The 117,288-nt window shown below is 44.0% G+C and overlaps 6 protein-coding genes across 6 annotated transcripts; 4 read left to right on the top strand and 2 right to left on the bottom strand.

The window, feature by feature from the left end:
* Positions 1–6,226: 6,226 nt before the first annotated feature.
* Positions 6,227–16,451, bottom strand: nt5dc3 (5'-nucleotidase domain containing 3; the record flags this gene model as incomplete). Its single annotated transcript, XM_084453102.1, has 14 exons — positions 6,227–7,938; positions 8,054–8,118; positions 9,969–10,109; positions 10,550–10,636; positions 11,301–11,382; positions 11,492–11,593; positions 12,449–12,551; positions 12,748–12,808; positions 13,872–14,009; positions 14,183–14,273; positions 14,430–14,485; positions 14,592–14,666; positions 14,810–14,994; positions 16,160–16,451. The coding sequence occupies 14 exons, from the start codon at positions 16,449–16,451 to the stop codon at positions 7,671–7,673; spliced, it is 1,746 nt and encodes a 581-aa protein (XP_084309228.1). The 3' UTR covers positions 6,227–7,670.
* A 1,137-nt stretch (positions 16,452–17,588) lies between these two features.
* Positions 17,589–26,825, top strand: LOC311321126 (endoplasmin-like). Its single transcript, XM_084453030.1, has 18 exons — positions 17,589–17,709; positions 18,067–18,169; positions 18,690–18,831; positions 18,950–19,066; positions 19,179–19,510; positions 19,694–19,805; positions 20,285–20,404; positions 20,503–20,619; positions 21,309–21,446; positions 22,951–23,028; positions 23,112–23,177; positions 24,467–24,736; positions 24,945–25,190; positions 25,355–25,491; positions 25,607–25,685; positions 25,809–25,964; positions 26,469–26,558; positions 26,633–26,825. The coding sequence occupies exons 1-18, from the start codon at positions 17,661–17,663 to the stop codon at positions 26,654–26,656; spliced, it is 2,376 nt and encodes a 791-aa protein (XP_084309156.1). The 5' UTR covers positions 17,589–17,660; the 3' UTR covers positions 26,657–26,825.
* A 1,533-nt stretch (positions 26,826–28,358) lies between these two features.
* On the top strand, positions 28,359–36,133 carry LOC311320916 (cadherin-related family member 3-like; the record flags this gene model as incomplete). Its single annotated transcript, XM_084452782.1, has 18 exons — positions 28,359–28,419; positions 28,604–28,806; positions 28,941–29,097; positions 29,503–29,588; positions 30,076–30,250; positions 30,579–30,771; positions 31,716–31,863; positions 32,090–32,192; positions 32,324–32,422; positions 32,553–32,791; positions 32,896–33,064; positions 33,190–33,446; positions 34,366–34,553; positions 34,668–34,681; positions 34,777–34,802; positions 34,881–34,929; positions 35,012–35,155; positions 36,069–36,133. The coding sequence occupies 18 exons, from the start codon at positions 28,359–28,361 to the stop codon at positions 36,131–36,133; spliced, it is 2,376 nt and encodes a 791-aa protein (XP_084308908.1).
* A 3,131-nt stretch (positions 36,134–39,264) lies between these two features.
* LOC311321194 (nicotinamide phosphoribosyltransferase-like) lies at positions 39,265–46,837 on the bottom strand (the record flags this gene model as incomplete). Its single annotated transcript, XM_084453134.1, has 11 exons — positions 39,265–39,391; positions 39,565–39,699; positions 40,127–40,267; positions 40,369–40,488; positions 40,938–41,163; positions 41,999–42,135; positions 42,268–42,426; positions 42,926–43,054; positions 43,158–43,261; positions 45,758–45,911; positions 46,790–46,837. 11 exons carry the CDS (start codon positions 46,835–46,837, stop codon positions 39,284–39,286), a joined length of 1,461 nt encoding a protein of 486 aa, XP_084309260.1. The 3' UTR covers positions 39,265–39,283.
* Positions 46,838–50,669: 3,832 nt separating this feature from the next.
* prkar2b (protein kinase cAMP-dependent type II regulatory subunit beta) lies at positions 50,670–60,755 on the top strand (the record flags this gene model as incomplete). The annotated part of the gene is made up of 11 exons (XM_084452923.1): positions 50,670–50,934; positions 53,698–53,733; positions 55,500–55,552; positions 55,811–55,894; positions 58,342–58,448; positions 58,626–58,779; positions 59,700–59,801; positions 59,888–59,962; positions 60,065–60,133; positions 60,231–60,366; positions 60,622–60,755. 11 exons carry the CDS (start codon positions 50,670–50,672, stop codon positions 60,753–60,755), a joined length of 1,215 nt encoding a protein of 404 aa, XP_084309049.1.
* A 1,848-nt stretch (positions 60,756–62,603) lies between these two features.
* On the top strand, positions 62,604–70,540 carry hbp1 (HMG-box transcription factor 1). Its single transcript, XM_084452517.1, has 11 exons — positions 62,604–62,612; positions 63,768–63,939; positions 64,489–64,669; positions 64,779–64,902; positions 65,071–65,182; positions 65,695–65,813; positions 67,459–67,615; positions 68,040–68,184; positions 68,333–68,632; positions 69,336–69,477; positions 69,603–70,540. The coding sequence occupies exons 2-11, from the start codon at positions 63,786–63,788 to the stop codon at positions 69,618–69,620; spliced, it is 1,452 nt and encodes a 483-aa protein (XP_084308643.1). The 5' UTR covers positions 62,604–62,612; positions 63,768–63,785; the 3' UTR covers positions 69,621–70,540.
* Positions 70,541–117,288: the final 46,748 nt, after the last annotated feature.

Raw genomic sequence — 117,288 nt, 5'->3', positions numbered from 1 at the left:
GAGGGCCTGGAAGGGCCCGGCCGTTGGTCCTGGACACCAGGTCCTCAGAGACCGTCAGGCCAGTCGTGGTTACGCAGAGCTGGGGCTGAGGGCTCAGGCCTGCCCTTTACACAGGAGCCTTTTGTTCTGGCCCACGCTGGGTCTCACAGTAGGATACACCTCGAGTGTTTAACTACTGAGAATGTGTGACAGCTTTCAACCCTCCTGAGAAACTGGTACAAAACCGTCCTTGTCGTGTCACACACACAAGGACATGCAATAAAGGAAAGAACAAAGACAACAAAAACATTTGTTTATGTGAAAGGACTCTTGACATCAGGGCCTAAAACGCCTTTATGCATAAGAACAGTCTATACCTATAATAACTCCTGAATGTGATGTCGGGAGTTTCAATATCTTATTCAAGCAGCTGTGATGATGGCCACCGACATCAGTGTGTTATATGACAGTACCATGACCAACATGATTTACAAACAACATGAGTTTATAAAACTATCCGTATGTGAGGGTTCACTGCAGCATAGGTTATTGGGCTGATGACGGATATCATACAGAAAACTGAGACGTTAAGGACTTTCAGAGATCCTGTTTAGTCCGCATCTGAAAAGCAGAAGAATTGAAAGCATGAAATTGAGTAATATAGGCTACATTATTCAAGCACATAATATATTGTAACTGCACAGTAGCCACACTATACCTGTGTTTTCTTTCATTAGCAAATGTAAATGTAGGGCTGTTCAAAAATCATTCAACAATGAAATTACAATCAGCAATCACTCACACCTCTCACGTAGATGCTCTGTACAAGACTAGGCTACCCCTGGATGTCTGGATGTAAACAAAGGAAGTTCACCAGGATCATTGTTATCAATGGTATCCATAATATGAGGAAAGTCAGAATAATGTAACCAGAGCGTTTGGCCATTTACTCTCATTTTTAGGGCTTTCTCTTTGCTGGCAAATGATGGCATGCAGACGGCACCGTCAACCTCCACACTTCGATCCTGGGTACTTTCGGGAACAGAATGGCTCGTGACGGGTAGAACAGAAAGCTGTGCGCACGGACCGGTGTCCTTGGACTCCAGAGAGCTTTCCCTTGTCCAAATCAATTAACATGACCGCGTCCGCTTTAGGATTGTCAACCTGCGGCGCGAATGAAAGTCGGGTCTGTTTAACCTTAGCCTACCTGGGGATAACTCTACTTTACTTTCCGTACTTTTTGACTCTTTTTTTCCTCCATATAAATGATTGCAACTTTGGGTGTTTTTAATTGTCCAGTTCGGAGTTCGGTCGTGCGCTGATGCCTGCTCCTTGTCTTTTTGATGTTTTCAAATTCCTCTTGATCTATTTTACTGTCTTTTAGTTTGAGTTTTTGTTGTCCGCCAGCTCGTCCATCGGGGACCCGCTGTAGGTTTGCTAGCCTTGTGTATTACCTTTGTCCAGAAACAGAAGTTGAACCAATTGCAACAAAATAGCTAACGTTACAGCAATCATCAGTGTAACTGCTTTAGCCACTGACCGCTACCATTAATGTTAAGGAAGCTGCTGCTAGTTGTTGTGAGCTCATGAGCTAACTGGCTATCCCGCTCTTATTGTGCTGGATTAGCATTGGAAGCATTGGAACTGATGTGTCCAGGCGACAAGACCTATCTTAATTGATCAGACATTATTTCATGTAATTTCAATTTACAGCTATTTCAGTGGCATGACTAGCTTCTGTCCGACCAGTCATGAACAGAAACAAGCCAGCCACGCACATAAGCCAGGCTTGACCTGGCCTGGTTTCAAGATGCCCTTGTTTCTTTAAAGCTAGTTCTTAATCAGCACAAAACCAAATTAATGTTGTTCTCTAAGGCAAAAGATCTTGACCCTGATAGTCTGCGCATAACTGCTGCAAATGGATCTATCATCGAGAGAGTCTCAGTATATAAATATCTTGGTATCTGGCTCAATGATAATTTCATATTGATAATCTTGTCAGCAAACTACTCCAGAAAATTGGCTACTTATGAATAGGACTAGTTTTCCATTGGTATGCAGGACGGGGATAATTGAAGCAGTCTTTTTATCTGTCCTGGATTATGGGGATGTAATCTATAGACATGCCTCTACTTCTACCCTTAGATCTAGACTCAGTTTACCACTCAGCTCTCAGGCTCATTACAGGCGCTAGCTATAACACTCATCACTGCTCTCTGGATGAGATGGTTGGCTGGCCCTCTCTTACCATGAGACGTGAGAAAAATTGTTTTTTTATTCATTTTAAGGCTCTTATTGGTAAACAACCACCTTACATTACTCTTATGCTGGACTGGAACTCTGGGTCATATCAAACCCGCTCCAGTGAGAGGTTCCTTCTCAAGGTTCCCCAGGCTTGTTCTAGCCTTGGTTTGATTGCTTTTGGTTTGGTTCGAGTGCTCCAATCTCATGGAATACCCTGCAAAGCTCTTTAAAATGTCTACCCTTCCTGCTTTTAGCCATTTTAAAACCATGATTTCTGAATTTTGCACATCTTTTTGTAATTGTTTTAGCTGAATTTATTGATTTTAGTCTGTTCTTATCTTATCCTATTTTAATTTTACTCTATTTTATGTTTTACGTTTAGTGTTATTATTGTCTTATTATTGTCATTCTTGTTTTATCGCTGCACTTTTTCTTACTGGTCGTCACTGAAAATGAGAGCAACCTCAGTGTCCTTCAAGTTTAAATGAAGGTTATTGAATTGAATCCCCTCTATGATGAGCTGTGTCAGAAGAAGGCTCTTTGAGCCACAGGCTCCTCCCACCCAGGTGCAATAGGGAGCCGTTCCTCTGTGTCTGCAGTAGTGTTGTCACGATACTGGAATTTCTAACTTCGATACGATACCTTGAAAAGTATCGATACTCGATACCATTTTCGATACCACGGGGAGAAATTGACAACATTGAGGGCATAACATTTTCGATTTTTTGACCTGCTGAAAGCAGACTGTCTTCCTCAGCCTCGACAGCGCTCCAGACACACGGTCTATATCCAGGCCCTTGCTAATGGCTAGGTGTAGGTTGTGCCCAAAGCAGGGGACCCATGTGAAGTCCTGCTGAAATGGTTTTTTGTTATTTGAGGCATTATCAGTGGTGATGCCAGCCATATTTGACATGTCCAGCTCCCATGTTTCATGTACCATCTCCTCCAACGCCTCCCTCAAGCTGTCCCCTGTGTGCTCTGAGTGCAGCCCAACACAGCCCAAACACCAGCTCTGAATGTCCCAGGATTCTGTTATAAACTGCAGAGTTACTGCCATGAATGTGGATGTGGCCCTGCTGGTCCACAGGTCAGTGGTGCATGAAAAGAAGGGTTTCCCCCCCAAGGCTCTCCATGATTTTATCTTTTGTTTAATTGTATAGGGTGGGGATTTCAGTGTACATGAAATGATTCCGTGAAGGAAGGGCATACTTGTTATTTAACTGTCCAAGAAGTTGTCTGAACCCAGGTTTCTCAACAGTATACACGGGGACCTGATCCATGCATATGTACTCTGCTACAGCCCTGTTCAGTTTCTTGGTTTCATTTGATTTTGCACAATACTTTCTTTGTTGTTCAAATACAGCTAGTAGGGTAGGCTGTGTGTGTGTCGCTTTTGTTGCTGGTCGATTCTCCTCAGCTTCTCTCTGGTACTATAAGAGAAGATAAATATCACACTTTTAAAAACCTTGGTTTCTCTTTAGATCCGACCTTTAAAAATAACTCTATTATCTAATCTAATCTTAGAAATTAAGTAAAGTTAATAGTACTGTGTGTTAAGCATAACAGCATCTAAGTTGATTTACTGACCATTAACTCAAGATTCCTCAGGCTTGATAGCTGGTGTTGTCCTGTTAGCCCAACAGCCATTCTCGAAGCTAAGCTAACTAGCTCTAGTTTACATCCATGAGCTAGCTAGTAGCTAGCTAGCTAATTCCCCTCAGCTATTCAGACGCCACATTGACTGCTTTGGCCCATTGCTGGATAGCTTTGAGGGGGATTAGCTAGCTTTGCTTCACGTTAGCTATCTTATCTACCACCCCCCCCCACACACACACACAGTCAATGCGGCATTTCGATAGCAAGCTCATGGATGTATTAAACTAGAGTTCATGTATTAAACTAAAGTTAATAGTTTACTGGGCCATTTTGTTTAATGTTTCAGTGATGTTGAAAGTGGAGCTGTCACCCTCTCTAAATTCTTTATAGAGATCCGCGTGTCGGTCCTTCAGGTGTTTTGCTAAATTTGTTGTGTTTGCACCTTTCACTGGCACTACTCTGGAACAACGCTTGCAAATGGGCTTCGTGGCATCTTTAGCTTTTCCTTCGTCATTTGCTTCAAACCCGAAGTACTTCCAAACAGCACTTCTGCCGTTTTCTTTATCCACGAGTCGCGGAGGCTCTGCACTTGCCATCTTAGGAGCGAGTGAGAGGATTTGACAAGACAGGTCTGTGAGGGGGAGGGGGCGGGGCCATGTGTGCAGAGCAGCAGCGTGTGTGTGCCTGTGTGTGTGTGCCTGTGTGTGTGTGCCTGTGTGTGTGTGTGCGCCTGTGTGTGAACAACTCGCTGTAGGAGAGAAGACAGAGCGAGAAAGCCAGCTGGTATCGATAGTGTGGAAAATATCGATATTGCGGGAAATTAGTATTGAAACTGTTTTAAATATTCAGAATCGATATGAATCGAAAAATCGATATTTTTGACAACACTAGTCTGCAGCCATCAGCCTACTGTACAGTATAACAGTGCCTGAGTGTTTCTGAGTGTTGTGGAGGTGTGCATGTACTGTATACAAGTGCATCTCAGAAAATGTGATTATTGTGGAAAGCTCATTTTCCATAATTTAATTCAAAAAGTGAAACTTTCATATATTATAGATTCATTGGACCTTTACAAACATGTCTGGTGCTAATTCCCCAATTAGATTTACTAAAAGTAAGCTGAATCATCCAAACAGTCTACTCAGAAAGATAATACATTGACTTTTATTACCTTTTAAAACTTGGGCCCTCGGGACGCAGCATTCAGTGGAAGTGCGCATGCGCAATGTTGTGCTTGAACACAGTAATAGCTAACTATTCCGGCGTCTATGGATATCTATCAATTCCGAGAAAACCAGAGAAAATGCTATGTATTGCTTTAAGGGAAATATTTCAAGGCTGATTGCCTCCATGCCACACTCCATGCTGATGCAGTCATTTGTGCAAAAGGAGCTCCGACCAAGTATTGAGTGTATAAATGAACATACTGAACATACTGTACAATCATAAAGATTAACACAGAAAAGGCTTGAAATATTTCACTTCGTGTAATGGATCTAAAATATATGAAAGTTTCACTTTTTGAATTAAATTACGGAAAATAATGAACTTTTTCACAATATTCTAATTTTTTGGGATGCACCTGTATATGTGTATTACTAGATATACGTGTATATGTATATGCGTATCACTACAGTAGATATATCTATACGGCCTGAATGTATGTATGTGTACTCCTAGACGTATATTTATAGACTGGATGTATGCATGTACATATACTATGTATTATATCCTGTACACATGCTGTACATACTGTAAGGATGTATAGTTCCTGTTCCACCTTCTTACCACTCTGCATCTAGTGTTTTTCTTTCTTTCCTTTTTTCCTAGGGGATCAATAAAGTATCTATCTATCTATCTATGTATCTATCTATCTATGTATCTATCTATCTATCTATCTATCTATCTATCTAATCGGTACCTACTCTCCTCTTGGTAAGTACTTTGAGATTTCTCGTAATGTAAAGCGCACTACAAATAAAATGCATTATTATTATTTTATTAGCACTCTGGAACAGGGACATTGCCACCCATCTCAGCAGAGGCTGAAACATCATCATGTGATGTACAGTATGTCAGATCATTTCTAAATCCTTCATTGTTGAGCACCTGTCTCTCACTCTGATCACTACTCAAAAGCAATTGAGAAAATGGACCCTAACATGATTTTTAGGATTATAATATAAAAGTTAAATAAAACAATTTGATGGATGATATGTTCTTAACTTATCGAGCGCATGAAGTGCAAACAGAGCGAAATCATTGGCAGAAAGTATTTATTGTGTATTCACGTAACAGTCAACAGGCAAGCTGGAACTGTACATACTTTACTGAAATCTAATGACACTAAGAGGATTATGTATTCATATTCATCATGAAGTCAAATAATGAGAAAAAAGGTGCAGGTTACTAAAATACAGCTGTATAAATAATAAAATAATTTTAACAAATAAAGACATGTTATAAATCTTTACTAATCTTTACTAATTCAAGAATCAATAAATATTTAGTGCACTATGAGCTCAGGATAAAAGCTCTCAAATAAATTTTCTAGTGTCAAAGGCTTCCCTTTTTTTGACCAAATAAATCCAACAAAAGCGCTCTAAAACATTACTTCCATAATAGTAATCAGACCTTTTTCATAGTGTTCAGGAACACTATGGACTACACAAAATAGCCACAAACATCAAACATTACAGCAGTGCAAATGAGCTATTACATTATTTTAAAAGTAACAAATCAAATTTTTAGTAGTAAATATGAAAATTTAAAAATGATTATATTTAAATACTCATCACGTTTTGACCGTTTCTATCAAAAATATGGACATTCGGTTAAACTGAGGTCTATAGTCTCTGAAGTACTATTAAGAGGGTGGAATAATGAAACAGAAAAATATGAACAACGATTAAGGAAATTCAACTATTGGGGTCTTAAAGCATCACAAAACTTTTTGTGACCAAAGGCAATTGTGTACTGGAAATGTGGAGTTCTGTTTCACGCCACAGACATCTCTATACAGTAATGAAAATACTGTTACATAACAGCTGGTTGTTTGAAGCCTTTTCCCATATACTGTAGCCAGGTATATCACCCTTCCAGAAATCCCTTTTTAACCAAGAGTCTCTTAATTACATATGCAGTGGAAAGGGCACAGGCATGTGAAATCTTGAGATTTGCACCCATCTTAAAACTTAAAACTCCAAAACATGAATATTTTGACGGGTTTCAATTACAAATGCTGATGCCGAAGGCCAGCAGCCCCAATACTAGGGATTGTCGCATTGTCACTCGTCACTCTTTTCAATTCACAGATATTTCGATGGCATGTCTAGCTGGTTCTGACCCACTAATCAGTCCTCTAGAGAAACATGTCGGCATCAGCCCATAAGCTAGGCTGGACCTGGTCTAGTTCTTTTATACCCACTCTTTCACACAAATTTAAAAACTAAACTGGGCATGAAGTCTGTAAATTCCTAATGTACCTTAAAACATGAATGCATTCAGGTGTACCAAGCACTATTTTTACAGTTCCTCTCAATAACAAAAATAAAAACTTCTGAAATATATGAGAGGGTTTCTTTCTGGTATGTAACTAAAGCATTGTTTAAAGATTGATGGATAGAATAAATCTACATGGTAATTTGTTGCACTGGTCAAATACTATTCAAGTAATCAAATGAGAGTTATATGAGATAGTTTAAACGCAGCAGCATTCCCCTACGGAACGGTGTTGTATCATTAGGTAGTTGAGAAGTGCTGCGCATGTCATCCAAGTCCGGTACTTATCTCCCAGAGTGCTCTGTGTCCTGGGTAGATCTAAAGTGTTGCAGCCAACATCCTCCCCCTCTCTAGTCAGAGCCAGCTTTGGTTCTGTGGGGCTGGAAGGGGATTTTCCTGGCTCCAGAGCTGGTCTGCTCGGCCCCGAAAGGAGACTCGTGCTGCAGAGGGGTGCGCCGGGGGAAGAAGGTGTGCTGGAAGTCGTAGTTGAGCAGGCAGCTGATGGAGGCCATGTAGATGTCTGCGAAGCGCGAGAGACGGCGGGAGAAGTAGGTGGGGTTGTGGTACGTCCGGAACAAGCTCCCAAACTGAGGGTTGAAGATGTCCTTCGTCTGCGACCTGACAACAAAAGAAAATCAATTATGATCTCCCAATGATCTGTCATTTTTAAACTCAATATTTCACAAAACTAACGAGCAGATAAGATAAAGATGTTAATAATTATCTCTAGTACCGCATGGTTTCTCTTTCTTTGATCCATTCCTGGATGACAGCTTGAGATTCTGGGTCCCTGTGTACCTGTGAAGCAGGGAGCAGAGACCACGCAAGTCCAAAGATGGTCTCTTCCCCCACACTCACCCCCACACTCAACCCCACACTCAACCCCACTCTCACCCCCACACTCTCCCCGACACTCACCCCCACACTCACACTCACCCCACACTCTCCCCCACTCTCACCCCCACACTCTCCCCCACACTCTCCCCCACTCTCACCCCCCACACTCACCCCCCACTCTCTCCCCCACACTCACCCCCACTCTCTTCCCCCACACTCACCCCCACTCTCTTCCCCCACACTCTCCCCCACTCTCTTCCCCCACTCACCCCCACACTCACCCCCACACTCACCCCCACACTCACCCCACTCTCACCCCCACTCTCCCCACACTCACCCCCACACTCACCCCACTCTCACCCCCACTCTCCCCACACTCTCCCCCACACTCACCCCCACCCCACACTCTCCCCCACACTCTCCCCCACACTCAACCCCACACTCACACTCTCCCCCACTCTCCCCCACACTCACACTCACCCCCACACTCTCCCCCACTCTCACCCCCACACTCACCCCACTCTCACCCCCACTCTCCCCACACTCTCCCCCACACTCACCCCCACACTCACCCCCACCCCACACTCTCCCCCACACTCTCCCCCACACTCAACCCCACACTCACACTCTCCCCCACACTCTCCCCCACACTCACACTCACCCCCACACTCTCCCCCACTCTCACCCCCACACTCACCCCCACTCTCTTCCCCACTCTCACCCCCCACACTCACCCCCACACTCACCCCCACTCTCTTCCCCACTCTCACCCCCCACACTCACCCCCACACTCACCCCCACACTCACCCCCACACTCACCCCCACACTCACCCCCACACTCTTCCCCCACACTCACCCCACTCTCTTCCCCCACTCACACACTCACCCCACTCTCTTCCCCCACTCACCCCCACTCTCACCCCCACTCTCTTCCCCCACTCACCCCCACACTCTTCCCCCACTCACCCCCACTCTCACCCCCACACTCACCCCACACTCACCCCCCCACTCACCCCCACTCTCTTCCCCCACTCACCCCCACTCTTCCCCCACTCACCCCCACACTCACCCCCACTCACCCCACACTCACCCCCACACTCACCCCACACACTCACCCCACACACTCACCCCACTCTCTTCCCCCACTCTCTACCCCCACACTCACCCCACACTCTTCCCCCACACTCTTCCCCCACACTCTTCCCCCACACTCACCCCACTCTCTTCCCCCACACTCACCCCCCACACTCACCCCCCACACTCACCCCCCACACTCACCCCCCACACTCTCACCCCCACTCTCTTCCCCCACACTCACCCCACTCTCTTCCCCACTCTCTTCCCCCACACTCACCCCACTCTCTTCCCCACTCTCTTCCCCACTCTCTTCCCCCACACTCACCCCCACACTCACCCCACTCTCTTCCCCCACACTCACCCCCACACTCACCCCACTCTCTTCCCCACTCTCTTCCCCACTCTCTTCCCCACTCTCTTCCCCCACACTCACCCCACTCTCTTCCCCCACTCTCTTCCCCACTCTCTTCCCCACTCTCTTCCCCACTCTCTTCCCCCACACTCACCCCACTCTCTTCCCCCACACTCACCCCACTCTCTTCCCCCACTCTCTTCCCCACTCTCTTCCCCCACACTCACCCCCACTCTCTTCCCCACTCTCTTCCCCACTCTCTTCCCCCACACTCACCCCCACACTCACCCCCACACTCACCCCCACACTCACCCCCACACTCACCCCACTCTCTTCTCCCACCCTCTTCCCCCACTCAAGCTGATGGCGGGTGTCTGCTCACCTGCATCTGTTCGATGAGTCCGGTGAGTCCCTGCAGCCAGGCCATCAGGTGGACGTAGCGCTCTGTGTTCATGATCTTGATCTCCTTCCTCAACTCTGGGATGATGGCGCCGGTCCTCCAGCCATGCTTCAGGGTCAGGTCCTTCAGCATGGCCAGGACAGACCAGACACTTTTTACACCTCACTTTTCTGGCCCCTGGGTGATACAGTTTTTTTGCTTCCCTCTGGAATATGTAGTGGTGGGACCTATGCCCACCTCCCTTGTTCTCTGTAAAGCACATTGTGTTGCCTCTGTGTATGAAACGCGCTATATAAATAAAGCTTTGATTTGAGAACACTTCAGATACCTCAGCTATAATGCATGCAACATCCATCATGAGGCCACCTAGTTCTTTTAGACATTGGAACAATAGTGAATGGTTGTATTTTGACACCAGACTATGTTAAGTATGTGGTGCTAAAAGGAGGAAACAATCATGTCATTCCCCTCCACACACACACACACACACAGATGTGTGTACCATTTTAAATATGATTGTATGCGGTGTATCTAAGGTGTGTGTGTGTGTGGTTGGTACCTACAGCCAGGTCACTGTAGATGTGATCTCCAAAGTACAGCACCTTTGAGCCTCTCCAGCCAGTCAGTCTCAAGAACTCATACAGGTTCCCCTGCAACAGACACACCCAGATCAGACACAGAACCGACTTTCCTTGTCTAGATTCCATACAGTAGTTCACATGTGGAGTAATACGTGTACCTCAGGAATGTTAAATGCCCTGCAGTGTTAATTTTGTTGACGAAAACTATGATGAAACTTATTTGTCAACAACCTTTATTTAGTTATCTTCATGAGATAACTACATAAAAAACGAATTTATGATATGACAAAAACTATGACAAAATCTATTGACATTGTTGTAAAAAAATTAAATTAAATAAAAAAAAAAAACGAAAATGTTATGGAGGGACGATTTGGGAATCGAAGATCAATCGAAATGCTAGGATTTCTGTGAAAGTTGTCACTCACACTGAAAAAGCTTGAACACAGGCAAGGAGAGTGCATAGAAATGTAATTCAGTTGTCCATTGTAATTGTCCATCAGTATAATAGATGTTTCCTCCAGGAGTATATGAGTTTGGAAATTCCCAAGAAATTATTAAATAATGCATTACACTTTAACTAAACCCATTAAGATTTAGTTTCAATCGTTTCAATCGCTATTTAGTCAACTAAAACTAGACTTAAACTAAATAGCATTTTAGTCAAAAGACTAGGACAAAAACTAAATCAAAATGTGCTGTCAAAATAAAGAGTGATGCCCTGGCCTTCTACCTGCTTGTAGATCTCTCCTTTCTGCAGCTGGTGAATCCTGTCCCACAGGAGCACGCCCCTGTCTGTCACCCGTCTGAACGGCCTACGGGGGAAACACAGATGCATCGAACCATGAGCTTGTGACTGATGCAGATGGAGAGAAATTCAGCATCTTGGCCGTTTTCAGTTATTTTTCGAGTTTACAACATTACCTTCTCCTGTCGTTGAAGAAGCCAGGTTTGTCAGCCTGCACGATGATCACGTCAAACAGGTCCCGCCAGTCCTTTCCGACCATGTAGTTCATCCCCCGGTCCCTGACGGAACACAGATATGAGAACATTTGGTGCTCGGGCACAATTCCCTTCACAAAGGCTTTATCAGCCACATCTGCTGATTCATCACTAGGGTGCTTCAACAGCTAGTTCTATTCTAGTCATGCTTAATGGTGCTCCTTCAGCCTAGGTCATCTCTGTGGGGACAGGATGGAACTAACAATGTCACCAGGTGCATGATTTCAATCAGTAGCTTTTGGTAACGCCCCCAAGTGGATTGAGTGACTGTAGCGGTTATAAAGTGTGGGTTTCACAGAGAACTCCCAGGGGATACTGGCTGTATCTCTTGACGGCTATTCATAAAATTTGGGGCACAATGTCGCAACTCCAGCGAAATGCCAGAACCCCAGGGACTTCAAACAACAGTGCTACGGGTCACCAGTTCTGCATTTTCAAAAACTCAACGTGTCTTCCATGTCAATAGAAACTTGTTTTTAATAGCTGTACATTTTAATTGAATTACTTTTATTGTTTTAATTGGTTAAAGGGTTTTAATACTATTTGTTCTTGTTTTACTCCTTGCACTTTTATATTATATGACGTATTTCCTCAACGTTATTGTAAATGAGTGCTTGTTCTCAACCTATCGAGAATAAATAAAGATTGAATGAATATAAATTAGACTTACGTCTTTGGGCTTCTAATCCCACTGGCTGTATCTCTTGTTCATAACATTTGGAACACAATGTCTCAACTCTGGCAAAATGCCAAAACCACAGGGACTTCGAACAAAAGTACCAAGGCTCATTGGTTCGGCATTTTCTAAAACTAGACGTGTCTTCCATGTCAACAGAAAGTTGGTCTTGGTACACTTGGGTTTGCAAAGGTCTCACTTACACAAAGTCATAAGGGCTGTTGGTGATGAGGAACATCTTCTTGCCGTTCTCAAACAGCTTTTTCAGTACAGCATGACTCTGCTCACCGTAGCAAATGTATTTCTCTAGAGAGACAGCAGGAGAGACAGGGGCGGGGGGGGGGGGTTATTGCCAATCAGAGCATCTCATAAAAAAGGATAAAAGTATCAAAGCACTTTCTTGGTAAGACAGAACAATTCCCGTGACCCTGACATTTTCTCATAACGTCGTCACGGGAGATTTGTTCAAATCTGAGAACACACAGGACTCTGTTGTCCATACCAATATCAGCCTCGACAGCGCGATACATAATGCCCTTCACATGGACAAGTCCTATCGCCTCCTGTGGACAGACAATGATATATTAGACAAGGACAAGTTGTGGGAGCATTCAGCTAGGGAGAACAAAACATACATTTTGTTCCATATCAAAACATTCTGTGAAATTAAACTGTTATTATCACTGCCCTGAAAGCAATTTATTAGTGCCAGGACATTAGATAAAAGTATTCATATGAAAGCCAACTTTGAGGGTAGCTATATAAATGAGATTGCAAGTAACCAAAATCTATGGAACGGCCCTGTTCTGTACATGTCTACTGTAATAATAATAATAATAATAATAATAATAATAATAATAATAATAATACATTTTATTTATAAGGCGCCTTTCAGGTCACTCAAGGTCATGTACAGAATAAAAAAGACAATAAAATAGACAAAAGATACAAAACATCAACAATCACAGTGAATAGGCCTGTCTAAAAAGGTGGGTTTTCAGGTAGGATTTAAAAATGGATATGGAGTCGATATTCCTGTACAAGACTGAAGGCTCACACCCCCTGACAGGCAAAGTCATGGGCAGCCCATCATGTTGAAAAGCCCCCGAAGGATAACTCATGGAAAGTTAGAATGACAAGGTCAGCCATTCTCCGGGAGAAATCCAGGGGTGTAAGAGAGCAAGGGGGGGGGGGAGGTCCTTGAGAAGTGGTCTGTCGATGATACAGAACCACCTCATTGTGTCAGAGGTGATTCAGTGAGCAGACAAGACTACGGTGAGACACGGTGACAGGTCCTCAGACAAACAGCACAGCAGCCATCTCACCCTACGCTATCTTTGAAGAAGCAGAGTCGCCAGAGACTAGACGCACAGATGGTGCCGGCAGGCGCGCCTCTCTAAAATTAGACTGCCGTTTCCACAGCTAAAATTAAGTCTGCGCTCCTCACGAGTGTACGACAATAACTCAGTCACAGCAACTGATTACACAAACACATTAGCCTCCAACAATATTGCAAACTGGGGATAAACAAACGATGGAACAACATTATGTCATAGTCAGGTAATGCATTTCCCCTGGTAATAGTTCCTGGAAAGGTGCCTTTAGAAGACCATGGTTCTCTTGTACCTTAACATCTTTGTAGAGATGGACAGGCTCATAGTCGATGTTGTGCTTCATGAAGTAATCGTTAACGCAGGACAGCAGAGTCATCTCCGGTAAGGAGAAAATGTCCATGAACTGCTTCATGGTGTGGCCATGGGAGCTCTGAACGAGAGGAACAGAGGAAACAACCCAACAGATGAGATAGGACTCCAGAACGTATCATAAGGGTAAAAGAAATGGGTATCTCTCTAATGGGGCCCTGTCTTTACTGGGCCCCTTACTGTGTACTGTATGGCCTGAGTACTCTTATCTGTACCCTGTAGGTGTGTCCTTACTTTGCCATAGAAGTCACTCATGTTCTCTAGAGGGACGTGGGATGCCTCATACATGGCAGCTACCTCCTCATCCGGCACCGAGTGAAGACCCCTAGAGAAGAAATGAAAGCATGTCTATACAGTACCACCACTTTCTTTACAAGAAGAAAAATCATTGCTTTTGTTAACTGATGAAACTATGCCCATGTATGATGTATTTAATTCCAATGCTGATGTATTTGTATTTACAATTTATAAAATACTGTACCTGTAAACTGTTCCTGACTGAATGTAGTGAAATGCATCAATCTTCATGAGCAAAGCCTGGAACAAATATAACCCACATGTTGATAATATGGTATCACTATGGTATAAGAATGTAAAAAGCATAAATCAATGTTATACTGATAAGAGAAAAATTGATACACACCTTCTGGACATCATAGTGCAGCCCTCTAACAACAAAGTTAGGGATGTATTCATAATCTCGCAGGCCCTCGGGGTACTAAGGCAAAAGAAAGCAATACGTTATTAGGGTTTGAAAGAAAACAAGCTAGCAGCTGCTTCAGTTAATAGGACTGATGTTGCCAGTGTCTGGACTTGTGCCATCATTCATGTGAAGGGGCTGGAGAACAGAGACAGACAGACCCTGTGCTCTTGAATGAGGATGTCCCGTGCGATGTTGAATATCAGCGTGTGGAGGTGACTGGAGTAGAAGGCCAGGGTGTAGTCATAGTCAAACCCATAGATCTCTATATCCTGGAAGCTCATCTCATTGTTGGCAAAAATGGTGTTAGGGTCAATAGAGTTCCTTGATATCAGCGGGGTCATATCTGCAAGGGAAAAAAAATCATAATAATACATGTTTACCTTGCTGGGTCAAGGCTTCCTGAAGTGTTATAAATCCATTACCATGTTGCAAAGAATTAACAGGAAGAGTAGAGAGTGCCCGGTGGCTTGAATGGTTAGCTATACTGTATACTGTTAGCTGGGGATCGCAAGGTCCCGGGTTCAATCCCAAAGTGTGCCGAAGTGTCCTTGAGCAAGACTGAACTCCAAAAACTGCTCACGTGCTGCATGTTGGCACAGTATTTAATACTCGTCTTAAGTATTTAATACTGTCGCCTCACAGCAAGAAGGTCTCTGGACCTTTCTGCGTGGAGTTTGCATGTTCACCCCGTGTTTTCAAGGGTTTCCTCCCAAAAAACCCACTAGGAAAAACATGCAGAACAACAGATGCTCTTCAGTCCGGTCCCTGACCAGGACTTGGACTGAGCACTTGGTCCCCGGGCGCCATGAACGATGGCTGCCCACTCCTGGCTTGGATACTGTAAATGCAGGGAACAATTTGCAAAGTGCGACACCTGAAAAACGCATGTGTGTGTTGTGTGCTGTGTTCGCCGCTCACATGCGTGTAGTCAGTTGTCACTATGTGGCCAATTAAAGAGACCCTCGAGGTCTGGAATTGAAAATATTTTTCACATACAGAATGCCCTAGCCTATACTGACACTAGGCTTACCCCCCGGTAGTGCATCTGTCTCAAAAGTCCTTATTTCCAGACAACACGTGAACAAAACTATCACGGTGCAAAACAACATAGGCTACATGGTCATCATGTTAATTGATTGTGGCCTGCGTAGTTCCACTATCAACGACCCGGCCGAGTTATAATCAGGCTTAGGCGCAGGGCTGAAAATTAACACCTGCCACCAACCAAATGCAGGTACAATTTCCAATTGGCGACTAGATTTCGGAAGGCTATCTTTAAAAAACAACAACTTTATACTAGGCTATAGATTTTTTCATCTAGTCCCCTTGGCAGGTGACTCACCGTGAGGCAAAAAGTTAATTTCCCCCCTGCTTGTGCGCCTAGTCACCTGTTCACACCACTCGTGCATAGTGGGAATGTGCTACAAAGTGAACGATTTCATTTTCAAACTCTTCAAATACATTAGAATAATGATTTGTTTTTCTACTCAGCGTTAAACATGCCATACCTTCTATTTGTTTTTTTGTTTCCTTGTAAATAGACCACAACCGGCTGGTCGTGTCTTGACCACTCGAGGTACACATTGTTGCCGAGTAGTTTTGACCACGATGTTGTTCCAACACTGTCCCGACTCCACTGGACATGACACTGAGACTCCTCCGACATAAACCAGCCTTCCACTGCGTCCTCCTGCTGAAGCACCGCGGTATGCCGCTCTGGGCATTGCAGAAAATCAACAACTTCTGTAGACAATCCTTATTCCTTAAAAGACACGAACCCGTCAATGACAAAGGCGTCATGGCTATGGTCCCTTCTGGCTGCGGACCCCAACTGTAGCTCGGATGCTTTCAAGTGAACGCGCCGCGGAGTGGCCCTGCTGGAAATAGAGCTGTAATACCGCAACCCACTTCCTCCTCAATGTGCACGTCACTTCCCTGGTAACGGGGGTCTGAGAAACATATTTATGACGATGTCTGTTCATATTAATTGCATGGGTTCACATGTCTCTGTGAATTGTTGTGGATTTTGAAAACTACTGTAGTATCAAACGTAGCATGTTGTAAACTCACTTGATCTTCAAATATCTGTCCCAAATTCGGATGAATGGGAGAAGGCTATGCCTTATGTTCAAGGGCCAAATCATGGAGGGCCAAATGCGGCAGCCTACGTGACAGCTGATACCCTCAATTAACAGGGCGCACTGGCAAATTGACAATAGTCAGAAGAACTATGTTGGTTGACAAGTGACAGACACTCACTACTTGTCGATTCAGTCAGCACGTGTCCTGCCTCAGCAACATAAATCAACATTCAACATGCAAGGGCTCTTTGAATTTTTCGAAATTTGATTTACTCTAATCTGCTGAACTCATCTGAAACATGAGCAGACAATCCACCCAGACAACAATGTCTAGCTCATGGCATCTCTGACTGTAAATGCCTCCACACTGCCTCCTTTTGGTTTTCCGAGGAAAGAGGTCATTTACTAAGTTTATCAATGAATCATATTTCAAATGTCTATTTCATGATAACTCACATTTCGCCTGTTTAGTACTTATAATAACCCAACCCCTGTTTGCGTTTATATTTCAATTTGTATCCACATTTATGTCTACCTATGAATTAATATTTAGTGACAAGAAATATTAAACCATAATGTATGGTCAAGAGTAAGGGCGCTAAGCTATACTTTATTTCACTATAAAAAAAAATGCCTGAGGATTTATTATTCAGCCAATGATCACAAGCCACGATTTTCCTGTATGGAGTTCTACAGAGGAACTTCCATTGGGAGGAATGTCGTGTGGAATCTTCTCTGATTGGTTGGTGTTTGTGCGTGGTGTGCGGTGATTGGTTGGTGTGTGTGCGTGGTGTGCGGTGATTGGTGGATTCGGGGAGGTGAATAAAGAGGGGTTTGGTTGAAGAGCAGAAGAGTCTGTCATTTCTCAGTGGTGTGTGTGTGCGCTTTTGTCCATAGGCAGCTAGCTTCATTCAACAATTTTCTCAAAATGAAACGGGTTTGGGTTTTAGGTCTTCTTTGTGCACTTTTGGCTTTCGGTGAGTAGCTAGCTAACCATTACCTGTGCTTGTGCAAGCTAGACATTTTGCATGGTATTCTAACTAGATCCGCTAGCCAGCATAGGCACTGCCATTCATGATGCTTGCTGTCAGGATAGCATACTTGTTAGCTGGCTAACGTTAGTTAACTATGCATAGCTAGATATCCAGGCTGGTGATTTGCGAGTCTTTGTGTTTCTGGAACTTTCCTTATCTTGCAACCTAGATATGCATAAGCCAGCTAACTAGCCATCTTTAAAAAGACCTAGTGTGATTGGCACTGAGCAGGAAATGTGTTTAGGGACCTACTTCAATCCATCTTTGGAGCAGCTACTAAAACTGGTTCTTTCTACCTAGGGTCTGTAAGAGCCGATGATGAAGTAGACATTGATGGGACTGTGGAAGAGGATGTGGGAAAGAGCAGGGAAGGCTCCAGGACAGACGACGAGGTTGTGCAGAGGTAGGTCAAGGCCTCAGTATTATTGAAGATTTCGACACCCTGCCATGTGACACATGCCATGTGACACATGGGCTATGTTTGCTTTGTGTATTTGATTTGTTGAGACCTGGACTGACTTTAATGTGCTGCAAAATTGTACAATGGCAATGACCTGGTACACCACAGGTTAACATGACCTCCCCCTGCCTAGTCCAGATGTTGGCTATGCTCTCTTACACTCTTACCGTAGGCCTACATAGATTTTTGACTCAGAACACCAAAACAACTTTGCTCTCTTGGCAGCCTTCTTTCCTTTTGTCTAGGCCTACACTCACTCGTATCAAGATGAGTAACTCAACATTGTGTTTAAGTTCAACATGTTTACCATTTGTATTGACTAGCCTACCTGGGAATTGAAAATAAGATTGAAGGTCACTGACTTCAGTGATCCTTTGACATAAGCAGCCCTTGTTAATGTGAATGTCCCTGATGTCCAGTACGTGTGTGCATGTGCGTGCACGTGCGTGTGTCGTGTCCATAGGGAGGAGGAGGCCATCCAGCTGGATGGGTTGAATGCGGCTCAAATCAAAGAGATCCGCGAGAAGTCTGAGAAGCACATGTTCCAGGCGGAGGTCAACCGCATGATGAAGCTCATCATCAACTCTCTCTACAAGAATAAGGAGGTGGGCGTGGACTAGGGAGTGTACTGTATTCAGGAAGTGAATCTATGGAAATGCAGCTCTGTCCGTGTTGATTACAGAGGATCTGTGATGCTGACCCATCTTCCTGGTTTTTTTCTAGATCTTCCTCAGGGAGCTGATCTCCAACGCTTCCGATGCCCTCGATAAGATCCGACTAATGTCTCTGACCAATGACGATGCGTTGGCCGCCAATGAGGAGCTGACCATCAAAATCAAGGTGCGTTCGTGTACAGAACGCCTTTCACATATGCCCCCAGTGCTGCTGTTCTATACCGGACATGGTTACGTAATGAGAGCATCTCTAAACCCCCTCATGTCCTTGTCCCCAGTCGGACAAAGAAAAGAACATGCTCCACATCACTGACACGGGCATTGGTATGACCAAGGAGGACCTGGTGAACAACCTGGGCACCATCGCCAAGTCTGGCACCAGCGAGTTCCTCAACAAGATGACGGAGATGCAGACAGAGGGCCAGTCCACCTCTGAGCTGATTGGCCAGTTTGGTGTGGGTTTCTACTCTTCCTTCCTGGTGGCTGACAAGGTCATCGTGGCGTCAAAGCACAACAACGGAACCCAGCACATTTGGGAGTCCGACTCCAATGAGTTCTCTGTGATTGAGGACCCCCGTGGGGACACACTGGGCAGGGGGACCACCATCACGTGAGTGGCTTCCTCTTTTGATCCTCCCTGGCTGTCAGAACGGAAATTATAGGATAATGATTTGCAATATAGAAAAGCAAACTGTTCTCCCCATTGTGAAATCCATGTCTATAGCCTAGTATTACGGTAATCATCTCTTGTGACGAAGAACCAGTTTTGGAATGGTTAAATTTGATCTTGCAGGTTGGTCATGAAAGAGGAGGCCACCGACTATCTTGAGCTGGAGAGCATCAAGAACCTTGTGAGGAAGTACTCTCAGTTCATCAACTTCCCCATCTATGTCTGGGCCAGTAAGGTGAGGACGGAGGACTGAGGACTTTAGACTGTTGACTTTTTGTTTGCGATGCTTAGAGATGTAACGGTATTAACATTTCACATTACGATTATAGTGGCCCAAATGATCACGGTTATCAGTATTATCACGGTACTGTTAAAATGTGCTGAAAATGTGCAAAAAACTACTGATACACACACTGAGATCATTTCATCAAGTTTTATATTGAAAACCACAAATAAAATCAGCAGCACTATGCACTTGTTGCTTGCAGAAACATAAAAATAATGCGTCTTGGAGACCGTTGCTAACTCTAGTTGATGCTGGACCATATTTATAGTGAGTTTTTCAAAGTGCGTTTTAATGATAATTTAGCTTAAAAAGTTAATTTAATTTTATCGCGATTTATCATTATACCGGTTATCGTTACATCCCTAGCGATGCTTCATTTCCAGCCTCGGGAGTTGATGTCGTTTCCATGTTTTTGTCTCCTGGTGCAGACTGAGACTGTGGAGGAGCCCATAGATGAGGCAGAGGAGGCAGAGGAGAAGGACGCCTCTGAGGACGAGGTGGAAGTGGAGGAGGAAGAGGAGGACAAGGACAAGCCTAAAACCAAGAAGGTGAAGAGACACTTTTATTTTTTATTTTTTTTATTTTTTTTATTTATTGTGAATATCTGTACTGTGTTTTTGAAGACTAACCCGTCAGTGGCTTCCAGGTTGAGAAGACCATTTGGGACTGGGAGCTGATGAACGACATCAAACCCATCTGGCAACGACCTGCCAAGGAAGTAGAGGAGGATGAATACAAGGCGTTCTACAAGACCTTCTCCAAGGTATGCCTGTGGATAAGGGTTGCCAATTTCAAGGAATTTCTTTCATGGATAACTGTTAACCTTAAGAATGTCCCACGCTGGACTGCACTTTGCTCGCTTCATTTTTGGGTCGTCTTCCGTTGTGTCGTTGAAATTTCCTGGGATCCCAATTAGCCTTCACTACATGGCGTGGCGTCCTCATGTGCAGTCAGACCCTAAATCATGATGACATTTCACGCAACTCCCATTGATAACGTTCGTTCAAAAAAAAAAAAAGTTCTGTTCTATTAACAAGCAATTAATCGAGTAACCAAATCTTACTCAAGTCAATTCTTATCAGCAATTCATTGATAGTCAATTAACTTAACATCCCTACTATGGATAATTTAATCTCTTAACATTCATGCCGGCCTCTATTTCATTCTAAGGACATGGACAATTTGTCTCTGCTGTATGGTCACTTCTGTTTGTCGTGTACTGTCACTTGTGTACCTGCACTGTTGCTGTCTGTCATGTATTATGCTTATATGTACTGTCTGTCATGTATTATGCTTATATGTACTGTGGTGTGTTTTTTTTTTTACTATGCCAGCCTCAATAATTGCCTCTTGGGGATAAAGTTGAATTGTAGCTCCTCAAATGTATTTTTGTTTTAAGCAAGCCAGACATCTTTCCAAACTGTTTTTTGACTGGAATCCCTCCCTAAACAGGACAGCGACGAGCCCCTCTCCCACATCCACTTCACGGCTGAGGGCGAGGTCACCTTCAAGTCCATCCTCTTCGTGCCCGCTGCTGCCCCCCGCGGCATGTTTGATGAGTACGGCACCAAAAAGAACGATTTCATCAAGGTAGCTTGCTCTCAAACAGAACTTGACTGAGTTACTGAATGCGTGCGGTGTCAATTTCTTGTCTTGTACATCTGGCTCTCTCTCACGTCTGGCTCTCTCTCACGTCTGTCTGGCTCTCTCTCGCGTCTGGCTCTCTCTCGCGTCTGGCTCTCTCTCTCACGTCTGGCTCTCTCTCACGTCTGGCTCTCTCTCTCACGTCTGGCTCTCTCTCTCACGTCTGGCTCTCTCTCACGTCTGGCTCTCTCTCTCACATCTGGCTCTCTCTCACGTCTGGCTCTCTCTCACGTCTGGCTCTCTCTCACGTCTGGCTCTCTCTCGCGTCTGGCTCTCTCTCGCGTCTGGCTCTCTCTCGCGTCTGTCTGGCTCTCTCTCTCGCGTCTGGCTCTCTCTCACGTCTGGCTCTCTCTCACGTCTGGCTCTCTCTCACGTCTGGCTGGCTCTCCCGTCTGTCTGGCTCTCTCTCCCGTCTGTCTGGCTCTCTCTCCCGTCTGGCTCTCTCACGTCTGGCTCTCTCTCCCGTCTGGCTCTCTCTCTCTCACATGTCTGTCTGGCTCTCTCTCGCGTCTGGCGCTCTCTCTCACGTCTGTCTGGCTCTCTCTCGCGTCTGGCGCTCTCTCTCACGTCTGGCTCTCTCTCACGTCTGGCTCTCTCTCACGTCTGGCTGGCTCTCTCTCTCTCACATGTCTGTCTGGCGCTCTCTCTCGCGTCTGTCTGGCTCTCTCTCACGTCTGTCTGGCTCTCTCTCTCACGTCTGGCTGGCTCTCTCTCTCACGTCTGGCTGGCTCTCTCTCTCACGTCTGGCTCTCTCTCTCTCACGTCTGTCTGGCTCTCTCACGTCTGTCTGGCTCTCTCTCACGTCTGTCTCTCTCTCACGTCTGGCTCTCTCTCTCACGTCTGTCTGGCTCTCTCTCTCACGTCTGGCTCTCTCTCTCACGTCTGGCTCTCTCTCTCACGTCTGTCTGGCTCTCTCTCACGTCTGGCTCTCTCTCATGTCTGGCTCTCTCTCTCACGTCTGGCTCTCTCTCTCACGTCTGTCTGGCTCTCTCTCACGTCTGTCTGGCTCTCTCTCACGTCTGGCTCTCTCTCTCACGTCTGTCTGGCTCTCTCTCACGTCTGTCTGGCTCTCTCTCACGTCTGTCTGGCTCTCTCTCACGTCTGTCTCTCTCTCACGTCTGGCTCTCTCTCTCACGTCTGTCTGGCTCTCTCTCTCACGTCTGGCTCTCTCTCTCACGTCTGGCTCTCTCTCTCACGTCTGTCTGGCTCTCTCTCTCATGTCTGGCTCTCTCTCATGTCTGGCTCTCTCTCACGTCTGTCTGGCTCTCTCTCACGTCTGTCTGGCTCTCTCTCTCACGTCTGTCTGGCTCTCTCTCTCACGTCTGTCTGGCTCTCTCTCTCACGTCTGGCGCTCTCTCATGTCTGGCTCTCTCTCATGTCTGGCTCTCTCTCATGTCTGGCTCTCATGTCTGGCTCTCTCTCATGTCTGGCTCTCTAATTTCCCCTCTAGCTGTTCGTCAGGAGGGTGTTCATCACAGATGACTTCAACGACATGATGCCCAAATACCTGAACTTTGTCAGGGGAGTGGTGAGTGACACTACTATATGCACAAGTCATCTTGGAATGGGCAGAGATGTCGTATGCTGAGCCTAATGGTCATGTTTGTGCAGGTCGATTCTGATGACCTGCCCCTGAATGTGTCCAGGGAGACCCTGCAGCAGCACAAACTGCTCAAGGTAAGGAGCCTCACTCTGAACCCAATCCAACACTACTGAAGTCTTAGACCTGGTCCAGGCCGGTACTGAAGTCTTAGACCTGGTCCAGGGGCCTCATTTATCATTGTGGATACACCCTTTTTCATTTACACTTGATTTTTGTACTTGCTTTTCTCCGCAAATATTGTGATGTATCATGACAAAACTTGATGGGAAATATTGTGAGATATATACACAATATTTCCCATTGAGTTTTGGCATGATAAATCACATTATTTGCAGAGAAAAGCAAGTACAAAAATCAAGTGTAAATGAAAAAGGGTGTATCCGCAATGATAAATGAGGCCCCAGGGCGGTACTATTTGGGGCTGTATCCCTGGTATACCGCCCTGCCAGGAATGAGTGTGGATGTTACATTACTCTGGTTCCACAAGCAACTCACTAGGTTGTATTTATATTATTAGCATTTTTGCACTTGTATTGTATTTTATAGTATAATTGCTCAAAGCACTTTAAGCTGATGCCTGTCTCCACTTGGACTCCTTGTACATCAGGGACAGCGATGGAAATAAGTCCTAGACTTTTTGCTTTTATCCCCGACAATGCAGACATACTGTGTTTTTATATATACTGATTGGAATTGCTTTTGTCAAATAAATCAAATCCAAATCAAACCATTGACTTTTGTCACATCACATGATCAGGGTCACAGAGCCAGGCTAGTGGTTATTGGTGCATATGTGACGTTTAAGTGTGCAAAAGTGCTTTTTATATAAACGGGTGGGGGGCTGCAAATGAAGCCCCCACTGAGAAAAGGCTTTCATGGTTGGAATATGGGAGTGCGGACAGTAACCCAAGTCAGTGGTGCAATGAATGGTTCTGGCTGGGCGCTATACTGGGGTATATCAGCGAATGGTATACCGGCCCAGACCAGGTCTATAGTGAGGTCTCTGCATTGCAAGACTCATCTCAACTCTCCCTTACTTCAGGTTAGGGTTGCAAATTTCAAGGAATTTCATTAATCGATAACTGTTAACAAACGATAGTCGATTAATTGATATAAAGTCCTGCACTGGACTGCGCTTTGCTCGCTTCATTTTTGTGTCTTCCGCTGTGTCGTTGAAGTTTCCCGGCATTCCAGACCTTAAATCATGATTACATTTCACGCAACTCCCGTTGATAACGTTCGTTCCCCCCACAAAAGTTCAGTTCCATTAACAAGCAATTAATCAAGTAACCAAATCTTACTCGAGTAAATTCTTATTGGCAACTAATCGATAGTCGATTAACTGTTAACATCCCTACTTCAGGTCATCCGCAAGAAGCTGGTGCGGAAGACCCTGGACATGATCAAGAAGATTGCAGAGGAGCAGTACAACGAGAAGTTCTGGAAGGAGTTCGGCACCAACATCAAGCTGGGGGTGATCGAGGACCACTCCAACAGAACCCGCCTGGCCAAGCTGCTGCGCTTCCAGACCTCCAACAGTGAGACGGTGCTGGCCAGCCTGGAGCAGTACGTGGAGCGCATGAAGGAGAAGCAGGACAAGATCTACTTCATGGCCGGAACCAGCAGGAAGGAGGTGGGTCTGGACCACTGTGTGGACTGCACTCACACTTTCATGATTAAGCCTTAGCCTCTGCTTTCTTTTTGTTGTGTTGCCGTGTATCAACTTGCAGTGAAAGGGTGTCGGAGCTGGGGGCTTTTTTGCGTTCAGGGAGAACTCTTGGTCCTTGCTTTAGCTTTATACGTAGTCTGTAATTGAAGACTATTGTGTCCCTCCACCCTAGGCGGAGTCTTCTCCGTTCGTGGAGCGCCTGCTGAAGAAGGGCTACGAGGTGATCTACCTGACGGAGCCTGTGGATGAGTACTGTATCCAGGCCTTGCCTGAGTTTGATGGCAAGCGCTTCCAGAACGTGGCCAAGGAGGGCATCAAGTTCGACGAGACCGACAAGGCCAAGGAGAAGAGGGAGGCCCTGGAGAAGGAGTACGAACCCCTCACCACCTGGATGAAGGAGAAGGCCCTGAAAGACCAGGTTGGATGCCAAACCAGTCATACGGGGGGGGGATGTACCTGAATGTACCTGAATGAACCAGTCCAGTATGAACATCGGAGCTTCGACGAAAGACTGGTGTCTTAAGAGGGTTGGATGGCAAGTCTGTCTGGTTAAATTTTGCTAACATGGTTTGATCTCTGTAGATCGAGAAGGCTATTCTCTCCCAGAGGCTGACCAATTCGCCCTGCGCCCTGGTGGCCAGCCAGTACGGCTGGTCAGGAAACATGGAGAGGATCATGAAGGCCCAGGCTTACCAGACAGGAAAAGATATCTCCACAAAGTGAGTGAGTCATTTTTTTGCACACAAAAAAAAAACATCCTCTGTGTCGTTGACACTCTTGTTTACGGTATCTTCCGTCGTTCATAATCTAGGAGTTGTGTGCTCTCATTTCCAGTTATTACGCAAGCCAGAAGAAAACACTAGAAATCAACCCGAAGCACCCTCTCATCAAACAAATGCTGAAGCGAATTACTGTAAGTAATCACTAAATGATCCGGTGAAATGATGCTTCTCATTTGAACCTCAGTATATTTCCTTTGAGGGGGAGCTGGACTGAGCGAGTGCTTGAATGGGTCGCGGTGCTGTTCTTCCTGTAGGATGATGCCGAGGACCAGAGGGCCTCTGACCTGGCCGTGGTGCTGTTTGAGACGGCCACCCTGCGCTCGGGCTACCAGCTGGCCGACACCAAGGCCTACGGAGAGAGGATAGAGCGCATGCTCAGGCTCAGCATGAACATCGACCTCGAAGAACAGGCAAGAAACGGAAGAAAATACCACACATCACCATTGTGCAGAAATTACCATTTTATTTGTATACTTGTTTGACACTTGTGTTTTAAGGGGTAGTGTGCATTTAGCCCTATTTGTGGTCTGTCTTACCATGACCCTGAAACATGGAGACCATCATTTCACTGATCATTCTAGTATTGAGCTAGCTGCGGTTTTTATGCAGGCTCTCACTGGGCTACAATACTGAGACTGGTAGGATTGCTTCCTGTCTCAGAAAATCACTTTATCATAGTTTTTCCAGTGCATTTATATAATACCCATTGACTTCCATTGTAGCCCAGTGAGAGTCTGCATTAAAACTGCAGCTACCTGTAGCTCAATACTGGAACGATCAGTGAAATGATGGTCTCTGTTTTAGGTTCATGGTAGACAGACCACAAATGGGGCTAAATGTTCAAAATAGCACTCTACCCCTTTAAATGCGGAGGGGAGGTGTTTTGCTCATCTGTGGGGCCATGTTTACTGCAGGTGGAGGAGGAGCCAGAGGAGGAGCCTGATGTGGTCGCTGAGGATGAAGAGGCAGAGGAGGAGGTACTGGATGAGGAAGAGGAAGAAACGGTGAGTGTTCAGGATTTTCAGGATATGTGACTTTTTGCAGTCGTCTTAGTAACACTACTTTTTTCGTCTTTCAGACAACAGACAAGGACGAGTTGTGAGGCACTTAATGGGTGGGCTGTGAGGCACTTAATGGGTGGGCTGTAGTGGACCTTTCCCTGGGAGCCGGGCCACAGCCAGCCGAGACCACCACGGCTAGATGCTGTTCTGGGGAGGAGGGGTCACTGGGTTGGGGTTTTTTAAGGCTTGTTGTTTTGTTTTTGTTTGTTTTTTTACATTCCTTTATGATTGTAAATTTGTTAATATTTAACTGACTCGTCTTTGGAAAGATGTGATCCTGTCGCTTGATCCAATAAATGTTTCCTGGAAAAGGGTTATGCTTGTGTTGTTTCTACATGGTTCTACACAAAACAGTTCATGCTTCTGCCACTAGAGGTCAGAAGAACCTGTTCCATTGACTACTTGTTGCAAACAGGATTCCACATGAAATATCATAGCTGCTGTGCTGCACTGGGTTGGGGTTAGGGTTAGGGTTGGGGCCGGGCCTTTTGAGGAGGAGGGAAGAGAGAAATGACACGAGGATCTCTGCCCAAACCCTAATAATTAAAGCTTCTTAAATTAAAAATGTATTTAAAATCATGTCAGAAATTCAAACGGTACAATGCCTGCGTATGAATTTGTGTTTCACCCGGGGCTTGAACTCTATAGACAGAGGGAAGGTCATGTTCTTGTTGAGCCAACTGAGAAGTTGGCAGTTTGGTCTTCGCTTGATCTAATAAAACTTCCTGTCAAATTAAATTTGAGAAACTTCTGAAATGTCACTACATCTACCATGTCATGAAAATGGTCTTTTTTAAATAACATTGGATATTTATTGAGTAATTGCAGTAGCTACATACGGTACTGTTTACAGTAATTTAATAAAAAAATGTAGATGCACTGTGAGCTCAGTTTTTGATATTTTCAAAAGATGTGGGAGGAGAAGGGACTGGTTTTACAGTTTGAGAAAGTGATGGACCTGCCAGCTCAAAGCATCACTTGGGCCTATGTACGGCTGATTTATGATGTTTTTTTTTTTTTTCATTTTAAAGTTTAAGTTTGAGACGGTTGCTGTAGCGCCACCATCAGGATTATTGGCCCACAATGCCAGTTGAGGACCTTTGGTATAGGACTGGACCGTTATGCAGTTTGGTGATTTTTCCTGCATGGGAAGTCACACTTCCTAGGAGGAAGATTGGGAAATACAGGAGGGAGCGTCGGCTGAAGCAGCCCGGCCTCTAGTGAGAGCTTTACTTTGCCTTTTTTCTAACACATTTTTGATATGATTGGACGAGATGTAATACAATACCACATAATGAAATATGACTAATGTACACACCCCCATTTGATCTTGCTCAGATAGGCATGCATAGACCTCGGTCAGTCTGTCCCTGGCCCTGTGATAAGCACACACCAGGCAGGAAACAACCTGCTCTAACTGGTGGTGTGACTAAAATACCCGAGCTGATAGAACGACCATAAAGCATGGTATCTACCAACAGAAGCGTTAGCAACACAGCTGGGCAGCCTCCCAGACGATGAGCTTGGGTAGTCATGTCACAGAATACCTGTCGTGTATTTCCAGTTTGTGCACTCACGGCAGGTGTACTGTACAGAGCTGAACGCTGAACGAGTGGTTCGCAATGGTGTTCATGATATGAATAGTCTGCTTGACAAGAGAATACGTACCAACCTAATCCTCTTTGTTCCTTGAGGAACATAAGACTGGACTACCTGCTTCTATCTGCTCTCTTGGACAAGATAATGGACAGCAAGAATTTCAAATTGCTTCTAAGCCTGACCGTGTGCTCATGGCTGATGCAAGGTAAGATGTCCAGACGTCTGTGTCACAAATGTCTCATCCAAAGATCTGTTCTCTACCATGTTCGCAGTGTTTGTCTGTATTCTCTTCCTCTTCCTGTAATATATCTATCTTTCTCCTGCTGCTAAGTGAATGTATTCATGATGGCTTGTTCAGCAGATGTATTCATTTGACGTCCTGGTTCCAGGCTCAGCTCCAGAGGTGTCGTTCATTGGCCTGCCAGGCGTGGCGAACCTGGCAGAGAACAGCCCGTCAGGTACCTCGGCCTACAGCTTCCAGGTGGTCCTCTCCTCAGGGGCTTCCATGGCCCCAGGATTCCCCAGGATACTGAACTCTGACCCCCTCACCAATGCCTTCAAGGTGTCCATGGTTAACAGCACCCAAGCACAGGTGAGCTGTTAGATCCCTCCCTGAACATTTTACAGTGTACATTCGTACGTCATTACATTGTGATTTAATAAGAACACAGCATTTGCTCTGTTGATATATTTCTACAAGGTAGTTTTAACTCATTCTGAATGTAGGTGTCGGTAACTGAGACTGCCCGCCTGGATTTTGAGGCATCACCAAACAGATTTGTGTTCCAAGTCCTTGCTGTGGACAGCGATGAGGACAGTGACCTGCAGACACTCACTGTGTTCCTAACCGATGTGGATGAGCCCCCTGTGTTCCGAGACCAAGGTATTGTTGAACCTATTGATCAGTGTGTATACTGTATGTGTTTGTGTGTGTGTGTGTGTGTGTGTATCTGTGTGTGTCCGTGAGTAGGTGTGTGTGTGTTTGTGTGTGTTTTGTGTATGTGTGTGTGTGTGTACGTGAGTAGGTGTGTGTGTGTGTGTGTGTGTGTGTGTGTGTGCGTGAGTAGGTGTGTGTGCGTGAGTAGGTGTGTGTGCGTGTGTGTGTGTGTGTCTGCGTGAGTAGGTGTGTGTGCGTGAGTAGGTGTGTGTGTGTGTGTGTGTGTGTGTGTGTGTGTGTGTGCGTGAGTAGGTGTGTGTTCGTGTGTGTGTGTTTTGTGTGTCACATGCAGTCTGTAAGCTTTTGAAATTATATGGTTTGCTCATGCCAATATGCATTTCTCTCCAATAGAGTCACTCCTGTACGTTGTGGAGAAATCCCCACTAGCAGAGATTTACACGCCTACTGTGACCGACCCTGAGAACAAGCCTCTGACTGTATGACTTACACAACCTCCCCGTCTGCTCTCACATGCTCACATAGCCTGTCATGCTCACATAGCCTGTCATGCTCACATTGTAAATGTGCGGCTCACACACTCTCTTTTGTTTTTGTGTAGTTTACACTGAACCCTCCAGTGGCAGGATTTGATATTGATGTTGCATCAGGCAGCCTTTTCACAACAAAGCTGTTTGATTACCAAACGGACCCCAGGAGGTAAACCAGAACGTGCACATCATTACAGTAAAAATGACGTGTGATGGAAACAGCAGCCTAATACCACACACCCTTCACTCTCTCTGCTGCAGCTATGCTTTCAACCTCACAGTGAGTGATGGCAGCAATGCCGTGTCCAGAACGCTGCTCGTCAACATTGTCAACATCAATGATGACACGCCTCGGTTTCTAAAGTGAGTATTCTTCCCCGTTGCATCAGTTTTTCTATCCCTCTCATTCTCAAACGTGATCTGTACCATCCAACAGCTGAAATGCGTTCTTGTCATCCCGATCAGTACCGTCACCTCGTTCGTTGTTCCCGAGGAGCTGAGTCCTGGGTTTATCGTCTCTAACATCACAGCCGTCCTCCCAGACCACTCGCTCGATGTCGGTTTCATCTTCTACACCATCAGCGGCAACGACTACCTCGTCATCCACCGCTGTGAGCTCTAAAACGCACAAACACACATACACCAAGTCTACACTATGTCAAGGTCAAGGTCAACTTCATTTATATAGCACATTTAAAATCAACCGAAGTTGCACCAAAGTGCTTTACGGTATATAAAAATAAAATAAAAACAGACAATACATACAAACAATACTGAATATAAAAATGCACCGTTTAAAACTACACAATCATACCAGGGCCAGGGATGTATGGCTTAACTAGCCTCAGAAAGCCAGTGAAAACAGGCGAGTCTTCAGCTGTGATTGAAGTTGATTTATGTGTATGTAGTATGAGTGTGAATGCTGCCTTGCTCTTTCAGATACGGGCCTGGTGACCATCGCCAGCAGAATGGACAGAGACGTCGCCCCTTTGAGAGACAACCCCGCCCTAACGGTCACAGTGACCGCCACCTACAGCCCCTCACTGCCCCCACTCTCCAACTCCATCACTCTGACCTTCACTGTCATGGACATCAATGACAACCCACCCATCTGCTCCCCAGGCGCCCACAGGTCAGTCTGAGAGTCCGGGTGCCGAGCCCCCAAACCGGGTGCAACGTCGTGTCCTCTTGCTGCTCTGCCTCACGTGCCTGTGGGGGCTTAAAGGACAATGCTCGTTTTTGACAACCTGGACCTTATTTACGACATATTATAAGACGTTTGACTCACCGAGATAACTTTGGTGTAGTTCGGAGGCATGTAGAAGAAATGTAAAATCCAGTGCGAGCCAGTATATCCATGTAATGGCGGTGATCGGGACAACGAGAATGCAGCTTCTAAAAATCTATTTTCTGCCGCGAAACGGTTGTTTTCATCAATCTGTCTTGATGAATCGCTAGTTGTGCTCACATAGAGCATAACTGTTGTGGTTTTCACATGCCATGATCTTTAGAAATGTCTTTCGAAACGAAATAGCTTCCTCACTTTCTCCAGCACTAATGCACACAGCGCGCAATCGTTGCTCCAGCACGCTGTGCGCATGCGTGCTGGAGCAAGTGAGGAAGCTATTTCGTGTCTAACGACGTTTCTAAAGATCATATTACAGAGGCATGGGAAATACCACAACAGGCCTATGCTCTCTATGTAAGCACAACTAGCGATTCATGAAGACAGATTGATGAAAACAACCGTTTCGCGGCAGAAAATAGATTTTTAGAAGCTGCATTCTTGTTGCCCCGATCACCGCCATTACATGGATATACTGGCTCGCGCTGGATTTTACATTTCTTCTACAGGCCTCCGAACTACAACAAAGTGATCTTGGTGAGTCAAACGTCTTATAATATGTCGTAAATAAGGTCCAGGTTGTCAAAAACGAGCATTGTCCTTTAAGTCCTGGTGTGAAATCACCAACCTGTGGAGCTTCATGACAACGTGGACCTATTCGTCGGGACATTGTAATCTGACGTGTTTGCTATGATGATGTCATTGTTCTCCTTTCACACGGGTGTGTCCAGGGTGGAGGTACCGGAGACGGAGGTGGTGGGGGCCCTGGTCACCACGGTGACGTGCACAGATAACGACGTGGAGTCCGCCTTCACACAGTTCCTGTTGTCCTGCCTGGGCTGCGACCTACGCTTTCATCTGGACTCTAACCGTATCCTGGTAAGATACTCACATGGGCCGGGTTTCCCCAAACCTTCTTAGCGCTAAGAAGCTCTTTGAGTCTTCTTAAGGCTCCCAAAACAAGCAAACGGGAGCCTTAAGAAGACTCAAAGAGCTTCTTAGCGCTAAGAAGGTTTCGGGAAACCCGGCCATTGACGTTGTTTATGTTGACATGCTCCTTCACTCTCATATTGTTCCATTTATACAAACTTCACTCCACCCACAGCTCAATGGAAACCTAGACTTTGAGCATCCCAGCAACCTGTCTGTTGATAATGAATACAGCCTCCTGGTTGAGGCTGTTGATAAGAATGACACCACCCTGAAAGGTAGGCCTGCCGCTGCCCATACTTCTATTAATACATCCATGCCCATACTACACACATGGACATCACACCAGGACGTGGGCAGTAGTTTGACCTTGATCCAGCTGGTTTTTGACTCCCATGAGCCTTTGCAGGTCACACGTATGTCTATGTGACAGTGACCCCTGTCAACGAGTTCGCTCCTGTGTTCAGTCCTACATCCTATTTCTACAGCGTCTCTGAGCTTCTTGGTCGTAAGTAACGCAACAACAACAAAACCAACAACAGCAACAGCAACTGAGAGAGACGACAAATTATAATTGCTACATTTGCCAAAGCTGTTAACTCAAGTAACAGTTGATTTAATGGTGGTTGTGCCTCCAGGTGGTTCAGTGATCGGAGTGGTCAGTGCCTCAGACAGAGACCTCCCAGCCACGGCCATCCGATACTCCATCACCTCTGGAGGAGGCACCAGTGGTCTGTCCAGCATCTTCTACCTGGACCCCGAGCTGGGGAGCATTGCACTGTTGACCCGGCCAGACTATGAGACCACCCAGAACTACAGGCTGGTCATCAGAGCTGTGGATGGAGATCCCATCAGGCCACTCTCAGCCTCCGCCACAGTATGCTGGTGATCTGTAGAAGCAGTTCATTGACTTTATTTAAAGAATACAAAAAATATATATATAGACCTGTTACTGTGTGCGTTTGTTGTTCTCTTTGTTAGGTCGTCATCAACATCACAGAGGCCAATGACGAGCCTCCATTGTGTGGTCCTAATAAGACCAACCTCGTCGTCCCCAAAGACCTCCGGGTCGGCTCCAATGTCCAGGGCTTCATCCTGTCCTGCACGGACAAGGATTCCCCTCCTGCCTCCTTCATTTACTCCATCTTAGGTACTGTTACTGTACTAGGGCCCGTACAGTATCACCTGAGATACAGCAGCAGATACGGCCATTGGGTCCTGGGTTGCTTCACTGAGATACTTTTTCATTCTTGTGTGTTCAACAATGTTTTCTAGGGGCCAGCAACCTGAACAACCACTTTGTGTTGTCGCCCTCATCTGGCACCAACGTCACCAGGCTTCTCCTGGGGGAGCCCTTCGACTTCGAGAGCGGACTGGACCGGGCGTGGCGGTACAGCCTGACCGTGCTGGTCTCTGACGGGAACCTGAGGGCCGGAGGGCCAGAGCCCAGGGCTCCCGCCCAGACCGGCACCGTCATCATCAACATCCTGGTGGTGGACCCCTACCTCACCACCGTTACCACTACAACCACTGTGAGTAATGGTGCGTTCGTTTGTGGTCGGAGGTGGCAAGTCGCAAGTGGCAAAATACCTACCTCCGACCTGTGTGCATTTCAGCTATATACCATTATATCACAGTTACCTAGTTATATCTATATACCATTATATCACAGTTACCTAGTTATATCTAGTGCATTCGAGCAACTGGGGGCTGAGAAACATATCCGAATTTGCGACGAGGAAGTGCGAGTTCATGCGGTGTTTTATTTAATCATTCCTTGTCGCAAGTCGCAATTTGCCACCTCCCAGTTATAAACGAACACACCATAAGACACTGGGCAGGATCTACCTTTTTAGATCGGCAATTAGGCACCATAACAAATTACTTGACTGTTCTCAGATTATCCTAATGAATTTACCTGTTGTGGTTTTCACATGCCATGATCTTTAGAAACGTCTTTCGAAACGAAATAGCTTCCTCACTTGCTCCAGCACTAATGCGCACAGCGCGCAATCGTTGCTCCAGCACGCTGTGCTCATGCGTGCTGGAGCAAGTGAGGAAGCTATTTCGTGTCTAAAGACGTTTCTAAAGATCATATTACAGAGGCATGTGAAATACCACAACAGGCCTACGCTGTATGTAAGCACAACTAGCGATTCATCAAGACAGATTGATGAAAACAACCGTTTCGTGGCAGAAAATAGATTTTTAGAAACTGCATTCCTGGTGCCCCGTCCGCCGCCATTACATGGATATACTGGCTCGCGCTGGATTTTAAATTTCTTCTACATGCCTCCGAACTACACCAAAGTGATCTCGGTGAGTCAAACGTCTTATAATATGTCGTAAATAAGGTCCAGGTTGTCAAAAACGAGCATTGTCCTTTAAGGTGATAGACGAGCATGATGCAGACAGAGCAGCATCCACAGCTAACTCTGGTCTTCTGGTCAGCCTCGGGTCACATACATCGCCATTGCCCAGAACACGTTCAACGTTGACGAGTGGTACGTGTGGTTTTTCATCGTCCTGGGCGCCATGCTCCTGCTGGGCCTCCTTGGCTATGTGCTGTACCACCTCTGTGTGTGGCTCTCCACCAAGGACTGCACCTGCTGCCAACCCAGCCCCGTGCAGGACAAGGAGTGAGTGCGTTTGCCTGTACACACCACACAGCATTAGGGGACTCCTTCAAGATTAGAAGTGGTTGTCTTTTTACGGAATAGTTATTGGTTTTCTTTTGTTTCTCTGGTATACAGAACTCCATATCCGGGTAAGAATGCATTCCTCCATGTCTGCGAGCTACTAGTTATGAAATGACTCTCACCTGCCAATGAGCCATCTAATGCATGGTTTCAAACTTCACAGCACCTCCCAAGAAAGAAATCTTCGTGGTGAGTCTTTTACAGTATAGATTAGTATAGTATCACTGTTACTTTGTTGCTCCTCCTTGAATACTTTTTTTCCCCTAGGAGGTGACCAAGATCAACACTGTGTTCGATGGAGAGGAAGTTGACCCTGGTAAAACACTCTCATTCTCTTTTATCTGCTCTGTTGGGAACATTTGACAGTGATCTGTGTTCATGTGTGCTTATTCTTGCAGTTACAAAGAGGGTCTACGAGTACAACAGCAAGTCTGGGGCCAGGCGCTGGAAGGACACTAGCATCGCGTCAGAGTCTCTTCCACGGCCAGAGAACAGCAACTTGGTCGTACCGGAGACGTCCGCCAGCCACCAGCATCGCTCAGGCTCCAGCCAATCCCCTGCTAGGACTGGGAGAGGGAGGGCTAGCACTGGCCTATCACAGACCAGGAGTGAGGGAGAGGGAAGAGCCTCAGAGGACCAGGGACAACCCACCAGAGGGTGTCCTCTGCACACCGTGGGCAGAGAACCATCTAGACAGTCTGCTGCATCATCTGCGCGCTCAGCTAGAGGCGTGGCCCTGGCCGTCCCCAATACTAGGCTGGAAGTGACCAATACATCTGACGTCTAACTGAGACTGACCTTCCATCGGTATTGATCATGAAATGAACAATGATTCATTGTGTGATCACCAGGGATGCTACTTACAACCATTCAAAACAATCATCTTCAATCAATGAACATAATCAAATGTACGGCCAGGCATTAGAGGATGGTACAGGAACATTTTGTGCTCATATTGTCTCTGTAATGTTCATAAGAGTCTTTGACATTATTACCAGCTGGGACTTAATTTCTACTATACAAACAAATAGAATACTGACATGTAAATAGGACTGCATGAGAACAGTTCTAAAGGATATTATCAGCTACTGTACCATACATCTATGTATGCGTTTCTTAGTAACAGAGGCTTATCTACCTGTATCTTAACAGGCTTATCTAGATCCCATGAAACTAATGTTGAGTGTTGCTGGGAGTTACACAAACACTGCTCTCAGGGGTTAAGTGAGACGTTTACATCTGTCAACTATAAATTCTTATATCTGCCAAACTATTGCTGATTGTTACTCGACTACTTTGAAATACAGGTCTTCCCAGGGTCATGCCCCTACATCACAGATATTCTCAGTACTTATAAAAGGAGGCATTTGTTCCTCAGGTACCTCTGGGAAGCAATGTGGTTATCCGTGAAGTCACACGATAGTGGTAAACACAAACAAACACGTCTGTGTACAGAGGAGGAGGCAGCTTTACAGCCCTGTGACCGATCTGACTTCACATGCATGCTGGAGAGTCCCTGAGAGAATCTTCTGTGACTGGATTTATGAAGAGATTTATTTATTCACTGAAAGTATTCCATCCTTTGACAGCAGTGGTTTAAAACAGTCTGGGAAACATTCTCTGTACCTGTAGATGAGTCTAATAAGGAATTGAATGTATACCGTGTAATCAAATAAATTAAAAAAACGAGTGTGTCAGTGATACGCGGCTTCGTTTTGAATCAGAACTAGGGTACTGAAACGGGATGACAATAACAGGCATGTTAAGAGTTTGGGTCAAAGGTTAGTGCTTGAAAGGGCATTGTGTGCCTCTGTGAGCAATGCAGGAGATTTAGATGAGGGTTCATATAAGAGCGGGCATCTGTCTGTGCTCCAAGTCCTGCTGGCCACAGAATATCCCATCATGCCACGGTGTTTCTTTGTAGGTGAACCGAGTGTTGCTCATCCACAGGATGATGTTCAGGAAGCCAAAGATCTGTGGCACAGACATGACAGTATTATTTTTGTAAGAGGTAATCAAACTTCTTCATCAAACATACTGTATTGCATTTGCCGTCTACTGAACAAGATGTTGATGATGCAAATTCTGGGGAATATCCACATAACAGCAGGGAGAATGACTCACCACAGAGACATTGAGTACGCGAATACTGGCGTAACTGTCACAGAGAACCCCTTCCTGCTGGCACAGTGCCAGAGTGGCAGCGATGCCAGATGTGCTTGTGGCATCCCTCACATTCTGGAGACCCTTGGTCCAGGCCGCTGAGCTCACCAGCCACAGGACGGCAAAGACCACCGTCACAAAAAAGTCCTGCAGGTGGCAACATATGACATTGGTGGAAAAGTATCTGTTGTCTATCCAAAGGGACTCGTAGCAGACAATATTGTAGCACCATGTCCATGCACTCAGATATCATCACTATTGCAATAATGGTAAATATGTTACTCACAATTTTGGGCCAGAGTCTTGAGTTCATGTAGATGTTCATGAACACCAGATAGGCAAGCAGCATAATCATGCAGTACAGGAAGGCCAAGATGGCGACAGCAACAAAGAACTCGGACACAGAATAGTTCCCCACCAAGTGTGTCTCTGGCACAGTGTGGTTACACAGGATGGTATTGGCCTCAACAAGTGGCTCCTGGTTTAAACTGTGGGCCACAGGTATTCCAGTTACCAAAGGTCAATGAACGCTTGTGATAAAATCATCAGATCGATTTGCCAAATCATCTGCAACATCATCTGAAACATCACATGTACATAAGTATTCACACCCTTCGCTCAGTACTTTGAGGCACCTTTGGCAGCGTTTACAGCCTCAAGTCTTCTTGGGTATGATGCTACAAGCTTGGCACACCTGTATCTGGGGTATTTCTCCCATTCTTCTCTGCAGATCTTCTCAAGCTCTGTCAGGTTAGATGGGAAGCGTCGCTGCTCAGCCATTTTCAGGTCTTTCCAGAGATGTTCAATCGGGTTCAAGTCTGGGCTCTGGCTGGGCCACTCAAGGACATTCACAGACTTGTCCCGAAGCCACTCCTTGGTTACCTTGGCTGTATGCTTCGGGTTGTTGTTCTGTTGGAAGGTGAACCTTCGCCCCAGTCTGAGTTCCAGAGCGCTCTGGAGCAGGTTTCATCAAGGATCTCTCTGTACATTGCTATATTCATCTTTCTCTCCATTAGGACTAGTCACCCAGTTCCTGCCGCTGAAAAACATCCCCACAGGATGATACTGCCACCACCATGTTTCACTGTAGGGATGGTATTAGCCCGGTGATGATACCACCATGCTTCACTGTAGGGATGGTATTAGCCAGGTGATGATACCTCCATGCTTCACTGTAGGGATGGTATTAGCCCGGTGATGATACCACCATGCTTCACTGTAGGGATGGTATTAGCCCGGTGATGATACCACCATGCTTCACTGTAGGGATGGTATTAGCCCGGTGATGATACCACCATGCTTCACTGTAGGGATGGTATTAGCCCGGTGATGATACCTCCATGCTTCACTGTAGGGATGGTATTAGCCCGGTGATGATACCACCATGCTTCACTGTAGGGATGGTATTAACCAGGTGATGATACCACCATGCTTCACTGTAGGGATGGTATTAGCCCGGTGATGATACCTGGTTTCCTCCAGACGTGACGCTTGGCATTCAGGCCAGAGTTCAATCTTGGTTTCATCAGACCAGAGAATTTTGTTAGTCTGAGAGTCCTTTAGGTGCCTTTTGGCAAACTCCAAGCGGGCTGTCATGTGCCTTTTACTGAGGAGAGGGCTTCCGTCTGACCACTCTACCATAAAGGCCTGATTGGTGGAGTGCTACAGAGATGGTTGTTCTTCTGGAAGGTTCTCCCACCTCCACAAAGAAACGCTGAAGCTCTGTCAGAGTGACCATCGGGTTCTTGGTCACCTCCCTGACCAAGACCCTTCACCCCTGATTGCTCAGTTTGGTCGGGCAGCCAGCTCTACGAAGAGTCCTGGTGATTCCAAGCTTCTTCCATTTACGAATGGTGGAGACCACTGTGCTCATTGGGACCTTCAATGGTGCAGACATTTTATACCCTTCCCCAGATCTGTGCTTTGATACAATCCTGTCTCTGAGGTCTACAGACAATTCCTTTGACTTCATGGCTTGGTTTCTGCTCTGACTTGCACTGTCAACTGTGGGGCCTTATATAGACAGGTGTGTCCCTTTCAAAATCATGTCCAATCAATTGAATTTACCACAGGTGGATAACCAATCAAGTTGTAGAAACATCACAAGGATGATCAGTGGAAGCAGGATGCACCTGAGCTCAATTTTGAGTGTCATAACAAAGGCAGTGAATATGTTTTTTCATTCATTTATTCATTTTTAATACATTTGCCAAAATTCCTTAAAAGGATTTTTCACTTTGTCATTATGGTGTATTGTGTGTAGACTGATAAGGAAAAAAATAATTTAATCCATTTTGGAATGAGGCTATAACATAACAAAATGTGGAAAAAATGAAGGGGTGTGAATACTTTTGGATGAACTGTACTGTATGTATACTAAAATAACATTTAGAGCACTTAGAAATTCAAGCATCTCAATCTTTCAATCATGATCCAGAGATAGTATGTGTGCTAAAACGAGCAGTTCAATCCTCTCTGAATAGTGTCTTACACTTTAAGTGATGGAGTTATACAGACTCTATATCAGAGTCCTTGAGCTCAGCATTTTCTCGCACCTCTTCAAATGTATATGTCTTTACCATCAAGCCATTTCGAAAAACTGTTTGAAGCAGGTCCTGGAAAAAGCAAAGAAAATGTAGAATGATTAAACATGATAAAAATTTTAAAAAAAACTAACAGCAAAAACATTTAATCAGCAGTATGATAAAAAACACAAACAGCTGAAAAGATTTTTCACAGGGTTTAAGATCAACATTGGCTGAGGTAAGAAGCGTTTGGGCGGACTTACGGGACCGTACTCCTCCGAGTCCCCCTTCCCCTCCTCCACGGTTAGAAAGCCTCCTCTTGCTGTTCTGTGCAGCGACAGGCGACCTTTCTTTGACCTTTTGTTAGGGTCTGCCACAGGGTCCTTGAACACATTCACCTGCATCAATATGATAAACAAACAATATCAAATCAAATCAAACTTTATTTATATAGCGCATTTCATACACAGAGGCAACACAATGCGCTTTACAGAGAACAATGGGAGGTGGGCATACGACCCCACTCTCTACATATTCCAGAGGGAAGCAAAAAAGCAGTTTCACCCGGGGGCCAGAAAAGTGAGCTGTAAAAATCCTTCCCTGACCCCTCTCAACGAGACGATCGAGCAAGCTCCTGGAAAACGTTTGTCTATTGGCTAAGAACATACAGAGCAGTAAACATGGGCTAGATACTTCATAAGAGAGACATGTCTAACAGGAGAGTGCACAGATAGTTACAGATAATATACAGCAATTCACAGTTCACACAACAATATCTACTTTGTATAGCAATGGAGAAGGTGTGTTACACAGACTGTCACTCACCCCCCTCCCATTGGTCACTACATAGCTGCATTTGAAGCAGCAGTTGAGCAGGTCTCGGGTCAGCCTCTGGAGCAGCGCACCGCCGGACCCAAAGCTAATGTTCTCCATGCTCCAACCGTGCTGCTTCATCCCCTCCACTATCTGAACAGAGAGAAAACAAGAGGGATGATTTCAACATGCTCATTAGCACATAGGATGGTTCAGTATGATAGCGGTCAGCGTGGAGAAGGTGGGCGTCGTGCCTCCTGAAGTGTGTTGATGTCCACCCCGTCGCCCTGGATCACGCGGAGGTAAGGGGGCAACAGCTTGTACCCCTGGCTGTTCACTGTGGTATGGAACTTCTTCCCCAAAATCTCTAACACCTTGGAATCAACGAGAATGATACAATGCATGTTCAGATTCAGATTCAGATTCAGACAACTTTATTGATCCCACATGAGCCAATTCATTTGTAGCTTGCTCAAGTAACAAAAACATTTGAACAACAACAACAACATACAACAACAATATTCCATGCTATACACAGTCCAGTAAAACAGACAACAAGGTCGTTGTCGGGAACATTTAAGTGAAAAAGTAAAATGTTCAATGATTTTAAACATCTTCTTGACAAATTGTTGTGGTCTCAAGGTGTATGCCTTGAGAAAGGTCCTTGCGACCGAAATGTCTGCCTTTTCAATAAATCCACAGCAAAAGGGTGAGAAGTGTGCGCGGGATTCTTTTTTGATTTCCTACAGTCGGTGAATCACCATCATAAACTATATCCCTGTCTCTCCCACAGCAGGCTGAGGCATTACTCTGAGAAACTCACCTTCAACACGGTATCTAAGGGGTTTCCTGAGTCTGGTCGGATGATCAGGGGTGCATCTGGACTGCGCATCTCAACGAGAGACCTCAGCTGCTCCCCCCAGATCTTCTCACAGGCGTTGTAGATGTCATAGCTGTCACTGACAATGGACAAGGGAACGGAGGGGAACTGCCTCATTATGTGCTCAAAGGCGTCTCTCTCATGGTCCTTCCCCCAGGCAGTGATTGTGCTGGAAATACATGATTGGTCTAAATAACTGTTTTGATTCAAGGACAGTGTAATACAAAACAAAACCAGGAGAGGGGGCAATAGCTCAAGTCTTGAAAACTGACAGCAAACCACTTCTCCTTGATGAATGTGTTATCTGAATGTATCACTGCCTGCCATGCTAAGCACTAAATATGTCATATCAGATCAAATAAATAGTGTGGTGAGATATGTGAGACTGCTGTTGCCCTAATCTGTGCTACCTGTGTCCCAGTTCTACCTGTGTCTCTGTGCTATCTGTCTTGGTTCTACCTGTGTTTCTGTCTCTGTGCTATCTGTGTTTCTGTCTCTGTGCTACCTGTGTTTCTGTCTCTGTGCTACCTGTGTTTCTGTCTCGGTGCTACCTGTGTCTCTGTCTCGGTGCTACCTGTGTTTCTGTCTCGGTGCTACCTGTGTTTCTGTCTCGGTGCTACCTGTGTCTCTGTCTCGGTGCTAGCCGTGTTTCAGTGCTACCCAGGGCCGGACTGGGGAAATAATTCAGGCCGGGAAATGCATCCCCAGTCAGGCCACTTTTTAAGCCGGATTTGACCAGTGATCTTGAGACGCGCCGAAGCGGTGAGATGGAACACTTTCAGTTTCGTTTTGTAAACTTGAAATGAGCGGCCTTCCCATTATAAATCATACATTTTCGGCGAGCTGTTGACAGGGGGGGGGGGGGTTGCTCCCGATGGCCACCCCGCCCCCGGTGTTACCTGTGTCGCTGTGCTACCTGTGTCTCTGAGTTAGATGTGTCTCTGTGATGTGTCTTGGTGCCACCTGTATGTCGGTACTATCTGTGCTCGTAGCTGTGACGTTACCTGTGCTCTGCTGCTGGCACAGAGAAGCCAGGCACAGGATCCTTGGTGCCATAATACTTCTTAATGACTCTGATGCCCACTACAGTGTCTGTGCCTTTGAAGCTGACCAAGTGTGCAGATGCTCCAATGCCGGCACTCTGAAATAAACCATAGAATAAACATTTAGACCACGCTATATATAAAGCGCTATATAAGTGCAGTCCATTGACCATTTAGACCACACTACCCATCATCATTTACATGTGCTGTACACGTAGTGAGTGTATCACCTCTTGAGACGAGACTCCCCTGTAGCCAAAGTCATGCAGCTTGAACTCCAGGTCCTTCAGGTTTCCTGACGTCTCCAGAAGGTACTTGGCCAGGATCTTCTTCTGCTCTCTGGAGTTGGTGGCCACCGTGATGGGGTACCAGATCTGCACCAAGATGGTCTGACGGGGGGACAAGGAAGACAGAAGTGAGGTGATGATGCAAAAAAAAAAAAAAACATCTTAGCATAATTTATATCTGAATGTGAAATGTGATATCATCTACGATGAATAAATAATATTTTTTATAACATAGAATCCTTTACAAACACTTGAGACCTGGCATTTTATTGTGTTCGTGGCTTATCTTGAAGAGCTGCTGCCCTGCATTCTACCGTGTGTAATGTATAAATAGATAACAATGTGCAAAGAATTTGTCCGCATGGCACTGTGGACACTGTCTCCAAAGATCAGATGTGTGCCAGATCTAAATTTAACACTGGTGATCAACAGCTATCAGATACAAATTTTGACCATTCTTTCACAAATTTACTCAGTGGTAGAATGAACAGAGTGTACATAGTGAGTAGTATGTGATCGTTAAAATGAAGTTTTACAACAGGCATTGGGCATCCACAGCGGGAGGGCTTAGGTAAAGAGGCCAATGTTTCATTGCTCTGACCTCCACCCAATTGGTGAGCCAGAAGCACTCTGGGTCAGTGCTCTCCACGGTGAAAAGGACATTTCCTCGAGGAATCACACTACCCTCAGGTACCGCCTTAATCTCAATGGGGAGGTGGCCGTCATACTTCTGAAATGTTACACAAACACAAGGATCAGCATTGTAATATGACACTGTCTCCACAGACACAACACAGTCAGAAAACTACTACTAAGTCCAAGCTGCCTCTTGCCTCCAAAATGTATTTCCAGCCTTGTTCATTGAACACATCATCCTGGAAGTGTTCCTGGTAAACTTCCTTTGCCTCGCTGATCTTCTCCAGAGTGACCACCTGCCCTGAACATGAATAAAACATCACAGGGATAGGAGAGAATATGAGAGGATTCTGGGAGGGAAAATTATGCATGAAATCATATTGAAAATATGAATATTGAAATAATATCTTGACATTTGTTCATCAACTTGTCACAGTTTTAGATCTTAATTGCATTATTGTTGTACATTTCTTATGTTTTGTTGATGTTTGTGTTTGCTTGTGTGCTTGTCGGCATTGGAAATGAGGGAAACCTCATTTTGCCCCACGAGTTTAAATAAAGGTTTGAAATGAAATAAGACATACTTGTTAGTGTATACACTCTGTGAATATGCATGTAAATACAGTATACATACCATCTATTTTATACACAATGTACATAGCATTACATCTCATACATATGGTTACCTCTGTAAAAATGCATATGTATCTTTGTATATAGATTTAACATCCATATAGATTGAACCCATCTATAAATTCTTCTGTGCATATCTTTCAGCTCTTTCAATTCTTCACATATTTTGTAATTGTAAGTCGATTTTTATTTGTATAGCACTTCTCACAGAGGACTCACAAAGTGCTTCTCACGGGTGAAAATGCATACAAAAAAACAATACAATTAAACACAGGAAACTGGACTACAGTCAGTCATTGAAATACAAATTGATTGGAAAATACCTGTCTAAACTATCTAAACAGAATCATCTTTAGCTGCTTCTTAAAAATGTCCACCGAGGCCGCAGCTCTCAAGTCCTGAGGAAGAGCGTTCCACAGTCTGGGTGCCACAGACTCAAAGGCTCTGTCCCCTCTGGTCTTGAGCCTGGTGAGGGACCACCAGCAGGGCCTGGTCAGCAGACCTCACTGACCTGCTGGGAGCATGTGTGCATGGAGCAGGTCAGACCCATATACAGATGCCTGGCCATGCAGGGCTATACACGGAATTGTGTTACTGTATATATTTTGTATCGTTACATAACTTTCTTATTTAATTGTTTTTTTTTTACTCCACTATTAAGCACACTTACTGTAGGAGCTAGCAATTACATGTCACTGCATACCTGTATGATGTGTACATGACAAATACATCGGACTTGACTTGTGTGTGAAGGAGAAATATTGTGAGAAAAAACAAGGGTGGATCCTTTGACCATATATGGTCTGGCATGTCCGTCCCCTTCCTGCCACTGGCTTTTTCTCAACATGTTCATGCAGGTGAATTTTCTCTTTTGGCATCAGGGCATTGTTATGTTTCACCTGCTTGTAAAACTAGCTGCCATTCAAAATAATGATTCCCCTCTGCAATCCAACTTTTAAATGCTCTATAGTTGTTGTTTTTTTACGTTTTTTTTAAACCATTGTTATTGTTTTTTCTATCTGATCTTTTATTGTTTATCAAGGTTATTTATCAACATAATTTATATCAAATCAAATCAAACTATTTGTATAGTGCATTTCATCCACAGAGGCAAAACAATGCACTTTACAGAGAATAAAGGGAGGATGGACATAGATCCCACCCCTGCATTCAATTCACCCATGGGCCGAAACAGGTGAGCTGTTAAAAAACAAACTAATTCACATTTTAGCTCCTTGGTGTATTTGTTTATTTGTTGCTGCATAGGCCACCATTGTGTTTGTACCTTTTCTTATTATTATTCCATCTATGGAGTCTATGACAGCCCATAAAACCATATGGTAAAAAGTAGTTCACTTTGGCACACTCATTAATGACAGTCCCCTGACTCGTGTCATCTTGAACACTCTAGCACCACCAACATGTCATGCATATCCCATATCACTGCTTACAGCTATATTTTGATTAATACAATTGTTTTGAATTTGATTTGCATTTGCCAGTTGAATGTTTTGTCACTGATTAACCTGGATAAGACTACCCTATAGGTAACCTATCAACAATTATGCATGCAACTTTTGACCTGTAAGTCAGATTTTCAAAAACACAACGCACCTTAGGACGTCATTTTCCGCCATATTGAATTTTCCGCCATTTCTCACAAAACTCGGTGGGCATAATCTGTAAACTAATGTCTATAAAATCTTACAGGGATCTTTGATTTTCGAAGGTGTTCGCTCATTACAGCCAAACGAAATCGGCGGCAAAGCCGGCAAACAGGAAGTGAACTCATATCTTAGCAACGTTTTGATGTATCAAAACCACATTTGGCTCATTGGGTACAGCGCCATGACCCGGTCACCAAGTCCATGTAGACACCTCGAGCTCTCTAGCGCCACCAACGTGTCATTGGAAGTGTGTTTATGCTGAACCGTATGCCTAATTTTCAAAACGGCGGTAGGGATTCAAATGTGGCTATGGCCCATTTCACTTGTTGCCTTTGATGCACTCGCTGCACTTCCTGCTTGGCCCCCATATCACTCACTGCCTGCAGCTGTATTTTGATTAATAAAGTTGGTTTGAATTTGATTTGAATTTACCAGTTGAATGTTTTGTCCCTCATTAACCCGGATAAGACTAAACTATAGGTAGCCTATCAACTTACCTTTCAGATATTTATTAAGAATATACTGAAGTCCGTAGAATACAGTTTTGTCATATCTCCCTCTTGGGCTCTTGGAGTGTGTATTTTTTGCACGGCACTCAAAGTAGGAGTAGACTTTACTGGTGTTGGGTGGGTATTGCTTATAATGTGAGACCTGAAATGACACACAAAAAAGTTAATCGTTAAATTGTGGAAAGTTAATTGATTATACAACAACAATGTAACCACAGTGTAACACAAGTATAATAACAGTGCAACCTTAGTCTACAGACTCCTCTCTGATCCCTTTTCATTTCATTGTGGTGTATTAATTATTACACATCAGTGTCCCTCTGCATGTTCATCTGCCATTTGACCTTTATATCACTGGCACTCAACCTTCTCCTCACCCCACTTTAACCCAAAGGAATGCAAACTCTAAATGTCACCCTGTGTATACACCTCCTTTTCTACTACAGGGCCTGCACTGCCCCATAAGTGACACAAAACAAAATAGAAACTGTCTGGAAAAGGTTTATTTCCCGTAGACCTAGACTCTCGTCCTTGGTTTACTGTTTCTGACCCAGCTATACAAGAACCATGGTTGCGTGAAGTGTGAATAGAGACCACCATAATCCCCTACTGTTTACAAAGCTGGGATCGGGTCACAGTAACACTATTGCAGGCCAACTATAGCTCCAATCATCTGTAATTTTAACAGGAGGGAAATACAATCATGAACACCCCCTCTGTTGAAGTCTCAGTAACTCTGACCTGCAGAAACGAACAAAAGCAGGAACACTATGAGCCTAAAAAGTTACCGGTAGCCTATCATCAGAATATAATCAGAAAAAAAGCATAAATGTGTTTCAGTGCACTTATAGCTTTGTTGAGGTGCGCCGGCCTACCCGTGATTATATCTGTACAGAAACTAACATTCATTAGGCTATATTTGGCTGGTAACTGAATTCGTTTTCTGTTGCTAAATTTTCTAATACATATATTATACCTAGGCACGCAATTGACCGCTGCGTAAGACCTGTGCTCACTCACCTTGTACGAGTCTGTGGCCAAGAGGACACTGAAGTCCCTGTTCTCCATGTTCAACGCGCGTGATTTGAGTCGCAGCTGTAATTTAAGTCAAATCTGCGTTGAAGGGCGGGACAACAAGTGGATGCGGGATTGGAGGTGGGTTTTCGAAGAATACAAGACAAGAACTACTATCCAATCTATCGATCTATCACATCGTGTAGGCTGTCTGTGCAACATGTCCGTGTCGCTTTGTAACAGTAGAGGGCAGTCTGTGTACTCTGTAAATTTCAACACAATCTTTTCAACGCTTATAGATTAGATTAAATTGCCTTTTATTGTCCACAATGTGGAAATTTGCTTTGCTCTGGTCTGCCATATAAAACATTGACATACAGTAGCCTACAAAACACATACAGTCACATTAGAATCACAATAATATACTGGGGTCTGGAAGTAGCCATTGTCTTTGAGTCCTATTTGTCTGCCTTCTTTCTGTCACGGGTAATGCAGCAATTAATTGAAGCTGCCAACAGAGCCAAGACAGTCGATGCTTGAGCAACTGTCTACATTTACACACACACACTGCACTCACTGTACATACAGTAACACTGCTCACCCACCACACTCTGCTCTCACACTGTACATACACTCACCACACCCCATTCAGTAGTACACTGGAATTCTGCCTCCCACTTTATTTTTTAACAGTATATAAAAAAAATTACATTGCACTGCATTTTGTTGCATGTTTATTTTGGTATTTTATATTTGCACTGTTTTTTTCTGTTTTGCACTGTCCTGTCCTGCACCCTGTCCTGTCCTGCACCCTGTCCTGCACCCTGTCCTGCACCCTGTCCTGTCCTGTCCTGCACCCTGTCCTGTCCTGTCCTGCACCCTGTCCTGTCCTGCACCCTGTCCTGTCCTGTACCCTGTCCTGTCCTGCACCCTGTCCTGTCCTGTCCTGCACCCTGTCCTGTCCTACACCCTGTCCTGTCCTGCACCCTGTCCTGTCCTGCACCCTGTCCTGTGTCGTCTACAACAGCGTATGCATTAACCCTAGTTATATTCCTAGTATGTGTGATATACAGGGCAAAAACAGATCTTGAGTCTATTCAAGAGATAATTATTCAGCCTAACCTGTGAAGTTGGTTATTAGGGTATAGTAGTTGGATTTTCTTTTGTTTTTTGGGAGGGTGGAACATGTTCCGTATTAGTCTATATAGCTGGATGAAACACAGGGAAGTGAGTTCCAGAGAGCATGGACCATTCACTATTCAACCCCAACCCCACTGCACACTACCTACCTCCCCTCTTCTCAAATCATGATGCATCAAAACTAATGAGGTGTCAATGTGTCAAGAGGGGACTGTAGCTCTGTACCTTTGGCCTGTCTTCCTAAAAGAGTGACCGCTGGAGGGGTATCGGCTGAGAGGTCTTTCCATGAGACGTCCCTTCTGCTCCATGCCTCAGTGGCAACACACAGCGAGATACATGGTGACAGATATAGGCCACAGCAGGGGGGGGTGGGGGGGTGGGTTAAGTTCTGACATTCACATCATATGCCTTTGTTATGAGGCATTTAGGGGAAACTGCAGGCAAGACTGAGAGCATTGCGTTACTGAGAGCATCGCTCTGCTTTCAACACCATACTCCTGCCCACACTGGAGTACGAGCTGTCCCAGCTGCACGTGCCTGGCTCTACTTGCAGGTGGATCACCGACTTCCTGTCCGACAGGAAACAGCATGTGAACCAACAACACTGGCTCCCCCAGGGCTGCGTCCTTTCCCCCCTACTCTTCTCCCTGTACATGGCTTTGTGCACAACAGCTGCACCTCCAGTCACCAGTCTGTCAAGCTCCTGAAGTTTGCGGAGGACACCATCCCCATCGGACTCATCTCTGAGGGAGACGAGTCCGCCTACAGGTGGGAGATCGACCAGCTGTTGTTCTGGTGCGACCAAAACAACCTGGATCTCAACACTCTCAAGACAGTGGAGATGACGGTAGACTTTAGAAAGAAACTAGCTCCAATCAACAATGGTGAGGTGGGTGAGGGGAGCGTGCAAGACCTGGTGAGGAGTGCCGACAAGTACAGCCTTCGTCTTGCTGCTGAGCCGTGACAGGCAACAGAGGGGCTTTGGGCAGTTTCCAACTACAGCTGGGTGTCATCTGCGTAGCAATGCAAATATATTTCCATTGGGGAGCATAAAGAGGATGAACCGAATGGGGCCAAGAACAGATCCTTGAGGGACACCACAGGTGACTGTGCATGTCTGACACCTGGACCAGGGTGGTGGCGGGAATTACACCAACGGTACGGCCTGGAAGCAGGCCGGCCTGGTAGCATAAGTCCAAGCATGGTTTTGACTGAGAGAGTGGTCTCTTCCTACACTGGACAGCCGTCCCTTCACAACCCCCAGTAAACAGATTTGATTTATAATGTCTCCTCCCTAAAGCACAGGAATGGAGGCAGAAGAGGATGTGATCATATCATATTTTAAATGGAATTCTACATCAATCCAATAAATGTCACTGTGGGAAAGTAACTGAAAGCTTGTAGGCTATTGAACAAACATGATTAGGTGAAACAAGGCATATTTCAATGCTGTGTTGTGTGTGTGTCTATAGCATACACTGTATATATATATATATATATATATATATATATATAGAGAGAGAGAGAGAGAGAGAGAGAGAGAGAGAGAGACTACTACACACACAAACATATATATGTATGTTTGTGTGTGAAGCAGTCTCTCTTTCTCTCTCTATACAGTATATATATATATATATGTCTGTAGCTTTATATATATATATATATATATATATAGAGAGAGAGAGAGAGAGAGAGAGAGAGAGAGAGAGACTACTACACACACTGTCTGTAGCCTATTCAATTCTTTATTTCGGACCCAGGGGGATCCATATCACAATAAAAACACAGTAAAATACAGCACATTAAAAAGATAAGAAAAAAGAAGTAAAAAAAACAAAGCCCTCCACATAGCTCAATGTCTGACATGCAGGCTTGGTCGCCAATGGTTCCAGAGGCTGGAAGAGAATCTGACAGAACTGCATACCGGGTTAGTAATGACAGTAATTATGTCATTATCTGACTCTGATGCCCTACCCATAAATCTATAATTACGAAGCACAGCAGAACAGGTACCCTGACACTCACAAACATATGGCTCGCACTGGAGCTCTCAGCAGCAGCCTCATACTGTCATTATAAGCCACAGTGAGCCTGCTGCCTGAGATGCTGCCTCGCTTATATCCACACCACAGGTGGGCAGTATACAACGGTGTACAGTACGCTTTAAAGAGTGAGATCTTTATATATATATATATATATATATATATATATATATATATATATGTGTGTGTGTGTGTGTGTGTGTGTGTGCTGATACACAGGCCACCGAGTAAAAGCTATTCCACTTGGTATTATTATATTATTATTAATTTTAATTTGTAAACTTTTAAAAGGGACAACAGTTCAAACATAAATGTCATCATTTGATGCACCGTAGCAGACTGAAGCTGCAAGCTAATGAGCATCTAGTCCATGGCAGGTCAGACTATAGGAGAGTCTAATCCTGGACAGAATCCCACTGCAGGTTTCTGCCATCGCTGCGGCTCGCGTACGCAATCTCCGGGTGGGTGGTTGCCATGGATTCGTGGGTCACATGCGTGGGTTTCCTGTTCAGCAAAAGATGCTCGGACCAAAAATCCAGAGCCATTTTCATTCAAGAAATTGAAAGGCTCTATTATGGATTGCATGAAAATCAAGAACAGCCGGATTATAACAAATTAGCCTATATCTTTTCGTGTGCTGTGCGTACAATAATCTCGCTGTAAACCCTAATTTTATACGTATTCCTCGTATATTGACAACAGGAATGAGTATAGAAATCCCTGAAGGACTGACGGAGCTTTTGCAAAGCTTTACCCTGGAAGTGTTGAGGAATCAGCCTGCAGATTTGCTCGAGTTTGCTTTGCAGTATTTCACCAATTTGAAGGAGAGTGAGATCAGAGGGGCCGCATTTGGCAATGACCAAAATTCGGCCACAAGACCTGGAAAAGCAGTTAACTTCATTGAAGAAGCCATGCAGATCGATTCAGAAAATGGAGAAGAGGAGGATGACGATGACGAGGAATTCATAGGTAATTGAGACCTTGTTGATGAGGTAGTCAACAATGAATATGTTTGAAAAGCAACGTGTTATGGGGACTGGGGAGACCTGGGCAGCGTTATTGTTTGCCACAACCATATGCCCTTATCTGGATAGCCATTTTACAATTATAGAGGCTGATTGATGTTAATGAACATGGTGTGTTTAATGAACATGGTGTGTTTAATGAACATGGTGTGTTTAATGAACATGGTGTGTAGCCCTATAGTCTACATATAATCGTGGAAAAGACGTCGTTGCACAACGTGTCACAATCGCAGTTGCAACACATCAGTTGCTGCTCTAAGGCATAATAGTATGATGGGCATATACAATATTATCACAAAATTTACGGTTATTCAGTTTTCATTTATTTGGGGGGGGGGGGGGGGGCATTTGGACAGGTGTATGAGAGGACATTTGGTGAGGAAACTGTTGTGAATGCATTAGGCGAGCTCTATACACATCACATGACGGCTTTCAGCTACTGTCAGTTCACCCCTTCCACACTGTCAGTGGCAACTACTAACCTCCAACATGTTCCGTGCATTATCATGCTAACAAACCTGAAAAGGATATCAGCAAGGAGACAAAGAAACTCTGCCGGCACATGGTCTGACACCACAGGGCCACCCTGGCTGCAAGCATCATCAGCCATAGTCACTCCAAAGACACCTGACACAGCGTCAGTCCGTCTGGTTGAGAGGGGTCAGGGAAGGACTTTTCCGGCCCCTGGGTGATACTGTTTTTTTTTGCTATCCTCTGGAATATGTAGAGGTGGGTCGTATGCCCACCTCCCTTGTTCTCTGTAAAGCGCATTGTGTTACCTCTGTGTATGAAATGCGCTATACAAATAAAGCTTTGATTGATTGATTGAATCCAACTTAAATGCTCCAGTCAACTTGTATGTCTATGGAATGGTTAGGCTATTTTGAGGACAGGTGCATTCCTTCTTCATGTCAGGCCTTAACAGTGGCTTTATAGTGGTCTGTGGAGGGTTGCCATGACAGCAATCATGCTATAGTACCAGGCCAATGTTTACCTCCATCCAGCGTGTGTGGTTATGTTTGTCTGTCTGTTTGTTAGGAAGCAGAATTATGCAAAAACGACCTGACCAATTTTCATGAAACTCGGTGGTAGGGTGTAGCATGGGCCAAAGAAGAACCCATTAAATTCTGGAGCGGATCCGAATCACAGGGGGGATCCACAAATTAAAACAAAACTTTGAGCTAAGCCAGCTCCCTGTGTGTGGATGCTGGAGACACAGGGTTGGGACTGGGGTGTGTGGGGGGAGTGCAGCGAACCCCCCCCCCGCAGGCTGCAATCTGAAGGGGGCGCCACAAAGCTGCCCAAACATGGCCACCCATTCACCTCCATTCGTTTTTGGACTAAGGCTCAGGAGGAAACATTCCCACCATTCATGGGGGGAGGGATTGAAACATCTCGATTTGGGAAGGTGTTAACGAAATTAATCTAATCATTAAAAACGAGTAGTCGAAATGCCAAGGCTCACCTGTGCAAGTCCAAAGCTGGTTACTTTACAATTTTCAAAACGGGTATTTTGGGAGAAAGACGCAGGTTTCTAGCAAAAGCACATGTGGATATCGTGAACACACCATTTTATTCATTTTGACCAGAAACCGGACATTGAAGCTGTTGGGCTAAAAACACCATTCAACGTCATGGAATGGGCTTTGCTGGAAACCATGTGATTCGAACAAATGGAATAGTACAGGAGACATCTAGGAATTCAATATAAACATTAGGACAAAACGATAGAACTGAGGTGGGGTATTAACTCTACCCTTCCTGCCATAAACCTTATCTCACCCATCTGGGAGAGGGCCACAGAGGATGTTCCCTTGGGATCAAAGCCACTGGGAGACAAAATATAGTACAGTAGCAATTATTCATAGTAGTCTGCATCTGAATCAAACTCAGTGATTCCTATGACAATGTCTTCATCAGAGAATAAACATTTGAATTTCCTATTACAAAGGTCACAGAGACAAGGGGTTTGGACCGGCATAAAGCTCCACCTAATGATTGCAGCAATGCCAAACATGTCCTGCTCGTACGTGAGCACAGAACCACGGAATGCATTCACGGGTGGAGGTCTGTGCTCTCTGAGCACCATTTCTGGTTTCTAATGATATTCAGCACTCACCCACAACAGCAGCTAACAAGGTATCCATGTAAGAGACCTCCCACTTTATGTATTTTTCATGTGGAGGTATTGTTTTGAGCTAGGGATACTTTGTCTTAGAGAAGCAGACTACTACAAAGGAACTCTGCAGCAATAGTTATTGAAATTAAATTGAATTTGAGCAATGTTGGCCTCCATGGTAGCGTTAAAGGAAAGGGGAGGAGCTTTGGCTTTCACCATCCTGTTTGTGTTAGAGCAACCTGTCCACCGAGGGGTTGCCCAGGGTCCAGTCTACCCTTCATTTAATTTGTAAGACCCATTTCTGAGCAACACTCCTTTGTCACTAACTAATTGAATAAAGTACACTCTTTACCCAGTCCTGAGTTGGATAATCAGGTGTTTATTGTCCTTGTATGCATCAGTAATACACATTGGCCTAGGGAGAGGGAGACTGGCTCAGTGTACGTTTGGCACTGCAATACATGTTTCATTGTTGTAGAAGCCTATCTATCTATAAATCATTCATATATCATCAAGGTAGACACAACTATGTTCATGACAATTGATCATACTGTACATCCTAAAATATTATATTTTAACTTATTTCAGCCCCAGTGATCAACAGATTCATCAGAAGAGCCTCAGGTGAGCTTTATATCATCTTTATTGCAGACACACTGGTCCATATCAGCAGCATACAAGAATGACGCCATTAAAGTTTTGATTGTGTAGCTTTTGTTTTTGTTTTACTTGAAAAAAGCACTCCTATCATCATCCAATTATCTATCAGGAAGGTCTCTCCTCATGAATGCACCCAAGTGATTCTGTAGTAGAAGATGCAGTGGGAGCATGTTGTTAAATTTGGTTTGTTTTAACGCTCTGTTAAGTCTGTGGTCTGTTTCAGTGAAGGAGATGCCAGCGTTTAGGCTCCACCTATAGGGAGACTGAGAGACTGAAATCATTCAGTTGTCTGAGCTCCTAGAACACTGCATCATTTCAATCATTGGATTGGCTTTACCTGGAGCCAGTGCCCCCCCCCCCCTCCCTCTCTCTCTCTCACTGGACTTTAAATTTAGTTGGCAGTTTACCAGTAAACAAACCATTGATCTCCTTTTTCTCACTTAAGCGTTCTTTTTGTTCCTGGCTGTTGCTTTTGTGAGTACTGTATTGTATTGTACTGTATTGTATTGTACTGTATTATATTGTATTGTATTGTAAATAGCTGTGGTGTGTCTATCTTACAATGTTTTTGAAGAACACTGTCGATGTGAAGATGACTGGTTAATGTCATTTGTCAATTGTGACGTACATCCTTTTCTCCACATCCTGAGTCTTTGGCTCTGGAACGCTCACTCAGTCAGACCTGCTCTAGAATGGTGCATAATGGAGTGCTCAAGAACGGTGCACACTGGAAACAAAGATTCCACTCTGTTTCACATCACTCCACTTACAATAACAATGAATTACTGTCATCTTTATCTGTCACTATGATTTCTGTGGGGAAAAAAATGACTTTCCTAAAGCCCAGGACATGCGTCAGTGAATGGAGCTAAGAGAAGAACAGAGAGGATGATCCTCAACTAGTCTAATCTGTTATGTGGGAGGAGGCATTGACCCAGATAGGAAAGTGACACTGCTGGAGCTGCATCTATCTACATGGACTCCCCTGGTAAAATAAAGGTTGAATAAAATTAAAATAAAACATACAGTATTGGATCATTGAATGGCTGGCCCTGGTGCCTAGTGGACAGTCGTGCCCACCTGAGTGCCTGCCTTTACAGAATGAGAGGGCGTGCTACAGTACGCCATCATTCTAGATTAGAGGTGCAATGTAACCTCACTTCTATAGGCGCTTGCTTGTAACCCCTAGAAATAACTATCCTAGGAAAGTCAATGGACACTCATTCACACTTCCCAGCTATAACAATAGACCGAGGCTGTAGTCCTGAATTTTAAACATGCTTCTCAATGACGTGGAGCGAGGCTGAAACGTGGTCTGGTTGGCTGTGAAGTCTCTGTGATCTGTTTAAAAAGAACGGCTTTTTTAGATCTACAGTACAGCACTGTATATCCACTCCATCTCCTCTCTGTGATGTCATGGCGCATTTCTCCCTCACAGGAAGGAGAACATTCAATATTTGTACAAAATGACACCTTTTTTAAGCAATCATTTTAGCAGTCGTAAGTGCAGTGTGATTTAGTGGATAGTGCCTATGGCACTCAATCTTGCCAGTATCAGACAGTTGCTTACATGGCTTGGATTATACTACTCATAGACCTTGATCTTGGACTTTTCCCATAAGTCACCTTTGTTTACATGTCAGACAGCCTACAATATATGTCTAACCAGATGTAGCATTTCTGGTCAGTGCATTGTCTTGCTGTGAATGTGTTTTTTTTCTGTCATTCAGTGTGTGCAGAAGCATTCAACCCAGATGAGGAAGAAGAGGACAAAGAAGCCAGGGTGAGCCGGCCCTGTATCTCAAACTATGTTGCAACATAGAACTCCACAGGCTTGATACAAGAAGAATGTCTGCACAGCCTTTTGTTTGTATAACAGAAACATCACTTTCGCAATGATAAAGCAGAAGTGGTTCATGTTGCTTTATTGACGTTATTGCTTTATTAAAAGAGTGTGTGAGCTGCTGCATGCCGTGCGTCTCTAATGTCTGTATGAGTAAGATGCAAGAGGAGCCTATTGTTTTTTGTGTTTGGTTTGCAGGTCACACGTCCGAAAACAGACGAGCAGAGACAGAGGCTAGAGGAGGCATGCAGAGACATCCTTCTGTTCAAGAATCTGGATGTGGTAAATGGACTGTTCCACCATTGTCAGTGTAAGATTCTCAGTCCACTGCTGGGGTTGAATGGACTCTCCCAGCTCCTCCAAGCTCCTCATTGTCCCCCACCGGGCAACTTTATTTGGGGGCTTTAGATTGACCCCTGTGCGTGTGTTCTGTGTGTTCCTGTGCACAACACACCACCAGGGCGGCACTGTCACAATTCGTTTTTCCATCGCCAAGTACATTTAGCTTTGAACATAAAAAACGATGCTTGGTGTCTCATTTAAAGTATACTGCTATTATACTCAGGACGCAGTCTACTTTCTGAATCCAGAGAGATCAGAGCTTGAGGTGTTTAGTAGCTGGTTTTGTTTTTAGCACCACCAGATGGAGACATTCTACAGGTGAACCCTTAGAAGGTCACAGCAGGTTTGTGCAGGGTTGGTGGTAGTAGTCTCTCCTCAGTAGTCTCTCCTTGGCTCAGTGGGTTGGTGGTAGTGGTCTCTCCTTGGCTCAGTGGGTTGGTGGTAGTGGTCTCTCCTTGGCTCAGTGGGTTGGTGGTAGTAGTCTCTCCTTGGCTCAGTGGGTTGGTAGTGGTCTCTCCTTGGCTCAGTGGGTTGGTGGTAGGAGTCTCTCCTTGGCTCAGTGGGTTGGTGGTAGGAGTCTCTTCTTGGCTCAGTGGGTTGGTAGTGGTCTCTCCTTGGCTCAGTGGGTTGGTGGTAGTAGTCTCTCCTTGGCTCAGTGGGTTGGTAGTGGTCTCTCCTTGGCTCAGTGGGTTGGTGGTAGTAGTCTCTCCTTGGCTCAGTGGGTTGGTGGTAGTAGTCTCTCCTTGGCTCAGTGGGTTGGTGGTAGTGGTCTCTCCTTGGCTCAGTGGGTTGGTGGTAGTGGTCTCTCCTTGGCTCAGTAGTCTCTCCTCTCTCTTACGTCGGACGCTAGCATTGAACGAGACGCAACGGCTGCAGTGGAGCCGTTGTCTTTAATTACAATGGATTCATTTCCTTAGTGTCTGATAGTTGATGGTTGATGTTGACGCTAACGGACCCAGTGCAGCCAAGCCCTTAGCTTGCTAACTGTCTATTATCTCTACTCTAGTTGCTGCATCTAGCTTCTCTAACTCTCACGCATTGACCGTCGAATTACATGATACAACTAAACAGACATCGCTTTGCTTTTATCTACTGGCTTACTACAGGAACATATGTTTACTGTGCACTTGACACATAGAGAACAGAACATGCCTTGGGTCAGCTGCTTGGTCAGCTTCACCCTCACCACTGGTAGTGGACAGTAAATGGTAAATGGACTGCACTTATATAGCGCTTTTCCACCTTAGCCGCACTCAAAGCGCTTTTCAATGGCCTCTCATTCACCCATTCACACACACATTCACACACCAATGGCGGTAGCTGCCATGCAAGGTGCTAACCTGCTAATTGGGACCAATTTGGGGTTAGGTGTCTTGCTCACTTCGACATGTGGACAGTTGGAGCTGGGATTCGAACCACTGACCCTTCGATCACTGAACGACCCACTCTACCAACTGAGCTACAGCCGCCCCTAGTGAAGCAGGTTGCGATGCCTTAAAGGAATAGTAAAGGGAAAATGCATGTTTAGCCCTGTTTTAATGTTACTTATGATCATATACAATGGTTCAGAACAAAACTACCACTTTTGAGAAAGTCTGATAATTGCTCTACCACCGTTTTGGTCATACAATGGATGTGGGTGGGCACCATGAAAAATCATTAAAAAAAACATGTTAAACTCTCAATTTCAAAGTGAATACTGCACACCGGTTTGGTGTCGCAGCGCTCACACCCGCCTCATTGACCCGCCTATCAACGCAGCCTTGCGCACAGTGACAGGATGCCTGCGTCCCACTCCTGTGGACAACCTTCCCATCCTTGCAGGCATCCAGGCCACTGGCCTCCGCCACACAGGAACCACAGCACGTCTCGCCTGCCGGGCCGTGGAGCCTAACCACCTGCTTCATGACAGGCTCACTGCAACAGCAGAGCCTTCCCTGGCGTCTCAAGTCCAGACACCCTTTTGTTCCTGCCACACGGGATCTCCTGCAGCAATGCAGAGATCTTAACATCAGTGAGGCAGGATGGGCAGACCACATCTGGCGTGCGGAGTGGGAGGCGAACACCTCCAGACTCTGTGATTTCATCACGGCCGCCGGTCCTTCCCCTCCCGGGATGGATTTACCCAGAGCGGAGAAGCAGCTTGGTGCCAAGCCTCAGTGTGCTCTGTGACTATTAAGACAGTTATTTTTTGTTAAAGCAAGTCTGTTTGAATACCGCTTCATCTCTACTATAGTATAGTGCAGAGCAATATGTTGTCCTTAAATGTAAGACAACCTCTTACATCCTCTCAATAAATCACAGACTAAAAAGCAATTGTAAGTGTATAATGTTCTATTATATTTTATGAGCTTGATTCATTCTAACTAGTTTGATTACTTTCATAGGAGCAAATGTCTCAAGTGCTGGATGCAATGTTTGAGAAGTTCTCTGAGGCTGGAGAGCACGTCATCGATCAAGATGACGATGGGGACAACTTCTACGTCATTGAAAGGTAATTACTACACTGCGTATTTGGCACGCTTTTGATTTCGTGTTTTTCATGTATTTGTCTTGACATAGTTTTAGTACAGCTGAGAATAAATAATGAATAAAGTGAGCAGTAGCCAGTGAGTTCCGCTTTATCATTCTGCTCTGTCCTGCTTCCTTTGTGTGACATCATCTCCTTCAGAGGGACATTTGACATCTTCATGAGTGCTGATGGCGTCGAAAATGCTGTTGGCTCTTATGACAACCAGGGCAGCTTTGGGGAGCTGGCACTGATGTACAATACCCCGAGGGCAGCTACCATCATTGCCACCTCGTCTGGGGCACTTTGGTGTCTGGTCAGTAACTCCGCACCCACTGTGCTAGTTATACATGATCCTCTACCTAGTGTGCTCCTTCTGTGACAGTTATGAGGAGGTTATAGACATGTTATCAGCTGGCTGTTCATCTTGTCTGGCAGCAGAACCAGACTGACGATGTTGGAGAGGTTTTTAGATTGCTGGAAAAAAAGCTCTCTTCAGATCAGATAATCCCCTGTTAGCTGTTAGCATGAGACAAACCCCCCTGTAAGCACCAGGAATGAATCATCAGATGCTACTGGGCCAGGGAATATCGACATGCCCATTTTGAAAACTTAATGATACAGTGCCACCTGCTGGCGGATGTTATGTAGGACACCACAACCCGAATGAAAAACAATGTACAACTAACTGTAAATAAGGGCTCAAATTAGATTCCTCTTTGAAAATTTAAATACAACCTTACAGTAAAACCCGAGGAGTAATAGACATTTTCAGATAATCAGATTTTCAGATATTTCAAACATTTTCAGATATTCATAGGCACTGGTTCTTTATTGTTTATTTTGACCACCATTAGTTGTTACTAAGGCAACAGCTACTCTTCCTTGGATCCAGATATTAAAAACATCCATGTATCAGGGGCGGGGATCCTGGGAGGGTCAGGGGGGACATGCCCCCCCCCCCACCCCAACCCCAATATTTGAAATCATTAAAATTGCCCCCCCCCACACAATATTTAGATTGGGATAGTGGCATTCAAATGACCATACAGCCGCATTGGAAGATGTCCCCCCCAAAAAATACTCTTGCAAAATTTCAATGTAAATGTCCCCCCCAAAGTTGGATACAGATCCCTGCCACTGCCATGTATACTTTCACATACATAAATACATTTACATTTACACTGGGTTCTTCCCCTACCATGTCAATGTTGAATGTGATTGTCCTCATTCCAGGACCGTGTAACATTCAGAAGGATCATTGTTCAGAACAACGCCAAGAAGAGGAGGCTGTATGAGACATTCATTGAGACATTACCGCTGCTGATGTCGTTAGAGGTGACAACCCGTATTGTCTTCCACTGTAGACGATCACGGAAGTAGTTTTGGAATTCAATCTTAACAAACTCTCGTCTCATTCACAGCTCTCTGAGAGAATGAAAGTAGTGGACGTTCTGTCCTCTAAAGTTTACAGCGATGGAGAACAAATTATTGCTCAGGTTATTTTTCTACCATTGCTTCTTCACTTTCTACAGTTGCATGGCTCCTGATCCTCACATTTGAGAGCATTTGCCTTTATTGTTATTTGTTGTTTGTTGCAGGGTGATCTAGCAGATTGTTTTTACATTGTTGAATCTGGTCAAGTTAGAATCAACATGAAGAGAAGCAGGGTAAGATACTCTACAGATATTAGAGATTTGGATTCATGAAAAATCTGTGATTGGAAAAAAAGATGCACTGTTGGGTACACTGTTTCCTTATCGGCAGACAAAAACAGAGCAAGAGGATGAAGAGGTGGATATAGCCTCATGCTCCAGGGGGCAGTATTTTGGGGAGTTGGCGCTTGTCACAAATAATCCCAGAGCTGCCTCGGCCTATGCTGTTGGAAGTGTCAAGTGTTTAGGTACGTATTTTATTATTGCTAGTTATTTAGTATGTTGTGATCAGTAGAACATGACAAAATGACCAAGGCAAGTTGAGGACCTAGCCAACACGATCTGCTCATGTCCTCCTTCCACATAACTTAACTAACAAATATAGAACATTTGTCTTTGGAACTTTGCCAGGACCCAAAGGAAAGTGATGATAGATAATTAACATCAGACACACCGATGCCATCGCTACTTCTCTGTTTTTGACTCTTTATTTGTTTTGTCAGTTATGGGTGTTCAGGCATTTGAGAGACTGCTGGGCCCATGCATGGACATCATGAAGAGAAACATTGCCAATTATGAGGAGCAGCTGGTTACGCTGTTTGAGAGTAGCACTGGAATTGAGGAGCAACATGCATGAAAATGGGAAGGGAACAACCTGCCATGGACTATACTGAGCTGCCATGGACTATACTGAGCTGCCATGGACTATACTGAGCTGCCATGGACTATACTGAGCTGCCATGGACTATACTGAGCTGCCATGGACTATATGAGCTGAGCCAAGAACCCGATGGTGGAAATCTCTCCTTTATATTGATCGTTCTTTTTTTCATGACTTGCTTTTATTATTATTTTCCTATCTGGAATGTGAAACACTTTATACCACAAGGGATTGAAATAGAACAGTATGGGGTCAACTCCAAGATCACATACAGTGGTACATTTTAATTGTGGAAGAATATTATTGAAAATCAAATGTCAATCCAAATCACATCATATAATATTCCTCACAAATCTTCGCTTCATTTTTTTAACATGTGCATTTTTGTCATTTAGGTCACTTGTTTGTATTTAGGTCACTTCTGTTACAACATACAGTAAATCATCCCATCACATTATCAATCATAATGTCTTGTAGGATTTAAAATCATGTGCCAAAGGTGATTTCTTGCTGGGTATGTGTAAATGACAGAAAATCACAAGCTCTCTTGTTATTGCAACTTTGGACAAGGATGCTTTTGGGGTACCCATACCCACTCGGACCCAAATGATAGTAGGCCTATATTATTTGTCCTAATGTTGCACTTTGAGACAGTCCACTTTAAAAGGAGATTTTAGAGACTAAACATAAATCTAATGTGGATCCAGGTTTTGTACAACAGTTTTCATGTTGACTTTTTTCATCAGAGAATGTACATTTACTTATGGAAGCATCGGCCACATTACGTTTGGAGATAATCCATGTCATTTCAGCCCCTGAATATCTTGAACTGCTATTTATCACAAGAAGCAGTTAATGGCATCATTTTGCACAAAAAACCTAACAAAGATGGCTGACAATTTTGTAAGAAAATAGATACAGTTGGTTCACTACAAGTATTTGATATTATGCGTTTGAATTGATTACGCTGAATTGCAGCACTAGACACTATCATTGTGTTTTTGAGTACATTTTGTCAAATTTATATCATTGTGTTTCATTTTGAGTTATTGATCTGTTTCTTGTGCCAGTCAAACACATGCAGTTGTAGTTGTAACACTCTCCAAGGACATTGATATGGCTATTTATTGTCTACCTCTAAATTACACAACCAACTTGAGTTTGAAGTGCATAGTATGTTCTTTTCATTGTATTTTCCACGGTATTTCCTTTGCCTATCTAGCTTCACAGGTATAATATGATATATCAAATTACTTCAACATAATTTTCTGTCTGAAACAATGGTAGCCTGAAACTCCCAGTTTGCGCTGGTAGTGCTATCAATAACTGTCAGTAGAACATTAGCATAATAATGTTTCACTTTCATTACAATAAAGACTTGTTTTATATTCAGCTCTATCTGTCTCATACTGTAGATTACTCAAATCACCAGTGCATATGCCTGTTTGCCCTGGCAGTGCTACTGATGACATTTGACAATCCTTTGTCAAAAAATAGCTCTATATAGATATTGTAATATATACGATATATTTTTGTTATTCGTCATAGATGAATAGGATCCTTCATGTAATTTGATAACAAAGGAATTATTACATCTCTGTTATTGCCAATCAGCTGTTGTTACAGGGATATAACGGGCGTGAACATTCAGCCAATTGGGATTTGATAAACAAACCTAACCCAGCCCTCTCAAGGCCCATCGACAGTACCCGCCAATCAGAACTACAGAATTGTCGTACTGACATTATTACCGACCAATAGGTGACCGTATTTGGAAGCCTTCATTCCCGCCCCTCGAGTCGATACCAGAGTTGCTTGATGGCGACAGGTCTGGTAAGTCAGAAGTTTGCTACTTGATTCAAAGAAACCAAAGATTAAAACGTATGTCTCAAATAAGCATTGTGCATTACTTTATTCAACATAGTCTGCTTTGACAAAGAGTGTTGTTGTCATACATTCAATCTATTTAGAATGACAACATTTTTTAAAGAGATTTTTTCATTGTGACGTTTGTTGTTTTGGTTGTAGGCTAAGCTCGATACCAGCGGTGGGAAGGCTCTAGCCAAGCCTTGTTACGAAAGACAACCGTCTCTGGGACCAAATTGAGCAATCAAACATCTACTTTTAAGCAAAAATGACGGGCATGATAATAAACGTTTATTTCTCATTCATTGACCATATGGGAGGAAAGGGCGAGTGCGCATCGTGTCTGAACTTGTTGACATTCTTTTGTTTACACGACGCGCTCCCTGTCGCAAGGTTTCATTCTGTCTTTGTAAATGCCTTTAAATGTGTTAGTCAACACGCATGTGTCTTTTAACCAGCTACATCTCCAAATGAGTATGTAGTAGCCTATTCTAAAAATAGATCATAGAAATACTTTTTTTCTCGCAAACTTTCGTTATGCGAATCTGCATGTTTTTTGTTAGACTCTCGTCAAGGAATTCCATTTATAGGAATTTGCAATATGTGTCCGACTTCACTGCCTATTGTTAGACTAGGTAGCCTATTTATTGAGTGTTTTATTATTTGAACTTTGTTGAACCAAAATACTATTTCATGTCTTCTGAATCCGATCTTTCTAAACAGTCGCCTGTGGCAAATCATAGAAATGCAACGTTTTAACATAACTACAATAATCAAACAGCGCATCCATGTTGAAGCTTATGGATGTTTTGTTATATTATTGATCTCTCTGGTTACGCAGTTGTGAATGAATGAGTATTTGGGCGCATGCGCGAAGTCCTCAAATTTTATAAACAAGGCCTGCATGGTCACATGGCATCCCTGTCACAGAGATTTGTCCACAGCCCAGTGGTTGCGTGTGACTAAATCATAAGCCGCTAGGCTATAACAAGGATCTTTTCCTGCCATTTATATTTTCTTTGACAATATGTAATTACCTTTATTGTACAGCCAAATGAATACTGCCACATAACCATGTTACATGTCCTACTAGCATCTGAGAAGTATCATCTCTGATTCTAGTCAGGCCAGTCGACATTCATGTGGGGAATTAAGACTGAACTGTTGCCTGTGAAAGGAGAGGACCCCCAGCTGGATGCTACAAGAATGGATGATTCTTTTGATCGACTGAAGTGCAACGAGGAACTGCCCTCCTCACCCAGATGTACCTCTAGTGAAGGTCCCATGGAATATGGTAAACCTGCTGTTATGCTGACCTAATGTACACATTCTAGTCTAGTCATGTGTCGTCTAGTCACTCGACTCACTCACTCACTCACTCACTCACTCACTCACTCAATTAACTGCATTGAACAAGCAATTCCAGACATGGCCTAAGTCATACAGTATTCAAATTGCATTTAACAAGATTATTGGCTCATATGATTTTACATGGAGACACTTCCCTCTTTGTGACGTCAATAATGAAAGCTAAATTAAACATTTGGATCACCCTTTTAGTTGTGTAGTGGACGTTCACTAAGAAATACAGTTCACTGGGGCTGTCTCATTGGTCTCTGTCTAAGCCTTCGTGTTTCTCATTGGTCTCTGTCTAAGCCTTCATGTTTCTCATTGGTCTCTGTCTAAGCCTTCATGTTTCTCATTGGTCTCTGTCTAAGCCTTCATGTTTCTCATTGGTCTCTGTCTAAGCCTTCATGTTTCTCATTGGTCTCTGTCTAAGCCTTCATGTTTCTCATTGGTCTCTGTCTAAGCCTTCGTGTTTCCCATCTCTCGTCCGCTCCAGACGACCTTCCAGAGCTGCAGGAGGTGGAAGAGGACCAGGTGTCTCCGGTGCTCTTCCAGGTGGGGGCCGGGGTCTCCCACCAGGGGCTCGGCAGCTCCCCCCGTACAAACTGGCTCACCGAGCTGGCCAACATCGCCACTAGTCCCCAGAGTCCCCTGCTAAAGGACGTCCCCCACAAGAGGTCAGCCCCCCAATCTTCACAGACATGCGGTACACTCACACAATCCCTCAGTGCAAACTAAATGTGTAATGGTAAGGTGATATTATTTTTCCTTTTTAATTCCCTTTAGATCATCTCCCGTCCACATCTTTGCCAACAGTAATAGTTTACATTCCTATGCGCGGCCCCCACTGGCAAGTAGTGCACCCAACCCCTCCAGAGGTCACCTTAGGGAGCGCAGCAGGCGTATCCGGGTAGGACTCTCACCCTATAGCCTCTCACTTCAACTGTCTTATGATCCTTATCACCATACCTGTACACGTCTATTAACTACTAAGTACATGATAATGTATGGGAATGTTGCCTTCTCTATGACAGCTCTGATTCTGGCTTATTTTTATTTATTTTTTTACCTTAACCAGGCCAGCAGCGAATCAGAGTCCGGGGTTTTCTCTATGTCATCGTTTTCAGATGATGAGGACATGGGGTGGTCTCATTCCTGGCCTTCAACGACCTGGCATTGTTTCTTGAAGGGTATGGAAACGCACACGCACGCACGCACGCACGCACGCACACTCACACAAACACACACACACACACACACACACACACACACACACACACACACACACACACACACACACACACACATATTCATTCCCTTGCTCAAATTTGCCCGCCCATTCTGCAGCCTCGAGCAGGTCTCTACCTGGCCTGCTCTGGAAAAAGCCAAGATAACAAGATGATAAAAAAAATGGACATGTAATCAAAGAACTATATCATAACTACAGTCCTGTTAAGCCTCTATTTACATTTTCAACTTCTCTTGACTTGTTCCCTTAGTGCGATTGGCTTATCTATAGTGTAGGGTCTGGGGAAAATAGCAGCCCCTACTGTCTAAACAACAGTATTGCAGCTCCTAAGCGCTGCATTTACATATCTGACTGAGTTAGTTGTTGCTCATGTTCACCTCTGATGTTAATTTGGTGTCAGAACCTTTTGCTTGATTCGTCTGAACGGTTTTCAACGATTGTCTTCACCTGCAGGGACACGCCTGCGTTTCCACAGGGCCCCTAATGTGGAATGGCAAGATGCAGAAGACCTGGGAGGTTCTGACGATGAGTCGGACGATGAGAGAATGGTGCCATCGTCCTTCTCATACAAGGTACGGTGCTCTGCTACTCCCCCCCCCCCCCCCAAGATCACACCCACTATTTATACTACAGCCATCAGAACAGATCCTCTGCATTTTCATATTTGTCATCAACACTTATTTAATCTAACCATTAGTGTTGCACAGTGTATCGATACTAGGAATGTACCGCGATACTGTGTCGTCAAAAACGGTACAATACCCAAATTTAAAGTATCGATACTTTAAGAAAGACAGTGTTTTAATAAGAGCCGTATATATTGAGTCGCGTTCATGCGACAGTGAAGCCGTGTTTGTTTGTAGTCTATAGCGCTCCCCTTCTCTCTCCCAAGATCCGCGAGTCTCTCTCTCCTCGCTCTCTCACTAAACATGAAACTTCACTTACCTAAGCAAAAGGGTCTATTTAAACAAATGCTGGGTTTTGAAGCCTCGGCGCTACCATTAAATAACTTATTTAGACGCGTTCTGTCTGAGTGAATTTATTTTTCCGAGGTAGTCTTCTTCTGTGGTGGTGGCGGTGCTTTGAAGCTTCAAAGAGACCGCCACCACCACAGAAGAAGACTACCTCTCCTAAATAGGCCGACACCTATTTATTTTGACGGCGAAGTGAATGGAGCGGCAAAGGACTGTTGTCTGGCATGAGTGAGCATGCGACAACAGGACTGAGAAGGGCTACAGTACTGTATACAACCAAAGGATATTTAGCCTACCTTATGTTTGAATGTCTGAATGCACAATACATTTATTGCACCAGATGATAGCTAGAGAAGCTAATTTTCATCTGTAGCATGAGACTTTTAGCTAGCATAGCTGCAGCCTGGCTGCAAGCCTAGCTCTCTGCCTAGCGCACGTGTGACAAAAAAATTCAATACCTTCTCCGACCTCCTAGAGCTCCTAGAGCGAGAGAACTGTTAACCGTGAGACAATTATCTCTTCTGATAATTTGGAATATCAAAAATGCTTCAATAGGCCTGGGTTAATTAACAATAATAATAATAATACACTTTTCAAGTTCTTCTGATTATCTCACAGTTTGCAACAACATAGGCATAATTTATTGATTTCTCCCCACACAGACAAACAAACAGATGCCAGCACAATCCCAAACCACCCAGTCGAGGCAGCCTTCCCTTCCAGCTGTGTTTGAAAGCTACAGGAAATATGATAAAGAACCCAAAGATGCAAAAAGACTGAACAGAGCACTAAAGAAGGCCAACAATTTAAAGTTCCATGTTCTGTCATCTATTATTCCATTACTTTTCCTTATGTTTTAGAGTTTCACCGTGGTATCGTTTCGGTATCGGTATCGAGATATTTTGGGCAGGTATCGTATCGAAGTCATAATTTTGGTATTGTGACAACACTACTAACCATGACATCCAACTCATCCACTTTATGTGATGTATGCAACTAAAGCTCAGTGAAGATATCCAACTCGGGGGCCTCATAAAGCAATAGTGTAACAAGTAAGATATAACTGATATAACTGATATAACTAGGCCATTTAGCAGTACCTGTACATCTGGAAGACACATTCACTACCAGCAGCTCTTTGGTGGTGGGGCTCAACCACTTCCTCTCCCTGGGGAGTGACGCTGTGCTATGATAGGCTGGGGTCCTCTGTGACGTCACTCTCTCTCTGGGTGTTGCTTTGCAGAGCTACGGCTGCGAAGGTCTGAAGTTAGTGGCCCACGAGGAGACGGTGTATTTTGGCCAGGCTGTCCTCAAACTTACCTTTGACCCCGGTTCACCAGAAGACGGCCTTTTAACATCTGAGTGCAGATTGGATCACCCCTTTTTTGTGAAAAACAAAGGTAAACAACAACACATTTCCAGTGTAAACATCTAATACGGAGAACTGAACATTAACTGACTTTAAGGGGCATAGCATATTTGACACTTCCGCTTAATTATTGTTTTCTCGTGTTTGTTTACATTTCAATGCACATGGGGCGGCTGTAGCTCAGTTGGTAGAGCGGGTCGTTCAGTGATCGAAGGGTCAGTGGTTCGAATCCCAGCTCCGACTGTCCACATATCGAAGTGTCCTTGAGCAAGACACCTAACCCCAAATTGCTCCCAATGAGCAGGTTAGCACCTTGCATGGCAGCTACCGGCATTGGTGTGTGAATGTGTGTGTAAATGGGTGAATGAGAGGCCATTGTAAAGCGCTTTGAGTGCCCCTAAGGTGGAAAAGCGCTATATAAGTGCAGTCCATTTACCATTTACCATGGGTTGCAGGGTGGTCCTCCTTTTACCCGAGCCTTACCGTGGTGCATTATGGGATCCCCTGCTATGAGATGCAGGTGGGCGATCTGTGTCTACCCCCTGGTCACCGAGACGCCATAAACTGTGATGACTCTGTCGTCTTCGACACCTTCAGGAGGTAGAGTATACAGCCTGGTCTGAAGAGATAGCATTTATGACGAAGCACTTGACTCACGATATAATCAATCTTCACTTCACTTCTCTCTCTCCCTCTCCTTCTCTCTCTCTCTCTCCTTCTCTCTCTCTCTCCATTTTTACCTTGGCAGTTATGACTTCACCCCTCTGGACTCGTCAGCGGTCTATGTCCTCAGCAGCATGGCTCGCCAGCGCAGGACCTCCCAGTCTAGTGGGGGCGCCGCCAGTCCAGACTGTGACAAACTGGGACAGGACTTGGAGCCCCCTGGCTCCGCCCACTCCTCCAGCAGCAAATCAAACAGGAGCAATACCTCAGGGACAGCCGCCGCGGCCACGCCTACCAAATGCAAGCGCCCAATGAATGCCTTCATGCTCTTTGCCAAGAAGTACAGAGTGGAGTACACCCAGATGTACCCTGGGAAGGATAATAGGTGTGTAGTTCCCCCAGAGCGTTCCATCCAGAACATGCTGTTGTTTTGTATTAGAGACCCGTGGCTATTTCCCAGCCTAAACTCTCATCTTAGCATATAAACAGGCCTAGAATGTTCCGGCATTAAATGACCCCATCATTGTGTTCTCTATAAACCAAACAACTTCTTCACCAGGGAATGACACCAGGCTCCATTATGAGCTAGCTGGGATGAGGGTTGTGTGTGTGTGTGTGTGTGTGTGTGTGTGTGTGTGTGTGTGTGTGTGTGTGTGTGTGTGTGTGTGTGTGTGTGTGTGTGTGTGTGTGTGTGTGTGTGTGTGTGTGTGTGTAGTGGTACAGGGTGTACTGTTCTGACAGATTGTTTACTAAATGAAAGGAGCTCTAAGGGTGGAATGCTTCTCCCTGAACTACAGGCAGGATTCCAGTCCCAGGAAATTCAAAATGAAGGCTTGTGGGGTTAACTTGGGGAATATCCTTTGGGCTTGTTCTTATATGTAGGCCTGGAGGATGTGGAAAGTGGTGTTAGTTCTGACAGAATGATTGACAGGCCTTCTCTCAGCCTGCAGTCATTGGTACAGTAACTACACTAATGTCACACATTCATCACAATATGGGTAATTCTCAAAGAACCGGATGTTATCAAATTATTCTGGAGTTTCAGTCTTTTTTATTTTTCCTGCTGACCCTTCACCCCGTGTCCTCAGAGCCATCAGCGTGATTCTGGGGGACAAGTGGAAGAAGATGAAGAATGAGGAGAGGAGGATGTACACCATGGAGGCCAAGGCTCTGGCAGAGGAGCAGAAACGTCTGAACCCAGACTGCTGGAAACGCAAGAGAACCAACTCTGTAAGAAGCGCTAGTCCAGACAGGCACTGACCACGAGGAAACCGTCCAACCGGTGGCTTCGGCTGGTGTGACGGCTATGCTTTTAAAATGCTTTGACCCTAAGCCTGGTCTCTCTCTGTCCCCAGGGTTCCCAGCAGACCTAAAGGAGCTCCAGATGTTGGTGATTGGTTGGTGTAGAGAGAACAGAACCCTCCATCTCTCTGCTCTTCTGTAAAACCCACCAGACTCAACTGTGACGCTGAATACACTTGCTTTTATTACATTATAAGACAAACATTTAAAAAACTATGAACTGCATAAAAAGCATGTAATCTAGTAACCAACAGTGCTTATATTTTCTTATATTTGATTGACAGAGATGCCTTATTCCTCTGAAATAAGAAATGGCTAAATTTTGATTCAGGTAATTTCATATTTCTAGGCTTGAAAGGTGAGACCCTGTGGTGCTATGTTAGGAACAGAAGGAGCTGTACACAAAATGTCTATTTTTAACTGTAAAAAGTGGAATTCTACATAACTTTCTTTTCTCTGTGTTTCATACTGATTATATTTGTACAATTCAATATATTGCACCGATTCATAGCCCGTTCATACATTGTACCATATATTAATGTTATATAAGCAGATGAACTTGGGGCAATAGTTTTGAGATGCTGCCCTGTGGAGGCCATAGACCCTGTGTGGGCTGACCTCCTCCCAGCGATGATGGCTGTGGAGGAGGGCACACTCAAGCACACGGGCCTGTCAGAGCCACGTCAGAGCCATGCCTTTTACTGTAAGCGTTTTCATTTCTTTTGCACTTTATATACATAGTGTATGTAATCTTATACAGCCAATACATGTATACTAGTGGGAGCTGTCTGTATGACATAATGACATATATCTTGATGAGATATATCGATTTTTGACAAAGTCATGGCCAAACTGTGCAGGTCATGAGTTGCTTGCCAGTTGACATTGCATTTATAACGCTTTGTTGATAATGTACAGGTTCACCCACCAGACTCTTGCACAGAATATCCTTGTAATATAAATAAAAATCCAAACTTGCAAGTCATTTGTGTTTTTGTGTCTTGTATGCGTTATTACTGGTTACACCTTGGGAAGCCCAATTAGTTACTAATTGCTAGCTACTGTATCTCTGGAAGGTCTGGAGGTGACTTTATGTTCTTCTTGTCAAGAGACTGTTCTAATTAGGATGATATCCAGATTCTGATGTCCGTCATATGTCCAGCAGGCTTCTAGGGCTTTCTATAGCAGGTGATCTCCACCTTCTCAGGCCTCAATAAACAACCAATTTATTTTCTCCAAATTGTTACCCTGGAAACCTCATTCCTAAATGAATGAGCTTGGGTTTTAGGCATCTGTCTCGCACATCAAAACAAATGTGGGCGCATACACACAAACACACACACACACACACCAAACCTAGACTGGCAATTGTGGCAGGATTATGCAATCGCCTATTGAATCTGGAACTCTTTGAAGGTTCTAATTGAATCTTTGCCCATCAGACATCTTAACCCTGAAGATGAACATGACATACAAGGAGAGGAAAATGAAAGAAGAGAGAGAGAGAGATGTTACATTGACCCTTCAATAGAAATGTTCTGCTTCCCCATTGAAGGGGCTCAAGACAGAACTGCACAGGAAAACTACACTCAAATAAATATATTCTACTCCATTTAAATTCTCTTCAATATTGATATGCCAGCACACATCGTATTTTTTGGTTTTAATGAACCAAAACAAAAATGGTAAACAAAATAACAGCTACTAAGACAGCATAAGTAATTTCATTCTAACTGACAGGGGGCGCTCACACATTACTTAAAGGACTTTCCTGTTTGAACCATGTCTGCTGGCTCTTCCCCATGTTGACACTGTACTGTATTATGATGAAAATGTTGAAGACGATTATATTTAGATGAGAATCACACTAAAATAGTAAGAGTACGAACAGTAAGAACAAGCAATAGGAACCCACACACACAGAACATTCAAAAGCAATTTAAATATGTCCGGGTGCAGATTTCAGAATGTATTGACCTTGGCAGGTCATGCCGTGGTTGTTACTGTCATGCTTTTGCTTTTAGAAAGGAGCCCTGGACGCCTGCAGTGAGAACATGAGGAGGCTGAATGGAGGAAATTCAGAGGGCTGGAGAGCTTCATGAAATAACAATGAGCCATTGAATCACAGGAGAGTCTAGGACACTCTGAAAAGAGACAGTCTGCAAGGGTGGACGCTCTCAAGACTCCCTAACTGCTCATACTATCTGGGGAGAGACAGATAACACAGTCCCATGGGAACATATGCAACTCCCACATGTACACATTTAACCCCTTGATCTACTATGCCTTGATCTAATGTGAGGCCTCCCTCTCTTGCTCTCTCTCTCTCTCTCTCTCTCTCACACACACACACACATGCAGATGCACACGCGCACACACACACACAGACACACATGTACACAACCCCCCCCCCACCCCAGTCGCCACACACACACACACATACACACACACACACACATGCAGATGCGCACGCACACGCACACACACACACACACACACACACACACACACACACACACACACACACACACACACACACACACACACACACACACACACACACCACATCTGCAGTCTGTGGCCAGCTGTACCTTGTTGACTCTCAGCCAGGCAGTGACAATTCCCTCCTTATGAATGTTAATTGTATTACAGTAAAATGGTCTCTGTCCATTCGTGTGTTCCTCTGTCACAAAAGTGTACTACTAGAGCCTACCACTGGGGGTGTGCACAAATAAACTCGTCTATACTTTGTGTCACAGTAAAAGTATAGTCAATTCTACTCAGGGGCTCTTCTACTTTCCAAATCCACAGAGTTCAGAGTTTGACGAGCTTCCTTGTGTGTTTGGTCCTTGTTCTACATTAAAGGTGTCCAATTATGCAAATTTTCAACAATTTAATGCAAGTCTTTGGGGTCCCCAAAACAAGTCATTGAGTATTTTTGCTGAAAATACCACTCAGGATAAGCGTTCTAGCATGCCTCTATACCCATCTGTTGACCACGAGATCAGATTGAGATTCAAGATTTAAGATTCAGGGGTACAGTAGTTATTAATAGTTATTGTTGTATTTCTCAGGATAGATTAGATGGTTCTTGATTATGTAGTTCGATAAACTTGGATAAATGACTGTAGACTAGTGATAATGTATTGCTAGGTCATGTACCTGTATGTGTCCAACCTTCAGGCTGTTTTTCATGACCATAGGTTGGGTGTCTGAGGGGGAGCCTCACTACCCATATCGGTGCCCCATGCTCTGGATTCACTGTCTGAGTGCGTCCTCCAACACACATACCTGAAAGAAATGCATAAGGAGTAGCCTCCTAATGCATGTCTGCTTCCTGTACCTGGCTAATTAACCCTTACGATACGACCACGTCACCGGCAACATTTTAAAAATATTTAACAAATATTTAATAATATAAAAAAAATATCTAACAAATCAAAAAAATTCCTCACTCCAACACTTGCTGAATGCTGAGAATCTGCGCTTTCTAGTATTATAGGGAAAATCCAATTAATATTCAAAATGTTGTCACTGTACTTTCAGGGTTAAAAGGGTTAAAGGATATCTCAAATATTAGTTATCGCAATATTTCCAGCCAAGCTCTCAGAACTTATATATAATAAGTTTTCATTGATGATCAGCAAAATAAACCTGCAAATGACTCCTAAATATTTAATGTTACACTTGCATCCACTGCTTCAGCTTCATTGACACAAAGCAGCAATACGTGATTGGTTACGCAAAGGAGCAATCAATGGTTTACAGTGCACTTTTTTTAACTGTGTTCAGCCTTGAACAGGACTTGTGTTTATTTGAATGGTGCAGAGGAGGATGGATGGGAGAGTGAGCAGAACTGGCAGATGAACATGTTAATAGCAATTTATAACTATTTGTTCCACGAGCTGTCCGGGCTATTTGGCTGTGTATCCCAAACAGACATTGACTTAATTCAGTTGGTTTCAGTATATCTACATATTATCTGTGGTTTTGTATTAGGCTACTGATTGTTGTAAATTTGATTACCAATTCTAAAAGTGTGTGTGAGTCAACGATGAGTACTACTCTACTACTCAAGGAACACAATGTGTCTCCAGAGCCACAGGTTCCTGGCGCCTGATCTAGCCTCTTGAGCTGTAACAATGTCTTTCATACTACATAACGTCCTTTGACAGGTACAATTAACAGAAGGAATGACTAATGAAATGAACAATTAGGATTGGAGAAATTGAGACAATGAACGTCACTGCACTGCATCTTAATCACGCTGTCTACAGCAGGGGTAATTAGCGCTGATACTCACAGAGGCATAAGAGACTCTCTGTGAAGTTGTTAGACGTGTGCTCGCAAATGGGTGTACATGTATGTGTTTGGGTATGTGTGTGTTTATGTAGTGTGTGTGGGGGCTTGTGTGTGTATTTACATGCATGCATGTGTCACAATTACTTATTTTCATATTTGCTTGTTGTAAAACCCATATGTAAATCATATATCTGAGTTTTATGAGGGCCAACATATAGTCATGTCATGTCCAGAGCAAAACCAACACATATTCCATTCCTCTTTAAACATTATTCAGGCAGGATGTTGAATAACAATTTGATAAAAGTTATCTGTAAATGATTGTACTCATGTGCCCCTTTGATATGAGATGATCCTGGTCTTGTATCAAAGTGTTATACCTGTTGAAAGGGCCTGTGAATTCCAAATCCCCGGTTGACATTCTGGAGAATACCTGAGATTAAAAGATGAAAGCGATTCTTCTTGCTCTCAGTGCACCCCCGCCAATATCAGACTATCACTGCTGTCCTGACATTTCATGGCAGCCAAATTGCTGTGGGTTTAGAGGTCACAGACAGTGACAAATACTGAGAGGAGACATGGCAAAGGAATGAAGCACAAAGCTAAGGTGCACCAGGTCAGCAGGTATAATGAGACAGAGGAAGGGAGGAGATAGAAGAACGATGCTTTAAGTGGATACCGACTGAGGTGCATTCCTTCTCCTCCTATCCATCCTTTCTTCTTCGGTCCTTTTGTACCACCTGCCTCCTCCATCTTGTTCTCTCTCCTCTCTATTTATTTCGCTCCTCTCAGAGACCTACAGTAATTGGATGGTGTGTGAACACTGTGGGAAGGGGGAAAAAAAGAGGAACATTTTTTTCTGGTCTGCAGGTTTCAGGCCAGAATTGTATTGAATCAAGCCCTGGCTGATAGAATTTGGGTCTTTTTGGTCTGACAGCCAAACAGCCAGGAGGGAAGAAATCACAGAAGAGCTAAACAAAGCTCTCTGGAGCCACAGCCACAGCGAGAGCTTCGGCTTAATACTAATCTGGTTTTATACTCGGGCACTGCAGCGGATCGCGCACCTGCTTGAGCACAGAACTTTACAAAGTCACACTGACTGGAAGGGCACAATTACAAATCAAATCATGTATAGCCCTAACGATCCAGGTGTGTAAAGGCAATGGTCATTCCCCAGTGCTTCATGGGCCCTGCGTTGCCTACCATGCCATGGAGCTTCACAGCAGGCGTAGAGAAGATGTTTGGGGGAGAAAGCAGGAGCACTCTTTTTTAAAAAGAAGTGCACAGTAAACATGTTGTCCCCCACCCATGATGCATATTCCTTGATGGAATGGATCATCAGATGGAATTTCTTTTTTAATTAATATGATACACTACTAATCTATGAGACCCCTAACATGTAAAACAGTAAGCAGGAATCTTTTCTTTTTATCTTAACTCTGGATTTGAAAAGAAGAAGTGTCCCTCAGTGGAATATACTATACTTTTACTGAAATACATAGACATATCTGGCGCTACTAATGTCACATCATGTGTATCAATGATTGACCAAAGAAAGCTCTCTACAAACCATGGTAGCGTGAGTAAGAGGACAATAACATCTCCATCTAGTGGGCAAACAAGTCCATGCACCTGTATAGTCTTAAAGGAGTAGTAAAGGGAAAATGCATGTTAAGCCCTGTTTTAGGGTTACTTGTGATCATATACAATGATTCAGATCAAAACGTTGACAAAACTAGCACTTTTGAGAAAGTCTGATAATTGCTCTACCACTATTTTGGATGTGGATGGGCATCTTGAAAAATCATTCAAAAACTTGTTAAACTCTCGATTTCAAAGACAAGAAACTCACCTAGGTGTTAGTTGGCGTTCTCGCATATAATTCGCCATAAAGTAAGATTCTAGTTCATCTGGAAAGGCTTTTTAAAAAATATTTAGCATCAAACTATTTAGTCGCAGCACATACGTGTGTAAACTTCCGCTTTAACTGATTCCGATATTGCGCAATGCCTTGATCTCGCGGTAGGCGACGTCCGTAGATTCCGGCTCAGCTTCCTTATTTGAAAAGCTAGCCGCAACAACAAGACAGGCTCGTGCGAAGCATTAGTTTGGGATCTCAACAATGACACGCTATTGTGCTGTTGCCAAATGTGGCAAAATCCGCTCATCTGTAACTTGTCATAGACTTCCCTACAACGATCCCGCAAGATTGAAGTTGTGGCTAGAATCTCTTAACTTGGACGTAAACACACCCGTGGATATTCTTCGGGTCTTAGATCACCGTGTGTGCGCTTTGCATTTTGAGGACAAATGTTATAAGCCTAGGCTATTCTCGAAGAAATCTCCAAAACACCTGTGGTTCGTGGTATAGCGACAGCTTCATCGACCGTCTCTGGCTCTGCGGTTCGGCGAGCCTCCATCTCTTCCATTTGCTGTAGTTCCTCCTCACTATATTCAGGCTCGAAACGATAAGCGCTGCCGTCAAAGTCTAATTCCTCGCGATCAAATTCATACTCTTCTAGATCAACCATTTTGATAAGCATTTGCTGAACTGTAGCCTAGGGCTTCCTTGTCTGTGAGCTAAAGAGTAGCGTGAGCAGTGAGAAAACTAGCTAGCCTAGCTAACATAAACAATAGCTACCGTAAGTAGTTTCGCTTCCTGAGTCACCTCTGGTGGTCGCGTCAATACAAGTCAATGGATTTCATAAAATGATCAATAAAACCCTACGGGATTCATACTTTGCGGCAAATTTGATGTCAGAACACCAACGGACACCAATTACACCATCGGTGAGCTTCTTGTATTTGAAATCGAGGGTTTAACATGTTTTTGAATGATTTTTCAAGATGCCCATCTACATCCATTTTATGACCAAAACGGTGATAGAGCAATTATCAACTTTCTCGCTTTGTCAACGTTTTGATCTGAATCATTGTATATGATCACAAGTAACCCTAAAACAGGGCTAAACATGCATTTTCCCTTTACTATTCCTTTAAGTCCTATAATAAATGTATCTAGCTCTACTAAACACCTCAAGCTCTACTCTCTGCGGATGTAGAAAGTACATGGTTTCCCGAGTAAACTTGTCTGAGACTATACTGAGACACCAAGCATAGTTTTTGATGTAAAAAAACTGTACTTGTCAATGGAAAAATGCATTGGAAAGGCGCCCCTTTTGTGGTGGATTCTGGTACTACGGGGGGACTGACAGACTAACTCAGTCACTCATGACGTGACACTGGCCAAAGTAAACTAATTGATATGCAATGGGTTTTGGCAAATGGCTGTACTATATGGTTCAGTGTGTGAGACTCAATAAAGATATTTGGATATGCAATGGGTTTTCATTAGGTTCCTAGTATTAATCAGCCAATGTTTCGTCAGCAATTACGTTGTTAGGATCCAAACAGATGGCGTCACAACATGACCTAGATCTGTGCACATGATCAGCATGAGATCCTCATTTCCTGTCTTAACTAGAGAGATGGGCTTGGCAATGTGATTAACGTGTCCCTGCAGATCAATAACATCTGTGTGCAACACTAATGACGCATTCCCAATTTGAATCAACAAAGATTTTATTGCACACACACAAATGTACGTATGCACAAACCGATGAAAACAGGCACAGAGGGTATGGGGTGTGATTCGTGCCAGCGTAACAAACACTCAGTGCTTTCGTCGCCTGCATTGCGTGTAAAAAGGTACTTTGGCGAGCTGATTAATAGGCGTGCATATACGCACGCGTTACGAGTCGCTCGCATTCTCAGAGGGTGACGTGTAAAAAGTGCCGTGCCATTTTTGCGCACATGCATGTAACGTTTGCACGCTCGTGTTAAGTCAGCGGGCACTAGAAGCTGCGAGCGGGGCTCATTTGTCCATATTGAATAAAAATTAAGAATATTTACTTGCACTCAATCAAATTCCAGGACCCTCCTTGCATAACTTTTCCTAGATATGTGTCGTTTTATCTCCACTATCGCTACATTTTCAAATAGGTTGTGGCTGTTCGAACTGGTGCTGACGGTGCTGCAGCGCCCTCTATTGACAAGAAACACGTGTATCTGAACATTTGTTTTAAATTGCGAAGAAAGAGTCATTCAGATATTAGGCTTTATTAAAAACAAGTTGCTTAACATGTGCGAATTCCATTTATTGAGAATGCATTACCAATTGGCAAGGACGAGATTAGAACCAGCTATGATTTAAAGGCAACTGACCTTACACGTGCGGCCGCTAACACGTCTGCTGCGCTAGCAAGGCACTGGCACGTTTGACACGTCGCTATGCAATTTCTGCACACATTACAAGCGAACGTACGTACGTTCATCTATGATTTTACCAAACTGTCATGTGTAGTGTTGGTGTCGCATATGTGAGGCGCATCTAACCTGTAGTGTTGCCGTCACGCACACGATGCGCAATTCGTGTAAACAACATGTGCACTGCGTCTGCGTGACAGGTACGTTACAGCTATGAGACGTCTGTCTCTCCATTGTTTGTCAATGGAAATTATACACGTGCGTTTAGACGTTTGATGTCATCGCGTCTTCTTAAGTAGGCGCAAGTCAAGCGTTTCAGTATGGTGTGCTGGCACTAATCACACCCCATACAGAGGGAGAGGTGCACACACACACACACAGACACATGCGCACACACGTGCATGCATACACACATACACGCACCCACTCTTCATACAAATACACACACACACACACACACTTGCTCCCTACAAAACCTATTAGCATTTCTGAAAATGGATGATTTGCCATTTAATTCCTCCATCTAAATCCTCACTGAATCAAGCTCCAGCAGTTTCCAAGCCCATGCTTTGAACTAAAAAGAGCTTAGAATCTGAAACTCTGAGGCAATAATGCATGAGAGAGCTTCTCCTTTATGACCATCGTTTAACTCACCACTCTCCTGGAGAGCGACCAAATGGACTGCTCAGCCAGGAAGTGTAATAGTGAATGTCACAGCAGAAACCACATCTAAGGACATAATAGAGGGGGGGTCAGACCTGGGGTCTAAATGTCTCCCTTATCCTTTATTGTCTTTTATAAACACACACACACACATGGAGAGTGCGGAGACACAGAAACACACACACACACACGCGGGAGCGGTGGCACAAAGAAACACACACACGTGAGCAGTGGCACAGAGAAACACACATGCAGGAGTATCGCCAAATAATTTCCCCCTCCGCATATATATATATATCTCATCCTATGCTGTCTTTCTTCCAAGGGCATCCCTCAGAGGTGCCCGAGGACCAAGTCCAAGTGCGCATGTCCGAGTCTTGGTCAGGTACAGGCCAGGAGAGTGATCCGATCTGTTTTGCATGTTCTTATATTGGGGTTCTTTGTGAAGGAAACCCATGTGAGCACAGGGAGAACATGGAAACTCCATACAGAAAGGGCCAGGACATATCTCACCTGAGTACCGACGCCTTGGGAGAACATGCCCCCAGTGCCAGCAACGCCCCATGCAGGAATCAAACCCAGGCCCATCCTTCTGTGAGGTGGCAGTGCAAAGCATAAGGACGCGCTGAAGAACTGCAGAGTATACAGACGTGTGAGAGGCTTGAACTAGAGGCAGAGCATCACAGGCAAACGTAATCCAGTTATGTGAAGCTTCATACAGCGGTACTGTGGAATTCAACATTGATGAGCTAGGCATGCAACGTGAACAACACTTTGTAGACAGAACGAGTGTTCCTCAGAACAATAAACAGGGCGAATGAAACCCAATGGCATGTAAATAGACTGCACTTATACAGTATAGCGCTTTTCCACCTTAGCAGCACGCAAAGCGCTTTACAATGGCCTCTCATTCACCCATTCACACACACATTCACACACCAATGGTGGCAGCTGCCATGCAAGGTGCTTACCTGCTCATTGGGAGCAATTTGGGGTTAGGTGTCTTGCTCAAGGACACTTCGACATGTGGACAGTCGGAGCTGGGATTCGAACCGCTGACCCCTTCGATCATTGAACAACCTGCCCTACCAACTGAGCTACAGCCACCCCATGTGTATCAGAGCACACTGAATCCTTTGATTTAGCTGCAGATAGTCAGACATTCCACAAATGCAGGAACAGCAAAACTGCATCTGATGTAACAACGACTTAAAGGACAATGCTTGTTTTTGACAACCTGGACCTTATTTACGACATATTATAAGACGTTTGACTCACCGAGATCACTTTGGTGTAGTTCAGAGGCATGTAGAAGAAATTTAAAATCCAGCGCGAGCCAGTATATCCATGTAATGTCGGTGGTCGGGGCACTTAGAATGCAGTTTCTAAAAATCTATTTTCTGCCGCGAAACGGTTGTTTTCATCAATCTGTCTTCATGAATCGCTAGTTGTGCTTACATAGAGCGTAGGCCTGTGGTGGTTTTTCACATGCCTCTGTAATATGATCTTTAGAAACGTCTTTCGAAACGAAATAGCTTCCTCACTTGCTCCAGCACGCATGCGCACAGCGTGCTGGATCAATGATTGCGCGCTGTGCGAGGAAGCTATTTCGTTTCGAAAGACGTTTCTAAAGATCATATTACAGAGGCATGTGAAAAACCACCACCAAGAACATATCAGGTTTCCACTCCTTCATTACCACAAAGGAACATGTATCAAGGGTGGGGGACAGCATGTTTACTGTTGTATCTGGATGCATGTTGAATTTGAATCTTTAGAGACATCTATGTAAACCTACAGTACAGCCTGCTACGTCAAAGCCTATGAGTGACGATGGGCAACCTCCAATATCTGGAGGACCAATCATCTATGGAGATTACACTCCCGGGAGCCTCCCTCAAATAATGGTTAACGTTTTGTCCTCACTCATCCGTCATTAGACGTCATTATCTATGAGCGTCATTTGAGTAATCTAAAGATGCCAGAAGTACTTGGCCTTTAAACAGCTATTCAAAGATGGAGAGAGGGAGAAAGTGAGTGAGGGATAATGGAGAATAAATAATTATGTCAAATCGTTTGCGAGTGATGCAAAGCAGAAACAATGCATTGTGAATAATGTATTTTCACAATGTCCAATGTCTTGCCTTTACAGTAAGAAAACAAGTGTGACTTCCTGGCATGGTTCACTGTTTATAGCAGACTGTCTGTCTGGGCCTGGCGCTAAATCCTCTCTGTATTCACAGTTTACACAGCCAGAGAGCGTTCTCAGGCCCCACATCTCTTCATTCTCCTGCCACCTTCTTCTTAAAATAGCGGTCCCCTGTTTTATATCACATTTCTACTTTCAAACATTGACATTTTGATAAATTGGACATTAAATATTTAATGAAGTTACTTCAGTTACTTACAATGACAGTTATTTCATTTTATTATGTAATTCATCAAGGAATGGTGCGAGCAGGGCTGGACAGGGAATTCATGTATTTTTAATACAATAAATTGTGCCTGTAGAAACCTTCTCTTCCAATCCTCCTACAGCTGGTCTCCCCTCTTAGCTTTTGATCTTTGCGCTGCTGTGATTATCTGACAATTTTTTTAAACATTTAACATGAAAAATGACTTTTGCTTAATTCCAGTGCCCCCGAGTGGTCAAATGACGCAAACGTGTTTGTGCTTCTTCACATGTACTAAGTTTGATTTTGCTAAATCAAAATGTTGTTTTGCCACCAATTTCGATAGGCTGTGATGGACGAACGCTTTCGAAAATCAAAAAAACATCTGATAACTTTTGTGAGTCTTGGTCTGAAGATCATCTGTGCCAATTTTGGTGAAGATTAGGGAAAACAATTATGGAAAATAATTTTTTCTCCATTTAATCCAATATGGCAGCCACATCAATTATGTTGATATGACAAGTTGCCATGGCTCTGCCTTGGGACCTCCCATGGTATCACCAGACACAATAATTATTTTTAAAGTTGCACTGAAATGAAAAAAGCATTCTGTCCCATTTTGGTTCACATAATTGGTCATAGTGTTCACCTATTCAACGATGTATGCCAAAAAAATTACAAAATTCTACTTTTGTTGTAATCTTATATCAAAGTATATAATTTCTTACTTCCTGGAAAACGGTAGGTCACGTGCAGTGACGACAACAGGTACCTTAGATTTTAGGCCAATAATCTCACGACATCCACCTGTCAATCAACTCTATCCTTCTATCGAATCTGTCTAAAGTTCTTAAAACCCGTACACTTGTCAATGTTCCAATCAAATTCCTCTAAACATTATGTCCCACCCTCATAGCTTGTTTGCGTCGGAAATATGTCAAACTACGGAAGTTAGATGATCTCAAACGTCCGTTTCTGTGCGACTTTAAAGGCAGCACATCAACAGTTATTAGCCAAAACGCATTTTTGCTTATTGCAGCACCCCCTAGTGGTGCTGCAAATTTTGTGCTACTTCACAATCAGGTCCCAAGTCCACATACCAAGTATGGTTTAACTTTTGATACATCAAAACATTGCTAAGATACGACCCCATTTCTTGTTCAATTGGCTGTAATGGGCGAATGCTTTTGAAAATCAAAAATCCATCTGATAACTTTGGTGAGGCTTGGTCTGAAGATCATCTCTGCCAATTTTGGTGAAGATTCGAAGAAAGCTGTGGCCTGTGCATTTTTTGTACTTTATAAAATCCAATATAGCGGACAATCCAATATGGCAGAAACATGACATCTACAATTGTATCAATCCAACGGTACCTCGTTTTTGAAGATCGGGTAGGCTATACGGGTCAAATGTTGCAACGTGGATAAAGGGAACTCCAACTTGATCGTTGGTAGGAGCCAGAGTGTTCGAGGTGTCAACATGAAACGTTGTCACAAGGGTCATTGGACTATCCTCAACCAGTGTGCCTTTTAGAAATGTTAACCATATAGTTCTAGGAGCTGCCATAGACTCCAATGGCAGAAGAAGAAGAAGATGATGATGATGTTGATGATGAATAAGAAAAGGTACAATCACTATGGTGGTCTCTATGACTTGGCCCCCGATAAGCACACATGGTTATTAGAATCAGAATCAGATTTTTTGATGCCAGGTAAAGGTTTTTACACATCCTAGGAATTTGTTCTGATCAGTTGGTGCATAACACTTATGGATAGACAACAATAGACAGGGTGCAGGGACAGAACAGGACAGGACAAATAAATGAGAGACAGCCGTGAACCCTCAGGGCATTGGGTAACACAAGTGGTGGCTTTTGAGAGGCCAGAATGAAAGCTGGCACTACTGACATTGTGCGAGCAGGGTATTTAATTACTTTTTGATATGGATCTGATCTATCTACTGTATCTGTCTGTCTGTCTGTCTGTCTGTCTGTCTGTCTGTCTGTCTGTCTGTCTGTCTATCTATCTATCTATCTATCTATCCTGTTCCTGAGGTAGTGCGACGTCGTGACAGCTCTGTGAATCCCTGAGTGGGAGCTGAACATCAGACTCAATCAGCCAATGAGGTTGCCGTTATCTCTGGCCGGGGAGCAGAAAAGACCAATCACATTCTAGCCACCGTCCTGTGGGCTGCTGCAGAACGGAGCAGACAGGAGACGCTGTCGTCCGCCCGTGGCTGCAGCTGCTCCTACCTTCTACCTGTCTCTGGCCTGATCAGCATGTGATGGATGAGGCTGTCACTCTGTCAGGACCACCCGGACAGATGCAGGCCATGGTAATGAGAGGACTTTGTGTGTAGAGAGAGTAGAAGTGAAAAAGCTATTAGAACTGCAGTTTTCAGCTAAAAACCTCTTAACACCAACAGTGAGCCACTTTCACCTGTACTGAAGCTGCAGAAGGAGTTCTTCTAATATTGGGCCCTCAAACCTAGACCACATGATACTATTACTACTACTACTACTACTACTAATACTACTACTAATAATAATAATAATAATAATAATAATAATAGTGGTTTATGAGGACCCCTGGAATCGTCCTACGCCCCCTCCCTACCCCCTCACGAGAGAGTGCGGGTGAAAGAGAGTAAGAAAGAGAGGCAGGAAGAAAGACAAAAATTGAACAATAGAGAAATAGAAAAAAAGTAGCATAGAGAGGGAGGGCTGTCATGGCAACAGTCTAAATATGGGAAGGCAACAGTTAATTGCCACTTCCACACCCACAGGTATGATGCGTAGGAACCGTTCTGGTTTCCCTATGTTTAGTAGGAGGAGAATAGTTCAAGCTGTCTTTATGTCAGTATAAGACTATTTATAGACATGCCCCAGTGTCAACCTTGAAACCGCTAGACTCTGTTTACCATTCAGCTCTAAGATTTATTACAGGTGATAGATATGACACCCACCATTGTATTCTGTATGATAAGGTGGGCTGGTCATCTTTCACATCAAGACGAAACTATCACTGGCATCTGTTATTTTTAAGACCATTATTGGCAAACTCCCACTGTACATGTCGTCCCTGTTACACTGGAGCGTAGGCACATATCGGACCCGATCGAATGATCGACTCGTTTTTAAGGTTCCTCGTGTGAACATTGGACTTGGTCGGACTGCATTTGCTTACGACGCTCCCTGTACGTGGAACGCCCTCCAACAGACTTTAAAGCTTGAGGTGCTTCCTACTATGACAGAGTTTAAATCTATGGCCCTTAGCCTTTGCACTTCATCCTGCAATTGTTTTAAATGATTCTATCTGTAACACTGTACATTGATCTGTTGTTCTTTATTATTGTTCTCCCTTAATTGTTTTGTTTATGATTGTGTATGATTGTGTGTTAGCTCGTCGACACCGCAAATGAGGGAAACCTCAGTGTCTAACGAGTTGAAATGGTTTGAAATGAAATGAAAATGAAATACATAATAGTGAAGGTGACAAAACACCAGCTACACGGCCTCGGCTTGTTCTCACCTGCAGGTATTTCTGGAGCGGGGTCCGCAGGGATGAGCTGTTGAGGAACACTAGCCCAGTTTCTCTCACACAGACGTGCCAAAGAAGTGAGAGTGTGGAAGGGGAATACCTAAGATCTGTGGCGGTAATTGCCTGAGAACAACTTTGACATTTGTTCTGTAATATGCCAGAGGGAAGACCATTTAAAGGTTGTCTGTGATACCTACATCTGTTTGAGTTGTACTGGTATTTATTTTCGGCATAGCTTCACCATTTTCCTCATGACAACAATAACAATACACAAATGTCTACACGGTACTGTATGCGCAGTATACTGAGATGAAGGAGAACTTTTGCACTACCACATGGCATGTGCATGTGTGTGTGTTGGTTTGTACTACTGTAGAAAGTGGTTTATTTCAGTAAAAGTGCCGAATTGGACAGGGACTTGGATGGGTAGACCAGTACACAGGATATAAAAGGAAATGCTTTTGTACGCACTGACAGGTGATTCTCCCTGCAAACAGAGACCATGTCCAAGACTCGTCTCCAACTGCCAGTTTTCTGCCTCACCTTGCTGTTGCAACACAGGAAACAAGCCCTGACCAGCTTTGACGCTGCCAAGTTGGACACTTGACTGTTTATTTACCATCATCACCGTTGATCCCTGACGAAGACGGACAGGAACACTTGGATTGGTCTCGGGGTGTGTCCCATGCACGCTGCCTACTGTCTGCTACCGGCTGCCCTTGGGGGAAGGACGATGGGTTAAGAGCAGGAAAAGCATTTCATCGACATTTCATCGACCCTAATGCATGTGTGTGTCGTGTGTCGCCCATTACACTACACGTGTGCTGAGTCAAGTGCACTGCATGCCGTATGACGAATAAATAACTCTTCTTCTTCTTCAAAGAGGGGCAGAAGGGGACTATTGCATCAAGGTACAGAGTGTGACTGAAATGGTCCTTTATCATGTGGCTAGTTGCAGACAAAAGGCAAAAGAGCTGTGCGCACATCCAACCTTAGTAGGCCAGGTGCTGGATCTCAGAGTACATACGTGAGGAGAGAGGAAAGATCCGCACACTGATATCTCCCGGTTCACTTTATTGAAAATACGCAACATTTTGACCCTTAGGTCTTCATCAGGCAACTTGAAGACCTAAGGGTCGAAACGTTGCGTATTTTCAATAAAGTGAACCGGGAGATATCAGTGTGTGGATCTTTGCTAGTTGCAGACAAACACATCGCCGTCTCCACAGCACCGAGAGAGAGGTGAGACACAGCAGGGGAGATACCTGCTCATTAAGACGCCATGCTGAGCACTGGGAGACCGACACAACGCTGGATGGAGAGCTGCTTCCGTGCCACAGCGGTTCTGCTGGAGGTGGTACTTTAGGCAAGAACAGCCAGATGTACTGGATCAGTGTGTAGGTGAGGTAAAGAGAAGATTGTGTTAATATAGTCTTGAGTGGGGGTTGTCTCTGGCATTGTGGCGCAGTCTCACTATAAATGCTGTAGCAATGATGAGGTCTCCAACATTCCTCCAATGTATCCAGAGCGTGAACTCAGAGAGTTCACGTGAACCGTCTGACATTCTCTTCGGGAGGAATCGATTCGGGGACTGGGGTTTATTTGTTTCCTTCACTTTACGGCTCAGTCAGACTAATGGTACTGGACTATTTGCAGCTCTGACCTTACTGGACAAAATGGATGCACGGTGTGAGTGAGAGAATATCAAAAGATCAATGAGCTAGCGAAAATGTGAGTTCTTAGAAATGTTAACTCTAATCACTTATGGCTCTGGGCACCAGAGTCCACAGGGTCTTAGGGTAAACCTATTGCTCAATGAAAGACATCTGTTGTATTTCTAACTGGGACAGAGTCAGTTGTATTGGATATCTTGGATGCCAAGACAGTAATCTGGATGAGTCAATGCCTTGACCCTTTTTATACTCATCAGGATTGGCTGACAGGCCCTTCTGGACTGATGAAGACACAGAAACAGGTCACCAACTTGACTTTTCATTTAGGATTACCAGATCGGAGTGCCTGGAATGAGTTCACCCTTGCCGGGGAATTAATAAGGGTTGTGTGTGTGTGTGTGTGTGTGTGTGTGTGTGTGTGTGTGTGTGTGTGTGTGTGTGTGTGTGTGTGTGTGTGAGAGTAAAAGAGAGAGGGAGAGAGAGAGAGAGAGAGTGTGTACTTGTTTGTGGGTGTGTGTGTCTCTTTGTAAATGCTTCTTTCATACATCAGCATTGAGCATTTTCACTCTTATCTGGTCGTCTTTAATTAGTGGAGCAGAAGCATTGGAGAACATTTTCCTTCTCCCCCTTTGATTAATTCAAAGCTTTCAAATGGAACCAACACGCGCTAAATATTTTACTACATTACCAGGGGGCTGCAGAAGGAGTGAATCACAATTGCTAATTGCACAGAGAGGTGCATGCAGATCGTGATTGTCTTTGAGAGCATATTTATGCATTCTGGTGTGTAAGCGGTCAGCTCTCATGTCTGTGGAGGATGGAGAGAGGCAGATTAAATGTGGCCACATGTCTGAAGAAAGGCAGAGTCTTGTGAACCAGTGGGAGGAAAGAGGATCTTCTGAGCCAGAACATGGATCCCTGCCTGGGTATGAGAAAGCAATGACCGCCTGGGGATTTCGGAGATGGGAAGAGTCGGAGGGATTAGACACAGGGGGAGAGAGACAGTGGCGCCCTTGCCTGTTATCTGATTCTTATCGTTGCTATTATGATCTCCAAACAAGCACGGACACTGTCATTTTGGGAGCAATTGGGGCTGGTGTGGAGAAAACAGATCCAAAGTGGTCAGTGATGGCTTTTTTGCAGAGATGTTATTTCTCGTTTTTGAGAGCAGGGCATTGTCCTCTCCTCACCCCATTCTGCCGTCTAAAACCCATCTGCTCCGGGGCTTAGGCTGGGCCACATCCATTTTAAGGGGAAGTTAAAACGTTTTCTGTTTTCTACCAAGTCACTGTGAAAAACCCCAACTCTCATTTAGATGTCACTCTCCATTCAGAAGGGCGAGAGGTAACTACAGATCACTTTATACAGTATAACCCAATAAAAGCATGTATCATCTCAACGAAACAGGTACAATTCATAGTTTTTCAAGTGATGTACCTTGAACCAAAATCATCAGTAAGACATTCTAGACTAGCACACAGTCACTTTCACTTTGCTGCATGATCTCTCTGTCCTACTCTGTGCCATTACCCACTTCTATTACCTGTGTTGGGGACAGTTTTCAAATATTCATCAGACAGCGGACTGTTACCTGTGGCATTATAAGGGGTAGGCTCCTGCTCTGATGGGTTGGGGGAGAGGTGTGGAGTTTAAACAGATGACTGATACAGTCTGTAATGGCCTCGAGGTACCTGGTCAGACTTTTAATGTCCCTGAACACACAAAATGGAGGTACCTCAACAAAGCTGGCACTCGCTTTGTGGATTTAAACAGTTCCCAGAGTGGATTTTAAAGGAGTAGTAAAGGGAAAATGCCTGTTTAGCCCTGTTTTAAGGTTACTTATGATCATATACAATGGTTCAGATCAAAACGTTGACAAAACTAGCACTTTTGAGAAAGTCTGATAATTGCTCTACCACCGTTTTGGTCATACATGTGTCACATGGGATGTGGATGGCACCGTGAAAAATCATTCAAAAACATGTTAAACTCTCAATTTCAAAGACAAGAAACTCACCGGGGTGTTAGTTGGCATTCTGACATATAATTCGCCATAAAGTAAGATTCTAACTCACTCTTCTGCAGGTAAGAGACAGTAGAGTTTCTCACATCCTATTCCTCAGAGCCTTCGACTGGAACACCATCATTCTCACAGATTCACTTTGAGGAGCCTCCACCAGCTGTCCCTAAAGATAAGTCCCTGTGTGCAGGGATCCGGGAAGCCCTCAGAAGTACCCTTGGAACACAGATTCTGAAACACACCCTCTGCACATAGAAACTCTGCCACACACTGGCAAGGCTTGGAATGCGGCTGACAGCTGTTGCTTCAATGATCAGCTCCCGATGGCCCTTGTATTGTTCTGTATTTTATATTGCTTATTGTGTATGATGTATTGCAGTGTTCTATTGCGTGCTGTGTGTTTTGTTGCTCTGTAGCTGTACAGCACTTTGGTCAACCTTGGTTGTTTTAAATGTGCTTTATTAATACAATTTGAGTTGAGTTGAGTTGAGCTCCCCACCAATAAGAGGCACTTCACACTTCACAAGTTCCACACAACGATCGGCTCAGATGTCTGTGTTCAGAAGTAGGTCTGCTTTGTTCCCAAGTGTGCTCACCTTTGCTCTTTCACTGTCTTTAAATGTTAAGCCGACATCTTAAAATGATCCTTCAGTTGTTCCAAAGACCTCAATCACATTGCGCTCTGCTCTGGCATTTCCAAAACATGGTATCATCATTAATATGATAATAAGTTAACTTTACCAGAGATGAATGCCTCATTATGGGTATTATGTAGACGTTCTCCACATACTCAGAGGTTCAGTTACTATAATGCAAGGTTATAGCTTAATTGTGCCTCAATGAAGCACTCTCTGTGTCTTAATTAAACCTTACCATTCCAGCAGGTTTCCAAAGAGCAGATCACTTAATTCGAGCAGTGCAATAAATATAAATCACCTAATTTCTCTGTTTTACAGCAGTAGAAAGGGGAGCTATTTTGTCCCATTGGGGCTGACAGAAGCTGTTTTCAAATTACTTATCACTCAGTGAACAGCACATTAATTTGCATCCAGAACAACATGTCCAAAGCAGCACAGTAGCATCCATTAGCCCAGTCTATTACCCAGTGGTATGGTGGGTGACATCACTGAGATTGCACCTGGACCAGATTTGTCTGGTTGTCCATCTATGAAGCTACAGCATAGAGAAACATGAACTTGTTCAGACTTACTCTAGAACAAATCCTAATAGTGTAAATTCTGAGAATACTAAAGCAATGTAACCACAAGCGTAAGCAAGGTTTCTTTAGCAGCTGTCAGAGAGGCCCTCTCAATAGATTATTTCTTTTTGACAAAGGCCAGGATAACTCCAATAGGCTGTCAATAAATTCATGTGACATACAGTATCACAGAGTGCAGCAGTAGAACCCATGGGTTGAATCATTCATGGATGCATCATTCCAATATTATCAAATGTAAATGCTAACATACAGGGAACATACTGCTCTGAAAGAGATCCTATGACAAAAACACAAAAATATATCTACAGGTCAAAAAAGTGAAAGAAAGAATGAAAATATGATCCAGAACATTCTCTTTGATCAGCTGTGTCATGTCATTGGACATGTCAGGAGACACATCCTAGTTTCCATTCAAGTTTCCTAACAAGTCCATGACCACTTGTAAGTGATCTTTCTCTCTCTTTCCCTGGTTATCGTCTGAGTCCCTGGTGCTTGCTTGGACCAGAAACCACAATTATAATTATAATTATTTGTTGTGGGCCCCTTCCCCAACCCCCAACCTCTGAGCACATGTAGGGGGTTATTAATGAGAGCAGCAGATCCATGCATCACCACTGAGCCAAGATGGAGGTGTGGGTATGTAATGAGCTACATTGACACCACACTGATCACAGAATGAATGACAACACTGGCTCAAAGCTAGAATATGGTGAAAGGACTACGATGCACTGTTTGCCCCATGACGAATAAGAATAGGAGAAGCTGACCTCAGAACAGATCTGTATCCTGCTGGACTAACACAGCGAGCATCCAGGAGTTATGGAATCTCATCGGGGGAGATGGGGATCTGTAATGTATTTACATTACTGTTGATGGCAGGTTTATACACCCAAGGGAAAAAGAAATATGGACACCATAAAAAAAAGGTTGATTAGGTGAACTGAGTTCACCATGCGTACATGGAAATAGCTGGGTCCTTCAGAGAGGCAGGAAAGGAGCAGTCACGCCCTGTCTGGGGAACAGCCAGTGTTAATTGTCCACAGTAGAAAAGTATATCACTGTGCTCTACATAAACAGCTCAGCAGAGAACTTAAACACAGCCAGTGGAGTGTTTACAGCCACACTTGGATCTGCAGTTTAGCGGCGAGCAGCATACACATGCACACGCCTGAAGATGGATGGAGGACTGTCAACTTAATTTTGTGTGCTTTGTCCAAGTCTGCTGGGAGAATGAATCATTCGCAACGTGCAATCATTTTCACACTGTGGCTCTTGACAGAACTGCATTTACAGTCTAAGGAAGCAAGTAATGACGCAGGAGAAGCACAGACATGACTGAGGCTACGGCAAACCATAACAGTGGATTCTGTACTATAGAATTTGATCATCCAAATTGCTCCAAATTGCTCCAAATTGCAATTGCTCAGCGACCTCAGACTAAACTCTGCAAATAAGGTCTCAGTTCTTGTCCTATTAGACCTAAGTGTAGCTAATCATGATGCTCCTTTCAGTGTAAAAAAGAAGGTATTTGAAGCTGCTTTCTCGTTGGCCATCTTATATGGCTGTGAGATCTGGCTGCAAGTTCCCCTAAAGACTGTAGAGACTCTTTATATGACAGGAGTAAAGGTCATGCTTGGAGTAAGGACTACCACCCCTAACCTGACCTGCCTGCTGGAAAAACAAAACCTGTGTGTTTTGTTTCAAGGTATGAACAGGAAAATGTTATGTATGTTGAGAAAATGTTTGGCCATCTTGGAACGTGAGCAAACATCTTAGTTTTATGTATCCGTTAATTGTTTGGACCCATTGTTTTTATTCTTTGTATTTTATATGATTATTTTAATCGTTGTATATATTGTGAATATCTATTTACGATCAACCATGACATCCTAATCAATTGCCTTGAAAGGCTGGTTGGTCTCTGTGTTTAACTGGTTCAGAACATATATCAAAGGGAGAAAGTTCTACGTCAGGCCTGGAGATCATGTGTCTGAGAAACATGACGCCTGCTTTGGAGTTGCACAAGGGAGCTGCCTTGGTCCATTACTATTCTCACAATACATGCTGCCACTCAGGGATATCATTACACAATGTACAATGTATGTTTTCTTAATTATGTGGATGACATGCAGCTGTACATCTCTGCTAAACCAATGATGCTGCAGCTATAATCTCCATTACTACATTAACTTAAAAAGTGTAACAACCCTGGAAGTGGGGCTTTCACATGTTTATGATCTAGTGGCCACTTTCAATACCAAGTTGAATGCTGCCCTTGAATCTGTAGCACCCTTGAAAGTGAAAAAGGTTGCTGCCAAACAGAAAGCTCCATGGAGGAATGAGGAGATCAATCAACTTAAGAGAACATGCAGAAGCGGCACAGGAAGGAAGACAAAGCTGCAGGTTCACCATAACATTCTCAAAGACATATCTATGCCTTTAATAAGGCATTAAAGAATGCTAGGAGAGATCACTTCTTGAAATTGATCTCCAGAAATCATAACAATTCCAGGGCACTTTTCTCAACAATTGACAGCCTGATAAATCCGGCCCCCTACACACCTGTCAACATGCTCTCTACTTTCTAGTGTGAGGAATTTGTAGCACATTTTAGAGAAAAGATAACTGACAGTAGGATGGATATCACCCAGGCAAGAAGACCAAATGTTCTGCTTGCTGACCCTCCTCCTCCTCCTCCTCCTCCTCCTCCTCCTCCTCCTCCTCCTCCTCCTCCTCCTCCATGGAGCAGTGGCTTGAGCTGGTTTGCAGTGGTTGACACAGAGATACTGAGCAAAGTGGTGTCACAACTTAAGTCAGCCCTCTCGATCCTATTCCAAGTTTTTAAGACTATTTTTAACTCTATGTGTGAGGACACTTTAGCCATCGTTAACTGCTCCCTCAGTACAGGCTTTTCCCCACCGGTTCTTAAAACTGCCCTGGTAAAACCCCTTCTGAAGAAAAATAACCTCATCAGTCCTCAGTAATTTTAGACCGATCTCCAACTTCCCATTCTTAGGTAAAATTCTAGATTTAAAAAAAAATTTAAACAGTTAAATGACTTTCCAGATGCAAAGTGTATCCTTGATACTTTTCAGTCTGGTTATCACCCTCCTCATACTGTAGCATGGAGACAGCACTGGTCAAGGTTGTAAGCAACCCCAGAATCAACGCTGATGCCAAAAAGCTCTCTGTCCTTGTCCTTCTGGACCTGAGCGCATCTTTTGACACAGTTGGTCATGATATCCTTATTAGAAGACTTGAGAACTGGGTCAGCTTCTCCGGTCCAGACCTGGATTGGGTTCAAGACCTACCTACAGTAATTGGCCAAGAGTTTTTTGTCGCCTTTGGTGATCACAGCTCAAAAAACATGTCAATAACATGTGGGGTCCCACAAGGATAAATTCTAGGGCCCTTACTCTTCAGTCTGTATATGCTACCCCTACAGTACATTAAATTACTAGGAGGCACAATATTAGCTACCATAGCTATGTAGATGACACCCAGCTCTATATTTCTGTGACACCACAGAAATACTGACTACAGCTCAGTTGACCACTTGGTAGAATGCATTGCTGATATAAATGCATGGATTTCACCGAATGTGAAAACAGATGATCAGTGAAAACAGATGTGTTGATCATTGGTGACACAGTTGAAAGGGAGAGACTATCTGGGCACTTAAAACACGGACAGTGAACACCAAATACCAAGTCACAAACCTAGGTGTCATGTTGGATTCTGATCTTAACTTTGAGGTCCATATTAAGAATGTGACAAGGACATCTTTTTATCACCTGAGAAACATTGCTAAGGTGAAACCTTTTCTCTCCCAGGCTGACACTGAAAGACTAATGCATGATTTTATCAGTAGCAGGTTGGACTACTGTAACGCTCTCCAAAGAAAGCTATTAGTCTACCAAAGAAAGCTATTAGTCTACCAAAGAAAGCTATTAGTCTACCAAAGAAAGCTATTAGTCAACTCCAAATGATTCAAAATACTGCAGCATGTATCCTCACTAAGACGAGAAGGAGAGCTCACATCACACCAGTCTTACAATCGCTTCACTGGTTACCTGTGAGTTTTAGAATAGATTTTAAGATTAATTTATTAGTTTATAAAGCTCTCCACAGTCATGCACCTGAATACATGTCAGGCATGCTTTTACGGTATACACCAAGTAGGTCTCTGAGATCCTCACTGAACCTTTAACGGTCCCTGGAGCCAGGGCCAAGAGACATGGGGAGCCAACCTTCAGTTTTTATGCCCCCAGCCTCTGGAATACCCAGAAAACCTAAGAATGGCTGAAACTGTGGGAACTTTTAAGCGAGATCTTAAGACTTAAGATCCTTTTTACTCTTGCTTTTATCATGTAGTTTTACCTGTTTACCGTTTCTTTTTTTTTACTGTTTCTTCTCTTTTACCATATATGATCTGTCCGGTTTTATTTTCATATTTTTTATCTACTATTTTAACTGTTTTTATTTATTCTGTACAGCACTGTGTGCTACATTTACTTGTATGAACAATGTTATTAATAAAGTTGACTTTGACTACCTGAAGAATCTAGGGAGAAATGTCTATTACATCTACAGAGTATAGCTGCTATGTATTGGATTTAATGTGGATATATATGGATTTAATGTGTTTGTTTGTTTTCACGTGGACACTGTGTAGTCGATAGAGTGAGGGAGACAGCTGATGCTGCTGTGGCCGTTCGGGGTGGTGGGTGTCAAGAGGTCACACTTAGGCCACAGGGGGGGCCTCTCCTCTGGGGTATTAATGACACATCTCTATGGGACACTATAAACAGACACAACCTAGACTGACAACCAATGGTGATTAAGATATCATGTTAGGGTGACAGGCGACACATCTGTATGGTCACTCCTCCACCAATCTAGCTTCACTAGGCCCTAAACGGGCAGGCCTAGGCGTGGGGGGTGGGCCGAGAGAGCACTATTTAACGTCTCAACCAAACCTTGAGACTTCGATTTGGAAACGGTAGGCAACTCGGACGGACCGATTCGCTGCTCCCAGCAGGCAGGCCCGCTGATAACACCATGCGGGGAGGGAAGTCTAAGGCCTTGACTTCGCACCACAGCCGCAGCCAGCAGAGAAGCAGGGAGAGAGAGAGACTAGGGAAACATCCCAGAGAAGCAGGGAGAGAGAGAGACTAGGGAAACATCCCAGAGTTCCATGTGATTGTAACTTTGTACAATAACTCTATCATCTGTCGCCGCTTCCAATCCCGTGTTGGGTGATTTCATCAATGACTATCACAACAAGAAGGCTATTAACATCGTGGTTCATAATAAGATGGTGCTGCAACTCTTATCAAGGTTTACAAAAAATACACAACGCAGAGCAACAGAAGAAGAAAAATGCCAAAAGCCAACATACCTGTCTTCTACTGTTGTAATAAATAAATTGATGAGCAATAACTTCTTAAAGCTAAATGAGGACAAAACTGAAATCTTACTGAGCAGCCCAAAAACAAAAAGAGAAATGCTGTTTAAAAATCTGGGGAAACTGACATCCTGGAGTCTTAGTGTTATCCTAGATTCAGATCTAAACTCCCATAAAAGTTAAAGTCCCATATTAACAAGATGACGAAGACCTCATTTTCCAACTTAGAAACAAAGCTAAAGTACAGACATTTATAAATCAAACAAATGCAGAAAAATGGTTTAAGGTTTTTGTTTCAAGCCGACTCGATTACCTCCCCCAAAGAGAGACTTCAGCTCATTCAAAACTCTGCAGCCCGACTATTAACCAGAACCAAGAGGAGAGAGCACATTAGTCCAGTCTCAGCTGCTCTGCATTGGCTTCCAGTAACATTTAGAGTTGGTTTTAAAGTCCTACTCTTTATATACAAAGCCCTTAATGGACCAAGCTACATTACTAACTCTCTTGTCAATTACGTGCCTTTAAGAACATAGGATCTTCCACATTAAGATCATCCACTGCTGGTTTACTAGAAGTTCCCAGCAACAGTCGGAGGAAGATCGGGAGTGCAGCCTTTGTCAGTTATGGCCCACAGCTATGGAACACAATACCTACAGTATTGATATCAGGGACGCCAGCTCTCTAAATAGTTTTAAAAGAAAGCTTAAAACCTATCTCTTCACTTTAGCTTTTCTTTTACATTAGTCATTTAGCAGACGCTTTTATCCAAAGCGACTAAGAATAATTGAATTTAACTTAGGAAAAGCCAATTGACTTCTACTTGCCAGAACTCACAAGTGCATCTCCTTTCTAACACAAAAGACTAAGAGCATAATCTGGTGCTGAAGGCAAAGTGCAAGAATAGTAATCTGATGTTGGTAACCTTGATTAAACCTTACTGATCAATGAATGCTGAGAAGAGAAATCTTTCTGGTGTTTATTCATCATAATAAGCATATATCAAAACACAATACATCAACCACGCTTTAGGCATTGGTTCAATATAGATTTCAGACATAGCTTAGTACAACACAGATACGTAACAGGATTAGACAATGTATCATACCGTGTGCAGATGAGCAGATGTAGACAACAGGTGGAGCTAGCATGCTAACATGCTAGCTTGCTAAGCTAAGCTAAAGCCAGCGTAACATAGCCTAAGCCAACAGAGCTACGAGGTTAAGCGCACCCGCCATTCCCGTGGGTCGACTTTTATACTGTTTAATGGGGGCTTAATATAGGCTGGTCACCTGACCATTCTTTAGTTATGGTGAGAAGCAGTGATGGAACATAACCTAGTTCAAGATTAGACCTGAACTATATCTAATGTCCGGATTGAGCAACCCTACAGCTGCTGTTGACGGTTCTTCGCTGACCAAGTGAATTGAGACCCCTCTGACCTTTCCTCAACTTCTATGATCCTTAGACTGACCTTTCATCCAACGGTATCACCTTTGGCCGTATCTAAATATACACTGGTATCAGAGTCACTGTAGCCTAAGGCAAGAGTTTAACAGGTTTACTGAAATTGGTGAAGTTCTGCCCACTTCAAATCTAAAATACAATAGGTGCTTAAGAGGGAGGATTGTTGTATACATCCAAGAAGCTGTACTTCTTGAAGAGATGAGCGACCAAAGATGGGCAGTGACGTCAGTGAGCAGTTCGTTCCACCACTTCAGGGCCAAGACAGAGAAAAGCTGTAACTGTGTCGACCCAGAATTCTGCAGCTGAACTCCGAAGGGCTCACCCCCAGTAAAACCTACGTCATCAAGCTTCCTGTTTCTAAAGCACTTTGAGCTGCATTTATTTGTATGGATGGTTCTATACAGTACAAATAAAGTTTATTATTATTATTATTATTATTATTATTATTATTATTGTTATTATTATCCTAGTTACTAGTGGTTTGGCTATTCAACTCAGTATGAGTATTTTGATATCTAGTTGAAAATATCTGACGGTAAGAATTTAATCAGTATGGTCATTTGATGTGTTTATTACACAAGCAATACCCACTGAAGACTTAGCAGTCACCTATGCACACAGATAGTCAAGTGAGTTATGTTTACAGTATGAGTGCGTGTGAACTGTATACTCTGTGTGTGTGTTAATGTTCACCCTCCAACTATGGACCTCGCCTGGGAGACTGGTGTGGGAACAGAGTAGTGGAGGAAGCACATCCAGCACACTGCATCTGCACCTCAAACAAACCTCTATCAGAACTCTCACGACCTGCTCCCATCACATAGCCCCGCTTTGGCCAAGGGTGTGGGGGGTGAGTGAAACAAAATGGACTCAAGAGCAGCTATTTACCCCAAAACAGACATCATGGGCTACTTGACATTGAGAGTATTATGATGAGGTGGGGCACTCGGCTATGCTCTGTGTTCACATGAAAGACTGCTAATGAGCAGAAGCTCATCAGACAGCTCATTCTCCGAGCCTCTCAGAGGGACTGTTATGACCCTCCAGAATACATAGTAATGATTGTGTAATTAGTGTGTAACTAAGGGAATAACAAGCAAACCCCGGATAACAGAATAACAGGATCTCGAGCAGCTGAGGTGTAAATGAGTGGAGACCAAACACGGGTCAACTTTTGAGTTGCAACTCGTATATTTAACATTTGCAAAATGGCTACTCTCTGTGGTACTCTTGCTCGCTTTCTCTTTGAACCCCATTGAATGTTCACTCACAGACTCCCTAGTCCATCCAGCACTGCCAAACCCAAGAAAAATGTCACATGACCTAGGGGGAACGGATGTTGCCAAAGTTAACAAAAGAAACTAGAACCAAAAGGACAAACTACATAACTAACAGATTAATGCAGGTAACTAAAACTAGAAAATAAAACCCTGCCTAACTACTATACACTGAGGAGCGGGCCAGGTAACTGACCACAAGTACAAAAAGACAACATCCGCCTGCCTGGTGTGAATAGACAAAGGAACTGTCTACATGTGAGTGTATAGAGGCCTCTATCTGACTACCCCTAAGCCATGGACTAACATAAAATACAAACAACTAACTAACACAGAATAACTCAACTAAATGGCAGTGAACTCATCAAATGGATCAGAGCGAGAGAGAGAGAGAGAGAGAGAGAGAGAGAGAGAGAGAGAGAGAGTGGCAAACAGAGAGCTTATATAGACTGTGTTTGGGGCGGGGCACGTGAATGAACAGAAGAAGTTGTAGAGTTGCTAAGAACATCGACCATCCGCTGGTGGACGACAATATGGTTACAAGAAAAGAAAAATTAGGTCTGCACTGACAGCTGCTCAAAGGTATTAATAAAAGTAATTTGTTCATCAGTCAACCTTACAATTAAATCTAGCTCTGAGCCATAGTCAGTAAAACAATAACGGTCATCTGTGTCCTCGTCTTTCACATTTCTCATGTATGTATGTATGTATGTATGTATGTATGTATGTATGTATGTATGTATGTATGTATGTATTTATGGATGTATGGATGTATGAATGTATGTATGCATGTATGCACGTATGTGTGTGTGTGTGTGTGTGTGTGTGTGTGTGTGTATGGATGTAGTATTTTTTTTTCGTTTGTCAAATGTGTGTACTGTTATGTGTTGTTGCATATGTCGAGCTGAGTCGCAAGACCAATTTCAGCATTGCTGACAATAAAGTTATGTCGTATCGTATCGTATCGTGATAAATATACCTTGGAGCAGCTGTCAGTGCGGACCTCAAATTTGTTTGCATGAGAATGAACAGGCAACTGACAGCAGGTGGAGTGGAAGTGGTGAGTGTGGATGATTGACAGCTGCAGGCCAGCACTGCAACAGGATCAAATCAAATCAAATCAAACTTTATTTATATAGCGCATTTCATACACAGAGGCAACACAATGCGCTGTACAGAGAACAAGGGAGGTGGGCATACGTCCCACCCCTACATATTCCAGAGGGAAGCAAAAAACAGTTTCACCCGGGGGCCAGATAAGTGAGCTGTAAAAATTCTTCCCTGACCTCTCTCAACGAGACGATCGAGAAAGCTCCTGGAAAATGTTTGTCTATTGGCTAAGAACATACAGAGCAGTAAACATGGGCTAGATACTTCATAAGAGAGACATGACTAACAGGAGTGCACAAATAGTTACAGAGAAGTTGCCTACATGGTAGGCCATTATGTGTTAGCTATCCCTGTAGTTTCTAATATGATATTTGAGTGAATTATATAACAAAGCACAGCACAGGATTGGGTGATCTTCTGGGTAATCTTCCTGAGTGACTGATTAGGACAAAAACAGAAGGAGAACACAGAAAGACACACCACACCCATCTCACACACATAAAATACATGTACATTTATACCTACATACCTTTATAAAGCACTGAATGGTCTAGGGCCAAAATATATTTCTGATCTGCTCATATGCTATGAACCATCCAGACCCCTCAGGTCGTCTGGCACAGGTCTGCTTTCTGTCCCCAGAGTTAAAACAAAACATTGAGAAGCAGCGTTCAGTTTTTATGCCCCACATATCTGGAACAAACTTCCAGAAAACTGCAGGTCTGCTGCAACTCTTGGTTCTTTTAAAACAAGCCTGAAGACTTTTCTTTTTGCCACTGCTTTCTAAGAGGAGTTATGTTTATCTGTATACTGCACTGTAACTTTTATTCCTGTATTCTATTTGTCCTGCTTTTTGTTTTAAATGTCTATAATGACTTGCTTTTTGTTTTAATGCTTTTAATTTGTCCTGCCTTTTGTTTTAAATGTCTATAATGTCTTGCTTTTTGTTTTAATGTCTCATGTAAAGCACCTTGAATTGCCCTGTGGCTGAAATGTGCTATATAAATAAACTTGCCTTGCCTTGCCTTGCCTTGCCTTACATACACCCATACGTACGTATTACGTAACAGGGACTGAAATTATTGGCCTCTTGATGAATGTGACAGTATTTCACCTTTGAAGATTGATCTTGATTAAAGCCTTGGCACCAGCTCCATTACAGCACACATGTGGCAGCAGCATACAACATCAATCAGGGACGCAGGGTCAATAACGAGCACAGCTATGCTGAGAGGGAAGGGACATGGCACTAAAAAAAAGATGGAGGTGCATAGGTTTTAAGGGATTCAAATTGGCATCGTTATCAAAGACAGAATTAAAGATTGGGCCATGTGACTGATATGTGAACGAGGGAGGACATGGTCCTCACTCTGAGTCCTCCTGCAGTCACACAGCTGATTCAAAAAGACTGTCTTCCCAGGATTCCTAGTTCTTGGAGTTGCCGGATGGCATGGAATTGACCAGGAATTTACAAGATTATGGATTCCACTCGAAGGGAATCTCATTCCCTAATGGCCGCTCTCTGTGGTACTCCTGCTTGCTTTCTCTTTGAATCCCATTGACTGTTGACTCACAGACTCCCTAGTCCATCCATCAACCAGGCAAAATCCCCCTCAACCTTCAAGGAGAGCATTGATTTGAATATGCCCTTCAATACCCTAAAGCAGTGGTTCTTAACCTTGTTGGAGGTACTGAACCCCACCAGTTTCATATGCGCATTCACCGAACCCTTCTTAATTGGAAAAATAAAATATGATTTTTTCAAATTCAAAACATAGGTATATATTTTACTGGTGCACAAAATGAACCGTGCATCAACATCACTGTGTTCAAAGAACAAAACCATCAAAACATGATTTTCACACAAAAACAAAAACATAATAATGAATATTTACTGCAAATCAGTGTGACTTCTGCTGTTGCCAATGATGGCCAAGCGGGGCGTGTCATCACGAATCATATGAGTCGGGTGTGTGTCTTGACCTCCGCCGAACCCCTGAGACTGACTCACCGAACCCCTGGGGTTCGATCGAACCCAGGTTAAGAACCACTGCCCTAAAGGCTAGCCTTTCCACATGGGTACAAATGTCACAAACACACAGTATAATCAGCTTACGATGACAGGTGTGTGTTTCACAGTAAGACAAGCACACAGTAGCCAACATGTACTGTATGTCAAAGTAGTTTTCAAGAGTTTCAAGAGTGAATTTGACCTAATTCACAGTATGACATGAAGCACAACATTCTTGCACATATAAAAATATACAGTGAATACTGTAAACTGGCAAAACAAAAGACAAAACTACAACAACAAAACAAAATGCTTCACTGGAGTCCATGGTCGGTAACTCCATGGTGTGATTAAATTGTTATGTTAGCTGTCATCCATTTCCTAAGTGCAGTGAAGCAGAAAGCTGCTAAAAATACTTTGTATGTGCCTCTGAGACAGTCATTACTCAAGCATCCAGAACCCTGCATAGTGGACTGACCAACTGAAGCTAGACTTTAAACTGAAATCTATCCTAGACATCCCCTCCCATCCCCTCTATGGCGAGCTGTGGCAAATGGGAGCACCTTCAGCCACAGGCTCCTCCCACCCACAGGCCCCTCCCACCCACAGGCTCCTCCCACCCTGGTACAATACGGAGCGGTTCAGACCTTCCTTTGTGCCAGCAGCCATCAGATCGTATAACAGTGCCTGAGCGTTCCGCGTGTCATAGATTCTTTTTTAATGCACTGAGTGAACTGTACCAGGAGTCAGGTGACCCTGTTACTTAGCACAATGGGTTTCACCTGTCTAAATAAAAGGGGTTAATTGTCTATCCCATTAGGGTCATGTGACCCTCAGATACCATATAAAAGTAGGTGTGGCTATGTTTATTCAGTTGTCTGAGGAAGAGCGTTGTCACTCGAAACGTCACATCTATATTTTTTGTCCATAAATAATCCAGATGGGAGCTACAGTGTGCGGACTCTTACTTTCTTTGGTACATATGCTTTTTTAGTCCAGTACCTGCCTTATTAACTATTTTGGGAAGTGCGCGACCCACTTCTGATTTGAAAGCTTCTGATTTGAAATCTTACTGTGATGTTGATGAATGAGCCCTACTTCGTCTTTTTGTTCCAATCTCTTCAAAAGTAGCCACAATGACAATATATATTGAGTTTTGCACTGATGTCTTTCAGTCATCAAAATGAAAAATATAAAGGATACAAAAGTATAAATAGTCTAGCTCTACACATGAAGGACTCCGTCCTAGCTAACGCGTGCCTAGATGGACATCACATGTTGTCATATGTACTTATCAACATAGCTTACTCTTGCTTAGTACACCTTCATGAAAAAAATCACACCCAGGTGGTGAAGTAAGCGGTGCAAGTATATGGGCAATCTCTACTGCCCTCTGCTGGTGTGCAGTGGTATTGGCTACTCCTAATTGGTCAAAATCTCATGCTACGAACGGGCGCACACACACACACAGACACACGCACACACATACGGACACACACACGGACATACATGTTACGTGGAAGCCCTGGCACCGCTTAAAACGTGTCAAGAAACATGTTAGCACATGCACTGCACACAGGGCAACAGAGAACAGGGAGCGGAGTGCATCAGCTGGTTCTCCCCAGAAACAGAGGTGACAGGAGAAAGTTATTACCGGCAGGTCCAGCTCCATATGTGACCTCAGGCTAGGGCAGAAATAACTACTACACCAACAAGCTGAGTGAGCAAACATCCTTCAGACTGGTTTGTGTGTGTGTGTGTGTGTGTGTGTGTGTGTGTGTGTGTGTGTGTGTGTGTGTGTGTGTGTGTGTGTGTGTGTGTGTGTGTGTGTGTGTGTGTGTGTGTGTGAGAGATCGATCACCACTGCTTGGAGACTCAGCTCCCTAGTTCAAACAGTGGCACTGCCAGCTGCACACACTCCCTACCTGAGGTCCTTGAGTACTAATTTGTCATCCTAGGGATGAGGAGGAGACCCTCTAACTTATTTAGAGGCCATCAGATCGGCTCAATGGCCACTAATTGGATGGAAACACTAGCCTAAAAAAGGATGACGTACTGTATACTGTAGAGCCGTAACAATAGTAGAATCCTCTCTGAAACAGCACCTTATTGAGCTGAAAAGTGTTTTATGTGGAACCATAGTTATTTTCTATTGATACTGATGGTTTAGTCTCGCTCCAGACTCAAATATTACGTTGAATCGCTGCAATCTGCATACTACATAATAGTCTGTGCCACTTCGCCACTCAAGCTGGTGTTCTGAGGGCGTATCAACGGTTCAGAATTGAACGAGTGACAGGTCGTAGCAGCAAATGAGAGACGCTAGCCCAGGTTAGATGGGCGGGGCATATCTATGGGTGGGAACGCCTGATCGTGAAAGTCGTTACTGATTGGTGTCGCAGGGATTCCTGCAAAGCCAATGAATTGCCAGGATTTTAGCACCAGATTTTAGGATGAAGTGTCCCAGACCCATAGAGAGACCCGCAGCATGCAGTAACGTAGTTAGCGCAGCTTATGTAGTGCATCAGCCAAAGAACTCTCATGGGTCTGGTGTTGAGACTACTAATGGTTCTATGCAGCCTTTCATTTCCAGAGTGTAATAATGACAACCTAACCTGGCGATCTGAAGCACACTCCACAGAGCCTGAGTTGGTCTCCAGTTCTGCAGTCTACTACATTTCCCATAAACCTCAACAACCGTAGCGAGCGAAGCGTCTGTTGATTCCTCGGTGTATTAACTGCCCTACTAGCCTGTTCAAGTCTCACATCAGAGAAAAGGTCCAGACGCTGCTCTCCCTCAACCATTTACAGCAACACTTCATAATAACACAGAACAGAACCCCCCAAAACACAACTGAACATAGCATATCAGTGCGATAAATCTGAAATGAAGCCCTCATACTCCAAAGTACTTAACCAAAGAATGCTTTTCTCTGCTTGCCTGAAATAGCAACAAGGTTTGGTGTGGTATTGACCGTCAAAGTGAGGCTTTGATCTGAAGGATGATCGATCAGGCTAAAACCAACATCATCGATTGATATGAAAAACTATTTTAGCCTCAATGCTATTGTCAGTATACAATTGCTTATTCTCCTCAGAACAACAAGGCTGATGCCAGCTACTGTGTGTGTCTTTGTGAGTGTGTGTGTGTCTTTGTGAGTGTGTGTGTGTGTGTGTGCCTATATCTGTGTGTGTGTGTGTGTGTGTGTGTGTGTGCGTCTGTATGTGTCTGTGTGTGTGTGTGTGTGTGTGTGTGTGCCTATATCTGTGTGTGTGTATGTGCGTCTGTATGTGTGTGTGTGTGTGTGTGTGCCTATATCTGTGTGTGTGCGTCTGTATGTGTGTGTGTGTGTGTGTGTGTGTGCGTGCGTCTGTATGTGTGTGTGTGTGTGTGTGTGTGTGTGTGTGTGTGTCTGTATGTGTCTCTGTGTGTGTGTGTGTGTGTGTGTGTGTGTGTGTGTGTGTGTGTGTGTGTGTGTGTGTGTGTGTGTGCGTCTGTATGTGTGTGTGTGTGTGTGTGTGTGTGCCTATATCTGTGTGTGTGCGTCTGTATGTGTGTGTGTGTGTGTGTGTGTGTGTGTGTGCGTGCGTCTGTATGTGTGTTCAGACGGTCTATAAACTGTCTGGACTGAGCATCTGTGCGCGGCCTGACCACTGAGACTCCTCCAGGAGCGCATGCAGGCAGAATGCTAATGTTGCTGGTCTCTCCTCCATTCCTCTCTCTCTTCCCTGAGACACACAAGGGCGATGCTGCATTAATCAGGGCTACACCCACTGCCCTCTGCACACACACACACACACACACACACACACAGGCACAGATACACACGCACGCACACAGGCACACACACACACGCAGGCACACGCACACACACACACACACACACACACACACACAAGCCCCCAGAGTCTGTGCTGCAACTGCAGCTTTCCCCATGTTTTCATACAGCAGTGAGTGTGTGCATGAGCATGAGATAGAGATAAATAGAGAGAGAGGGTGTTTGTGTGTGTGTGTGTGTGTGTGTGTGTGTGTGTGTGTGTGTGTGTGTGTGTGTGTGTGTGTATGTGTGTGTGTGTAAGGCAAATTGCCTCAAGGTCATCATCAGTAAGCCTGAGAGCTCAGCAGATTTTCATTTGCGTTTTAGTGGGCACACACACACACACACACAAATACAAACAACATACTGTAAACACACACACACACACACACACACAAATACAAACAACATACTGTAAACACACACACACACACACACAAATACAAACAACATACTGTAAACACACACACACAGAGACACACACACACACACACTTTATGCAGCATAGCACAACCTTGGCCCACAGACTACTGATTTCTCTGATGTTCTGCCCCACAGTAGAGTGAGTGGGTATACATGCTGTACTGTACTGCACTGCATAACCATCTCTAAACGCTGCCTCCATCCATAATCCTCCATCCTCCACTCTCCAACAACCACTTGAAGAGGAATACTATTGTCACACAGAGATAATCCCAATTATACAACGGTATAGATCCGGTCCATTGTCTCTATTGGTCAGTTTGCGTTCCAGCCGTGGCGATAACCACGATATCCCCATCATCTTTTAATATCAATCCACCTCTTATTAGTAGCCGAGGCAGCGTCCAGATCAATGTTTACAAAGATGTGCTGTAGCATTGTCGTTGCCTGGCAACATTCCCTTTTTCAGCGGAAGTATCCGCAAATGATTAACAAATAGTTCCATTAAAAATACATTTTAAAGTTCATATTGTCTTTCTTTTTGAAATATTGACGGATAAATGTGGCAACCGTTGTATAAAAGCATTATGGAACTCGAAGACGTGGGATGTCATGGATATCGCCACGGCTAGCGGGGTGTAACGGCACTCCGTTGCGCGCCTGCCTAACCACTCCCGCTAGCCGTGGCGATATCCGTGCCATCCCACTGCTTCTCGTTCCATAATGCTTTAATATCAGATGTAGATTGGTTGTGTATCACACACACCACTTCAGACACTCTCCAAGGTAGGATCCCTCACTGAAGCACACATGCAAATGTCAGCCAGCAATCAAATGATGAGATCTTCTATTCATAATAGGGGATGTAGTGGAGGGAGACCAACCGCCACCCCACCATACAGGAGAGTGTAATTAGCTGTGTTAGCCCTGATCTGAAAGAACACCACAAAGACACGCCGTGCCACACAACTGAGGGAATAAACGCTCACCCCCGAACCTGCTTTAGCTTAGTTTAGTTTATTTAGTCCTTTCAGGAAATTCATCTTTACAGTCAGTGCATAAACGTCAAAGTGCAGTAAAGACAACAAGTGCAATAGAAACAGTTACATGACATGACATGACATGACGTGACATAACATTACATTACATACTATAGGACATACAGGCACACCGTCGGCTGGACATAGACAGATGGTATTCATGTGTTTAGGGCACGAATAGCAGCAGGAATGAAGCTCTTGCTGAACTTGGCTTTTTTACAAAGAGGAAGTCTGTACCTGCGGCAGGAGGGGAGGGGAATTAAATACTGATGGAGTGGGTGGTAAGGGTCCTGTGTGCTTAAGCGCATTGTGTTGCCTCTGTGTATGAAATGCGCTATACAAATAAAGTTTGATTTGATTTGACTCTTGACGGTGAAACACAAGCACTACCTGTGACTCTGTAATAGATCAATTCAAATGAGTGTATTCTCTGCTCAAGACGTTGTCATAGGCCTGTCTTATAAAGTGAGAAGCTGTCCTCTGTTTATCGCCGGGCCTAAACCATGCTTTATGGCAGGAGACCTCACCAGGGGTCCCCTCCTCCCAGCTATCTTTGATCTCTGTAAATGTTCACTTCAGCTGTTGACCCTCAGACCTAGCCTACTCACTGATAACTGGCTAGTGAAGTATTTGCATATACTTACTTACTGCTTATGGTTGTCCATTGAATCCGATGATGACGTCAACTTATGTCCTTAACGGTGAGCTCTTTGGTGGCTAAAGAGTCCAATCCTGGAGCCGCATGTTCTATTGCAGGTGGGACATGTGTACGTTGTGCTGGGGGCAGTGGTACTAGCAGTCATGGGTGTGTTCCTCCTGAGTCTTCGTTGCTGTCTTCTGGCAGTCCTGTCCTCCTGAGTCTTCGTTGCTGTCTTCTGGCAGTCCTGTCCTCCTGAGTCTTCGTTGCTGTCTTCTGGCAGTCCTGTCCTCCCCCAGCCTGTGAGTTCCTTCCAGGCAGCTCTGTCGCCAGGAGTCACGGTCAGCAGTCTTCAGGCCTGATGTTGCATTTCCTTATAGGACAATGCTCGTTTTTGACAACCTGGACCTTTCACTCACCGAGATAACTTTGGCGTAATTCGGAGGCCTGTAGAAGAAATGTAAAATCCAGCGCGAGCCAGTATATCCATGTAATGGCGGCGGACGGGGCACTGAGAATGCAGCTTCTAAAAAATACATTTTCTGCCGCGAAACGGTTGTTTTCATCAATCTGTCTTTATGAATCGCTAGTTGTGCTTACATAGAGCGTAGGCCTGTTGTGGTTTTTCACATGCCTCTGTAATATGATCTTTAGAAACGTCTTTAGAAACGAAATAACTTCCTCACTTGCTCCAGCACGCATGCGCACAGCGTGCTGGAGCAACGCTTGCTTATAATATGCCGTAAATAAGGTCCAGGTTGTCAAAAACTAGCATTGTCCTTTAACAAGGTCTTCAGCTGGTCCTTGTAGGCCTACCTCTTTTTCGGCCCTCCTGCCAAACGCTGGCCATGGTGTAACTGGCCATACAGCACTCTAAGTATGGTATGGTCACACCCACACTGTTTATAATGCTCTGTTTTCATGATAGTCTTTGCTCTTGGTGGTAAACTATTTGTAATAAACGTAGCCAGCTTGGACTTTCAAAGATGAACCTTGGCATTCTCGACTACTCTTTTCTTAATTATTAAAATAAATCTATAACAACTCTCACCAAGGACACCAACCAAGTACCTACAGTAGTGGGAGATACACACACACACAAACACACACACACCCGCACACACACAAACAAGCACACACACACACACACACACACACACACACACACACACACAAGCAAGTGAGCGCACACAAATAAGAACCCAGAGACCGGCAGTAGTCAGATGTGCAGCATGATCAATACCCTCTTATTGCTTTGGCAAAGCCCACGTTTAGACGCTAATGCTCGCCAGTTTGGGGTTGATATGGATATGGTGAAAGCTGGCCTGGGTAGAGAGAAAAGAGGAGAGAGACATAACACCACTGGCACGGCTCACAAAAACGCTTCTGCTGACAGTGGAGAGTGGTTCAATTGTATTAACAGTGTGGAAATAATATAATTTTAGTTGAATTAGACTATTACAGTGCAGAGAGTGCAGGGTAGAATGTAGCTGCAAGTCATGAGTTGGTCAGCGAATAGATGGACTAAAGAGAGAGCGACATTGAGATGGCAGGGCGCAGAAAGAGAGGGTTGTGGGGGAAAGATAATGGAAGGTGGTAAAGGGACCTGAGCAGAGGGATTGGAAAGAAGATTGCAGTCAAATTGGGTTAGAGAACAGGAAAAATGAAAGGTAGAAAGAAGAGATGCAATGCAATGTCTTGGGATGACAAGGTTTGGGCAGAAAACGCATGGAGGCTCGTAGAGAATATGTAGGGGTGGGACCTATGCCCATCCTCCCACTGCTCTCTGTAAAGCGCATTGTGTTGCCTCTGTGTATGAAAGGCGCTATACAATACAAATAAAGTTTGATTTGATTTGATTTGAGAAGTGAGAGCGAGGTGGGAATAGAGGTTTGTGAGAACATTTTGTGCCAAGGAGCAAGAGCTTGGGTAGAAGGATGAGCAGAGTTAGAAAGGAGAAAGTGTACTTTACACTACTTTTTTATACCTTTATTTAACCAGGTTAAAGACTTATTGAGATTAAAATCTCTTTTACAAGAGAATCCTGGCCAAGAAAGGCAGCAACAAAGTTTCCTGAAAACAAGACATAAAGGTTACGATACACAACTAAACATAAAGGTTACGATACACAATGACAACAAAAAACAACAATAACAACCGCAACAACAATGATACTGTACATCCAAATGATTTCGAAAATGATATGATCTTTTCAGCAACTTTAGGAGGACCATATAATGACATTCATACTGAAATGTGATTCAGTAGGAGAGAGCCTGTAGTAGAGACCAGGATGGGGGAGGAAGGGGATGGGAGGAGCAGGCCAGATTGTGCAGGGGAGACTAGGAACATTGCTGCAAGCAGCAGGCGCTGTGTGAGGTGGCGAGAGACAGAGACAGAGAGAGAGAGAGAGAGAGAGAGAGAGAGAGAGAGAGAGAGAGAGGAGATAGAGGGGGAGAGAGAGAGATGGAGTGAGAGAGATAGAGAGAGAGGGAGAGAGAGAGAGAGGGAGAGAGATAGAGAGAGGGGGGGAGAGAGCAAGAGAGAGATAGAGAGAGAGGGAGAGAGAGAGAGAGAGAGGGAGAGAGATAGAGAGAGAGGGGGGGGAGAGAGCAAGAGAGAGATAGAGAGAAAGGGAGAGAGGGGGGGGGAGAGAGCAAGAGAGAGATAGAGAGAGGGAGAGAGAGAGAGAGGGAGTGAGAGAGATAGAGAGAGGGAGAGAGAGAGAGAGAGAGAGAGAGAGAGAGATAGAGAGAGAGGGAGAGAGAGAGGGAGTGAGAGAGATAGAGAGAGAGGGAGAGAGAGAGAGAGAGATAGAGAGAGAGGGGGGGAGCAAGAGAGAGATAGAGAGAGAGGGAGTGAGAGAGAGAGAGAGAGAGAGAGATAGAGAGAGAGGGAGAGAGAGAGATAGAAAGGTGACAACAGACGGCTGGGCTTCTCTGTCCTGCCTATGCTGTGGCTGTTTAACCTCCACACACAGGTACACCACCTGTGGAGACTCGATTAGAAAGTCATTAGCCGCTAACATGCCAGGAGCTAATTACTTTGCTGGTGGGGGTGATATGGCAGGACTTCATGGACAAGGACAAGCTTCCGCTTCGGTCTCGCGCAGCGTACAGGGACAAGGACAGACCAGCGTCTGTGTGTACTTCCGATGATAGTTATATCCTGCTGCTCAGGCTAGGTCCTCAGGGAAAAGCTATACATATGAGTGATACTTCCAGCAACATCACACTTTCAGTTACAGCCTCAGACACACTCACACACTCTCTGTTTAGCTAATTATGCATGTGTGTGTGTGTGTGTGTGTGTGTGTGTGTGTGTGTATGTGTGTGTGTGTTTATGTGTGTGTGTGTGTGTGTGTGTTTATGTGTGTTTATGTGTATATGTTCTACAGTAATTATGTTGTTATTGTATTATTGTTGTTGAGGACCCCCTTGAAAACGAGATGGGTTCATCTCAAGAGGTTATTCCTAATAAAATGTCAAACACATGCATGAACGCAGGTAACACCATTCCGCCAAACCGTCAATTTGTTATACTGTACCTCCTAGAATTCATGAGAAGTGGAAACTATACCGCCTGCTGTTGACCGGCGCTCCAGCGATAGCGCAGGGTGAGAGGTCATGTCTTCGGCGGCATGTGTTTATTGGTTTGTAACTTCCGCCCCAGGGACAGTGCAGGACGAGAGCTTGTGTTTTCGGTGCTGTGTGTTGGTTGGTTGGTTCGTTCTTTAGCAGGATTACACAAAAACTACCAGACCGATTTTCAGGAAACTCGGTGGAGGGGTGTACAGTTTATGGGCCAAATTAGAACCCATTACATTTTGGAGCGAATTCCAAATCCCAGGGCGGGTCCATGACCGCAACCAACTACTGTATGAGGACACCGCAGTCTGGACCTCAGTAATTATTTCCCCAAATAACCTACAATGAATATATATATATATTATATATTGTGTATATATATATATATATAAATCACATAAAAAAGCGGCGCTATATAACTGTATAATCAGGAGTTAAGTGTCGGCCCATAGCAGGTATCCTGTCTGCATCTGAATGATGTGGAATCTGCGGCAGGCAGCAGCCAATGGCGTGCGTTCGTTTGAGTGAATAACCACACGAGACGCCAACAACAGCTATCTCACTGCATTGACCAGGTAGCCACGGTACAGTATGTAAAGGTTAAGTAATAGATCAGTTATTTCTAAGAGGCTTTTATTAACGACATTAACTAGAGCATCAATGTTGATACAGTAGTAGGCTATGCAGCATTTCACTTGTTTGAAGAATGCAGGTGGACTCAAGCATAGCTAGCTGGCTTGAGGCTATGATAGCTGTTAACATGTAAACACTAGCTATGTAAACAGCAGAGTAGGCCGGGAGTTGGTTTTCTCAAATGAAATGATGTAGCCTAATTAATATTTCTTGCATTCATAAAATGATTTGCCTTAAGAAAGTGCCTGTCGTTTCACATTTTCAAATCATGTGTTCTTAAATTAATTAATAATCATAGATTCTGAAGAAGGCCAACAGGCCGAAATGTCTAAATAAAATAACTGCATATGGAGCCAGAGTGTGTCTATTCACGTCTGTCAAGTCTATTCCTTGGCGAAGATTTCAAATATTTGGCTTCACGTTTTTAATGGTATTTATTAGCTGATCATTAGCCTTTGCATAAATAATGAAAGAAAGAGAAAAGAAAAAAAATCAACTCATTACTAATGGATGAGGATCATGAAAAGACGTGTAATGGGTTGTAATAGTTATCATTGACAGTAACGTTAGCTCAATGGTCAACCATGCTAAACCTAGCCCCAACGTTAAAGAACGACAGTCATCGTAGTTTGTACGAATACTAGCGCCTTGGTCTCACCAGATCCAATATGGCCGGATTCCACAGTGGAGTGGCATATTGGGCTGCCACTCCCGAGGATGGTCAGTTTAATGTTGGCGTGAGGGTCCGCTGCTCTACAGTAACCCTGTCTGTGTGATCGCCAACTACGAGGTTGTGCGACGGACCCTCCACAGCAGTGACAGGGGACAATTTGACAATAGGTCAGGTGTGATTGGGTGAAAATGGGATTAAATCAGAGTCTCATGTTCTTGATTTATGAGTGCATAATGACATTCATTTCACTTTTCAAACAGGTCATAGGTCAGCCTGGTAGTTTTAGTCAAGTCTCTTGCCTTCCTGTTGTGGTCCATAATTTGCCATGTGAACGAGAGCAGGTTGGACCTGGAGGGTTCCGTCCACTCAGCTCAATATCTCCAGAGTGAGTCATCAAACAGCCCTAATCTGAAAGGCTCTCAAACTTAACCGCCTGCCTCATGCCGAACACGTCATCCATCCTCCAACACTTAGACACTGACGTCAGCACAACACAAGTGATCTGACTAAAATAGGTCGAATTAAAATCTTTTCAATCAACATTCATAATTTTCACACTCCCTCAGATAAATCTCTCTCTCTGCTGCCTCGTTTTACCATTGCAGCTCCTGCACGAACATATTTGTGTCACCGAAGCTGGTCTTAAAATACATTCACACTTCAAAGAGATGCCCAGCCTCTCCCATCTCAGCTAGCAACACCCGCACTGGCGCCATAGCCTGGACCTGCTCTCCATTTCTATATCTGAATATTTAACTATTTATATATATTTAACTGAGAGGAAATGGGTGGAGGACATATAACTCACTCCATTTCTAGCTCCGCTAATTGCTTATGAAAAATGAAAAGTATGAAAAATTCTGTCCTTTCTGCATGAAGGAAGAAGCCAACACCATTTTTGTCAGATGTAATAAATTACCTGTTAAACAAATTCTCACTTCTGTCTGGTTCTCGTTCCCCCTCTCTCTGTCACATACACCCTCTCTGGAGCGTGTGAGAGAATTGGCTGAAACTCTTTATTTTTCCGGCTTACGTATTTCCCCCTGTCTATTTTTTTAAATTCCAGGCTTGTTGGTAGGTAGGTAGGTAGGTAGGTAGGTAGGTAGGTAGGTAGGTAGGTAGGTAGGTAGGTAAGAGGTTCAGGTTAAGTGGTACCCAGGAACTGGAATGAGGAATTGATTAGTGTTGATAAGATATTGTAAGGACAAATGATAACAAGAATTCCAATGTAGGCTACCTGTACTGGTGAATAAACGTTCTATTCTATTGAAGCAATAACTCATGAGAGGATGTGGTATATGGCCAATATACCATGGGTTGTGCTGCAGTCGACCAGCGCAACCCGTGGTACATTGGCCATATACCACAACCCTTGAGTGAGTTATTGCTTTTATACAGCGGTTACATCATCAGGAAACATTTATGGGATAAATATCTACTATTCAATGTCTTAATATCTTAATATATATTTTAGTGAACTCCGCCAAGAAAGGTAGTTCATAAAAGTAGCACGTTGCTATGGAGTTTCAAAGCGACAAACAATGAGCCCTAACAACCAAACTAATGCTCCTGACCAACCTAGCTAGCCATGAACGAAGTGTAACCTACCTTTGCTGAGTGGTAGGCTAGAGGACGGATAGAACAACTTAAAATTGACATTGAATGTTTAAATTTTTCTTGAGGAGAAACCGTATTGTAACCAGCAGACCGTTACGCAATGGAACTAACTTTAACAGGAAGTAATAATTGGCGCAGTAATATTTCACATAGAGCGATAAAGAGGCTTTGCCCGTGGTATTGTGGCATATACAACGGCTCTTACCCAATCAGATTGCGAGGTCGGAACTAACCGTTGTATAATCTATTCTATTCTATTCTATTCTACATAAACACAGCTGGTTAGGTTATTTTGGATGACACTCTTTATTACAGGTGAATGAGACTTGAGTACCTCTCAGTCTCGTTGCAGGTGTCACACACTTTATTGGAGAGTGATTTACAGTAACGTGACCCCAAAAAGAACCATTGAGCCTAATTCAATAAACTGGCCTTACACTTCGAGGAGCAGATGGCTTCCCACCAAAGTTGATGGATGAGATACGTCTGTCTTCACCTCTCTCTTGAGCACCACTCTTAAATCCAAGTAATTGAGCTATGTGAGCTAGTTACTTGTTTACAGGACTTCCAGTTCGCGCTCGGAAAATGTCATCTTTCTTTTTCTCTCTGCCGTTGTCCTAGAACATTCATACCGTTGCATGGACAGTATTTACTGTATAGTAGCCTACTTTACCATATCAGGAGCAAATTGCACTAAGCCTCAACACCGTATGGGGTGTTTGCGTTAGAATATCATTAGCTCAATATCTTTAGTAAATATGTCGCAAAATCTTTAGTGAATATGTCTTTAAGTCAGAGGATTGTTTCAAAATACAGTAAGCTCTAACTCAGTGCACTCAGTGCCTCCATATCAGGTACAGGATATGTGTTGTCCCAGTGTTCACTTAAAATCAATACCATGACACAAAATTTTCCGATCAACCATAAAACCCTGGAGGACATTATACAATATCTGAAATCCTCCTCCTGTTGCCTTGATATTCTGCCTACAGGCTTTTTAAAAAATCTAACTGCATGGCCTCTGATTTACTACAAATTGTAAACACATCTCTTCTTTCAGGTGTGTTCCCACAAACCCTGAAAACTGCAGTCGTCAAGTCACTCTTAAAAAAGAATAATCTAGACACCTCAAAAATGAACAATTATAGGCCCATACCAAATCTTCCGTTTTTAATTAAATCATTGAAAAAACAGTTTTTCAACAGCTGAACAACTTCCTGGCACTATATAATTGCTTTGATGTCTTTCAGTCAGGATTTCGACCACACCACAGCACTGAGACTGCTCTTGTTAAGGTCTTCAATTACATCCATTTAAACATAGACAATGGCAGAATCTCAGTCTTAGTATTACTGGTTCTCAGCGCTTGACCACAACATATTACTAGGCCGACTGGAAAACCGGCTAGGAATTACAGGTACAATACTAGACTGGTTTGAATCCTACTTGAAGGACAGGGACTACAGTACTTTGTGTCTATAGGCAGTTACACATTTGAGCGGACAAAAATGAGTTCCCCAAGGTCTATTCTGAGGCCTCTTCTGTTCAATATTTACATGCTCCCACTAGCTCAAATTATGGAAATTATGGAAAAATTACCATTACCAAATTCAGACCTCTCAGGTCGTCTGGCACAGGCCTGCTTTCTGTCCCTAGAGTTAAAACAAAACATGGGGAAGCAGCGTTCAGTTTTTATGCTCCACATATCTGGAACAAACTTCCAGAAAACTGCAGGTCTGCTGCAACTCTCAGTTCTTTTAAATCAAGACTGAAGACTTTTATTTTTGCCGCTACTTACTTTTATTAAATAAAATAATTATTTATTCACACTGCATTTTTTTGCATTTCATTTTATATGACCTTTTATGTGTTTCTTGCACTTTGTCTTGATGCTTTTAATGTAAAGCACTTTGAATTGCTTTGTTGCTGAAATGTGTTATTCAAATCAACTTGCCTTGCCTTATGTTCCATGAATAAGTACTTTCTTGTAGGTGTTGAGTGATCCGATTCTTTTCTGGCAGACAGAATGGACTTAATGGCTTTGACCTACACGTTATAAATCGAGAGTGCTGGAGGAAGACCTTCAGACAACCATGGAGCACTTTAATTAGATTGGCCAGAAGGAAGATTTGCCTGTCAAAGGCTTTGGATCACCCACTGAAGAAAAGAGTGGTCTTACCTCACTGTATCTGAGAGTCATAAGACGTGACGTTGGTTCTTTTGCTACCAGAAGATCGGTGGCCTTTCCCCCAGTGCATGACAACCCTGTACATGCTTTACTTCCTGTGTAGGACAAGTGTTATGGTCACACACACACACACACACACACACACACACACACACACACACACTATTTGGGAGGTGGGCTGAGACTGAGAGGTCCTCAAGTCTGATTTTTGCATGCATTATTCATCTGTATCATTCCTGTCATCTCCATTGCCCAGGGCAACGCGGAGCAAAACAGACATCCAATCCATCAGCCCAGGTCTGACACACACTGGGATGGAATGAGGGACACTGATGCAGATGATGTTACAGGGGGCCCATGCAAATACTGCATAACAGAGTTGTGGGCAATTCTGTACCCCCATGCTAGCCTGTAACCTCTCTGAGCCAATATAGTTGAGGCCAATAGCTGTTGCACACCTCTGGCCTCTGAGTCCTTCCATCATTCTACCACTAGTATCACAACACATTTGTCTCTAACTGCTCTGAGATACAGTGCGCTCTGACAGGCCATTCGTCACATTACCCCAGGAGGCTCACTCGATGGCCAGCAGAAATCAGTCTTGTATGAAACAATAGAGCAGAATAAATCACAGCAATGCTTGACTTGGCCATGTGTTGGTCATGTCTGATGTCTCTCTAGCATCAGGAGGAAGACAGATTGGGTTGACATTCATCCTCTGACCACCTGAGAAGCCTAGCTAATGAAAGGTATCTGGAGGAGGTTCCAAGCTTCATCCGCAGCTGTCACCGAGTAAATGGCAATAAACAAGACAGCTATATTACTGGCAAATATCCGACTTTCATACTTGGCTTTGAGTATAGCTTGAGCGAATTGTAGTCTACTCAGTCCAAGTCCTCCATATTGCTTCACACAGAATGAGTCCAATTATATTCAGAGCGCATGATAAATGATTGAAGAGTAAAATTCAATAATGTAAAATCTGCATAGGAAAAAACTCCCCATGTTAATAAATACTAAAATACTGAGATTATGCTTTTCCAACAAAAGGTGAGAGATGTAAAAAGTAAAATGATGTCCTCTAGAACTGTCATCCCTCCCTCTTGATCAGAGAAGTCAATTTCATGGCAAGTACGTTCATTACTGTTGACACGGTTGGAGCAGGCTCAGTCTCTGGGGGTACGTCTTAGTAAGGTGTACACACACACACACACACACACACACACACACACACACACATACACACACACACACACACACACACAGAGGCGTGTGTGCACACAAATTCCCTTCCGTTCCAGTCATTTAGCAGACGCTTTTATCCAAAGCAATTACAATAATTGCATTTAACCTGGGTAGTCATTCTACAGTACCACTTCTCGCTAGAATTCACAAGTGCATCTCCTTTCTAAACAAGTGACCAAGAGCATAATCTAGCACTAAAGTCAAGGAGCGAGAGCAGCAAGATACAAATACAATACTGTAGGTGCTTAAAGGTGCTCTGTTCGATTTACTTTTTGTAAAAAAAACAAAATAAAAAATAAAAATACATCCAATATATGCAATAAATAGGTCCAGGGGAGTCATAACTATCTGTACAGAAAAAAAAGCCAACGGTGTCATGCCTGTGGAGCAAATGGAGAATTTCTTTTTATTATGAGCGAACGCGGCCCGGCGCTGAGCCCCACCCCCTGAACGGCACCATATGGATATATTTAAGAGAAAGGGTCCGTGTAGTTTGAAGAGGCGAGTTTTGAACCTGAAGACGGGAAGTGACTC

This window comes from Borostomias antarcticus, assembly GCF_949987555.1.
Source record: "Borostomias antarcticus genome assembly, chromosome: 18".
NCBI classification, from domain to species: Eukaryota; Metazoa; Chordata; class Actinopteri; order Stomiiformes; family Stomiidae; genus Borostomias; species Borostomias antarcticus.
This window is presented reverse-complemented; position numbering and strand designations above follow the sequence as displayed.

What these genes read in the sequence shown, in the direction of transcription:
- hbp1 (XM_084452517.1), top strand. Translation starts at nt 63,786, where the DNA reads ATGTGGGGAATTAAGACTGAACTGTTGCCTGTGAAAGGAGAGGACCCC. An exon ending in AGCGCAGCAGGCGTATCCGG is followed by an intron (nt 64,903 to 65,070) that starts GTAGGACTCTCA and finishes TACCTTAACCAG; the next exon opens with GCCAGCAGCGAATCAGAGTC. An exon ending in GTCTTCGACACCTTCAGGAG is followed by an intron (nt 68,185 to 68,332) that starts GTAGAGTATACA and finishes TTACCTTGGCAG; the next exon opens with TTATGACTTCACCCCTCTGG.
- LOC311321126 (XM_084453030.1), top strand. Translation starts at nt 17,661, where the DNA reads ATGAAACGGGTTTGGGTTTTAGGTCTTCTTTGTGCACTTTTGGCTTTC. An exon ending in AGCTGACCATCAAAATCAAG is followed by an intron (nt 19,067 to 19,178) that starts GTGCGTTCGTGT and finishes CCTTGTCCCCAG; the next exon opens with TCGGACAAAGAAAAGAACAT. An exon ending in GGCAGGGGGACCACCATCAC is followed by an intron (nt 19,511 to 19,693) that starts GTGAGTGGCTTC and finishes TTGATCTTGCAG; the next exon opens with GTTGGTCATGAAAGAGGAGG.